This window comes from Corvus moneduloides, chromosome 3 (assembly GCF_009650955.1).
Source record: "Corvus moneduloides isolate bCorMon1 chromosome 3, bCorMon1.pri, whole genome shotgun sequence".
Classification (NCBI taxonomy): Eukaryota; Metazoa; Chordata; class Aves; order Passeriformes; family Corvidae; genus Corvus; species Corvus moneduloides.
This window is the reverse complement of record NC_045478.1, coordinates 38,305,223-38,449,401: the sequence shown is the minus strand read 5'-3', so window position 1 is coordinate 38,449,401 and position 144,179 is coordinate 38,305,223. Positions and strand designations below refer to the sequence as shown.

Below are 144,179 nucleotides of genomic sequence, written 5' to 3'. Positions count from 1 at the left end.
TCATGAGAAGTGCCCTTGCTGCCTTCTAGGGGGAGATCAGGAGGGAAGTGAATCTCTCATTTTCACTCCTGCTGGAACCTTTCAAGGCTTTTACTCACTTTTCAGAATTCTTGGCTTTTGCAAGCCTTGTGACTGTTGAAACTCCTTAAATCCCACTCTGAGGGTGGTGTAAGGACTTCCATCTGCCTTGATGTGGATTCCATAGTGTTGCAAATTGTGGGCATTCTGCACACGCGGACAAGAGGTATTGTTACAGTGGGGATACTGTAACACGCGTATCAAACAACAAGGCCCATGGAAAAGAAATATATCTATGGACTGATTCTTGCTAGATGTTTCAGAGATGTTTATTTCTCCAGCCGCATGGCCGGAGCTCTGCCGAGGAACTGTTCCAGTCACGGGACCAAGGGTCCTTCTGCCCGCGCAGGGAACACAAACCAACCAATGGGAACGAGGCTGAGCAGGGGCAGGGAAACCCCGTGCCTGTGCCCTCAGGGCCCCTCTCCCAGGGCTACACGGCAGGGGGAGGGACCCCGACATTTCACCCCTTTATTTTTAAAAAAAAGAGATTTAAAACTTAACATTGAAAACAACTGGATAAACATAACAAGGACAGTTTCAAAACAAAACAAGCCACCCTCCTGAGTCTTTAAACATCCAAACAGATTCTCTGGAACATCTTAAGGCTGACAGAAGGGAGACAGGACTCTCCGGGCATGCTTTGTGGGGAAACTGAGGCAGGAGAGGGTTTCTTCTATTTGTACCTGTTGGAACTCTAAACAACAATAGTTAATTTCTTCCCTCCCCCTTTCCATCCCCCCCTCGGCATCAGATAGGAGTTGTAGGGAAAGGGAATTGTATAGGGAAGCCATGGGGTGAAAAACGGATTAGGAATAAACTGGGAATGGGGTAAACTTAAGAAAGGGTTCATATTGGGTATAGGGTAAAAGGGGAAAGTAGGCTGTGGGTAGGGAAGTTGCTGGGATGGATATTGTTTATAATTTTGTGCATAATGGCTGCCTTTGACTGGAATACCCCTAGGCCCAGTAACATTTGCTGCTTGTAAACCCTTCTTTCCTTGCACTATATCAAATTGTACAACTTCCCCATCTCCTACACTTTGCAGGTAATTTTTAGGGTTATTCTTTTTAATAGCAGTTCTATGAACCAATATGTCTTCTTGGTTGTCACATCTTGTTATAAAACCGTAATTTTGTTTAACATTATACCATTTTATTATTCCAAAAACCTTAGCTACAGTGATTTTTTCCTTTTTCCAAGTGGCTGCTGTCTTCTGTCTCACTGTGGTTTTGCTTTCTTTTTCGCTTTCGCTCGCTTTTGTGTTGGAACTGCCAGGGTTGTCAGTGCTGCTGGGGCCGTCGGGGCTGCTCGTGCCTGCGTGCTCTTCCTGGGGTCGCATTCAGGGCTGTGCGGGCCCGGCTGGGCCACACCACTGAGCTCAGGTCCCTGCACGCCGCCTCCTCTGCTCTCAGCTGCGCTGCCGCTGCCTGGTGCTGCGCCCACGTCTCGGCCAGGCCCCCAAGCGACGACCCCCCCACACCCTGCTCCAGCGCAAGTTTCAGCTGGGCGCGGCTCCGCTCCACCACCAGCTGCTGCCCGTGCACCTCCCCTCTTGGTCGGGCGTTCCCGGGGCTCGCTCCACCACGCGCTGTGCGGGGCCGGGTGGGCACCGCCGGGTTGCGCCACTCCCGCCATGCCTCGCTCCGCCGCCGACACTGCAGCTCGCGCCGCTCCGCCCGCGCATGGGAGCTGCCTCGCTGCTGCTCGAAGAGCGCTCAGTCCACGTGGCCTGGGCCGCACGGTCCCTGAAGCAGTTTTAACTTCGCAAGGACACAGCTGACATTGTTCAATGGTCTTGGTAATTAAATAATATTCACAAAAATATTCTTCCATCGGCATATATTTTGACTCAGAAACTAACTGTGTCCAGTCTTCCAAAAGTCTTTGGTAAGAATTAAATCCCAAGAAATGTAGAAAAAGTTCTTCAACAGCCTTGCCAAGATGTGTTTCAGTTCCTTTTGAGCTTGAATTAAGCTAAAATTTACAAATCGTTGTTCAAGAATCTTTTCAAGTTTAAGATAAATGTCCATATGCGACTCTGAGAGCCAAGAGTCTTCCCACAGTTCCTCCATAATTTAGAGATGGAACAGCAAAACAAAAACAAGAAGAGAAATCCAGAGTTTCCTCACAAATCAGTCACTGTCCTTAGGGATCGGGGATTGTTCTGCTCACATTACCCACCATTTGTTACAGTGGGGATACTGCAACACACGTATCAATCAACGAAGCCCATGGAAAAGAAATATCTATGGACTGATTCTTGATAGATGTTTCAGAGATGTTTCTTTTCCCACCCGCATGGCCGGGATCTGCCGAGGAACTGAGGCAATCACAGGACCCGAGGGTCCTTGCCCGCGCAGGGGAACACAAAACAACCAATGGGGAACGAGACTGACCAGGGGCAGGGAAACCCCGTGTCTCCCTCCTAGGGCCCCTCTCCCAGGACCACATGGCAGGGGGGAAGGGACCCCGACAAGGTATTATAGATAATCTACCACAATCTGAAAATCTAGGTTTGATTTTTTATCTCTACTGTTGAATGTTTGGCTGTGCTTTAGTAGAAAATTTAATTTGTTGTCAGGTGATCTTTTAGGCTAGAACAAACATATTTAAACACAATATTTATGTACAAAAAAAGTTCCTCATAATAGTTTCAATTAAAATATGATTTTCTTTAACTGGCTGAACCCCTGTGTTGTTCCATTTGGAACTGAACAGGATTATTTTACTGAAACAAATTTTGAAACAGCTAACCATAATGCATAATGCTCTTCTTTCAACCGAGTTTCTTTCTACTATTCTTCATGGTTTGTTCTATCTTAATATATGTGCAACATCATGCTATTTCAATCTTAAGCTCTCCAATAATGGACAAAGGATATTTGTTCTCAGAAATAGCTAAGGTGGGTCATCTCGGTAATCATCTGGGTGGTTGCTTTTATAGGACAGAGAAGGACGTTCTTGTTTTACTTTTAATCTGTGACTTTAATCAGTTTTCTGTGGACTTTAGTCCACAGTTTTGTTAATCTGTTTGAATTTCATATAATTCTCTCCACCTGTGTGTCACCATATTACTGATGTTTAAGCATTAGTTACCTTGAAGTGCTACTCCTAGCTCATTTCATGTCATTGCTCTGTTCTTAGGCGAGTATAATTCCTCCCAATAGGCCTCCCAATTAACAATTTAATCTGATTGTAAAATTCTTGGTTTATAGTGTTTGAAGGACTGAATCACTTGTGTTGATAAAAGACACATCATATTAGCCATCTTTAAGCTTTCACACACCGGGCTGAGAACTTCCAACTGACAATTTCACAACCCCTTTTCAAAGTTCAGTTGGGATAGAATTAACTTTAAATGTAAGCACCCTACAGGATGAGATTTAAAAGACAACACATTAAGTATTGATCCAAGTGTCTTTCATAAACACAGAATTCAGGATCAAACTCTCTAACACTATCAAAGCAGTAACTTACATATTTAGAGAAATGGACATTTGGAGCAAAGCAAGGATTTTCATGCCAGTTCTAAGCCTGGTGGCTGCACTTGTTGCAATTCTTTATTTCAGAAGACCTTCAAACTTTTCAGTCAGCTCTGAAAATTACATTCCCTTTTACTTCATCCTGAAAAATATCCTCTTCTTCCTAGAGTTTTTGAAGGAAGCACACACTGACATTAAAGCTTATTTCTCAGCATTGTGGATGACCCTTAGTGCACAGACTGCTCTCAAAAGAACCTGTGAAATTCTGGAAGGATGTTTTGATGAAAGACCACTGGTATTTCTTTGACCTTTTGCTTACAGTGGAGATTTCACAGCATTTTAGATAATGGACATATAGATGGGCAAATAAATACAGAATATCAAAAGGAAGAATATAAGTTTACAGCTTGCTAAGAGCTGTATCCTCCCTATATAAGACTTCTTCTAGAACTGTCTGGAAAATACCCACAATGTAAAACTTCCCCCAAAAGCTTGAGTTAATGACTATACATCAGTGGGCATATCTGGCAGTAAACTTGTTTACATCCCAATCAAGTAGAATCTGGCCCAAGTCACACCTTAAAACATGAGCAGCAGATCAAACATTTACACAATACCTGACTGGAATGCTGTTGTACTTAGGGCATGCACGAAATATCCTCTTGCTTTGTTTCTGCATTGCACCCCCTACTTCTAATGAAGACAGATATTCCTAGCACACATCTGTGGGTGAGGCAGTCTACTTTGCTGGTCAAAAATTTTCTACCCGAGTGACTCAGAGCAGTCTTGTAATGAGCTACAGAAGGGACTTCTGATCAGCATGTGAAGAAAAAAACTGTTTCCATGTCCCGTGGAAGATTCAGGGCTAACTAGAGGCCTGCAGTTAAAGGGAAGATGTTTGCTTCTTACCTGTACTGACAGTAGCAGAGGCAACATTTCCACCATTTGAAGTCAAGAAGAGAAGAAAAAAATACAACAGGTAAGAAAAATGGGCTATGCATACAGTGTGAGGGGTGTGTGTGAGGGGGAAATAAAGCTGAGAGATGACTGTGTATGTGTCTATGACATGGAGCTCCTGGACCAGGTCCAGTGGAGGGCAACAAAGATGTTGAGAGGACTGGAGCATCTCTCTTACAAGGAAAGCCTGAGGGAGCTGTTCAGCCTTTAGATGACTGAGAGGGGATCTCATTAATGTCTATCACTCTCTGAAAGGAGGTTGTCAGGAGGATGGAGCCAGGCTCTTCTCAGTGGTGCCAAGCAATAGGACAAATGGCAATGGGCTGAAACTGATGCATGGGAAGTTCCACCTGAATATGAGGAAGAACTTATTTACTATGCAGGTGATTGTGCACTGGAATAGATTGCCCAGAGAGGTTGTGGAGTCTCCCTCACGGGAGATATTCAAGAACCATCTAGACACAATCCTGTGCAATGTGCTCTAAGATGACCCTGATGGAGCAGGGGAGTTGGACCAGATGGGAACTATGGTCCCTTCCAGTCTTACCTGTGGGATATGCCCAGCCACTGCCCTGGAGGGATGTCTGCTGAGGTAAAAGATTTTGCAATCGCCCAGCAGGACTCCCTGGAAAGGCAACTACTTCTTGGGTCATGGCGAGGAAAGGTAGACCCACAATCCTTTGGGAGACACTATGCAGATCGTTCTGCAACCCATTGGTCTGTCCCAGACCCTCTGTAATCCATTGGTCCCCTTGCTGATCCCCTGTATCCCTATAAAGGCAAGCTCCCTTGAACCCCTCGAGAGAGAGGTCATCCGTGGCTCTTCCCTTCGCCGGAGGGGACCCACAATAAAGCTACCTTCGTGCGGAACCAGCCACACGGGCCTTCTCGTCTCTCCCTCTGGTCTGGTTTGGCCTAGAGGCTGCCTTGCAGAGCTGAGCTGAAACCACGAGCTGATATCACTAAAGAACTGACAGCCTCTGCAAGGGCTCCTCTGCCAGCAGCTGAGAGGAAGACACCGGACCTCGGGAAAGCGATTCCTTTCGGGACCATCTCCCCGGACCGGTCATCTCTTCCTGGGTCACAGCCTCGGACCCCATCACCAGCTGTAATACTTACCCATTCTGTGATTCTGTGTATTTCCTGAAGAAGCTAGTCTGCCATTTTTCACACATTTCTGTGCTAGTTCTTGTTTCCTTGACTCTGACTCCAGTAGATTAGTCAAAATCATTTAAATACTTTGAAAAAAATGTTGTGGTTCCTCCCCTCTGTGTGCACATACAGTGACACTGTAGGATGGTCACTTTCAGGGAGAGGGAGAAAGAAACTGCTGCAAAATAGTCAAGAAATTCCTGCCTCCAGCATACATTCTAGAGGGTGGTTTTAAATGTTGTAAATCTTTGGCAGACTCACCATTTCTCTTGTCCACACACATCAGATTCATTAAGATAGCCTGCAAGGAAAGGGCAAAGGGGAAGAGTTTTGCCATCCTCAGTAAAAAGTCATACTGATATCAGCTAACAAACAGCTTTTCCAGCACATTATGGTATCAAGCCTGCATGACTTTTTACCAGAAGGACAATTCCCACTTTCAAGAGAGTTCAGTAGAAGGTGCTGTAAGAGCATTATTGCCAGGAGCTCTGGAAGAGCTGCAGCAACTCACAGTGACAAATCCGCACAGCATGTTTGAACTCAGAAACTTCTTAATGCCGTACGTTGGATTTAACAAAACACTTCGTGTACAAGAGGAAAGAGGCCTGACAGGAACCTATTCAGAACCAAGAAAAAGCCACCACCTAACACCAGCTGCCATCCTCCTGTGGGGTTATAAGGGTTCTTACTGTTCCTCTGGGCTTTAGACAGTACTGTACCGCTCAAGTTTTCCAGCCTGCTTCCTGTACCAGCATTTGGTAAATAAATTGCAGCAGAACAGAGCTTTTTGTCCTAAGTAAGGCTGCAAGGCAATTAAAATATGATGATTTTATGTTAAGGATTACAGTATCAAAAAAAGTAATTTTTTTTCACTAGAGGAACAGAAAGAGATGCAGTTTTAGTATTCTTAGAGGAAGAATAATTTTAGTAAAGGAAAAATAATTTTAGTAAACAAGAAAAAAAGATGCAAGCAGCAGAGCCTTTAGAAACTAACAGGGCTTATACACTTGAACTCTTATTATTCACTTCCAAATGAGCTCAGTTCTTTCAAGAAGTCTTTCAATACCATGTATGTCCTTTTACACTGCCAAACTTTCAAGACCCACTCCAAGTCACTCAACATATTGCTGCTTATATAGAACCAAGCACAGGAACAGATGAAACTTAGGCTTTCAGGCTTTTACAGTATTAGAAGCTTTTTGTTCAGGAGGATCTTTGAACCATGTACATTCCAACATCTTAACCTTAGATTTAAAGCTAAAAAGATTGGGGGCACATACTGAAAGAGCTCTGTTAGTGTGGTATGTGTAGAGAATCCCAGGTTATTTTCCTTCTGAATGGAATAAAAGAAAGTTTTGCTGTCTTTTTGGCAGCTTCCCAGGAATCCTCTGGCAAGATCATAGTGGTGCCATATCATACTATGAAAGGAATCCAACTCCCCGTTGTCCTCGGTGAAGGCCCTGCAAAGGATGGTCTCTACAGAGCTCAGTGCAGAACTGGCAAGCCTGCAAGAGCATGTGTCAGCTTGCACAGCAGAGACACAGATCAAGGCCTCAGTCACACGGGTGCACCTCTAATTGACCAGCAATAATGTCAGTGAATTACAGTTCGTGTCCCATATGCAGCACACTGGGTGGCTGGTGGTTTCTGTAACATTGCAAGGTTTCCAGCAAAGTCAACCAGGAACTCTCCAGTACCTGCCAATAGAGCTCCTTTTGGCAGCAGAATTTTAAAAAAAAGAACTTACCCTTGGCAGCTGAGGAGATTGACAGCTGGACTAACAGTCTCTCAGAATCAGACCTGAAACCAGTCAGAATTTACCTGTGAGAATATTACAGTGAAAATCTAAAACTTTAGTAAAACCCACAGAGAAGGCCAAGCAGATATTAATGAGAGAAGATGTTCTGGGTATGGGGGGAGGATGTTCTTGTTATGAGACACTGAGAGTGTACAAGGAAGAACTTGTGGATAATATGTAGCAACTATACTTTTGCTTGTACAGCTGATTGTTTACTGCCTGAATGGTCATTGTTTGCTAAGTAGCCAATCTTAAATCAAGCCACAGCCATTGTGAAGAGGTATAAGAATAGCAGTAGAGAAAATAAAAAATCTTTCTACCCTTCTCGACAATGGATTATGACTAGTAGTGTGGCTTTTATGTCTGCCTTGACAACAGCCACAGGCAGCAAAGTTAGTAATTCCAAGCTTTCACTTAAAAAGCTCAGCTTACTGAACTGAACCCAGTATTACAGTCTTATCCAAGTCACGCTTTGAAACCCAGTTTCTTTCACATGGTTTGTGAGATGGAATAGGAATTTTCTGCTGTTGACTACAGCAATTGGTTTCATCTAATGTGGTTTTTAACAAATGAAAGGATCGATCCAGCTTGTGATGGAGATCAGACTTCTCTCATTAACAAATACAGCATTCCCAACCATTTAGGAGTCTTTATCCAGGAGAGGTCAGCAAGCCTTCTATAGAAGAGCACCATCTGTTTAATAACTAAGAGATGGATATTATTGAATATATATATATATATATATTCTTGAATGTCACCCAGTTTCCATTCTCAACTATCCATAGACAAATTACCATTTATTTAATCATTTATTTCTAAATAGAAATAGGAAACTAACACAAGCTGGTTACAAGAATAATAATTTCACAGCTATCTTCTGATATTGATTAAACACATTAAGAAATTGGAGATTTTTCATTTCCTTGAGCTGCCTCCTCTTCCTCATCATAGTAATGGCATCTGTTGTCTTTGTTTTCTGGTTTTTCATTGGCACAAGAATGCAATGTATAAATATATTTCTAGATTAAAGTCAGAAGACAAACACATTTACAGGTTTGGAGTTTTTTTTCTGTTGTAGAATTCAAGACTTGCCCTGTAAAAACAAACATACCTCAGGCAGTTAACTTTAACCTAGGCTCGTCCAAGTTATTATTCAAAAGTGACCACTAATATGACTTTTAATTTCTAGCAGGGAAATAAGTTTAACACACACACACCCCACAAAACAGTCAATCTCAGAGATAAGAGAGTTTAGGAGAAGTTTAACACAGACATTACAGCAGCAGCCACTTCCTCCTCTGCATTCCCCACATGATTCATGATAATGCATTAAACATGTCAGCAAGCATTTACCTTGTTCTCTATTGAATCAAGAGCAAAGATCCTGTTTTGTAACAAATAGCTGTGTTGACTGGACTCACAGTTCTCCCCTCTTAAAGTGGAATCAGGTCCCTGATCCAGTTCCCAGCACCAGAGCAAATGGTTGGGCCATAATAAAAGAAGAAGGTGGGAAGGACAATACAGAACATTTCATTATGTGAAAATGTGGCCTTACTTGAAAGCAATGCTAATGTCTTTTTAGCAAGGTGAGGGTACTTTTAATACCCGATTCAGAAAGTGAAGGGTCACAATCTCTTTTCAACATGTAGCTCCAACTCCAGAATAACTTTCCAGTTTTAATTAGAAAACTCTCCTTTTGTACAAAGGGGGAGAGGCTGTACTAAGAGTTACCCCCAAAGGATCCTCTTTAGTGCTGCCTTGCAGCCCTACAGTACCTTGAGGAAAACTGACACTTGAGCTCCAGTGCTGACCCAGCTGGCATTTTGATACTAGCCTTGCCAGTGCTGGAAATATTTCAGGTCTAGTTTGTGCTTTGACAGATCTGAGGCACATGCACCCTGGTTCTTTGGGATTAACGAGTTTGCAGGCCTCACATACTTTATTACACTTTATGTAGTGTTTGACAGGAACTCTTCATAAAGGTCTTCTTCATAAGAGCCATAGGCTACACTTTTCTTTTTCCAGGACTGCCCATCTTCAGATAACTTGTATGCATGTTCAACCATAGCAGCTCCTATTATGACTTGGCAAGAGCCTCCACAAGTTTCTGCTATGGCTTTTTCGTACTTTTTCTGCTGAAGTACCAGGTAAGCTGTATAAATGTTTAATTTGTAACTCATTATCTAGGTGTGCTACTATAAAGATTGTAACACAACCTTAATTATAAAGGGCCTGAAATACTGTGAGCCAGTGCCCAAAAGAAAATGTGCTCTGCATGTAGCTAAACAAGAACTGTGACAACATTGGCTTTGAGAATGCAGTTTTCCAAAACCTTCTGTGTTGGTTCTACTTAGCAAACTAAGGAAAAGGCTCAAAGAAGCATTATGATCTCCCTTTGAAATACCTTTTCAGTGTTATACCTTCCTCTTCCTCAAATGAACAAAGGGCTCTTGTGTATTACATTTATGGGCAATTTTGATTTTAAACTAAATTTGATTCACTCACATTTTCACAGCCATGCACACATAAGCAAGAATATGCTTGTATTCAGGCAGTCTGACCAGGATTCACTGCGGTGACACAGTGGAACATACCTGTCATATTGTCACCACATCTGGGCTAGAAGTCAGGTTAAAGGGAATGGGACACAAGCACAGCAGTGATGCATTTACTCGCATAACCACTACTTACGACATCTAAGAACACTTTGTTTGAATTCATGGTTTATTGAAAAGCTTTGAATGTGGAAAATATGGTTAGGGAAACCTTCTAGCTAGCTTACTTAAAAGGTGCTGGCATCTTGAGTCCTCCAACCTGCAGCCAGTGAAAATCACAAGCCAAAAAGTGCAAGCATTTGGTGTTCAGAAGGAAGATGTTAGGCCTTAGAGGAGGAGGTTGGGAGCTCCAAGAGACACTTTCCAAGGTTATTTAAAGCTATGTCTGTAAAGAACAGCTTATGTAGGTCAGTTATCAAGTCAGACTGGAAATGTAAGAGAATGTGTATCCCCTTGAACAGTATTTTGAGAGTGAGTTCCTCAGTCATTTTCTCATGACAGTCAGCTCTGAAGGTTTAATGCATTTAAATATTCTAGTTCAGGTAACCTAAGAATTAATCTCCTTTTATTACAATGACCTTTATTTCAAAAGTCCCGAAATTTCATTCCTATATACAAAGAATGTGTTTATAATACAACAGTATGCAGAAAACCACTTTCCTCAAAATATAGGAAAGATACATTCAAGTTGAGATCATTATTGATAATAGAAATGTCCTTTGTAACTGAGAAATTAGATGCAACTCCTGAAAGGTCACTCAGTATGAATGGTGATGCTGTCCAGGTAGAAGCAGGAGAGCAGAAAACAGGATGAGAGGGAATCACCTAGTCAGTTGACCCAGAAATAAGCATATATGGCAGACAGACATACTTAGTATTCTAAAAGGAATGTGACAGAAGGACTTAAGGTACTCAGTAGAATAGCTAAGTGTCCAGCATCAAATTCCTACCAATATAATGAAATTATAAGATCGTTCAAGGTGAAGTTTAAGGCTGAAGGTCCAGGTCACTGACTTTTAAATCCACATTGAAAATCAGAACTGGGTATAAATCAGGATTATAAACCTCATACTAAAGAGGGACTATCAGAAACATCTCAAAGATGGTTAACACCTTAGGTGTAGAGTCAAAGTAGGTCAGATGCTAGCCTCAGAGTTAAACTACTCTTTTACAAAACCTAGTACTTGCAGTACTTGGCTAGACTCAAAGTTCAATTACTCTTTTTCTGAAATCCAACTCTTGCAATGTGTGGCACATGTAGCAATGTGTGGTAAAAAAATCCAAAACTCCCCAAACCCCAGGAATCATTGTGGGATACCACAGGCAACACAGGAAAGGGACTGCAGCTATTGTGACTAGCAGCAATAGCACCCAGAGCCCTGCAACTAATCTGGCATCAGCAGTTTAAGTTGCCAAGGAGCAGTGAAGGAAAACAGAATAAAGTGGAATAGCCAGCAATATTCCGTTTATACTGTGGATTAAATTTTTGAATAAACAAACTGGAAGTGCCTGTGGCTTTAAGAAAGTTGACTTGAGGAAGGAAGAATGTAATCTTATAAGAAAAATAATGGGAAAAATATGGTGCTCAGACACCTTGATGAGTAGGATTTTTTGCTAATCACTCAAGTTTTAGGAAAAGCAACAGCAGACTGCAGCTGTGCAGTGGAAAAGTCCAAATATACAAAAGAAAGGCAAGACCCAGCAATAAGAATGAGGCTTGGAGTTAGATTACTACCTATTGTTAGTCAAGCTGTTTACCTTACTCTTGGTTTGCTCACAGACCCAAAGACAGCTAGTTGACTGCTTGTCTCAGTAAACTGCAATGAAGGGAGCACAGGTTTTCTCACTCCTGAGGATATTTCCATTCTTGTTATTGGCTCAGTCTTCCTTCCAGGATTTGTCTTTCTCTCTGGTCACTGCCAACACATGCCCAGGCAGAACCCTGCCTAGATATCCCCAAAACACCCATGTACTGTACTTACTAGGCAATATTAATGCCAGTTGTTCCAGCATCTGCATCTCCCACCTGACACTTGCTGCATTCTGCTATTAGTCACTGACATTGCTTTTCTCTGTCTGTATTTTAAGTAGCAGCAAATGTAACGCTGCACTTCTGTTACTTAAGCCCAGCAAAGGAAATTACACCAGTAACCCCAGTCCCAATGGCGGGGTTTCTCTCAGTGTGGGTACCCTCCACCCACGCACAGACATGGTGCATTTGTTCTGTGCTCCGGTGCCCTTCAGGAGCTGCGGCTCCTTAATTGCCTCACACGCACACACAGTGCGCGCTCCCACTCCAAATGCTACCAGCCTCATTAGTTCCTTTCACACTTCATTTCTCCATGCGAGGCATTCAGAGGTTTCACAATCTGCATATCTTCCTTTTAAGACGTCACAGAGCTCTTCTGCAGACCTTTGAGGGACTAACGAGCAAGATGTCTCTATTTTATTAATTAGCTGCTTCTCAGCCATACTCCACAGCTCTCTACTAGTTCAGCTGCTCAGCTACAGTAATTAGACAACCCACTTTTCAGTCTTCTACTGCACTGCCTTAGAGAGAAAGTTTGACTGTTCCTGAGACTGTGGTACTTTCTGGCAATTATTAGACATCTCCTGAATGACTAATAGAGAAATCCTGCTTTCTGTATTATTCACCGCAGCATTACAGCTTCCCATTCTAGGCTTTGTCTCATGCACTCTGCTGTCAATATGTGCCATCATTGGCATTCGAGGGTCCAGATGTTATCTGAAAGATTCTTTATTTGCATCATTCAGACATAACAGTCATAAAGAATGTATTCACACTCCCTCAGAATCAGAGTTGCAAGTAAAATGGGTAGTATTACTTCTTATGCTGCAATACTTCTCAAACAGGAACAAAATCAAGCCAACAAATATGTGCTGTCTCTGCTTCATGCAGTGGAAGGCTTGCTTGTATGTCTGAACCCATGATTTTTCTTAGCTACCAGTAGCTCATGTACTCACAGTACCTGATATGCAGAAATTTACAGAATATGAAATGCCTTTTTATTTTAGCTTGCCAGTCAACCATAATTAATATTGTGCAGTGAGTACAACTACAAGGGGAAAAAAATCTCTTAAATCAGGCTTAGTTACTTTACTTGCTAAAATATTTCCTTGAAATACCAAATAGTGTCCATGGTGAACAGCTCTTCAGATCCCACAGTGATCCTACTACTTGCTATCTTGTCTATTCCTCTATATTACCAAGCTACTCACTTAGGCCAAGCTGTGGCTCCTTTCATCTCTACAAAACCAAGTACACAGACTTAGGATGACAGTCTATTTTTAAGAAGAACAAACACACCTTCAACTTAACATTTGAAAGCAGTAAAACAAAATGTTTTTCCTTTCCCAAGAGGCAATGAGAAGCAATGCCAGTGTCTGACTGTTACGAGCTGTATGTGCTGTGCATACACTGCCGAGCAATGCCATCCCAGAGCGTGATGGCAGCACTGATACGTACAGACACAGCTGGCCAGATCTGAAGCCCTTGCGGCCTCTCTCCAAACATGCCTCCAAAGGCTGTAGATCAAGAAGGGCCTGGGATGTGCACTCACCAGGGCCCTTGGTCTTGTCTGGATGAATGAGGTGCCCAGGAGTAAGGTCCAGCACAGAGAACACCTACCCCTGTAGACAGCCATGGTCTGTATCAGTCCCTACCACTGTATCCCAGACAAAAAGTGGGCTAACCTTGTAAGACAGGGTGACTTCTTCCTTCCATGTGATCAGTAAGGCATTGCAGAATGATGATTATATTATGTCCTCCCTAGTAGAGAAGAACTAACAGATCTACTTATCTATCAGTGTAAGAGAACTTGAACTGTTTGTTCAAGGAGAGTTGAAACTCTTCAACTTCATCTTGGTTTTCTAACATGCAGCTTGCAGAACTGCCCCTCGTGTTGCCTTACACACAGACACACACATGCAAACAGTGTGTTCTGTGCAGTTTATGCATTTAATTAGACAACTGTGAACATGCAGTTAGGATTTTTTCATTGTAGATGTAAGAGGAAAATGAACAGGGAATGTCAGCTATCCACAGAGCTTCCACAGTGCAGTGAGGTAAGGCTTTTCAGTCAGAAATAGTGCCAGAGTGTGCCAAATACCTGTTCAAAGTATTTTATATGAATTAAACTCTTCCACAAGAAATCAGTGACTTCACTTGTCTTCACTTTCCAGTTTGGTAGAGTGATGAACTTTGATCTATCCTACACTTAAAACCCCACTTCAATCACTCATGCAGTGATGTGTTTGCTTAGACAGATGATGAATAAATTTTCCACTACCAGCTGTCCAAGCTCACTGTTAGTTAACACTTAGCTCACTAAGAGCTAAGCTAAGAGTTCTCAAAATGAACTGCAAGAAACAAACCCCAACAAATATAAAACATCTTGCAATTACTTCAGTTATATCTATCTCTTATTTTGTCTCAGCTGTAGAATTCTGCACCTGCTCCCCAGCCCTTAGTCCCTGGAGCCAGTATTATCAGGGCAAATGGTACATGTTCAAATCCAGAGCACTCAGGTCTACGAAAATATGTAACAGTCTTATGGCAAGTAATTGAATGGTTGAACACAAGGAGGAACTAAGCTTCTGCCAGCTATTGTCAGCAGATACTATGACAGCAAGAGACACAATTCCGTTGGAAAACAGCTCCATAAAATGGAATGAACTCTGTTGAAAACTTAAGACCACTGTAAACATCCCTGCCTTTCCTCTTGAGATGCCAAGTGCGTTGCTCTGACTGCCTGCAGTATAAACAGAGAGCTATTTAGAAACTTGTATAAAATAAAATTCCAAAGCAAAACACTCCAGCAATTCTCTGTGAGCCCTTTGTCATCTGGTGGGAGGCTTCAAGACTAAGGATGACAGGTGTTAGACATGCTGAGTAATGCCTGGCTGAGGAGCGCTTGGATGCTCCGGCGGTGAAAAGCCCCGTGAAGTGGTGCAGAAAGCAGGAAGGGTCAGATCCAGAAGGATCTCTTTGTGTATTTCAGTCTTTTCTCAGATATCCAAAAAAGCCATATAAAGCATGAGCCAAGCATATAGAGGAACATAAAGCTACAGCTGGTGTGCTTCATTTAGGAAGTATGCTGGCAGTTTTCCTTCTCCTCCATCCCCCTTAGGGCCCAGGTTCAGCAAATCTGTTAAACACTTTCCTAGCTTCGATGGACATGAACCTTCAGGACAGATTTAAAGTTAACTCTGTATTTTACTGCTCTCAGGAAATGTACCTAATCAGGTTCTGTTGCTGGCTGAAACAAGGCCTAACAATGAACTTAAAATGAAGTCATAAACTTCATTCAAGAAAAGAAAAATAGTGAAATGTTCTGAAAGTGAATTAAAAATCCAGCCAGCTCAAGCTCACATCTTGTCAAGTACAAAGACAAAGCCAGTCATTTTTCTGGCCAACTAGTTCTTCTGGCACTAGAGTTCAAATCTCAGGTCCTGATTATGCCAAGCATTAAAAAAAAAAACCAGTCCAAACTTTTTTTTTTTAAAATTCAGAATTACAATCGTGGTTGTCAAACACTCAGTTCTGTCATGCTGCCTATTTGCACAGTAATGAAAGCATGTTGTGCTTTGATGGCACAGCTCTTGCCTGTCCATTTTATCAAGCAGTGAAGAGAAAATAATTGAAAAAGAGAAGGCCTCTGGCTTTCTGCATGTGTGACACACTATGTGTGTCAATGCAAAGCTGAAGCCTCATGTTCCCAGGCATGCATGGCACTCACCCTGCTGCCAGGGCTCTCAGGACACTAATAAACTCCTGATATTGTTTATAATAGAAACCAAACAATCCTCTTCACAACACACATTAAAAAACCATGCACAACGTGATTTCTACAAAACTTTACACTTTTGCTGAACAAAACTTCTATGACAATTAGGCATAGCATATACTTCAGATTCTTCCTAGATCCTCAAACATATGAATGCTACCATGTGCCCTTCATCACTGCGGTTATCATTGTGGCATGCCATGAAAGAATCAAACCTCAAGAGACTGTACAGAGCTTCAGTCTTAGGTCAGGTGCCGGAATCAGGTGTAAGATGGTGAGATTCAGGATAAAATATCCCAGCTGTGTCTTGTTGAAGGATGATGGGTTTGATCTGCACAGATGTCAAATCAAACATAGTACTTACCAAAGTACTTGAGCTTTAGAAAACACTTGCTAATGGTCCTGTAACTCCTTTGCTAAAAGCCTTTCACACTTCATTACATATGCCCAACTCCAAGTGCTTCATGCACCGCAGAACAGCTGACCCTGTTCCCTCTCAAATATACTGGAGTTACTAATGTGCAGCAGTTCGATGTGAATGCATTCACAACTGGCCAGAACACATAGAGTCAAGAGGTCTTGGGGTTTTCCTAAATCTCAGATTGCAACGAAAGGAATTTCAGAAATGAACTTTCCCATTATCTTATGAGGAGTTTAATACCGTGTTCTGGAAGGCTTATACTCCTGAATCTGATCAAAAGTAGCACTGGGAGGTGGTGGTGGTACCCTTTTTGAACACACAGCACAACAAAGGAATCCATATCAGGACTTGAATCATTGTGATGTTCCAGTATTGTTCTGTAATAGTTACTAAAGTATCAGAACTCTATTCCTGACAGATCTCACTTGCAGGCAAAACTCTTACTGTTGCTACAGCAAACAGCAAGCCAGTGAAAGGAGAAAAATCATTGGCAATTACTTTTTACCAAGTTAGCTTTTTTGCCTTCCAATTAGGATTTACACATGCTGACAATTCAGTAACACGCAGGAGTCAGATGATAAGGGAGGGTTTCATGAAGTGCCCCTTTCCAGCCCAAATGCAGCTTCCTACGTAGCAACTGTTACTGGCCAGGGCTGGTTTCGCCCACAGAGGACTAACTTTCCCAGGTAATAGCTAAGTAGCATCACAGTATGCTTTGGCCTTTTAATTGTTCAATTGTTTTTTGCTGTTGAATGCCAACAACTCCCATTCACACCACGTAGTTTAAGGAGATCTTAGGAGCAGTACAACAGCTATAGTTTTGGATATTTTAATCAGCATTTTGTTGCTGTTCTTGGAAAAAGATGTGAAAGTCAGCACAGACAGTAAGGAACTGGCAAAAATCTGAAAGTGCCTCTGCCCAGGAAATCATTTTGACTCACAGTTTTTGTCAAGCCAGTTATCATCCATTATAGATAATTATCACTATATTGAAGACTGAAACTGAGAAACACAGAACAAAAGAAACTATACTGGTGCTGTGCGCTCGTTCTCCAGATGCATAAGGGGTGCCATGCTTTCAAAGCTGAGCAAACAAATTTTGTTATCCAAGGAGTTTTGTTTGGGTGGGGTTTTTTTCCCTTTAATCTCTATACACACATTGTTCTTATGATAAAAATCAGGTACTTAAAACAGCAAATGCCTGTGTTGATACTGTAACATCCATTAACCTACCACATACCTCTCTGTATTTGCACTGCTTTCTCTCTTTTTTATATATAAATTTTGTATCATTAGTAGTTATCTGTACAGCAGCTGCCAAAAAAATAATAGGACAAATTTAAATACTCATTCTTCTTTCAACCTCAAAGTTCTAAAGTAACCTGGTTAACAGGACTTGACTCCAGCCAACATTCAAGAGGCCCCACCTCAGACAGCTTTTGCAAGAAGTGTCACTGGCCTGCACATGCCTACACCCTGTCCAGGTCAGTCTTGTATCTTTCATGCCTCCCAGCCCCACTTCCTTTTCCGCAGTAACTGCCAGATCCCTATTCACTTCACAAAATGTAACTGAAAATCTTGAGAACCCAAATCCTGCATTATTCTCAAATATGTGAAAATAAGAGAATGGGCTTTCAATTCATCTGCAGACATCTGCAGAGGAACAAAGTGTGTATTTTAAAAGCCTGCAGAAAAACAGGGAAAAATACTTACTTGTAGCACTGATTTGGGAATATTTAGTTAAATTCATGCAAACATACGAGACCTGTGCATTTCAATGAACTGAAAAGAGCTAAAATCCTGTGCGACCATTTTTAAAAGAACAGATTTATTCTAAAGATCCTTCACAAACACCAAACAAAATATATTCTGCAGGATATGCACAGCATATGAGAGTTCTGAATATTTTATAATTTCACCTGGAAATTCCTTTCACCAATCAAAAGGCAAGTAGTTTCCTCACCCGCAAACTCAGATTTGCTCGGGAACCTTGCTGTTGTAGGGCAGCAGGCTCACAGAGGGGAGTCTGCTTTTATAGGCTGCAAAAATGCCCTTTTTTAAAAAAAAGCTTTATTACAGGTAGAGCTCACTTCCCTTCTCAGGAAGGAGGTAGCTAAACCAAAGCCAGCTGAATTTAAGATACAGTTAACTATAAACAAGAATAGGAGTAAGCTCACAGATTCAAAGTGAAGGACTTAAAGGGAGATACAGAGAAATCCCATGGTGCAACTGCTGTCCCTTAAGGCAGTCAGTCACCTTTTTTATCTTCAGTACCAAAATCTTTGGATAAAACCCAAAGCAGTTCCCAGAGTGGCAAAGCAGGAGTTCCTGCATGTTCCTTCACTGGCCTGACAGAAGCCACCTTGGTCAGAAGAGAGTTAATAAAGAGGTCTCTCAGCTTCCTGGGAGCCCTTGTTGGGGCTGTAAATACAAGAAAACTGAATGGAAAACTGCAACAGAACATCAGTAAGGGTCCATGGTAGAAACAGGTCATAGCCTGGTTTGTGCCCTCCCACCACATGTTTTGGAGTTTGGTTAATGGGACACTGTCTAGGAAATGTCAGGCACTCAGAAGCAGCTGGGAGGTTCATAGGAGAAGGACTCAGTGCTGGAACAGGAAGACACCTGCCTGTACAGTTTGCTCAAAGGCTCACAAGAGACCACCAAGTGTGCTAGGGAAACACCACAATGCCCACCCACCCTCCTGCCACACTCACAGCAGTACCTGGGGATTTCAGACTTTCATTCCTTACTTTGAGTTCAGTAACCTGCAATAAATTAATGTCATATAATGTACTTTGCAATATAGAGAAATTTAATTTTTGAATGCAGCTGAAATAAAACTAGTCCTGCTGACTAGTGAAGAATATTACACAAACTCTGGCCAACCTGGAGCTAAAGCTATCAACTGGCAGGCTGATGCCAGCATGCTCACTGATCTGTTGTATGATGCCAAACAGAAAAGGTAATGGTTGAGTTCTTCCTACCTTTCTCTTAAGAGAAGCACTTGTTTCACTTTTTCTCCTCTACCTGGCTACTGATTTCCTTTTTTTTATTTGCAAGGAAGAGTATATTAAGCATCCAAGGATTATTTTGGCCACTATTTTACAGTTTCCTTGATGAAATAAAACCCTTTACCAATTGCTTTATCAGATCTTCCTTGCCTTAAAATTAGTTTACTTGGACCACTGTTATCAACAGATCAAGATATCAACTTTTCTTTTCATAGATAGTACATTATTCTTTCTGTTAAAAAAAAAAAAAAAAGATAACCCCCTGACTTCATTTAATCAAAGCAAAGAGAAAGCTGAACTCTCATGTCAGTTTCTAAGGCATTTACCAGTACTGATTGCAGGTCCGAGGCGATTTCATGTCTTCTGACAATGATCTCTGTGGAGATCGCAGAGAGCAATTCTTAAAATCACTTTTATGTATCTTTACTGCAGTTTATTTGTACAGGCACAGCATTTTATAAAGGAACTTGAATTGAATTAAACAGCAAGAGAGACATTAATACATTATTTCAAGGGAAAGAGAAAATAGCAGTAGTTGCCTTGAAAAGTTCTGTGAGTGATTTACTGATTTCCTTTCTTACATTCTCAGTCCCACTTGGAAGTTTTCCTCCTCATATACTTGGACCCCTCACTGTCGATTGCTTCGTAGAGGTCCTTTTTGTTCTCTGCTGTTGCATGCAAATAACCAAGGTAGGCCACACAGAGGCTAATTGCTATCAGTCCGAATGCCATCACAGGTTTGTTCTGACAAGAAAAAAATTTGGTACATGTTTTTAGTCAAAACACTTTTAATTAAACTCAAACATTACATTCTTCTATCTCAGCTTAGAAACGGAGCAGTAAACTACTGTGACATCTGCAAAAATCATCACTGCCTTCTTGCAGACTGAATTTTCTGACAGCAAAAAGAATGCCCTTTGGAAAAGAAGATTCTTTCTGGAGACAGAGCAGCACATTGCCCAGTACTCTGTATTTTGCTGTTTGGAAATGCTGCTTGAGCATGAATGAACAAGCCAAACCCAATTACTAAAGGTCTCTACTACAAACTTTTAACAGAGTTCATCTGGATATACTACTGGGACAATGCACTCTGCTCCTGCCAAGCAACCTTGATTACAATCCTCTAAACCAGATTTTGTATTCTTATCACAAAACCTACTTTTGTTATACTAAATCTGTATTTATTATATGCAAAAATTTCACTCATTCCTGGGTTCTGAAAATGCTAACAAAACCTGAGTATCATCAACTTAATTATAAAAGAAAAAGAAAAATCAAAAATATTGAAAAGCTACCAAAAATCGCCTCATTTCATACCAAAAAAGTTTGCATTCTATGATTTGTTCCCATTTAAATATTAAAAACAACTCCTGTTGTTTTTATTGCGTAATACTAAGTAATAATATTACTTAACCTGTCAAATTAGATGGGTAATATGCCTCTAAACAGTCTGTCTGAAAGCAACTTGGCTAGGTACAAAAGAATCAGACAATATAGCAGTGAAATAAAAACTGCAATAAACAATGTAATGTTCTGCGCTCTCAACAATCTAAATGGAAAAGAGTAAAAATATTTTTAGTTATATTTCTGAGTGGTTTGCATAACAAGAGATGGTTACATAATGCACAGAGAATTGTAATGATTACTTTAAAGCAACTGTTATCTCTTCAAGCATATTTAGTTTCGCTCAGAACGACTGTCTTACAGGTTTAATGAAAAGCTCTGGGTTCACAGCTCGGAAAAGCATAGTTGTCTGAACGCTCCTCAGTCCTGGTTTTCTCTCTTTGGGTGTTTCATTTTCATTTGGAGGTTTGGTGGAAGACATGTTACTTAACGTTGAATACTTCCTAGAAGTAGAATGAAAAGCAAGTGTAATTTCTGTAAAAAAACTGGAAGAGCTGCATTCACTGAATGCAAATTCACACTCAGTTTGTCTTCTTACAGCATGAATTTTAGCTGGTGTAAATATTACTGATCGCCTCTGGTGTTATCTAACACTCCCAGCTTAAGCACACCAATTTTCAATTCTGTTTATTTTGTACATCCTAAAATTAACTTTTGGAGAGTCACATCTTCATACAGCGTATCTAAGTCTCCTCATAATGGGCTTGGGATTTTTCACTTGCCTTTGGCTAATGCTTTATCTACCTGTGGACCAAGCACAATCAGTCTTTAGACCACTGGCTAAAAAGACAATGCTAGGAAAAATTTTATTTTTTTGAAACTCTTCTACATGACAGGACAGCCCAAGCACCACTGTAGTGCAGTCCACTTTAACCACCCACCTCAGCAGGGCCCAGCACTCAGGTCTCACTTTTGCACACACTGGGCATGTCCACAAATACCTTTGTCAAACTGAAAGAATTTAAGCTAGTTAAAAATAACGCAAAAAATTCTTTACTGTGGGGGTGGTGAGGCACTGGAGCAGGTTTTGCCCAGAGAAGCTCTGGATGCCCCATCCTTCGAAGTGTTCAATGCCAGGCGTGGATAGCACTTGTGAGCAACCTGTCTTGTGGAAGTCTTGTCCCTGCCCCTAGGCAGCGGGGCTGGAACGAGATGATTTTTCAAGGTCCCTTCCAACCACAAACCATCCTAACGAGCACCTGAGCAAAGGTGCCAAAAACACGCCCTTTGGCTGAACCCTGATTACTGAGGGGCAGAGGGAGACACGGTGCAGGGGATCCCCTGGGGAAGGGCGCAGGCCAAGGCGCAGTCGCACAACCTCACACCGGGCGGCGAGTGGCTCCTGGAGCCGCCACCGGGACGAATAGGGCAGTTTAGCCCCAGTTTGAAAAAAGCCCAGCGGGGAACTCCCGGCACACGGGACACTCGGCACCGCGGCCTCACGGACCGGGGCGGCGGGGGGCGATTAACGCCGGCTCACAGCACCCCCCGCCCCCGCTACTCACCGCGCGCAGCCTGCGGCGCCTCCCCGCGGGGCGGGGCCTAGCGCCTGCGCGCCGCGCCCCCTCCCGGGCGGGGGGCGCGGGGCGGCGCCCGGGTCTCGCCTCTCCCCTCAGCCGTTGGGCGGCGGGGGCAGTGCAGCGGGCGGAGCGCGTCCGCCTCTGGCGGGGCTGCGGAGCTGCTTCCCAGTCATAGAGAGCCGTCCCGGCTGGAAGAGGACTTTGAGATCGTCCCGTACAAACCGTCCACTGGCCCTACCACTGTAACCCATAACCATTAATCACCCAAGCTGGATCCAGACGCCTCTTGAGCCCCTGCAGGGATGGTGGCTCCACCACCTAATTCCCTGGGAAATATTTCAATGCCTGACCACCCTAAGTGAAAAATATTTTTGTAATGTCTAATCTAAACGTCCCCTCTCTCAGTTCAAGGCCATTCCCTCTAGTCCGGTCACTGCAGACACGGCAGAGGAGACCAACCCCAAAACCTCCTTTCAGGGAGTTGTAGAGAGGGATAAAGGCCCCCTCAGCCTCCTCTTCGTGAGAATAAACGACCTCAGGTCCCTCAGCTGTTCCTCATAAGACATGTTTTCTAGACCTTTCAAGAGCCTTGTAGCCCTTTGTTGGCCACACTCCAGCACATCAATGTGCTTTTTAAAGTGAAAGGCACAGAACAGAATGCAGTACTCAAAAAGTGGGAGACGGGGGAAGGAGCAGGCTCTATCAGATGGGCCCTTCACCACTGAGCCACTCCTAGCACCTGGGCATGGTCACTACAAGAAAGACACTGAGGTGCTGGTGCATGTCCAGAGAAGGACAGCAAAGCTGCTGGAGGGTCTGGAGCACAAGTCCTGTGAGGAGACACTGAGTGAGCTGGGGTTTTTCAGCCTGGAGAAGAGGTGGCTTGGGGGGACCTTATTGCTCTGTTCAACTACCCGGAAGGAGGTTGTAGTGAGGTGGGGGTTGATCTCTTCTCCTAAGTAACAATTGACAAGACAAGAAGAAATGGCCTCAAGTTGCACCAGGAAGATTTAGATTCCACATTAGGAAAAATTTCTTCACTGAAAGGGTAGTCTGTCATTGGAACAGGCTGCCCAGGAATGGCTCAAAAGCTTATGGTTTAGTGGTAAAAACAGTGACCCCAGGTGTACAGTGGGACTTGATAATCTTAGAGGTCATTTCCAGCCTTAGTGATTCTATAATTCTATGAAATGTAGAGGTATCCAGGCTCTCAGAGCTTCTTGTTCCATGTTTTTTTTTTCTGCAGTAATCAAACTGCCTTTTGTTTTTTTTAAAGATGGCAGAGTAATAATAAATTGCAGGTTGACTTTTCATGTCTAAATCCAGGAGGAATATCTAAATTTTTTTTTTCTTGTTGTGAGCAAATATAATGAGGTGAGAAAAATAGTAGGGAAATAAGTTTAGGTGTCAAGAGAGGATGGGGTGGTATATCTGGGGTTTGTGTCAACAATTAATTCACAACATACCATCTGCTAGTCTGGTAGCTATTGTTTTGGTGGCATATGTCACGCAGCTGATTTTGTTTGAAAACTATTGAGTAGAACATCTGAGTGAAGCTGCTTTCGTTTGTTTTCATGTTTGTCTAATTGAAAGAAGCCAATGTGAGGTTTTTGCATGAGCTTTGTTTTTGGGAAGGTAGCTTGGTTTTCTTGAGGGGAAGGGGGACTTTTTACCATGCTATAGGAGATGTTCTGCATACAGCTCCTAGGCAATTCCTAGGAAGGGAATATGGGAAGGCAAAACAATTACGTCACCACACAGAGAAAGTGCGCTCGCTTACTGGCACATGCACCCCCTCCCAGCAGTTATACCATCCATGCAAATAAAACTTCTGATCCAAAGTCAGCCAGGGTCATGATAGTGTTTTCCAGATTGTGGCCAGAACACATTTGCAATATATGGATGGCAAGGATTGTTAGGTTGCTGCTAGTTCTCTAGCACTTCTCATCTTTCTTGTAAAGGACAGGTAAGTCCCAGGCATCACTGACAGGGGAAGATCCCGCACTGTACAAAGAACACCACTGGCTGAAGAGGAAATATTCTCCATATGAAGAGCTGTGGAATAAGGCTTTGTGAGTAAAAAGAGAAGCAGAGGGGGGTGTAGAAATGGGCTTGGGCTTTGATGTGAGTGCTGGTACTTGGCATGTGGTAAGCATGTGCCAACTGACTGGATTAACTGTGCAGTGATGAAAAGCTTGGACTGCTTACTGTTCCTAGTTTTGCTTTATGACTGTGGGAAAGTGTTGTATTTTATCTTTAATGTGAGTATTATGTTGCTATAATCTGACCCAACAGGATGTTGAAACATTCAATCCATTAAGGCTTATGAAGTTGTTTGGCATATTTTATAGGAGAGACTCTATAAAGTGTAGAATAGTAAACATCTGTGGTATCTCTGAGTCACCCATCTCTTAATATCCGAGTATCTCTCCTGAAAAGAAATCACACAAAACCCCTTCATTTTCTAAACCTGAGGCTGTTACTGAGATTTATTTTCTTTTTAAATAAATTCCTTTGGGATTCTGCATTCAGTATTGTGCTTTGTGCCATAGCCATTCACAACCTAACAGCAATTTCTGCTTTTCTTGAGACTCACATGTCCTTATCATTTGAGCTGCAGAAGAGCCTCTGTAGAGAACAGAGCAAAGCCGGTGCTGTGCCCCGCAGACATGGTTAGCATGCGACAGCCAGCCTGGTGCAGTCCGGGGAGCAGCACTGTGCCTCCTGCCTTTGCCGATTGACCTCACAGCTCCTGCTTCTTTCAAGTACTGCACAAGAACAGAGCTTCACATTGTCTTCAGAATAAAGATAGGGTGCCTCAAGCTACTGATAAGCTTATCCTTGCTTTAGAGACACAGTAACAGAGCTGTTGTGGGCAGAAACAATTCTTTTTGCATCTACACTGGGATTCCAGCACTGGTATGACTTGTAGTGAGAGGGGCAACTACCATCACATGTTTGTTAATGTTTTGATATGTGAATGTGAAGTTCACATTTTAAAATTATTTTTAAAATGTTTTAGACACCATGAGTTTCACAATATTTTAATTAGAGTTGACAACTGGGACTTTTTTTTCTTTTGTGCTGAACAAGTCTGGGGGAGAAGAGAAAGCAAAAATTAGTAATTAGAAGTACTTTTTTCCTCCTTGCTGAAAGCTAATTATGAGCGTAACCATTGTTGCACTGAGGGATGTGAAACAGTATGGCCATATTAAGGACATAAATGCATAAGAAACAAACAGACCAGCTAGACAAGGGTGCCATTGAGGGTATTGAGGGTTTTCTGTGTGATTGTTGCTCTTCTCATGTCAGTATCAAGAGTCCTTATGGTGATTTTCAGCAGCTTTTGCTCTTTTGTGTTGTTCCCATTGAAAGAAAGCTGTTTTCAGACAGCAGCATGCACTGTTCGGGACCCTACCATTGACAATCCAAAACAGTTCTAAGGCAATATACATTTTTAAAACAAAAATCTCTTAGTGCGAATTTTCTTTGTTTCATAACATTTTGTGTATATCTTCTATAATACTTGTTAGCCAGCCATGTCTCTGTGAGACAAACAAATCACCCAGCTGTGCTTTCCAGCAAAGATTAAAGCAATTGTTATTCTTCAAACACTGATCAAGCTTATAAATCTTTTTCAACTGAATTCAATATGGAAGGAAAAAGGCACTTTTTTTGGTTCTACTTTCATTTTTGAGTGGGCAAATTGGTTCTGACTGGGAACAGAATATCAAAACTCAAAGCGTCCCCTCTGGAAAGAAAAAGGTGGTTTCTACTACAAAGGAAGAGCAGAGAAACATGTGCAGCCCTGAATTTTCTTGCTACAACAATACACAGCCAGATACCTTAAAGTGGAGTCTAGAGACAATTTGAGCTAAGACTACATCTCCAAAAAGGAAGGGCAAGGGGAGATGTCTTTTCACTTGTAATCATTCTGGACTTCCTTGCATGCAATGTCATAATTGCTCATCCTTAGAGTATGCCAGTTTTGCTCCCTGGTCCATTACCAGAAAAGAAAAAAGAATGAAGTTTATTTTTCAGTGGGATAGGCAAAACAGTCTAATGTAAGCAGGGCAATGCAGCTGGGAAGGCAGCTGGAAGTGGAGGTACAGACTGGGACTAACTCCTGCCTCTGACACCAGGACTCCCAATCAGTTTAAGCTGTGAGAATTTAAAATCCTTTCTAATGTAGGCACCCTTTCTAATCTCAGGCAGGGAACACAGCTCCTAAGGAGACTACAGAGGGTAGAAATTTCAGTTTCAACAGAACAAACTCTGTAATAAGGGACTCGGACACATAGTAATCTGGAACTCTTCAGATTTTCTGCACCTTACAGTTGCCTTTTAATATATAAATACCACCACACAGAATAATAGAATCATTAAGGTTAGAAAAGACCTCCAGATCACTGACCCTGAGATGAGCTCAGTTGGTTAGAGCATGGTGCTGATAACATTGAGGTTGCGGCTTCAATCCCTGTATGGGCCATCTGCTTAAGGGCTGGACTTGATGATCCTTGTGGGTCCCTTCTGGTTTCCGTGATCTGTGAATCCAACCTTTGGCTGAACACCACCATGCAATTAAACTATAGCACTAAGTGCCATGTCCAGTCATTTCTTGAAGACTTCCAGGGATGGAAGTGTTGATTGTTGAACCTTGTAAAATTGGCCTCAGCCTGTTGATCCAGCTTGTCCAGATCCCTCTGCAGATCCTTCCTACCCTCAAGCAGATCAACACTCCCACTCAACTTAGTGTCATCTGCAACCTTAGTGAAGGTGCATTCTATCCCCTTGTTCAAATCATTAATAAAGATATTAAACAGGGCTGGTCCCAATACTGATCCCTGGGAGACACCACTAGTGACTGGATGCCAACTGGATGCAGTACCATTCACCACCACTGTCTGGACTTGGCCACTCAGCCAGTTTTAAACCTGTAGAGGAGTGTGCCTGTCCAAGCCAGCTTTTCCTGGAGAATTCCCTCGGAAACGGTGTCAAAGGCTTTGCTGAAGGCAGGTAGACAACCTGCACAGCCTTTCCCTCATCCACTGGGTGGGTCACCTGGTCGTAAAAGGAGATCAGGTTGGTCAGGTAGGACCTGTCTTTCCTAAGCCAAGGCTGACTGGCTCTGATCCCCTGGTTGTCCTGTATGTGCTGCATGATGGCACTCAAGATGTTCTGTTCCATAACTTTCTCCAGCACCGAGATTAGGCAGACTGGCCTGTAGTTTCCTGGATCCCCCTTCCAACCCTTGTTGTAGATGAGTGTCACACTGGTGAACCTCCATCCCACTGGGACCTCCCTGGTTAGCCAGGGCTCCTGATAAATGTTGGAGAGTGGCAAGCTCTTCAGCTCCCTCACTACCCTTGGATGAATTCCATCTGGTCCCACAGACTTATGAGGGCCTAAATGGCTCAGCAGTCCACCAACTACCTCTTGGAGTGCAGGGGATCTACTCTGCTCCCTGTCCCTGTCTACCAGCTCAGCGGGCTGGTTGCCCTGAGGATCATTGGTCTTTCTGTTGAAGACTGAAGCAAAGAAGGCATCAAGTACTACAGCCTTCTCCTCATCCTTGGTTACAATATTCCCCTGCCCAACCAATAAAAGATGGATATTTTCCTTGGTCCTTTTTAAGTTAATGTATTTATAAAAACACTTTTTATTATCTTTCACAGCAGTGGCCAGATCAAGTTCTAGATGAGCTTTTGCCTTTCTTATTTTCTCTCTTCATGACCTAATGACATCCTTGTACAATTCCTGAGTTGCCTGCCCCTTTTCCTTGAGTTTCAGTAAAAGCTCCCTATTCAGTCAGGCTGATTTTCTTCCACACCATCTCATCTTCCAGCACACGGGGGTGGCCTGCTCCTGTACCTTTAAGATTTCTGTCTTAAAGTATGTCCAACATGCATGGATCCCACTGTTTTTAAGGGCTGTTTCCCAAGGGACTCTGTGAACCAGTGTCCTGAACAGATCGAAGTCCACCCTCTGGAAGTTCAGGGTAGAGGCTCTGCTGATCCCCCTTCCTTACTTTACCAAGGATCAGAAATAATCATTTTGTGGTTGCTATGCCCAGGAGGGCCACCGACCACCACACCTCCCACCAGCACTTCTCCATCTGCAAACAGCTGGTCTAGCAGGGCACCACCCCTGGCAGGCTCCCTTACCAGCTGTGTCAGGGAGTTACCTTCCACACACTCCAGAAATTTCCTAGACTGCCTGCTCTCTGCTGTGATGAGCTGCCAGCAGATATCTGGGAAGCTTTGCATTAACTGGAGTCCAGCTCCAAGCTCTGGCACCTTCGGTCACCCTCTGAAGGCATCAGCTTCTCTGGGGACTGTACCAAGGTGCAGATCCAGGCACATGTGTAAGGCTATGTGATAGCTGCCTCTCTGTAAAACTACCAAACATTCACATGTAATTCCTAGATAAAGACCACAGTAAGTTTGAGCTAATTAAATTATACTCTGAATAAATTATGGTGTGAAGAATTCATTTAAGAGTCAAGGAGTTCAGTCTTTCTGCTTATTTTGTAATGTTACTCAGCAGGACAGCCACAGGTAACAATGGCCACCAAAGCACTGATATGAGATGTATAAGGCAGGACATAAACACTTATTCCATTGCTTAGTTATTAAAAGTAAAGTTATAGGCTTCCTGGTAGGGAGTAGTTCAGCTGCCTAGGCCAATATGGGAACTGATTAGCATGTACAGTAAACAAAATACATTTCAATAACAAAAACCCAGGCTTCACTTGCTCGGGAAAACCACTGTATTTTAAAATTCTGAGAGAAAGGCTTTTCTGAGCCTTTGAGTAATGCATTGATAGGAGTCATGTATGCCTAAAAGAATATGCGTGTTTTGTGGACAGCTGACTTGCCCAGGAGAACACAAAATGCAAATCTGATGTAAAATGGCAAGGAGCAAACAGGGTGTGAGTTAAGGCTCACAGCACACGTGTCTTCAGGCTGTGGTACTGTGAAAACACAGGGTGCAGCATCTGAGCTGATGCGTGCTCAAAAGACGCAGATAAATCCTATGACTTCAAATAAATGCCAAAGTCTCCTCATATCCTTCTGATGATACAAGAGGCTTTATGGTTCTGGTTTGAACGGTGTGCTAGCAGAGAGGATCAGGTTTCACTCATTCAGTTTATATTACCTAGGAGATAAGTGGTTCCCATTTTCCAGGCTTAAAGCAGTAACTCGCTTTCTCAGAAATGAACTGTTGATTGTTAATTCCATTAGAAAGCTGGGATCCAGCTGTAATCATTCACTGAGACACAGGTAAGTTAGATTTTCTTGTTATAAAATACAGTTTCACTGAATGAGAAGTTGATTTTCTAATATTAAATAGGCTTGATAGTAGCCTCATGTAAGTGTCCCATTAGCCAACATAAGCCATGGATATAATCCTCTTTTTGTTGCACTATTGCAGCACTTAATAATATTACAGAGTTAAAAGCTGTGATGTGGCAAGTGACAATTGCTTGCCCAAATGGAAATCTTTTGACTTTGTCAATTCTTTCTTATTTTACTAGTAGACTAAAGCATTACAACAGTAACAGTAGCCTGAATGGAGCAACAATACTTATTAATGTTGAAGATCATTTGCTGCAGAGGGAGTTTTTTTGTTTACATCAGGAGAGCATGGGAGAGATGGGTTATCTCTTTGGCATGAAGGTGATGAGAAATGCAGTTGTAGTCATGTAGGTGAGATATGGATATCATGACTTTAAACAAATTAAGTAATTTTGGCTACTTCTGAGCTTATTTTTTTTAATTACACAGTTTACCAAGTAACAAAGAAAACAGTGAACTGTTTCTGCCCTCTCAAAACCCATTCATTGCTGCAGAGAAGAGACCACAGCAATTAGCAGCTGGCAAAGCATCACACTCAGCAGCTGCTGGTTTTTTAAGTGGTGTTTGTGGTTTCCCTGAATACAAAACAAGAAGGGGTTTTGCCATAGTTTAGAAGTTGTATTTTCAGGGAAGTGAATGTTTGGCAACTAAGATCCTGAAGCCCAGAGAGAAGGGAGGTTTGTCCTAAGCCCCTGCAGCAGCACATGTGAAAGTCAGATGTAAAAGCCAAATCAACCAACTCCAGTATTGTGCTAAATGACCAGCTGAGCCCTCTTCCATCTAGTGTTTTCTTTTCCTTCCTGTAGCTGGTTCACAAATAAATACCTAGGCTAATGTTTTTACACACCGCATGTATATTTTAAGCACTATTTATTTCTGCTTTTAATATCACAGTAATTAGAGGTTTGTCTATCAATAGACAAAAGGGCTTATTTCTTGCTCCAGGGAGTTAAAAGTTGATAATAGTTAATAACAGTGAGAGGTTAGAATCAGTAAGCTAAGGTGGGTGAAAGCAAGGGACTGGGCTAAGACAGACCATGGTTCTTTTCTTAGCTCTGCCTTTGATGTGCTGAGTGATGCTGGATAAACCACATCTGCCCCTTGACAGCACATGTTTGTCTAGATTGACAATGTTTGTAGGAGAGGATGCCCCTTCCCGTTACATGTTAATGAAGGGTTCATATCAATGAATTTAATTCTAGAGTGTCTACAGTGTCTACTTTTTGTCTGCCCATAAGAGAAGAACAAGATTTTGCCAGTATGTTTACCTCTGCCTTTTGGGGGCCTCCACTTCTCCTGGAAGCATCTGAAGGATGAAATAGGTGGGAAAATTTTGGCTCACATCAGCCTGAGAACCATGGACTCTGCTGTAGTACCAACAACTAGCAGTGGTCATGGCAGAAGTGAACAACTTGGCCAGGACACAGACCCAAGAGGGCTGTGTTTGCTCATGGGCTGTCAGGCTCTACCTGGCTTGTTTTTGAAGAGCCTTAAAAGACGAGTGTCAATACTATATTAATGTTATAGCTATATGTTACTTATTTTATTAAAAGAGGTCAGTTGTCTGAAGAAGGCAAAGTTAATTTTTATGTCCTCTGTTTTCTCTTGCTGACTCTCTCATAAGGACCTGGAGATCACCTTGACACTCTCACCATTGAACAAGAAGCAAGTCATTGCAAGGTTAGTGACTTGTAGCAATAGTTTTTCAGCTCCCTTTGCAGATGTGCAACAGTTTGAACAGCTGGTGCATGTGCAGCTTGGTAATGTGGCTTTGAATCAAGTGATACTGTTCCTTGGTCTTCCCAGGAGGCTTCCTTATCCCTCCTCTAGCGGAGCACTGGAATAGATGCAGCATGCTGAGGGGACTAGTGGAGCTTCCATCAACTTAAGAACAGACTGAACTGCCAGGAACAGTTTCTGCACAACTAAGCCTTTTTTAGGGCCAAAGAACAAAGCAAATCAGTGTTTCTCAGCCTGTGGACCTCACAGTTCTGGTAGTCAGTAAGGAAACAGTAGGGAGTCCATGAAACAGACTCAGCAACCATAAAGTGGATTCACACCTCCTTATATCAACAAACAGAAAAGATAAGGGGAAAAAGCACTTACTAAATGAACACCTGAAGTTAAGCTTCATTATTTGTTTGGTTGTTTGTGGAAACCATTGTACCCGTACTTGTTTTTTCTTTTCCTCATAACACTGGGAGGATCCTTGGTGTTTGGGAAAAAAAAGTGCTGAGATGATGTTTTGATTAAAGTGTAAAAAAAAAAAAAAGGAGAGAAAGGACTCTAAAGATTGTTACCAGCTCTGCTTTTTTATGATCCTGTATCCTCTGTGATTTCTACTTCTGTTCTCTTCTTTGTCATTTTTGCCACTACTTACGGTTCTCTTTCTTCCTGTCATAAAAAAAAAAAAAAAAAGAGGATAAGTTGTAGGTGCAGCAAATACTCTGCAGCAATGTTTAGATCAGAGAAAGGAGCTCTTCCATCTCTCAAACTCTGAGGATAATTTAGCTTGCTTATACAGAATTGATAGAGCCACTGTTCAGAGGCTTGTGTTCTTTCTCTTATTTCTCGCTATTCCATCTCAATTTCCCAAAATACTGTGCCTTCTTCCTGTAACTTGCCAGCTTTTTGAGCTCCAGGTTGCCTGCCCTCCTTGTGCCTCTAATACTTAGGATGCTTCTCCACTTCCTCTCCAGTTATTCCATTTGTTCTTGCATTTTCTTACTTCCCTGCCACTGCCTTTCCCCCCACCCTTTTCTTCCACACAAAAATACCTTTTCTGCTTTTAATGTAATTAAATTAGCAGAGCTGATTGAAATCTAGGTGAAGTAATTCCCTGAGCACTGTGTTTTTCAATGGATGCATTACTCAATGCACATTAGCCAGCCTCCTGTAGGCCTCAGTGAATGACAGAAATGAATATTTGATGAATGTATTCAACAACAATAGCATTATTCAAACACTTTACTCAATAAAGTACATTCAGCACACTCAGAAGCTAATGGTGCAATCAGGTTACTCTGTTTGCTCAGCAGAACATGTGCTCAACCCCAAGAGGAAAAACCAAGTCACTGATACATGTGAGGGAAACAGGGGGTGGGAAGTCTCTCCTGTCTCTCTTTGTGCCCCTCATGAGCAGGACAAAGTGTATGTGTGTGCTGGTGGGGGGTGTCTAAATCCCACTAGGGAATAAATGATGTATGTGATGAGGAAGAGAGATTACTTGCTCTACTTCCTGACTGGCAGATTTTGTTTTCATGCTTATCACTTGTACTTCAGCTAGAAATGAGAAAAACAAATCAACATATTTCTCATCTTCAGCTTTTGTTCAGACTGGGCTGTGTATGTGTGTATTGAGCAGAGGGCTGAAGTAAGTCTAACCTCAAATCCCTGCTTTTCACTTCTTGCTCGATTCAGTGTTTCCTTGAGCACTTGGTGCAAATAATCCATCTTCTACTGTTAAAGACTCAAATGCCTTCTTTGTAATTTCCAGTAGAGGCCAAGTCTCTTTTGTGGTCTTTATGTCCACAGTGCCAAAGAGATCCCCCTTTAACACTTTTGTAACTTTTTTAAAATTTTGAGTGATTTCATTTTTAGCCTCAACAGTGGACATTACCCTGATGCAAATTGATGTCATCTACATTTCCCACAATCTACTCAATTTCTTTAGCCAGCTTCCCTTCTTGACTCCCTCTGTTACTTTCTGCACAGAATGAACCTCCTCCAGATGCTAAGGCTGAAATCTCTCCTTGGCTACGGGGATTTGGATCACACTTTTCCTCTCTTGTCCTTAGATTAGCCAGAATATAATTTTGCTAAAGCATCATGCCCTGACACCACTCAGCCTCTGCTGCCATGTGTACTGCCATTTCTTGAAGTGTTACAAAACCTCATACCACTGCCATATTTTTCCTACTGCCCAGCTGTCTGCTCACTAGATGATTTCTCTTTTTTTTGTAGCCTGAATCCTCACCTTGCTCTGAATTTCATACAGCCCACTTAATATATGTCTTCTCTAGCCTCAGCTAACTTGACTCATCAGTCTGTGCCTGTGCTGTCACATGAGGTCAATTTTCTCTTGTTTACCTGTTGAGTAACTCCTCATCTTTGAAGTCCATTTTATTTTTTCCATTCCATATGTTCTTTGCAATGCTTCAGTGAATTAATTGTATATTCAAAGGATACAAAAGCATCACATCCACATCTATAGCAACAGTGGTGCATAAAGCAAACATAACCTTTCCAAAGCACATTTGCAGCTCCTTTGAGCAGGGGAGCTGTGCTGGTTACAACCCAAACAATACTACAAAACAGGCTCTGTAGCCCTTTAGGCTTGAAGGTGAAGGTTGTTCTCTACAGCCATTTCTCATTATCAAGTAAAGGCTGCAAGTATAAAAAATATAACCAAAGTTCTGCAGACCTCTGGCTGCAGAAGCACTGCTGGCTGTAAGACCTGCCCTGCAGTCCTTTGATAAATTTCAGTTTCTCTTCAACAGAGCACATAGACCAGGAACCATTTTCAGTTCTGTGGAATCCCTGATGCCTCATTACTAAACATCTAGGCAGCAGAATGTGTTGCTCTCTTTCAAATCAGCTTTGAAGGAATTTCATCCATCCAGTCTTCTGTCTGGTTAGAATTTGCCCCTTGCGCAGGATCTGTTGGAGATTTTAGTCCAATTCTTGATTCCTATTTTCTTTGGTCAGGACTTGTTTTCCTCCTTCATACTGTTCTTCTCAATGTGGGATTGGCAAAGAAAGTGTAAAGTTGTTCTTTTCTAATCCCTCTTGCTGCTCAGTTAAGGAAATAGCAGCTCAGCTTTGGGAAAAAGAGACCTTGAGGTAAATTGCTGAATCTATATTTAGGTATAACCATGGCCTGATTTCCACCAGTGTTGGTTCCCACTGATTTTTGTGCCTTGCTGGTGACCCAGCATATATTTCATTTCTGAAATTCACGTGGAGGCTCAGAACTGGTGTAACTCCAACCATTGATTGATAGGTGACATCAGGCTTTTTACATTAGAAAGGGACGGTGCAGTTATAGTGGCCATCAGCAAAAGCCCCCTTGCAGCTGTATTTGCTTTCCATGGAACGACAAAATTCAAAATTCCCTCCAATAGTCCTTGTGCACATCTTAAAGCCTTAGGAGAGGCCTCTTGAGGTTTTCCTTCAAATCTCCAGAGGACAGCTCATCCAAAAGATGCACACACTCGTGCTAACATTCACTCTTGCTCAGTGAATGCTTTCTTTTCTTGACTGTGATTTATTACATAGTGGTGTCTTCATGCTTGCTGTTCAGCTCCTTTGAGACTGTTGTGACTGTGTGTTACTTATTTAGAAAGCATTAAAGCCCTGAAGCTCATGTCTTCAAAAGTTTGATTTAAACTTCTGCTTGAACTCTGTTTGCAGACATGGAAGACAGGAATAGCTCTTTAATGAAAAAGTAACCACCCTGCCAAACATATTTAAAAGCATAGCAGCATATGTCTGAAAGGATATAAGCTGGTATTTCCCTGTTATCTTTTTTATCTGCAGCATAAAGAAGTAGCTTGGTAACCATTCTTTGCAGTATAAATCAGGAATATATTAATTTCTGCAGCTGTCCCTCAGCTCCTCAAGCTAGTGCTCAACTCTAATAGTAGCAGTGCAGGAATATCCAAATAACCTTGCTTCCCAGCAGAAGTCTGGCCATAGGCTGAGGTCATGAAGGGCTGCAGAACTGAGGGACAGCAAAAGAAGTACTGAGCTTTCCATCTGTGTTGAGCTTGACAGAATCACAGAATCATTTAGGTCGAAAAAGACCTCCAAGATTGAGTCCAGCCTTTGACCAATGTCCACCTTGTCAACTAGACCATGGCACTAAGTGCCCCATCCAGTTGTTTCTTGAACACCTTAAGGGATGGTGACTCCACCATCTCCCTGGGCAGCCTATTCCAATGCCTGAAAACATTTTCCATGAAGCTTTGTGATGCTGTGGCCTGATTACTACTCCAACTTGCCAGTAGATGAACTTGTTCATTACATTAGCAGTACTCACAGCTACAGCAGTGTCAGTGGGATTTGCATGTCCCACTGCAGCCACAGAGGGGTACATTTTCTCTCCTGCTAGGCAGAGCTTGCAGAAGCAGAATATGGGATGAGGACATTAAATGACAGACCACAAAGATCTGGAAACTTCTGATTTTCCTCCTCACCTCGTCTCCCAGCCACTCTGTGTTCTGGGAATACATCCACTTTTTGCTCTTACAGAACAAAGCAGCTTGATACCCTAAAAGACCCACTCAGACCTGGAGATGGGGCCAAGTGCAAAGGTGTACACTCTTGGTGGATACCTCAGGTCTTTTTACCTCAGGTCACTGCCAGTGGCTCCTTAGGTACCGCTTCCAAAAGAAGTGTTCCAGAGTTAGGACAGGGGAAGACTTATGCAGATAAGAAACTGTAACACACACACATACACACACACACACACACATATTTTGGAGTAATGATAAGAAATACAACAAATAAAATCCAATGAAGCAGAAAAAGATTTAAAGTACTGCACAAGTTTACCCAAAAGTTAGACCACAGACAAAAAGAAATTAATTTGCATTTTTGTAGTCAACTTATTATGGGACACTTGGCTCCTATACATAAACTTGAAAGTGAAATCTGGCTTGACTGTGTGTAGTATTTGCATAACTGACAGGGCTAAGCTGAGTGTACTTCAGTGGTAGTGTCAGCCTGAACTTGTGAGAGAAAGCTCTACCTGACAGTCAGGAGACCCTCGGGAAGAACAGGCACATTTCTCACAGAGCACAGCTCAACAGAATGATTAGACTTCAGCCTAATTGACAAAATGTATTTAAACAGCAAATAAATTTTGTTCAATAGCCTCAGAATGTATCAGAATTATTAAATTATCAGAAATAAGAACAGCTTGTTGTTCTTATTTAAATGCTTAATAATATTAAATTGCTTCTAAATGCTTAATAATTTTAAATTGTTTCAGCTACTGGTTATATTTCATGTTGAATGAATGTCTCATTTTTCTTCACCCAAGAGGAAGCATCTCTCTGATCTTGTGTTTCTTTGATACAGCATTTCCTTCTTTCCTTGAAGAGAAAAATGAGCTGGGCATTCCTACGTGATCTGCTGAGCGGAGTGAATAAATACTCAACAGGAATTGGAAGAATTTGGGTAGCTGTTGTGTTCATGTTCCGCTTACTGGTTTATGTTGCTGCCGCAGAAAACATCTGGAAACATGAACATGATGAATTTGAGTGCAATATCAAGCAGCCTGGTTGTGAAAATGTCTGCTTTGACCATTTCTTCCCTGTCTCCCAGATCAGACTTTGGGCTTTGCAATTAATCATGGTCTCCACCCCTTCACTCTTGGTTGTCTTTCATGTTGCTTACAGAGAGAACAGAGAGAAACACCACAACCAGAAACTTTACAGAAATCCAGGAAAGATAGATGGTGGATTGCTGTGCACTTACCTAATCAGCCTCATTTTAAAAACAGGACTTGAAATAGTTTTTCTTGTTCTGTTTTATAAGTTGTACAATGGATTCAAAATACCACGTCTTGTGAAATGTGACATAAAACCATGTCCCAATACTGTAGACTGTTATATTTCCAAGCCCACAGAGAAGATGATTTTCCTCTATTTTCTGGTGGCAACTTCATGCCTGTGCATAGTGTTAAATCTAAGTGAACTGAGTTATCTGATTTTCAAATACTCCATAAAATGCTACCTGAAGAGACAGATGAAGAAACAGCAAGGCTCAAAAAGCGATTGCTGCGAATCAGAACTCATCAGGTACAACAGAGCAGCAGCTGCAGGACTATGCCACAACAGCTCATCATCTTTGCCTCTGAATATGCAAGATGAACATGAAAAACATTCCCCGCTGACTTGAAAGAAGGCTGGAGACCACCCTCCCATTACACAAGCTGTTTTTGACAAATTGCTTTTCCAATCAGTGCTTTGCAGAACTGCAAGGATAGTTACATAGGAAATGCTGTTTCTCTATTAGTTCCCCATTAATTGAGCTGATACAATCGGTTACATTATGTATGTCCTATGCAGAATCATCAAGACCTTTTCATGTTGAAACAAGAGATGTAGAAGTCTTGAGAATTCCATGAAGCTTTAATATAAAGACAGATGTTTATGATAAATCATGCAGAAACAATTGCTCAAACAGTTGTGTACTGAGTATTACACAGAATTGCTTTGGTACAAGCAAAAAGAGGCTTTTTATATGCAGAGATAAGAACCTGGGATTGATTAAGGCGAACAGCAAGGGGGTGTACAGCATTTGTCAGGTGGGTGGATCAGATCTGGTAACTGCTGAAATGGTAATGGGAAAGTGCTGGCATAGAGTGCTGGTGCCTTGAAGTGAGCTGGATAGTCATGAGTCCATTCCACTGGAGTACCATAAAACATCTCATAAAAGGAAAAAAGAGGACACATCTACTTTAGCCCATGTGATAAAGACAGATTTGGTTATTTAGCTGTTTGTGGAGCACCTCCTTCTGGAATTATTTGAGCCCTTACAGTTGTTAGAGTATTAATCATCAAAACGCATCCTTTAAGAAAGGCACTTGCTCAAACTTGTGCAAGCAGCATGTACCAGGGTATAGAGTTAACTCCTTGTCACCTGCACCAAGCAGCTCCCGTGTCATTAGACTTGTCTTCTGCTCTGTGGTAGTGGCACTTAAGTGCGTTTAATTAACAGATCATTCCCACTTCCCTAGGATCTGAGTAGAGGAATGCAGACTGCATAATATGACGGAACAGTAGCCAGTAGTCCCTAGTATTAAATAGCCTAGAATCTGGTCCCTATAGTAAAGGCTGAAAATATGCTACTCCTTCAATAGATTTCTCTGCTGTAGGTGAACACAGGAAATCTAAAAATATGAGGAGCCTCCAGTAGAAACAAAGTAAAAAGGAATCATCTATTCCTTCCTCCTGAATTTCAAATTGTGTCTTAAACACAACACACCTCTGCTCTTTGTTATGTTGTCTGGGCTAACATGAAAGGGACAGAAATTAGCTAAGACATGTATTCTGTTGAACCTAGGCTTCTAAGATAATGGAAGTAGTGCGTTAAAAAACCCCTTAGGGTAGTGTTCTCCTTCTGTTGCTGGAATGAAAGACCTTTGGACATACATCTGGTACTGAGCCTTATCAAAATGCACTATTTAGAGAAATACAACTAAAGTGGAGCTGCCTGAATGCTGAACTAATTTTATTGTTCATGCCAGGATAAGGAGGAAGAAACAGTAGCAAAAGCAGGTTAACTATTTTTTTTCACTCAGGCCCCCTCCGGCCCCTCAGCTTTGATTACAAAGCATTACCTTTATGAGCAGCAGGTACAGAGCGAACTTTAGCAACTAATGAACAAGCTGTGAACTTTGATGGTGGTTTTCAAGGTGGGGTTTGTTGTTTGGGGGGTTTTTTTCCCCCTAAAATAACCCTACTTTTATAAAATATGGAAAGACATTTGCTGCTGCTGAATTTAGCAGCAACAGCAGTCCCTCAGATACCAGCTTGCGGCCAGTTAGTTTTAAATCTTGAGTGATGCCGAGTCAGTGCTTTATATATAGAGACAAGGCGCTTTATACAAGTCAGAACATTTTCTGTTAAACCTCTACATACACAGAATGTGGCTCATGACAGGAATGCAGTTTGAAAGTCTTTTGCAGCTACTGGACAAAACCCACCAAAGGGTGCATGAAGCAAAACCACTGCCCATGAACCCTGTGAAACTGCGACTGCCACAGCTTAAGTAACTGAGAACAAACCCCAAAATTATCTTGGCCCGTCTGGACCTTCATGCATCATTTTATTAAGACGAGGGCGACACAGTCAAAGAAAAAAAATGCTTCTGAAATATCTGGGGTTTAATAACTGAGGACAGATTTTTTTTAAGAGCACATAAATGAAAAAATATTTATTCATTGTTTTTAAAGTAAGGTTTATTTGAGAGAAAATGAAGAGAAGCAAACACAGTTTAGCCAACACAGGTTTCTGATAAAACTAGTGCATTAGCTGCTCTCTAATAAAAAAGTATATTAAGTCAGAGCTTGAACGGTTTTAGAGCACCCCCTAAAGCTCTGTGGCTGGTCAGAGATTACCACTTAGACCAAAAATTTTCCCATCAAACAAGAACTCTAATTCTTTGGAATGTATATTCAGAGTTTTATTTTTAATTCTATCTTCCAACAGCCAAGAAATGATAAATAAATTCCAAAATCAACATTTTGAGTCTTGGAGGATACTTCAGTTTTAACAAAGTGAGTACCTTACACGAGAAATATTCTGAAAAATTATTATGGACCAACTCCACGTAACCCAACTCACTCGCAGCAAATCACCAAGTAGCCTTCACATCATGTCCTGCAAAATTTGAGTGTTTGACAGGGCTACTATGAAAAGGAAATGAGCATCACTTAACCTGAGAGAACAGAAACAAATTCATCTGCTTTCTGATCCCTTGCTCTTGGCAACCATTTCATCTTTTACTGCCTCCTTCCCTTTCCCTGCTTTTATATGCCTTTGTTCTCCAGTTTAAGTTTCACTCATCCATGCACCCCTGATGGCATTTGCCGTTACATTTTTGGTTCAAATGAGTTTACAGGTTTGGTCCCTAAACTTCTGAGTCACTCAGACAACATTTAAAAAAATTGAACTCAAGTGCTATGTTCCACAAGGATTTAAGCAATTGATAGGAAGCTGATCTGAGCCCATACTGTAGTGGAGAAATAGCATGATCACACATGGACATTAGTACAAAAATATTTACCTCATTCCTATTCCAAAACATCCCTGCAAACATCGAAAGATCTGTGTCTTACATAGACTCTCATTTTCTTTAAAACCCAAGTAAGCTTCTTGCCTTGGGACAGAAGAGGTTTGAAAAAAAAGACACAGATAAAATATTTCCCTCTTTGCTGATAGTTTCTTCCCTATACTCCCTTCTCCAGTAGCAGTGGCCCCATTTCCCAGCCCTTTAATTGTATCATCTCCATACCAAGGCTCCAGGCAGGGCTGAGAAAGCCATGAGCAGGAGCTTCTCCAGCTCGGGAGCCTAAACCCCAGCATAGCCTGTCCCTGCCCCTGTCCCTCCCTCCTCTGCACACAGGTGGGAGCCCCAACCACCTAATTCTTTGGCACAGAAACTAATTGCAACAATTAGCCAACTACTTTCCCCTCACAACAACTGCTTCCAGTGTTATTTGTACAAGCATTGCTCACTTTCTATCCAACAGCCATAGACCAAATGTCCCAGTGTAATGCTCTAGAACCCACAGTCCCCCCATCGTGCTGAGGACCACCCTGAAACATGTGGGGACAAACCTACTACCCTTATTTACACTGAATTAGGGCTCAGAAAATAGCAGATTTCTTTATAAACATAGCTGAGCACCAGAGAGGCTGACTGTCAATTTAAAGGCGTCTTTCAATCACAAAACCGCCCATAACTCTGCACCCAGATAAACTCTTCAATTTGGTTGCTTCCCCATCAGCAAGAACTGCTGCTTTAGTCAGCACATTCCTGATGGCAACAAGGGGCTTAAAAGAAAGCGCCTTTGCTTGAAAGCTCCACAGTTAATGGGTGACAATTCTAGAAGGCAGAGACCCAGAGGAAGGAGAAAGAAAAGGCAGAAAACAGAGAAGGACTGGGCAGTGGGGCCGACAGCCCCTTGGGGCACCCCCCAGGCTCAAGTGCTGCTGGTGCAGCTGGGCCCGGCCACGTCGGAGCCCCATCCCCGCAGCCCCCAGGGCAGGGGGGTGGCTTCAGGCCCCAGAGAAGCTGCCTATCCAGGCATGCTACGCCTGCTAGGGTGGGAGGCCTTCTGTATTACCCAAGGTAAAACACCTAAATGCAAATACCAGACTCGTTTCCTCGGGAGTTTTTGTAGGTGGCTTCACAAAGCAGACTGCCCTCTGCAGTCTGTGACATTTTAAATCAGACCCTGTCTTTGGTTCCCCATTTTAAGTTCAAAATACTTTTGTTTGTTTTTAAAAAGGAAATAAACCCCATACAAGCTTACCTGTTGGACAGGCTGTCCGTAACCACCTAAAAGGAAGTGTACCGTAAAGTACTAACTATATGGGTACAGCACGTGCTTTAATTGGATTGATTGGAATGAGACAGCATTAAATATTTTATTCTCAGAAATTCAGATCCAAATCAGAAATTACTTCCTGGGTATTTAGGACATTGGATTTTTTAATCCTTTTCTCTTTTTAAAAATAGCATTCTAGTATAGCACTGCGTAGCTTAAATAGTTGTATGCTATTCTCAGTCCAAGAACTGCAAATGATACAGTATCAATCATTGGGAATGTTGAAACTATTCAACTTACACAACACAAATACTCTTCTAAAGACTAACAGTTGCGAGGTCTGTTGACAGGGTCTGCAGTGGTTAGGTACAGCTGAAAACAAGAGAATTCAGGCGAGCTCTGTGGATCCTCTCCAGAGGATCTCTGCCCTCTTCTCCCCTGCAGAAGTTCCCTCTACAAGCACCATGGCTGGTATCCAACAGCAGCTCCATCGAGGGGGACCAGCGGCCTCTGGCAGGTACAACATGGCACTGTGTACTTGTAATGATTAAAATGATCACTCCTAGAGTCAAAATGCAAGGGTTTGTTTTGGTTTTATCATTCTCAGACTGCACCTTTCATTTACTAACGTGGCATAATTATGAGTTTAGTCACTTGGGAGAGATGGAAAGCGAGAGGAGCCGACGGGCTCTGTTCAAATGGAAGCACAGGCTTTCTGCGAAGGTAAGCAATTTAGCACCATGTAGCAAACCAAGGGCTGTGCCCGAGGTGAAATGCTGTTGCCTTTCCGCTGTTTCACACATAATCCTCACTCTTGCAACAAGTCACTTCATTTGGTTGTAGGAAGGTGCCCTCTGCACTGATATTCAGGAAAACTGTCAGAGATTCCAGGTGAATAGCTTACGAGCAATCAAGTGTAGCATTTAATGCAAAGCTTTACACAGCAAGACAAGTTTATAGAAAAAAAAAAAAAATCAAGCCAATCTCACCCAAGATAAAGACTGTTTTATATTACTGAAGGTAGGTCACATCCAGTAATGAGAATAATCCAAGAAAAGTTTTTGGTACCACACAATCCAGCTGGCTGAGTCAAACATAACCACGCATGAAAACCAACACTGAAGATTCCTGGGTACTGACAGCTCCCACCAATGCATTCACACTTTTGGTTACTCAACAAACGGGATACCTGTCATTTCAGTTAGCAGCATACAGAGGAATTGCTCCGATCCCGGGCACTACAAGCAGCACCGCTTCTGAGGCTCGTTCCAGTGTGGAAAAGAGAGGTTGTGAGAGTGGTGCCACGTACAGTCAGCAAGAGGCAGAGGAGCGCAAAGGGAGCCTATGCCACCAACAGAGCACAACCACCGAGTTTAGCTGTAAGATCACAATCTCACTTCCCTTTCAGAAAGTGCCTTGTTTATTTAGTTTTTAATGGTATGGCATAAGGACTCGTGTATTTTATAGATAGATACCAAACTGGTATTATCAAAATAAACCATCTGTTTTATAAACCCACTATTTACAAAAACGGTTTCTGAAGTTTTTTTGTTTTGTTTTGTTTTTTTAACAAAAATTAAACTATACACCAATCTAAGTTACAGAAACAAAAATAACCTTTATAAGATCACATGTATAAAACAAGAAATGAAATGTGTTTTTATTTAAGGCAATACTGGGCTACTTCACAAATCACCACCTCAAATATATACACTGCTCCACACTACTAATTTTCTATCACATTCACAACGGATTCTTTAATACCAAATATTGTTTTAAATCTTCGATGTAGCAAACTATTTTTATTCACATTTCCATTTTTATTATGGAATCATAAATGCTTTGTATCCAATTAAAAGCAATGAAAAATGTAGCTATAAGAAAACTATTATATTTATGTGTTAACTACATATGAATATCATCCATAGATACTGGATGTTAAAATTTACAAAAATGAGAGTGTGTCAGTATGTTTAACCTATGAAATGTGATCTTATCCAGCTTTTCTTCTGTAAATAAATGTCTTATGCAAAATAAACTGGATATGGCAGACTTAGCTAGCTTTAGTTCAAAAGTTCTTAATTTAAAATGATTAAAGGACAGTTTTAAAAACTTGCTCACTTAGTTACAAATTAAAATTCCGAATATAAATGTGTCATTTAATAGTTTAGACTTACAGACTGCTGGTGGCAGCAAATGATTTACAATAATAAATATATACAAAAAAAATGTATCTACAAATAAAGAAAACTGTTATACATGAGAAGTAACCTGGTGAAAGATACCAATCACAGACAACTCACAAAGATTTAGTTTATGGAAAGGACAATCTGATAGAAAGTTGAGGTCTTGATCAAGTATTTACAAAACTGAAGCAATTACTCTGTTCTTCAAGTCCCATAGGGATAAAAAACAAATAAAACATTTACATGACTCATGTCATGTTTTTTGCTAGATTAAATCACTTCAAAATAAAAGAGCTCCACAGTTACTAGCATGCTTGATGGCTTCCTATTCAAAATAAATTCTATTACAGGTCACGGTTAAACACATTAGGTTTTCAGTATTTTGATTCCCCTTCCTCAGTACCCAAAACAATTACTTTTGCAGCTATAACCTCTGGATTATCCTCCCAACGTCCTTCAAGCTTTCTCAAACTGACAACAGGTTTCATTTCCTGAAGCTGCTTCAGCATACACTCAGTGCAGTCTTTAAGAGTCTTGTCTAACACGATCTTTACATTATCACCACATGGAAGCCGTGATGGGTTGGCAAACGGTACAAGGGTTTCAGTTTCAGAACATGACCAAGTGACGTTATCACTTGCTACAGGGGCCTTCTCACTGGCTTTCCGTGAGTTCGAATGGGATCCTTTTTTGGTTCCGCTGCTATGGTAGTCTCTTTCAGAGTTTTTCTTTTGCTTCACAGCAGATTCTTCAAGAAACTTGAGGAACGACACTTCAAAACCCATTGGCTTGAACGAGCTCCAGTCAAAAGTGGCAGGTTGCTCTTCGGCCGTTTGAATGGCGACAGCAGTCTCTTCCTCCTTGTGCAGGCTACTCACGTCACTGGGCAGTGCTTCCTCTGTTTTCTCGGCTCTCTTTCTCTTACTCTGAGATACATTTTTCTCTTTATTTGCTCTTTTCAGGTTGTTTGATTTTTGCTTCTCTGAGGGGCAGGAGCTAGTCTCCTGCAAATCACTATTTACACTGGAAGAGATTTTTGCTTGATTTTCAGCAGTTGAACAATCCTCATTAATTAGTTTAGTAATGAATAGTTCTGTCAGTTCATCCACTTCATCCTTCTCACCTTTTTCAGTTTCCTTTTGTGGTAAGGTAGTTGTGCTTGAATCATTATTGCTCGCTATCAAACTCGGTTCAGGCTCTTTCACATCAGTCTTTTTATCAGTTTCCTCTTGCTCAGAAGAGGCTTCCTTTACTTGGGAGACAGAGTGTTTTTTAGATACAATAAGAAGATTCCTGTGCTGGGAAGTAAATGCTTTGGACAGCTTGTGACATTTATAATGCCTTATTATGTTGCTTTCACTTGTGACTACGGAAGAACATCCCTTTATCATACATGGATACTGAGTTATGAACCTGCTCGTACATTCTGATAAGGCATCGTTTCTGGTCTTTATTAAATATACATACTTGCCGCGTTTTAGTGAATAAGCCTTATTTTCCTGAACCTGTATTCCTTTTGAGTTTTTGTTTTCCAAGTTCAAGTTTTTCTTTCGTTTTGTTTTCACTGACAGCCTGTTGCCTTCTTTTCCTGATCTGTTTTTGAGTCCTCTCTGTTTAGACTTCAATGGTTTCTCCTGATTTGCTTTGCTTGAAATGTTTTCCTGGCCTGGTGTCAGTCTCCTGGGTCTTATTAGATGATCTTTATGCCTGTCATTATGTTTGTTAAAAATATGCCTCAAGAGGTTAGACCTGGTAGCATAAATACGGTCACAGCCTTCACAATCACACTTGAACATGCCATCATCTTCTACTTTGTTTGGCTTTATCTTAACACTGTGATCTGTCTCAAGATGCACAACATAGTTTAGATATGCTGTAAACGAACACTTACACTGAGACTGGTCACAAAAAAACCTTCCCACCTCTGGGGCTGATTTCATGTTTCCAATTTGCTCTGGGGTCATGTCATGAAGCTTCATATAATGCTGTATCAAGCTGGTAACTTCCTGGAAGATACGAGAGCAGTCACTCACCTCACACCTGAACTCTCTGACAGCAGGTTTGGTTTCTACCTCCTCACGTTCCTCTTTGCCTTGCTCATTTTCCTCCTCCACTTCAGCAGAGAAGGCAGGGAGGTCTGATTTGTGCACAGCTTGGTAATGAAGAATTAGGTTTTGTTGTATTGTGAAAGCTGCAAAGCAGCCCTGATGGACACACCGGTAAGGTCTGTATGGGCTGTATCTAGTGGGAAACTCCAAAGATTTTGTTACGGGCTTCCTACCATTCCTCTCCTCTTTTTCCTTCCTGTGCTTCCTAGCCTTGCGTACTTTGGCTTGCTCCTGCATACTATCAAAAGATGCTGCATTATGCTGCTCCAGTGGAACAGAAACCACCTGGGGAGGTTTTTCCAGTATTTCAGGAATATTATTTTCTGGTAGAAGTTTTTCCAATACCTTTACAGGCTCTGCAACTTCCTTTATCTGAGTTTCTTTGACCAATGGAGCTACAGTTTTGTTTTCTATTACTAGTGTCTGCACAGTTTTTATTTCAACAGGCTGTGGGACTGTGTTTACAGTTTCATTTTGAGATCTTCTGCCATAAGGCCTCTTAATTTTTAATTTTACCATCTCCTCTGTTGTAAAATGATGTACAAGCTGACAGTGTGCTCGGAGATTAGAGTTTCTTGTGAATGTTTTTGGACAGGTAGCTACAACACATTTGAATGGGGCATACTTTAGTTGATGTTTCTTTATTTCTAGTATCATTTCTGCAGTGTACTGATGGATCTTGCCATAGTGTTTAAATAATGCATCTTTTGTCATAGCACTGTAATTGCAGCCGGGATTCTGACATACAAAAGGCTTATTAACTCTATCACTAAATTGAATGTTACTTGCCTCTGGAGATATCTGGATGAGGGGTTTGTTTTCAACTGATAAAACAGGAACAGCTGGCGCTGGCTTATCTGCTGGAGGACACTGAGAAACAGTCTCAGAGATGGGAACAAGAGAATCATCTTCTAGCTTCAGTTTTTGCAAGCCTTCCAAAATTTCTGATATTTGAGTATCATCCTTTTGAGACGTCTCAGACTGAGCAGAGCTACCCTTTGCAGCAGTAACATTCCCTGCGTGCACAGCAAACTGTGTAGTAGTGGGTAGTTTTACACTGTGTGCAGAACTTTCTGAAGAAGCCTGTGCGTTAGTTACTTGCAGGTTCAGTCCTGAAGCAGCAACAGTATCCTGAATTTCAGTTTTCACCTCAAGCATCTGTGAATTCATAGCAGTTTTAATTATTTCCAGGGTTTTTTCAAAGTTCTGCATAACACTGTCTTGTGAAATCTGTTCTTCTGAATTTGCCTGCACACAAGAATTTACAGTCATCATTTGGGAATCCCCATTTTCAGTTTTTACTGTTAAAGGGGGCAGAACTGTATGAGCCTCAAGATTTGTTTTAAAATTCTCTTTGATACTGGCCATGAATAACTGATTGTCAACATTACTGAGTTTCTGCGCAAGGTTTTCCACCACCGTTTGAGAGCCACAATTTGCCAGCAAGTTGGACTGAAAACTTTCTCCCTGTATTTGCATGTTTCCTTCAGTGCTTTTGGTTACAAGTCCCATCACTGCTGCATTATTTACTGCTACTTTCTGTGATGTATTGGGCACAACCAGGGGTGTAGGTGTTTTTCTCTTCCTCTTTGAAGAGCTGGTTCCCTTCTTATTCAAGTTGCTTGATCCCGAATTCTTGGGACTACTTATAACTGAAGCTCGTGAACTGTTCCCTGCAAAGTTTTGTGCTGCTGCAACAGTGTTAGAATATGAGCTAGGACACAAGCCATTTTCAATGGTCTTTAGCATTAAGTCCTCTGTTGCAAAAACAGGCAAACTCTTGCATTCGTTTAGTGGAGGAATTTTGGCATTGAGGGTCCTGTTTTGGTCTGTCAGCAGGGCACTGGGGTTACAGACTGTCTGCAGCAGAGGGGGCACAGCCGAGTTGGGGAGAACAGCTGTGTTTATCTGAGTTGTACCAGAGACACAACTTGTTGTAACCACACGTGGAAGTACTTCTGTGTTATCAAAGGTACTCGGGATGCCTGCAGTTTCCAAGGCTTGTTTTATAATTTGATTACCTTCCTCATTCCCACTGGTATTAAAGTTAGTCACATTTGCCCGTGGAAACATAGTCTGCAGTGTGGAACGATTTTCAGCTGCAAGTATCTGGAGGAACGATGGATCTTTAAAACACGTCTCTGGATTGAAGGCAGACTCCTGGGGTTGCTGCAAGTTCAATGAATTTGAAGAAAGAATCATACTGGCAAGCAAAGATTGTCCATTAGCCTGCAGAGCTTCTGGAGAAATTTCTGATCCTTCAAGAGGCTTACAATAAGACCTCTTTGATAAGTGACCACCAAGTGATCTAGGATTAGTAAAAACTCTGAAACACCTACTACAGATAAATTTGCCATCTCTAATTATTGCTGGCCACTTTGCCCGCTTGTTATGTTTTGGCTTCCTTTCTTTCCCATTTGAGCCCCTGCCACGATCTTTTTTCACCTTTTCTGAAGCTGGATGTTGAGAACTAGTTTCACTGAAGTTACTTTCATTACTCAATCGTGAGGGAAACATTTGATCGACACTTTCCTCTTTTGGGAAAGCAGAACTAGTGTTTCCTTCTAGTTGCAAAGAAAAGCTATTTGTGTTATTTTCCAGTTGTGAGAAGACTGAATTTGGAGGATTCTCTGCTGATGAAGGAAAGAGAGACATCGGACCATTTTCTGCAGGCAAAGGAAGAAAAGGATCTGAACCACCATCAATATTCAGAGGCATAACTGTTTTTGCCAGATCATCCAACTGGGAAGGTAAGGTTGCAGCAGACAAATTTTCCATTTGTGAACATAAAACACTCTCAGGCTCACTTTTAATACGAGTAGACAAATTTGGATTTATGACACTTTCCACTATAGGCAACATAGGATTCGCCAAATTTTCTACGTGGGTTGGGAAAAGAGTACTTGAGACATGTTGCACTTGACTGGAACAGGTGGGATTCAAATTTGATTTGTTCTGTGCAGTAAAAGCAGCACCACTGGGATTGCCCACTTGTGATGGCATAAGATATACAATCTTCCCATCATTCGGCACATTTTGCAGATTGCTGGATTTTCGTGGTTTCTTATTTTTACGCTGCATTTTAAAAGCAGCATATTCATCAGGGTGTGCTGCCTTCATGTGTTTGCCAATGCTCTGTGATGAATTGTATGTTCGAGTACACCCCTCAACCTGACAATTAAATTTCTGAATTGGGGCTGCTGGTGACACAGCTGGAACTAAAGAGCTATTTATGTTAGGCTGTGATGGAATAAACGTAATACTTTCTAAAGTTTTTAAAGGCAGGTTATATAGATTAGCTGCAGCTTTAATACTGTCTTCAATTTCAAGTTTGGAAATGGGTACACCGTTTCGATACCCTGTCTGATTCTGCATGCTGAATGGATTTACAATGCTCACTTGTCTTTCTAAGTTTTTTGATTCAAGGGCTTCTGGTTTTAATGTGTCTGAGGTCACAGAAACAGTTTGAATATTCTGAGTCTGACTGAGACAGTCTTCTTCCTTTCTCTCTTGGAAAACTGGAGGACAAGAGTCAACTGATGGGCACAACTGCTGGACCCCAGGTTTAGTAGTATCTACTTTACTGGCAGTAGCAGCCAATTTACCTCTTTTTACAAAGTTATCTCGGATCTTCTGGTTAACAACAGACAGCTTAATGCTGCCTGCTGGAACTGTCTCTTCTGTCTTCACTGAACCCATAGGAGACTGCTCTGAACCAGCATTAGACAGGGAATTGCTTTGCTGCAGTACACTCACTGATGCATTTACACTTTCATTCCCAACTGGTTCTGCTTTGATTTGGGTCCAGACATTTTCTGCTTCAATGAAACTACTTCGGTTTTCAGCTGGAGATGTCAATTCCTCTTTAACTGCAACTCCATCAGTACTTTCATTAGTTTTAGAAGGCAGACTAAGATCAGGCTGATTAGTTTGGTTTTCAGGCTGCTCGTTGTGGTCCTCAACATGCTTTTCCAGTTCATTCTGTGAGCGGTACACCTTCCCACAGCCCGTGACTCTGCAGGTATAGGTATTATAGTGTTGTGCTTCGTGATCATAGAGTAAATAGGCTTCAGAAAACACTCTGCCACATTTGGGAAACATACACTTAGCTCTGAAGACTTGATGCTCTCTCCTATGGGTCAGCAGTTCAGCATAACTGTTAAAGCCAGCCTTACATTTCATCTGTATGCAGATATAAGGCTTGCTGCCACAGTGCATTTGTAAATGATCATTCAGGTGAGTAACACTTACAAAATGTCGTCTACAGTACTGGCAAATCACTTTTTTGCTCTGCATTTCAAGAAAACGTTTAGCTTCTTCATTATCTTTATGGCCCTTTGCATGTGCTATTAGATTTTTAAAATATTTAAAGCCTTTTTGACAAAGTGTTACAGGGCAGGTGAATTCATTAACAGGGGGTGGCTTTTGAACTGGCACTATCTCAGGTATGTAAGGTTTATCTTTGTCATCGTTTTCATCATCTGAGCCATCGTTATCATTAAACACAATGAAGTCTGTTGAATAGAGACTGTTCTTCTTGATGGGTCGCTGCTCCTGTTTGGATACAGAATTAGTTTTCTGATTCTCATTGGCAGTTGCTATTTTAGGAGGTCTTCCCAGTCTCCTCAGTGGTTTCATAGCAGCCAATCTCTCTTTGCTAGATTTTTTCACATGCAAAGTTACATGGGGAACAAAGTTTTCTTTAGAATTAAAATTTTGGGCACAAATAGGGCAACTGTAAATTCCATCTTTATAATGTTTTTGTGCATGTCTAACTATTCTATGACCTAGGAATTCTTTGTCGCATAACACACAATACTGCATGTAAGCTTGCCAGTTCCTAAATCTAGCTGATATGAACCCCCTCTCTCTGAGTTTTTTGATTTCTCTCTTTTTCTGCTTTTCATCTCTGATACCCCTAAGAAGGCTCGTAGCCTCATCGATGCCAGCGAGCCCATTCAGAGAAGTGTCTTTACTATCTTCTTGGCCATCCTCAACCTTCTCATAAACTTCACTATCGTTTAGTTCATCTATGGATGACACGATGGATGCCTCCTCTCCCATAAGTGCCAGACACTGACGCTTTAGAGTTTTCCAGTCCCAGAACTCTGGATCAAAAGGCCACTGAGTTTTCAGTACAAGTAAGAGCTCACAGCGCAAAGAATTTGGTATTGGAAGATTTTCTTCATCATACTTCTGGTCAGGCTGATTATATAGCATTTCAACAGCATAATACGCATCCACAGTGGGTTCCAGAAGAAATTCGCTCAGCTGACAAGCACGTTTGACCTCCAAATCATCTGGGAGCAAGCAGGAGATAGTCTTGCAAATAGATATCTTGACATCCGCATTTTCACTGGATTCCAAGCGCAGTGCTTTCACACACAGTTCAATGCAGGTTGCAAGTCCAGCACCATCAATCTGTAAAGCAAGACTAATTTTAGTAAGTCAGCTTATCTAACTCTTTCTATACTTTTAAGTAAAATATGTCATTATTCAATCCTCACTGTCAGAAAAAATACACCTGGGGTTCACAGTAATACCTTTTACCTTAAGAAACATAATGGATTTTCTTCAGATGCTATTGCTTAAGTTGCATAATTTGTCTTCATGCTACTAAAAAAATGTGGAAGTTTACATACAACTAAAAAGACAAATTAATTGTCTGTTCTGTCTAGTTTGAGGACTGTGGGACTGTATGTTAGAGATGTTTGGTTTATATTAGAGCAATATTGAGCCTTTTCCTTGGAATAAAGCCTGTCAGTTGTGCCACAGGTATTTGAGATGAGCTCCTATGAAACATCAGCTTAACACTGGGTAGATTTCAAACAGTAAAAATTGCTGCAGTTAAAGAAAAACGTGATCTTCAGAAAGATCTGTAATTCGGAGATCAGTTAAGGTAAAAGGTTATTATTTAAAAACATGTCACCTCAAAGTCAACTGACGTCAACTGAACACACGGCTTCAGTCCAACTGAAAGCAGTAAGTATAGTTAAGTTTCGTTAAATGTTCCATCATTTGAATGTTCTAAAGGTCATGTGGTCTTTACTCATTCATACCCTAAGGCAACACCATTTACATTTACATCCACCTTACAAGCTCTTTGTGCTGCCAGGGATGCACAAGAGAGGCTGCGGCATACATGAGAATAAAGTCCAGCAAATTTATGAATGTACAAGTCTACTACCTGCATGGTCTCCAATTTCTGCCAACAATTACATAATCAAATGCTCACTGGAGAAAAATCAATATGGCATGGAGCAGGCAGAGATCTTAATGTCACAAGACTCTGTGAAAGTTATTTTCCTCCCCCTCTCTTAATTCCAATCCTATTTCAGGTCTTTCGGGGGGGATTGGAGTGGGGAAGAATCTTTAAATTTAGAAGCCCATGATGAGCCATACAAGAACATTGAAAAAGGAAAACAGGAATTTTTATGCTTAGAATGAATATCCCAACTTACAGAAATCTTCGTAAGAGCTCAATTTAGCTATCAGTATTAAATATTGCGACTACTAAAGAAACTAAGAAAACTAGATGACAAGGTTAGCTGGGAGAGATGAGCAGGGTTTTAAACAACATTGGATCTAAGCCCACAAATGACAAGTATTTCATTTATCAAAATAAACTGCATTCCTAAGTGGCAATTCAAAAGGTTTTGGGTTGTTATTTTGGGTTTTTTTTGGTATAGTTTCTTTTTTATTTTCTAAACTTCCTGTAATTTTCCTTTTCTTTTATATTAATATACACCTTTCATTTCCTTTCTTCATAAGCCTATCCTCTCAATTTTCTGTAATTTTCGAAATATGGAAAATAATGGCGAGGAATGTTAGGGCCTGCTTACAGAAAATACCACATTTAGAGGACATGGGCAAACCTAGAGGTTATAACCTCACCTTTAGTGTTTTCTTCATCTCAGTTGTGGCATCCAGCTTTTCTGTTTAACCCCACTCTTTTTTTCCAAAGGAACCAAAGTTTTAATGATTCAAAATGAATCAACTAATAATGTACCTGCAAGAAGGAAGTTGCTATCGCCTTTCCTAAAACCAGTCAGGATTGCCCCAAAACTGATGCTACACAGAAAGACAGGATGTCGAAGAAGCTTTCATAAATTTTCCTGATTACATTTCCATTAAAAGTGCCAAAAATATTCTTTCAGGAGTATCCTTACCTCTGAATTAATAACTTTAATCAAGAAGAAAATGTGATAAACAGTCTTAGTTAACACAGAAAGTTGACGACATCTCTCTAGATACACTTGAATAGAAGGCTCTACCCTTTGCTGCAGTTTACTCCAGAAAAGAGTCAGTTCCCTAGAACAAGAGAACAATATTTCAGGGCCATCAATGCAACCACTAATCTGATCATAAGAAATGCAAGGCTAAGAACAGTTTCCATTTTGTCTTTGGGAGAGGAAAAAATCTGAAATTTATTCACACCTTATCTTAGAGAGAAAAGCTTTTATTAAAATACCCACACTATTAAGTATCTAAATTTCAAAATTATGACAATGACTCAATTCCAGAAGGACAGTTCAGAATAAAACCAGTATTATCACAATTTATGCTACATATTTACTCACAATGCGGTCTTGGAAAAAAGAAAGTCTTGCACAGTAGTTTACTATTCACAGACTGGAACTGTACACTTCTGAACTCTTAGTAATTACTAACAGCTATAGAAAATTGGCTTTTCTCTGTGGTAGATACCACTTTTTCTAAAGCTGCTCTGCTTTAAGAGCTGAATATGACTGTTATTTAGTGAGAAATTAACCCCCAAAGCCAAACAGTATCACAGTATCTACATTATCTCACTTGTTCATTCGTCCTTAGGTGAGAATAACCAAGAGTACTAGTACCTTGTGGAATGCTGTAACCCCCAAAACTTTAGCAGAATCTCTTAAAGCAAAATCCTGCATTACCAGTTTTCTCCTGCTGCTGCACATAAAACAGAGATGCACAAAGCAAATTCTTCAGGAATTGTACAGGTTTGCTAGTTAGCAGAAGGAAATTCAAACCCTAACAGCTCAAATATCTGCCAACAAAGACCAGTTATTTGTTCCCACATTAATGAAAGCAAGCCCTAAACAGTATCTTCATCTACCTTATTACTGTGGTTATAGTAGTAGTAGTAAAGAGCTGCTTCCTTTATAAGTTTGTTAGAAAAAGAAACACTGTGTTATTCCAGGACAGAAGGAACAGTACTTATACATTAAATGCTGACATAATGCTGACCAGTTGCCTGCAGATATTAAATTTCTTATTTCTACAGAAAAATTATTGACCAGCTATTGGTATTTACCTCATCATACAAACAACCTTCAAATTCATGTAATGGATGCTTATCTTGCAAAATCCACTTCTTTTCATTTTTAGCTTTCCAAGAGTCTTATCTCCTTTCTGTTTAGCTCACAGATTTTATCAGCTAAAGAAAGTTAACTTACGGCTTATGTATCTTCCCCAGACTAAGTTTTTGTTCTCAGATGAGATTCAAACTCACCAGGCACAGTACATCTCCCCTTGCTGCAGCTGGCGAGACAGAAATGCTGCACACAGGATCAGAGCACTTTTTTCATCTCCATCAGATTCAAGGTTACAGATCATTTCTAGAGCATCTTTGCAATCTACTTCTGCAATCTAGAAGGGAAGAAAGAGAAGCAGAACCAGACTAAGAAAGTGGTTTCATTTTCAGACATACAGTCACATTAGCCTTTGCAAGAAGACAACAATTCAGAACTTTAATTTAACAGTTGGATAGAGATGAGCTTGAAAGCAAATCAGTACATTTCTAGGCAGCATCAAAACTCATTATGCCACCAGACTGTTTTATTAAAGTGAATATAAACTTGTTTCTTCGACATATGACTTATTTGTATCTAGTGTCCCAGTCACCTAAGAATTTTATAGTACATTAATTATTCATATATATCACATACATATGATAATAGTGATATGCAGACTTACAACTTTAAATTACAGCTTAACACAAAAAAGAAAATTACCTGGAATTTTAATTCAGTTTTCTTGTCACTGATGTTACTACTGCTTTAATACAACAAGCTGGGTGCTTAATGAATCTGAGGTTTAACATGAATGTTCTAGTACTTTTTAAAAAATGGAAGATATGAAGAAAAGGAAAGCTGTACAGTAAGAAGCAGGTCACCTGAATGCTGTTCTAGAAGAACACTACAGTCTGTACAACAGAATTTATTTGTTCAAGTACCAATGGAAGTACTTAGTTTTGTGGCAAATCAAAGGAAAAATCAGTTGCCCAGTACTCCTAGACAGCTGTACTGAATCACTGCACTTGCTGTAACTACTACTGTCTACTTTGATTCTCAGCAGACTGGTTTGATTACATCAATTAGTGCATCTGGCAGGACATGCTGGTACTTATTCTTTGACACCAGCAGTTGAAGAATAGCTTGACTATGACAACAGCACTGTTGGAAGTCTCTCTTGAAGAATCACAAGACCACCCAAAGCAAGAGACAGAAGTGCTCACCCAAACACCCAGCTGGTCTGGCACTCCGGGTGAGGCGGCAGCACAGCTGGGTTGGGCACCACGGTCTCCAGCGATCAAACTACAATTCTGAATAGCACAACTACTTATTTTTACACCTCTAAATTGACACTTTGTAAATATACCAACAGCCTTTCACTGAATGTCATTTGAGGTTTAATAGCCTCAAAGTCATCTTCTAAAGAAAACTATACTTCTCAAACGTGGAACAGTGTAACTGTAATAGCAATTTAGACTGAAGTTCTCCTTTGCTCAGTGCCCCATCTCAGACAAGGACTATCAATTAAAAGCTTAAAGGGAACTTTTTTTCCATAAAAAGCTTTTCCAGCCTCTCCCACTTCCTAATGGACCCTGTTTCCAGCAAAGGTTTGTGTAAGTCCAGCCATCAAGTTTGTCAGTCTAGCATTTCACATACTGCAGGTCTGAATTCTTCATATTATTGAAGGAAACTATTAGACTAATCCAAGCTGAAAATGAGCTCAAATGTTACTTTCCTGCCTATTCTGAATGGATATAAAAATTTCCACGCCAATAATATACTTCTTTTTTTCCTCTATTTTCTTACTGTTCTCACACTACAAAATGACTGTCCTCCTCAGTTCCTAAGTCCACCTTGACATGCTAAAACTTACCTGCCTTCTCTTGGTAACACATCATCTTTCCAAAATGGTTAGCAATACTGCAAAGAGTGCTGCAGCTGAAGCTGCAAATCTAAGCAATCTGAAGCTCAGAAATACCTGAATTAGGTTCTCTCTGATAACCCAGTCTGAACTTACCTGTACGTTATGGCATCCAAAGAAACAAGCCTAACCCATTCCTTTTGTCCAGGGGATTCACGGTTCATTCATTGAATGAGCCCATTCTGTGTGGGGGCTGAGTAATGAAGGAAGCCTATCTGCAGGGTCATAAATTCCAAGTTCCATTGTATGTCTCCAGCAAACAAAGATAAGATTGCACAGCCCTGTCAGCCCCTCCTGAGCCTGTTCTGACAGGGTCTGCGGCAGCCAGAGCTGGGAAACCAAGACTGATCCAATTCTACTGAGTATCTGAAGAACATCCTTGGTGAGAAGCTGTCATCTTAGAATTTAGTCTACACCTAGGGTAGGAAACTTTTCCAACTCTAACCAGTGCACAGCTCTTACCGTTTAGGTTCAATTGCAATAGGCTTAATATTTAACATAAAAAGATGACAGCAACAAAAAGACAGCAGAGAGACACAGGCAGACAAGAGAAGTGACATTTGCAGTTAGTTTTCCTTCAAGAAGGAAAAAAGCTCAGCTAAAACTCTGGAGTGGGATGAGAAATTAAGATGCCACCTGAAAGAATACAAAAGAGCAAAGCTGCCATCTCCTCTTTGACTTCTGTATTTAAATTAGAAGGATTTTATATTACAAACCAGATCAAATACCTGATTTCACCTTCAGTTGCACCCAGGCATTTGGGTTAAGTTACATTTATTCTTTGAACTGCAAGTGGCATCTAAAGGGCCTCGTTCTATGTACTAGGTATGCATGAAAAGCAATATAGTTAAAGTAATAAGAATGGGAAAATAATTAACTTCACTTTACTAATGAGATCTGAGGCAGAGTTTTAAAATACTTCACACAAAATCAAACACAAAGTTGTGGCACAGCCAGAAAATGCCCACTAATGACCTAGTAAGACACTTTCATCAGTGTTTTGAGTCATTACTACTCAGCTTAAAAGTAACTTGAATGAAAAGAAAAAAAAGAATACCAAAAATATTTTAGATCATATTTTAAAAGAAAAACCTCTTTTACAGAACACCAGCTTATGATTAGTGACTTTACTATCATTAAAGAAAAAAGTCTAAGAAAAAAATTCTTCATTATTTACTTACTTCTTCCATTAGCTTTTCATTTGGTGATCCTGAACAAAGACAGACCAGGTAGGTTTGTTTGAAATTGCCTTTTGCACTGATTTCTGGATGGTCAGAGCAGAGTTTTGCCAGGGCAGTAGCTTGTGTTAATTCCTTTGCTTTCATTAGGTGCTTAATACGCATATCCAGCAGGACAGGGCCTTCTGATACTAAAAATTCATTCACTTCAAAAAAAAAAAAGCCAAAACATTATATGCATGTTACAGAGCTAACAGATGGCATTTACTCAGTCATGGTTGACTCCTAAAATTTACACAAATCAAAATAGATACAAAAGATATGAAGCAAAGATGAGGAAAAGCTTCTTGGTGAACTGTACTTCTTTATCATAAAAGCTCCCTGTCACAGACCTTTTATGTACTTGCAGGTTTTAATTAATTCTAATTTCTTGGCAAAACAGCTGCACACGAAACAGACTGAGAGACCATATAAATATTAAAATATTTAGATACCATTTAATTATAGTTCTACAGAAAGACAACACAAAGCCACTGCTCTCACATCCTTTGAACACTTGCGCTATGCCTTCGCTAACAGTTGCCTTTTAAAGATCTTGCTATTAAAAGATTTATGTGACAAGAACAGAAGTTTCTGAACCTGTTTTTATTGGTGTGAAATGTTTCATATTATACACACATAGTATACAGTCAAACACTTTAAAGTTCTTCAACCAAATAAGTTTCCTTATTTGAAAAAAGAGGCTTATCTTGTATACATTTGACTGTGCATAGTCTAAAACTCAAAAGAGATGGGTATTGAACTGTATTTTTCAGATATGCTCCCACCAGAGTTAAACTGTGTAGTCTACACTAAGCACCCAACTCTAGGTGCCTCATTGGAAGGCATAAGAATCCTACAAAAAGGAGGAACATGGATTAATGTTCTGATTCTTAAATATATATCTCAGGTCTCATCCAGATCTTCAAGATCAAAATTGTTTCAGCTTTGAAGCATGAGGTTTAGTACTACCTACAGAATATTTAAAGTCAGTTATAAAAACTAGACACATAGACAATCAATTTTGTTTAATCCTTTTGACATTAACACCTCCCTGTTTCCACAAGATAGATATATACTGCATTAAAAAATAATTTGGTTTTCAATTACCCTCACTTTAATAATACATTCTCACATCTTTTAAAAACAGCAGACTTTTTCTACTGTTTTTTGTTACTTTTGTGAAAACCAGCAGATACATTATATGCTTTCAGTGTTAAGAGTAAAATCTTGATCCTTTCTAAATGTGATTTTTTCCAGTTTTGAGTATTTTCATCACCCCTTCCCAAAACCTTGTGGTCATCTGCAGTGCTCACTTTCTGACACATCCTGGTAGGAACTTTCATTATATTCCTTTCAATTTACTTGTCCTGAATTTCACCTGAATCATGCTGCCCATTCACTTAATTTATATTTTCTTGACTTTTCAAGTCCTGATTCGTCTTGATGAAGTAAGTACTTTCAACATGTAAAAAATGAATTCTCTCTCTAATATCTGAACTATTAGAATATGAAACATGAGGTTTGATGGAAGAAAAAAGCTCATCTCATTTTATTTTTTGTGTCTTCCTATCCCATTTAGTTTGATTCACTACTGTCTTTATTTCATGATTTCTCCTTCTTCTAGCTGCTTATACGGAACATTACTAAAAGTCCATCTTGAAATCAATCAGGTCAACCATTTTCTTTACCACTTGAGTGCACAAGACTTTAGGGCAAAAAATACTGCCTTTTCCAGAAACTGGGACTGTTAGACCCCATCATTATCTTTCACGCATTTTCAGATTTATGGTTGAATTATCATTTCAACCAACTTCTCAGTTGTTTATTCATACATATCCTTGTACCTTGTTACACATGATCAGCAATGGCTAACTGATGTGTAAGAATATTCAAATCAAATGAGCTCCTTCTTCCTCTCCTCATGATGATGAAGCTATGACCAGATTTGTATTTATGTAGGAACAAAGGAAAACCAGAGCACACTAACCGACAATTGGTAGACAGTAAACATTTTTTGTATTTATTAGGGGACATTCTTAGCAGCACATAAATGTTCCTTTAATGTCATTACCCATGCATTATAAAAAACGTTCCTACTCCTGCCAACCCACAAATGACCCTGTGACTAACCACATTCAATAGTCTAGCCTTGCTCTTCCTCCACCAGGTACCAATAATCCTTTGCTCACATTTAGTCCTGGATAGTCTGCGTGGAATAACATCGGAACATTTTACCTTATTTCTGTAACAAGATACAGGAAGACCTTAGACTTTAAGATATACTGGTAACCCAAGATGTTTCACTCTGATTTATTACTGTAATTGCTGCATTTAATATTGTAAACACTATGTTCTATCTGCTAGTTCTCAGTAATCCCCTTCCTTTGGTGTTTACTGCTTCAGCCAGCCTACCTTGCATAAGCATCAGCACATTTTCTGTTATCTTCTCAACAAGACACAGGAAGACCTCAGGGTTAGAGCTACAAATTAGCTCTTAAGCCTTTATTCTAATCCCAGTGACAATAACCATTACGTTTATCATCTGAAAGCTCATTCAAAACATGAATTTAAATTACATTTATTTTGTAACTGAACTATAGCTGACATTTTAAGACAAAACCCAGCACTGAAGTTACAGGACTAAGTTTATGGTGGGGAACAGTCTTAAGGATAAGATTCTGAGGTTATTGAGGGAGATTTTGTTTGTTTTTGAATATTTTATAAATATATTTTATCATGCAATACCCATTTCAAAAGTTATTGTGGACAAATTGTTAGTTTACCATAACAATTGTAATTCATAAAAATGCTTTGAGACACAAGTGCTCATCTAGAACAAGTCACTTAACCCCTATGAGCATAAAACTTGACATATTTAATGGGAATGACTCTTGGAAAAATTACTAAATGTCATTTTTGTGCAATGCTCCCTCAGCCATTAAAATTCATAAACATGTTTGTGCAAGGCATGTGCAAAATTCATATGAAATTACAGAATATGAGAGAAAATAAAGATGTGCAGATAACATCTGACAGGTGGTACTACAATCTACTAAGGCTAGCAAATTAATTTGGACAGACTGGGATCTAACCTTTTCAGACAGTTTCCCTGTTATCCCCTTGAGATCAACAGCTGGCATGTCAGGTCCTACTACCAAGTAATTCCATGCCAAGTTCACAAGAAGGACTGTGAACTTTTATTACAGGTATTGCTCATACCATACATGGATTAAACCAGAGAAAACATAATCCATAGATTAGCAGCACACAAGTGCAGGAATAAGCTCCAAGCAGTAACAGGTTCTCTGTGGAAGACAGTCCACATTAATGCCACGTTTTAGCTGACTAGAAGACTTGAAGAGCACAAAGAGTATGTGCCTTACAAAGCACTCATAATCCTACTACCAGACCCTTCATCAGATGTAGGGTAGGCACAGATTTATCTACCACAGACCTTTACATCTTATCAACCTTGCTTTGGCCAAGGAGGATGAAGCCAGGAGGTGAATATACACACGGACAAACCATCTCAAAGAACTTCAGTTGCTAGTCAGGAAACTACTGTACTGGGTCTGGCTGGGGTAGGGTTAATTCTCTTCGCAGTGGCTGGTAGGGGGCTGTGTTTTGGATTTGTGCTGAACGCAGTGATGATAATGTGGAGATGTTTTTGTTATTGCTGAGCAGGGCTTACACAGAGCCAAGGCCTGCTCTGATTTTTGTGCAGCCATGCTGGGGAGGAGCCTGGGCGTGCTTGGGAGGTTGGGAGGAGACACAGCCAGGACAGGTGACCCAGACTGACCAAAGGGACATTCCAGACCATGTGGCATCATGCTCAGTATAGAAGGCAGGGGAAGAAGGAGGAATGGGGCCAACGTTTGCAGTGATGGCGTTTGTCTTCCCAAGTCACCGTTAGGTGTGATGGGGCCCTGCTCTCCTGGAGATGGCTGAACACCCGCCTGCCCAGGGGAAGCACTGAATTCATTCCTTGCTTTGCTTGTGTGCCTGGCTTTTGCTTTCCCTATGGAACTGTCTCTATCTCAACTTTTGAGTTTTCTACCTTTACCCTTCCTATTGTCTCCTTGATGCTGCAGGTGGGGGAGTGAGTGAGTGGCTGAGTGGCGCTTGGCTGCTGGCTGGGGTTGAACCATGACATCTCTTTAGTCATCTTCAAGTGTTAGTCTACATAAGCATTCACACTATGGGTGACTCTGAACTGACTCGATGCTTTCCATATCTACCAGGAGCTGGGACTCAGAATCCTTCATGCAAACAACGTCTCAGCACAATTCTGCTGAATGCAGCATCAATCCTGGATGCTTCTGTAGTGGCATAGTGTCTGGAGAAAGGGTAAAAGAAGTTCCAGATGGCTGCTTTGAATATACCCAGGAGGAAAACACTATTTTTTTTTCTCCTCTCAAAACTGAGGCTGCTGGTATCACTCAGCTTCTGGTGACAGGTGCTCTAATTACTGAAAATAGTTCCACATTGGCTGTTAAATTCTGCCTGTTATCCACCTTGACAATCTCTGGATAATGATGGCTGTATCTGGATCCTCTTTTCAGTGACATATTCTTTAGATGCCTCCCTACTACATTTAAACTTATGAAAAATGCAAGAACCTAACTCTTAGCATCCAGGTTTAAATCTCTAAGGATAATTAGAATTAGATACCAAAAAAGCAGCAGCAGCCTGGCTTTTCGTAGGGTTATCCTTTTCCTCTAGACAGTTCCTCTACTCACCCTCAGTACCAACTGAGGAGATACCAGTGACCATTTGAAGGATTATACCATCACTACAAGAAAATAATAACCTCGAGGATGGAAAAGCAGGATCATGCTGAAGAGCACAAGCCACATTGACAGAAACTGAGGATGGAAGTGCAGTGTTTTAAGACTGTATAGGCTATTGCATAACCCCAAACACTTCAACTTTCAGGAAACTTAATTTTCAGTTGTCATTAATTCAGATCAGCTTCAATTCTAGATTAGTATCAGTCCTGATCTCACATTAAGCTATCTGGTAGTTCAGGAGGAGGCCAGTAAGACAGAAGACCCACTATGATGTGAGAAAATTAAGACAACCTTACTAAGGTTTCCTTCTGTAACCAATTAATGAAGTGGAGAAATGTGGAAAATTCCTCTCTCCAAATACAAGTGCTTCTTGTCTATCATATGCAATCTTGAGGAAAAAAAGAAGTCATGCAGGTCACCATAAAAATGAAATGCAATGCAGTGTCCAATAGCAGTATGGAAACAGCTGATGAGTGCTACAGCAGGTGAACCATTTACTTCCAGCCTAGTCAGCAATTACAGCTAATAGTGTCTTCTTGAATTTAATGGTGTGGATAGGAGACCTTATTTTCATATAATACCTTTCCAGACTTCTTTCTGCTTTAGTACTGACTAGTTGTCCCCAGTATTTGAGGTGATGGAAACTGGTAGAGCTGTGCTCCACAGCAAAGAATGACACCAGTGTATCTCTGAAATACTATTTGAGAACACTGGTACTTTGCTATCCTCACGACTCAATAAGATTACGTAATTTTGGGTGATCTTTCAAGTCTAAAATGTCCACAATGATACACAGACAAAACTCCAAATTTGATAAGACATTCTTTAAAGACACAGGAAACAGGTTTAGGTGGAAAAAGAAGAAAATTGATGTGAACAAGCAAGTAGTTTACAGCTCCTGAGCACACCTGTAAGAGGAATACTGCTGAGGAACCAGAATTAGAATCTGGAAGTTCCAGACCTAGTCACATAATTGTTGTGTGTCCTGCTGAGTAAAGACAAGGGACAGAGGCAAGAAACAACAAGACACGAGGAGCTGGGGGAATGATCTGTCCTTTCAGCACTGAACTGCTTGAGTGGAAGATTGCCTGAGTGCTCTTAAATTAACGTAGATTGATCCAGACCCAGGAAACTCAAAAGGAGTTCCTCAAGAAACCTCTCAGATGGGAGTCATATATAATGCTATCAAATTCAGATGTTCACTGAGGAGGCCCAAAAATGACAACCAAAGATGATCCAGTTGCAGCAAATAAATTATCTTTGGAGTCGCCAGTCAAGAACAAGAAAAAACCACATTCCTCAGCTAATTAGGAATCCAAATACTCATTTCCAGGCTATTCTTCCATACAGACTAGCACTGTGGGAACAAGCACAGTCACAAACGACAACGCTTATGTTTCACTAGCAGAGGAAGAGAGATACATTGTCTTCAGAAACAACTCAAGTTGTAGGTTTCAGCATTAAATAGTTCCCAAGAGAAGATTCTCTTTTATTTTCTGCACAGAATTTGGTAACTTAAGCCAGGCTTCCCAACTTTTATGATCAGATATGGCAATGCCAATGTTTGTCACCCAAGCTGGTGACAAATCAAGGGGACGGAGAATATTTCCAACATGAAAAGATCTTGTATGTGCACACCAGCTCAAATTTGTATCTACTGCATGCATGTAGTTTCTGCAGTACAGTTCAAGACAAATTTTGCTGTTTTATATCATAGTACTGTATGAACATCTTGTAGTAATGCAGCAATACTCATCAGCAAGGAAATCCATAACAGGTATGCTGTTCTTAACACTGCTTCAAAGAACTGTATATCCACCCCCTACTTTTTTTGCACTTCTTAGTGCATGAATCCTTACCGAATCCTTACATTAAATTCATCAGAAAACTGAGCTGTGTCCAAAGCAGTCAGAAGTAAGGCAATTACTTTAATGACGTGGCACTCAAGAGAATAGTCTCCCTAACATCTTACGTAGTGAGTACTTCCTGCTCATATTTAGGTGGAACCCATGCAACAGACCATTCTCAAAACTAGGAGAGCAAGAGAATAACCCAGTTCAGACAAGCCTGCATTTCCTTGTCTGTAATCAGAAGCAAACAGCTGCGCTGTGTGGTCAGAAAACACAAACTTTTCTCACACTATGTCTGAAGCTTGTACAGTTTGAAAATAAAGGAATTCAAAAGGCTATTCTTCCCCAAGTGCAGGACCCTGCATTTGCCTCTGTTGAATTTCAGAAGGTTCTTCTCTGCCCCTCTCTTCAGCCTGTCAAGGTCCTTCTGAAGGGCTGCACAGCCCTCTGGGGTACTGGCCACTCCTCCAGCTTTGTGTCACCAGCAAACTTGCTGGGGAGGCACTCTACTGGCTCTTGGATCAGAGATTCCTGAGGGCCGGTCTTTTCAGTGAAGACTGATGCAAAGAAGGCATTCAGTAATTCTGCCTTCTCTGCATCACCTGTTACCAGGGTCCTCCCTCTATTTAGGAACAGGCCCACATTACCCTTTGTTTACTTTTTGTAATTATGTATCTGAAAAACCCCTTCTTGTTGTTCTTGACATCCTTGGCCAGATTTAATTCCAGATGGGCCTTGGCCTTCCTTGTCTCCTTTCGATTTACTCTGACAACCTCCCTACATTCACTTCAAGTGGCCAAACCCTGCTTCCATCTCCTGTGTATTTCCTGCTTATGCTTGAGTAGTGACCAGAGTTCTTTATTCATCCATGCATGTTTCTTGCCCCCTCTGCCTGATTTCTTGCTCATCAGGATGTATCATTTTTGAGCCTGGAAGAAGTGATCCTTGAGTATCAACCAGTTCTACTGGACCCCTCCTCCCTGCAGGACCTGTTCCCATAGGATTCTTACAAGAAGTTCCTTAAGGATGCTAAAGTTAGCTCTCCTGAAGTCCATGGTCACAATCTTACTTATTGCCCTGTGTCCCCCCATCCAATACTGAACTCATGAGCAAGTTCTTAAAAGACTCAAATATAATGGCAATAAATATTAATTAAACCTCTCTCTTACAAGTACCTTACTGTACAATGGCTGCAGGGTAGTTGAGAGTAAACTAGTAAAGGAGTTACTCTGTGGGACTCTAAGGGACTACATACAAATCCAAAGTCTTTATTAGGTGCATAATAAGTAATTAAAAGAAGGAATGAAATGCAAATCTTGTGGAAGAGTAAGCATAACTTTTGGGGGGGGGGGGGGGGAAATCAATCATATTATACATTTAATGGACTTATCCAAGGGAGCTGTGGTAATTTGAAAAAGGAGATCCAATTTATTTTCTAAAGAAGTCCATCAATCCCTAAAGATGCCAAACTCTCTTGGCAGTAAAAGAAGATCCTTGTACAGATTAAATTATCAGTTAATAGAAAAAGAACAAAAAACCCCAAACAAACTCTCAGTGGGTTTCTTTAGGATCTGTACCAGCGACAGCCTATGTCCAGGACTTTTATAAACATTTGGAAAAGAGCAGAGAACCATGACAAAATATGCTGACAAAAGCAGGGTAGTAAAACCATGCCAACAGTCCACAACACAGCATAACAGATAAAATTAAAATGTTGATTAACCCCCCAAAATTATTTTCATGAGGGGAAAAAAATGCAAGCCTAACATGCAGGTGTGGTAGGGGGAAATCCTAACACTGAAATAGGTACTAGTCTTCAAGAAAATGTCTTGCTTAGTCCTGATTTAAGAAAACACTAGTTCAATGTGCAGTCAAGAAGCAAGGCTAATGTTAGGAAATACTGTGAAAGGAATGCAGAAAGAAGCAGAAAATCATATTGACTGCTGAATAAACCTTTGGTTCCCCATACAAAGAATGGGGTAGTAAAGCTTGAAGACATATGTAAGACACTATAGAAGAGTGAAGATGAGACATTTTCCTGGGTTGCAGTGTATTCTATTACCATCCTCATGAGCTGCTGAAACCAGGTGGGGCAGTGTTTCCTTGCCTCCTCCCTCCGGACTATCTTCTGTTAATGAGCCCATCAATGCCTGGCCTCATGCCTCATTACCCCATTGTGAGATGCTCCACCCAGAATGAGGAACCAAGCATCCCATCGTGGATATAATCTGAGATTCCGAACACCACAGACACCCCTTCCACTGGATTCCCAGAGGACAGCAGCTACATAGCCACCACTGGACCTCCAAGGAAGAGCAGACCCTTCTACAGGATCACCACTTCGACAGAACCACATCCACCACTTCAGGAGGACTGCAGCCACCATCTTATCAGACTGCTACTGACACCCTAACCAGGGTGTCAGGTTGTATCCTTGACTCTGTCAGTTAAACCAGTGTTTTCTGCCTTTATTTTTTTTAAAATTTCCTTATTAAATGTTATTCTGACTTGGTGCCTCCTGCTGGTTTGTTTTCAAACTAGTATAGACATGATAGCAGTCTATCGATCAGGTCTTGTGATGGCATTCATTAAAAGACACTTGAATAGTTAACTTGTCAATAGATAGAAAATATCATACGAAAATAAGCAGGAAAAGGAGGCAGACAGTAAGAGGAACTACTTCACTTGATGTAAGAACTGTGCAACTGCCACAGATGCTTACATGTCAATGCTTTTATACAGATTCTAAAACCATTTAGGCAAAGAATCAAAAAAACAACTAAAATTTATTCCACAAGGATACCACTTCTTTGGTGAATTGCAATCACCAAAACGAAATAACATATCAGGGCACTATCCTTGTAAGCCTCTGCTGATCATATATTCTTCCCTATGCAACTACTGTTAGCCATTCTCAGAACTCAGGTCTAAATGAAACTTCAGTAAAGGCCCTCTTACCATTTGCATTTGTAACTGAGTAAGTGATATTCTCATTTAAAAAAAATATGCAGCTTTAATTTTTTTATGTCAAATACATTTTGTATATTAGTATTGAACTTGCCCATTGTAAATTAGCCTGTATGTAAACTCCCTTCACATGGTTTATAAAGAAAATGGCAAGAGAATTCAAGGCATTATTGCAATTTATGTAAAATACCAACATTAAATTATTTGTATGTTCCCATGAACATACTGTCTTATTAATTCAGAAAATGCCACAAGCATATTTATTTATATACTTCATAAATTATCACAAACTATATTGAACAAAAAACTTCCATATATCATAACACTATTTCAGTGTATGATAAAAATGAAGTATATATTATCCCAACCATAATGTTAAATTTTACCTTTATCTGGGTCCAACTGCTCCTGGGAAAGAATAGCACACAATACTGGGTTCTTCCACACTCCCTTCTCTTGTGTAAGTGTTGTTAAAATGTGCAGTTCCTGGCTGCCATTTTCCATCAAGTTTTTATGAGCCACCTGAACAATATATTTTACAAAACAAAGTATTGTTTAAACAAGACATAAGTAATGTGTCTTTCATACTCCTTTATACCTTATGTGTCAAATAACACCTGATTAGATAGAGAGTTAAATGTATAACAAAACAATCTTAAAAATTCAGCCTATATAGGCTTTTACTTCTGCCTCTGTTGCCTAAGATTTTAAGATGAAAAACCAAAACAACTGAGTGCCTCAAACTCACCTTGAGATTTATTAACAGGCTACTTCTGAAATTTCTGAAACTAAATTTTGAAATAGGCCTCTCTTTTAAAAATGGATGAGTAATTTCTCTGGTCCACATATTGGCCTGGTATCAGGTGCCTAAACTTTATCTTCTCAAGCTCTTCAGCAGCTCAATTTCTATGTACTGGAGACACGGAAAAAAATACTTTTATAATGTCGAAAGATTTTAGCTGTTAAGACCTCACTGCACGGTTCTATGCAAATACGATGAAACAGGCTGGAGTCTTAAAATCCATTAAAGTATCTTCCACTACATTTATATGCTAGAATAAATTCTGTGAGCAGATGTACACTTGGGAGCAAACTCAATACCTACAAAAATCTCTGGATTAAGTAGCAATACACAACTTACACTGTCCTTAAAAAACAAAAAATCAAGAAATGGCTCATTTTTCTTTTACTTTTCCACCTGCTCTCAAGGCTGTGGAATCTCTCAGCATCAAACACATCTCTTCAAGAATTGATTTCTATAAGGACAATTGCTAGTCAAAAAGCCATTCTAAGATAATCAGCCTTTCATCTGCCTACATTATTTAGGCTGAGAATCTGAGGTAACTGTATCTGGTCTTTTTCATTATTATTCTTTTCTCCCTCCCCCTCCTTTTCTTTTTTTAAAACTGTAGATGGGACCTCCACCTACATATTTCTGATAAATACTGAGGAGCAGAACTTGTTCCAACACCCTCCTTTAAAGCAGAGCTCTAACCTTAACCAGCTAGTGCCCTGAGAGATCTAACAAACCTTCAGTATCAACTGGCCTTTCATTCATAACTTTCAAACATACAGCCATATATAGTAAAGAATGACTTATATGATAATATTTCATTTCTAAGAGTGTTAATAGTCAACTGTATTTTAAAACATGAATTTTCTTTCAATAATCTGTAAATTTTTTTTCTCCACAGCTGCTGCATGCAGAAAAATGATATTACCTTCAGCAATTACTGCAGAGTACATAGGATTCCCAGCTGAAGGCCTTGCTCCTTACAGACATGCTACATACTCAATATCCCTAGGTTTCCAAAACATTCTGAAAACTTATTAAGTCTTCATTTCATGAATCAAACTCACCTGTACAAAAGTCTGAAATTCTTCCCATTTATCTTCAGGTAAATCCAGAGGCAGACACAGTAGAAGTTCAATACAGCTTCTGGAAGTCAAAAAGGAGTATTATTTGAGGCAATTTTTGACTTCTAAATTATATAATCAACAATTCTTTATTCTAATATCAAAATAGTTGTTTGAAACATCAGCCATAAAACAGTTTGCTTCCTTGAACACATAAAGAAAAAGAGGTCATGAACACTCTTGGAGATACTGTAAAAGCAAATTCTCTAAAAGACACCATAAAAAAAAATTATCATTGAATCCAAACCCTGTAAAAAACCTGTGCAAATTGATGCACTTTCAGATTGCATGCAGATCAATAGTAGCAAAGTGCTTCAAGCCAGGAATGTTGGCTTGTCCTAGGTCAGGAATCCTTCTTGCCTCAATTCCAACAACCAGATATTCTCCTTACATACAACATCCACTGTGAGGAAGGTAGGTGCTGAGACCTGGACTCAGAAATCATTTAGGCAATGAAAAGTTAATAACATACAGACTGGTTTTAGTAACCAAAAAAACATACTCACAGTGCTAAACGTTCAAGCACAAAGGCTACGTTTTTCACACTCAGAGGTAAGGTAAGGTCGTGCTTAACATAACTTCGGATAGCCACCGTGTACACCTCCAACAGAGGCAGGGGATCTTCTGATGTTTTCCACTTTCTGCATATTCCAACAAAGTCTATTTAAGAAAGGAAAAAACAACCCAAAAATCAGGAACAAATGTAAGCTTAAAATTTTGTATTTCTCACTAGTAGATCTTCTTTAATATAAATTAAGTATTCTCAAAGCATGCTTTTTTCCTTAAAACTTACTGTTTCATTAACAACTGACACTTAGACTCCACACACAATCATTCCTTAATCTATAAAAATGTTATTGACTGACACTTCCTCCCTGTGGGTAACATCATTTGATTCATTTTACATTCCTATTTTCCAAATACAGAAGCCTGAAGAGCATATCATAGTTAAGGGACTGAAAACTCATTTTTAGACATTCACTTCTACAGTTCAGCTTCTAAAGCAAGTAAATTTGAAAGCATGTGTCTTTATTTTAACTTCTCTCCTTTCAGGAACAGTTTAACATTTCCCCTGCATTGCCACCTTGAAGATAAAGGTATCTTCAGGACATTGCTTTTTACATGGCTCTGAAAGGAATATATTCTCTACATTTTAAAGACACCACTGACACACCAAAAGCTCATTAGTCAAAAAATTGTTTTCCTACTTGCTGCATTAATACCTACAGCGATTTCAAAATAAAACTCATGAGAGTGACGAACACCACCAACCAAAGTACAAAAGACTTCTGTTCATTTCAGTCAAGGCCAGGGGACTCAGACACACATTTAGGCAGAGTAGATAGCAAGGTTCTCCAGTTAACATCCAAACCATATCCCCCCTTGGATCTCTCCTATCATGCTAGGGTAGGTAGCTTGATGGATTGCAAAACAATTCCTATACTATGGCAGTTGCATGGAGTCTATACATATTACAGCGATCAATTTTGCTGTTTGCCTCCTGAGGGTGCACAACACACTGAAAGCTGAGAGTAAAAAAGAGCAATTTTGGTTGCCTGACACCCTGCTAAAAGCAGGGCCATTAGAATATATTGTTTTGGATGAGTATGTTGATGGAGCTGTGAGTATCCTGAAGAACAGAGACTTTACAGCCTTTTTGGGCAACCTGTTTCTTGCCCAAAAAGAAAGTGTTCAGACTCTCATTTATTATGATTTTCCTCCACAGTACCTAGAAGCAGTCCCACAGGTTCACTTCCCCCAATAGAGGGATTAAACCCCTCTCAAACGGTGCTAGCCACAGCTGAGGGCATAGCAGATGCTCAGCCAGGGCCACTGGAGGCTGCTCAGGACAGCTGGGTTGGCCCCAAGACTCTACTGGTGCATGGGGCTACTCCCTCCCACCCCCAGCTTTGTGCTCACCTTAGCTGAACTACGTATCAGTGCATTTCCCCCTGGATGCTGAGCACCCTCCCAACAGTCTCTCTGACACTCCCTTACCTTGCTTGCTCCCATCAAATCACTATGATCACTAAAGTGCTTGAAAATGTGCTCTGTCCCTCATTCAGTTACTAATAAAGAAGTTACAGAGAATATTTGCTCCAGTATTGAGCTTTGATAGGAGGCCACAAGTAGCTGGCTGCCATCTGGACTTTGTACTACTAAGTCTTTGGACCCATACTTCAGCCAGTGGACTACTTCATAGATTTGTTTATAAGAATATGATGGGAAATGAAATACTAGGACCTGCTGATGTCTGGCAGAAAAAACATCTGCTGCTATCCCCCTTGTCTGCAGAAACCACCTACTTCATCACAGAAGAAAATCAAGTTGTCAGTGTGAAAGCATGCTACAGAGCTCATACCATCAAGGACATTATAGCAGAAGTCCACAGTTCTCCTTTTTATTAAGGTCAGCTGTAATTAAACCAATTTTTGACAACATTGGCTCAATTCTGACAAGGTTTGTTCTGGTAAGGCAAATCCAGAGCCCTCTGAGCACCAAAGCATCTTCTGCTACAGAGTCCCTCACATACCTGGAGAATAAGAAACAGAACAAAGTGTTCTCAACTAACATCAAATGTTGAAATTTTATTTTTAATATGTAAGTACAACTATCTAAAAGAACTTGCTATGTCTGGGATACAATGCAACTCAAATGATAAAATGGGACTTGGTGCAAGTTTATGTATTATAAAGTAGGAAAAACCAAATGTTAGCTGTTCTGGAAAGGCAAGTCAATCATATACAAAGCAACAAGACAAAAACAAACTAGGTTCACGCCTGCCTTCAAATCTGCTAAGCTAAGCTTAAGTTAAATTCAGCAGTCTATCTATGTTAGCTGCTGTACTGAGTTAGCCAGTGGTAGTATAAGAATATACTTAAAATTCCTATATATTGGCAATGTCCAAATAAACCCTCTCAATAAAAAATGTCAACTATACTAAACTGTAATCAGAAATCTGTTTTGTGTGGTCATTTGCAGTTACAATACCATCACCAGGCTATACATTGTTCACACAAAACACAAACCAAAAGGTATCTCATTCAAGGACACAACAGGTAAGAAACATGCAGGTTTTGTCAAACTGCTGCATTAAAGCCTGGTTTGGTTTTAAATGCACCTTAAAAGAAGTTACATACTCTATCTCTCTCCTGCAGCAGAAGATGCTTCTGAGCCATCTAGTGCTTTCCACTGGAACCTTGAGCCTGAGTGGAATATTGTCTGTTTTACTGTAACACTCAATTTGATGCCCTCCTAAGAGCAGCAAAAAAGCACCACAGATCATGGCAGAGAAATCAAGGGAAGAGTGAAACAGAGCTGAAGCATGAAAGACGCAACAGAGGAGGACTGGAAAACAAGGTAACCCATATTAGCAAACACTGTTTCAATACCACTTGGCATTTTGCTCAACGCACTAGAACAATGAGATCAGAACAAAGCACTAACCTTCAAAGAATCTTGAAAGAGAACTCCACTGAAAAGCCTCCCTTTGTCCTAATACTCTCATATACCAGAAGTACTATGATTTCCATTACTGACTTGTCACATGTGACAAGTTTAAGGATGCTAGTGGCAAAACAGTAAAATTGAACAAAAAACAGCCCAGGAAAGTATACTTTATATTCTTCACTCTTTGGGTCTTGAAGCAATGTTTTGGATGGAAAACCTAGTAACTTCTTCCCTTTGTCTAGCTATATAAGTACTCACATTAAAAGAGTGAATAGCATAAGCTTCCCTTTATGTGAATGCCACAGACTTGCAGAAGAGACGCTCTCCTCAAACTGATCTTGTTTCTTGTTAAGAATTCACTAGAGCAATCAATACTGCACCTCCACAGTATAGTACTGCAGAAACTTTAAAATAAAAAGCATGGTGATATAATCCTTTTTCCTTATGGAATAAACTTTTTCTTCTTTAAGTGCTTTGGAAATGACTTGCATTTTTGTACTGGAGAAAACACCACTCAACTGCTTTTTGTTAAAAGAGTATTACAGCTTAACCAATTTCACACTTGCTTAAAAGACAATTTCCCTGTAAAGGGAAAATGTGAAAACAAGTTGCTGGTGAGACTGAATAAAAGAGGGACAAACATGGTTAATCTGAAAATTCAGCATAGCTTACTGTTCATATTGATCATAGATATACTGGGAAAATTCTTTGCATTAGTTTGGAATGCTACCTTAGTTCACACAGTCAGCTTTGTAATTGGAGATAAATAGTTAAAACTAACACTGTCACCCAGAATTACTTTCCTTTCTGATTAATTTAAAAACCATACTTCTCTGTTTAGACTGAATATATTTAAAAAAACCCCAAACCAAACCACAACAATAACCAACCTCCCAAGTGGTAGCTAACGTATCAGACCAAGACAGTTTTTACCCAGCTTTTATCCAGATTGTCCAGACTTGCTACAACTGGCCTGGAAGCCAAACAGCTAAATCTGGCCAAGTAACTTCTGTCAGTAAGGTAAGCTGATATTTAGGAAGTTGATCTGTGAAGTCATGAATCCTGTTTAATATTTGAAACACCAGGTTACTTGACGTAAATTTCATTTTCAATACGGCCCACCTACTTTTACTCATCTCCTCTTCAAAGCACCACAGCAAACAAGATTAATGCAAGCTTTGGCAAATGAAGGACATTTCAAAACTTAGCTACAAGCCAGGACAACATATCCTGGAAGTGTCTCAAAGTGTTGAGGACAAGAAGGAAGAAGAAGGGGTAAGAAAAGAGAAGGAGGCAGGAAGATATAACTAAACAATTGGTCATCTGAGAAGCCTGACTGAAGAGTATCAAGAATATTCTCACCTGTCATTGCAAAGATGAGAAACCTAAAGAAGAAACGGACAGCCTCAAGATCTTAAGAGACACTGCTTCATAACATGACAAGTGACCACTGAGGACCTGTCACAACCAGATTAGCAGATCTCAAGTTTCATGGTAGGTGGTCAGCATGCTAAAGAACCTCCAGCTAGGCAGTACCACATCCAATCTGCACATGGGAGGATACTGAAGACTGCTGACCCCATTATGACAGAACCTAGCTGGAATTCTCCCAGATAAACAGGAACTTTGCAGAAATATACCATGTAGTCATTAGTAACAGAAATTTGATGAGAGAATTATAAAAGCTCTGGCAGAAAACTATGACAGTCATATGAAGACCACTATGATCCCACATTCAGATTATTAAGAATAAACTGAATCAAATAAATCTCATTTTTAAGATATGAAGTTTAGTAGCAGTTAGTCAAAATAATCAGCAGATTGGCAAATTCTAGAATACACCATCTAACAAAAAGTATTTGGTGTGTTGGTGACCTGTTACTACGATCTTTTAAAAGCAGCAAACACACTGTATAAAGCAAGAAGAGAAGTTTGCACTATAACATACCGGCACTAATTTCAGCATTAAATAGTACTATTTTTATCTCATATATATAGATCAGCCACTTCCAAGCCATTACATGAACTATATTAAGCATTTACACCCACCAAACCCTACAAAAATATTTGTTAGAATGACACATTCTCCTTGTCTGGATGTCTCTAGACTATACGGCACTGCCATTATACAAAGAAAATTAAATTCATTCTGCTTTGCTTAATGAAACAGTGTTGTGCTCTGCTTACAACCATAAAAAGAAAGAATTTTACCCCCAGCCCTGGGGCCTCATTAAGTTATTTATCTCCCTAGTTGGGACATGCTTGTTAATCAAGCCAAGTACTGTATTCAGAGCACAGCCGCGAGTTTTGTTCCTCTGTGAGACTGAAATGGGCATTTTATTTAGCAGCAGCTTACACAATCAAGAATCCTCCAAAAGTGGAATAATCTTGATCTGTACAATAAAAATAAATATTATATCTGTGATTTAAACTCTGGAAATGTATAGCCACAAGTAACATTCAGATAATTTTCAATCTTTATCAGAACCCTTACAAGAATGTTGCTGTAGCAACCCACCCACCAGAGGATGCTTTACTGAACAATTTCCTTTGCTACAAACTAGCCCTACAACAACAAAGCAATGCTAAAATATGTTTTATATTAAAGGCACCATTATTTACTGTTAATAGGAATTACACATGTATGGTCCACACCTACATGTTTCTTCAGCTCTGGAAGAACAGATTCCTACCCTGAACACACCTGAATAAGGGTAAGCTTACTTAAATTTATGTAAGGACATGCCTGGACTGTCATTTTCATTCCCTGCCACACCCAAGGGACTAAGAGGCTGGAAAAGTGACAGACAGTGGTCACATAGGTAAGCTGCACCTCTCAAACTACTCCAGTAAGTAGCAAAACCTTTATTTCAGTGACTTTCTTTGGAGCACATCCACACAGGAGAAAAGTCCAAACAACAAGCTTGATACAATCATATTATCTGGAGATGAGCCTTAGGGAGCTGCACACAAAGAGTGGTGGAAGGAGCTCCCTCCATGAAATAAACTCCACAGTGCAGAGGTAGCAAAGCAATGACCGAGCTCCACACATCCAGGCAGGTAGCACTTCTCAGTGAGATCCCTCTGCCACTTGCTGTTCACATGGAGCATTCCCACAGAGGCAGGGCTTCCCTTGACACAACAACGCCCCTCATTCCTCCAGTACCTGTCAACAACTGATACAAAAGAGCAACTGCTTTCAGAGGAACCATCAATGGTCTGATTCAAGCAAACAGGTCAAGCTTTTTTCAAAGCTGGTAAAGAATGGCTACAGCTCTGCTATCACCAACAGAAGTTTCAAAGGAAAGTGAGGGTTCCAGTCAAGAAAGAGGGTAACTGAAGAAAATCAGTGAAGCAAGTCTCCCATATGAACCACACACATGATTTAAAAACATTTTTCTTGGCTTAAGATTCTCTCCTGTAAAGGCAACAGGCATGTTCTAATAACCAGAGCCACTCAACAAATCATATCATTAGATGGATCATAAAGAAATTAAAATGAATTGGAGATCACTGAGTTTGGTACCATCATACAGAGGAAGATGCAGAGAGATGCCATACACCCTAATGAACCCGGCAACATAACCACTTGATTCAGATCAAGTTCCACTGACTACTCTGGACTGGTTTAGAATTGGATGCTTAGATTAACGGGACTGAAAAGGATGAAGACATATACCATAATTTGATCCAGAATAAGCGTCCCTCAGGATTTTATCTTGGGACAGTGCTTTCCAGTATCTTCATCAGTGACCAGACACTGAGATCAAGTGCACCCTCCGTAAGTTCGCAGACGATACAAAGCTGAACGGTGTAGTTAACACAACAGAAGGAAAGGATACTATCCAGAGGGACTTGGACAAGCTGAGAAACTTGTCTACAAGAACATCATGAAGTTCAACAAGTCCCAAGTGCAAGGTGCTGCACCTGGATCAGGGTACCCAGATGTGAGAACAAACTGGGAGAACTCACTGAGAGCAGCACTGAGGAAAAGGACTGGTTGTTCTCATGGATAAAAAGCCAAACATAAGACAGTAAGGTGTGCTCACAGCCCAGAGAGCTGCCCTGCATCATGGGCTGCCATCAAAAGATGGGTGGCCAGGCCGGTCAAGGGAAGGGATTCTCCCCCTCTACTCTGTCTTCATGAGACCCAAGCTGGAGTTCTGCATCCAGCTCTGGAGTCCTCAGCACAAGAGAGACATGGACCTGTTTGAGCAGGTCCAGAGGAGGCCACATAGATGATCAGAGGAATGGAGCACCACTGCTACGAATAAAGGCTGAGAGAGCTCAGGTTGATCAGCATAGAGAAAAAAAGACTTTGGAGAGACCTCACAGTGGCCCCCTTCCCAGTATCTTTAGGGGCCTCATTAAAAGGAGGGGGTGGGAAATTTCATATGGGCAGATAGTGACAGGACAAGGGGCAATGGTTTTAACTGAAAGTAGGCAAGTTTAGATTAGATGTTAGAAAGAAATTCTTTACTCAGAAGGTGGTGAAGAGAGATGTCTCATCCCAAGTACTGCTCAAGGGTGGGCTGGATGGATCGTGGGCAGCCTGATCTAGTGAATGGCATTCCTGTCCATAGCCTGAAACTAGAAGATCTTTAAGGTCCCTTCCAAACCAAACCATTCTATGACTTATTCAATGACTTATGTACAATCAGGTTCCTCAGGTGTCATGAACCTGATTTTCACTTAAGAATGATTTTGATCTCCCCATACCTGTCTTATGGTGAGACAATACATGAAAATGATCTGTGGTATCTTCTTCCTCCCTACAAGATTATAACCTAGAAAAATTAAAAAGCAGGGGAAGAGACATAACCATGACTTCTTTCAGTATTTGAATATCTGAAGTTTGTCTATTTAAGCCTGCAAGTTTACTAGACTATTAAGGAAAAATCTCAAACAATTATTCTTGCCAAAGTTAGTTCAAAAACATTTAACTGCCAAAACCTTTTGTTTCCCTTTTCCAAAAAGTACACGAAAAAGTGTTTCTTGTCAAAATCATACATCATTTTTCAGACACTTTGAAAAGCAGACAATTCTCTTAATTTAGCTTGTAACAACAGAGATCCACACATCACAATGAATTAAGTCAATGGTCAGTCCACAACCTGAAAGACAGGGACCTACACTTTTTGAAGGAATAAATCACTTTGCCATGGCAATACTATTATCTGACAATAAGACATGGGGACTGAGATATGATTTAAACAGATGTTTTTTGTGAACAGTTGTCTTCTACATTAGATCATGTTAGAAACTCAGATCTAGTGCCAGACATTGCCTTTTAAAAACATACAACAAAAGTGAAAGGAAGCATTTTGTACTACCACCTACTGTTTCTCCCACATATGTACTGCTCAAGTACTACTCATCATCTATAAGACGTTTTATTTTTCCAGGCAAACTGAGGAAAAACAAGGCAGTATGTATTTCCCTCAGGTTATGAAATATATTGTCTGTGGTCAGCTAAAGAACAGCACAAAAAAAGAATGGTAATTCTAATATTGACCTTTAAAAGCTCCACGTTACTATCTGCTTGCAATTATTTCAACTCTTGCTTCCTCAAATTTCTTGTGTAATACTTCAGATGAGCAAGAACTACCTTTCAAATACACACAGTTGTATTTTAAGCAGTGTAATGCCACAATAATAGTCTCACTCCTGCTTGTCAATGCCCAAGTTACTAACACATGCAATGATGAGCCACGAGAAGTAGGCAAAGCCAGACACTGCAAGCAGTAAGGGTATGAAATACTGATCATGTCTATTGAAAGTCTTCCTGGGCTATCTGACTGCTGCTGAATGTGAAGCACACTGACAATGCAGTCAGGCTGACCCGTGAAGAAAACAGAACAGATACCTCCTGGTTTTGTATTACCAGCACAATCCTCTCTTTGTATTACAAAACTGAAGTGTAGCCCTGAAGGTAAGCTATAAGACTCTAACCATTTAAACTTAAACTGAAATTAAAATGGAAATGTATCCCAATATCCTGTACCCTACACAATTACTCGTTTCTGAACTGCCATCTTTCTGCTTTTGACACTTTAAAAGTAATTTTACTGAAGCTTAGACAAGTGAGATTTACTATATCTCTCGTAAAAAATGTTTTCCCTGTCACGATTCTGGACTCTGTTTTTGTCGCCTTTTGCACTGATCTCCACACCTTGCAGATAATCACTGAATGAAGACATGGACTTAGAAGTCTGACTAGTAGGCCCAGATAATTTCTCTCTGCTGTATTCCTTCTCCAACAAAGGAGCTGTCTACTATTCAATTACCAAAATAACCATATTCGTAAGATTAAAGACGCCCCACCCCCATACTAATTCCAAGGGTCTATAATCCTAAATCAGTTTTCACTTCCAAAACTGGAACTGCTTCTCCCTGAAATAGTATTTCCCATGCATACACTTCACACTGTTGACCTTTTAGGTATGGTAGTCACGAGCTACAACTAACTGCTTACATTTAAGTTATTACTCAAAAGAAAAACAGAACAAGATTTGAAACTGCTGGTTAAGCTTTCCTTTACCAGGGAGTTAAGAGCACCATGAAATATTCAGCAAGTTCTTGCAGTATTCATGGTTCCACAAGGACTGCTGTTCAGTACTGGAACATGCACACAGACACCACTCTCTGCTTGAACTTGAGAAATCTCCACCAGTTACATCTTGCCAGTAGTAAGCTCGCTGACAACTCCTGCATCTGGGCCAGTATCTTAGGGAAAATATTGAGGAATCGCGTATGTGCAGCACTCCATCGCAGAAGCACGCACAGCAACTGTGCACAAGCACAGCTCCCAGATGGTATCACACTAAGGGTGTGCACACATCCTGATCCTTAGGGAAACCAAGTATTTTGAGATCTCTCTAAAATTTTGGCAGCTATGGCCATCAGATACAGAAACTTCTAAACATTTTCATATATAGGTTTATGCAGTTGCTTTGAGATACCTGAGATGAACACGTTTCTTTAAAAAATGATACACTGGTGCCTTTTTAATATCAATTAATTCACTGCTGAAATACTTACATGAGATACATATGAACAAAAGGTTTTTTTAAAAAGTCTGTGAATTATATTCTAACTGCAATGTAAAAATAAAGCTGTTATAAATAAATTTATTGTACATGCATAAATTCCTCAGATCAAGAACAGAACAATAGAGTGAGAAATAAAACACCTTTATAAAAAGGAGTCAAAAAGTGCTGAATGGCCACTCAGACACTGCTTTCCAGGAATAAAGACAACAGAATGAAATGCCCTCTAGTATTTTTAGGATAGCCAGGAAGAAATCTCTCCAATTGCATGCAGAGGTGACAAGCCCTTGAATGGCAACAGAGCATGGGTACTGGAGAGAGAGCAAGTGCTAGAAATTGCAGGTCAGCTTAGTTCCTGCAAAGAGCCGGAATCGTAAGAGATGAAACACAAGGAATATGATGACTTGATGCGGATTCTCAATCAAGTAGCTGGGTATAGTCACGATGTTGATGCTATCTTCTGATTCAACAATAGCAGAATAAAAAGTGTTGGTTTGTTTGGTGTTTTTTTTTCTGGGAAACACACCTATTATGCTGTTTCTGGCTGGGGCTAAAAATCCATCTCATTCAAGACAAGTTCATTTTTGAAAGCTGTATTTTTCAGAGTAAAACTGTGCGCCTGAAGCATAATCTCACTAACTACTACAGCCATTAGAGAACTGAGTATGTGATAAAGGTAGCATTGTTCAAATTCCTGGAAAAGACTGATAATAGTCTACTTTCAAGGTCAATTTATGTTAGTTTAGAAACTAAGTTGGGCCTCTGGCCTTGAGCGTTTTTGTGCAATCCAGCCCTGTGCCAATATCATTACCGAATCAAACGAAGTGTCACTAACTGAACTGGTAAAATAGAAATAAACCTGCAAGTAAGTGAACAGATCACTCCCACATAGAACAGTAGTCCTGGTTTGCAATTGTAAAATCATCCCTGCCCCAACAACTCGATGCAAAAGAACTCAATTAGAATATGACTAGGAGGATAGCACACATGACCAATGCACTGGGCAGTCATGTCCTCACAGCATCTAAAAAGGAGTTGGTTCAGGAAGCATTTCCAGACCACCAGAACTTAAGTAAACACAGCAACATTGCCTGTGATGCCTCTATCCTGTAAGGAAAATGAAGAGAGTGGTTCAGAATACCATAATAGCAAGTGTTCTTTTTACCTAAGTATTTGAAATACTAAAAATATATTAGAAATCCAAATTTAGACATATCTGCAGTCAAAAGCTTTCATACCAATGCATTAGTACCACATGATATCTTTGTGAAGTCCCTCAGCAAAGTTACATCCTAAAGGGACACAAAAAAAAAAATCTTTACCAGTGTCTAAAATCTACAATTATTCTCAGCCTTGATGATCTACAGCTTCTAGAGACGAAAACTATCTTTTACTTTTGTGATTTCTCTCCTTGCTTTCTCTCCTCCTTGTTGTTCAGTGTTTTACCAGAAGATGGAGAACAAGCCTTTCATCACATAAAAAGCCAACTGCAGCAACTTTTTTTTTTAAAAACTCTGAGGTTAAGGTTCCCATGAAAGGTTCCCACCTTAATTTGAGGAAACTAGAGGCAGCTAAGGAATTGCTCGGACGCAACCAGCATTTATGTTCACTTTGTACAAGGACAAACTACCCAACTAAGATGTCAAACGAACAGAATATTCAAGTAAAAACTTGAACAGTTCTTGAATTAGTTCTGCATGTCAAAAACTCCTTACTTCTACTATGTCTAATTTAAACCAAATCTACCTCAGATTGCCCATGAGACTTTACCACTTAAGGCATTAGAAACAAATACTGTAACAGAGGATTTTTAAAGCATTTAAGAGTAAACAGAACCTTTTTCAATAGAAACCTCATCTCTTGCCCATTTAAAAAAGTACAGGGGAAAAGGAGGGAAGGAAAAAATATGAGTATCTACTGCTTTCACTGAGGTAAGACAACCTTCTGATCAAGACATTCTCCCACATCACCATGATCATAATTCATCTTTATTTTCCTTTCACCTTTGTCCCCAACAGAAAAACTCAAACACAAATGATCTGTTTCCATTTTGTTTTTCAACTGGGATACCCTACAGGCAATTTTACAGATTTTTAGGTTAGGACAAAACTTACACAGAAAAACACAGATATTTCGAACTTGTCCACAAGGATCAGACAGAACAGCACCCATCTGAAATACTGCTGTTATCACAGATTTGCCATAATAAAATCAACAAAATCAGTTTTTATTTATTAGAACTGTACACCAGAGAGGTAATTTTACATCAAAACAACACAGCACTGTACTTCTAAATAATTTCCAAAGCAGTTTAATGATGCAAATTAAAACTGGCACTACTTAGCTGATTCAGTATTTGTTCACCAAGGCTTAGCACTGTTACCTTGATTTTGTAGCTACACAAGCGCTGCAAGAATATTAGCTCTTACATGTTTGTAATTACAATACAAAACAATCCAAACAGCAAAACTCCAGCAGGTACATAGTATCAGACTGCATATACAAAAACTTGTGGATGATAATCTAATGCCAATTGTATTTTCTACATGGACAAGTACTATTTTAAATTATGGTTATGATCAAAGAACATCAATCTCAATTTTCACTTTTAAAACCCTATCAAGATTTTAAGTTGCTTGATATCCTATTTTACTTGAATGTGTCTTCCTGAATTTGTTTTCACAATAAAGTTTGTTAAGCAAAGTATAGCTCTAGAAAGCCAAGACGCCCTGGCTGAAGAATCAGATGATGATGCTGGAATTCTAATGGAAGATATTGACTTGTGCCCAGAAGAGAGGACTCAAGCCAGACTCTTAATTCCATCACTTAGTACAAGATATGTATTTAAGCAATTGTTTTCATTCTCAATTTCTGCAGGCATGGTGCAGAGCTATCCAATTTTTTTCCCCATTACTACTCCTCCACTGACAGGCTGCAGTTTCAGTCTTTGCTGTTTTTTTCCTCTCCCTTCAATACAGAAACACTCCAGTTGCTTTCACACCTTTGCAAAGCCATCCTAACATCACTGGCCTTCTCTACCCCTGCAGCTGAAAGTAAGGGAAATCATGTCAAGATCAGCGAGCACTGAATCAGTGAGTCAAGAGACTCATTCAGAGATGAAGTTCAAAACCAGAATTCGAATTTGCCAGTTAGGTTCTGGTCTACAAAAAGCTCACGATGGACTATACCACGCCAGTGCAACAGGGAGTGGGTAACACAGCAAAAAAGGAGGTTCTGAGAACCCAAGTCTCTAGAGAACCCATCACAGGTGGTCAATATTTCAGGACTGGCATTTAGCTGGTTCCATTAACTGGATACCCATTAGCAGCTGAAATAGACTGTCTGCATAAGCTTCTAGCTTCTGGAGCACAGCTTCTGGTTTACAATCCAAAAGACATTAATTTCTACAATGTAAAAAGAAGTGTGGTAACAGGGATGATCAGATCACTTTCAAAGCAAACCCGTGTCTGACCCAGAGTATTAACATATAGGAACTCACTCTTTTAGCTCACATGTATCTTCAAAAACTCTTCTTTTTCAAACACTGTCTCATTCATCTACTGAAAGAAAATTCCAGAACACTAAAGCAAGTTTGGTAGACTGTATGAGCAGGTATGTTTCATACTCCTGTCTGTATTACAGTGTTTCTCCTTCCACGGGCAAAAAAAGCCCACCCATGTTCTGCTCACCCATGTATTTGAAGTACCACCTACAAGGTAGCACTGATTTTTATTACTGGTACCTTCAGTACCCAGATACACAGGTATGCCCTCCATGATATACACAACCATCACTTAATCAAGAACTGATGTTTTTTTGGTGTCTATCTAAACCCAAAAAACCCATGAGCTCAAATACCTTCAAGTACTAGTTTACCTGAACAGTTTTAAAGGAAATCCCATAAAAATGCTGCAAAAGTCTCTCCACCTACAAGCCTTTTTTTAATAAACATTCTCCCCTCACCATCCTCTTAATATTTTTTATTCTCAGAACAACACATAAATCTAAAATATTGCCTTATCAAACCAGAATACAAGGAAATAACTGATCTATAACTGCACTTTTTTTTTTTTTTTTTGTGGCAAAACTGGAAAAATCTAACCATACACATCTAGGTGTTTATGCTCAAGCCTCACCAGAAAAGGAAAAGGAGCTGCATAGAAACAGCCAAAAATCAAGATATGCAGTAAGTCATGCCCTCCCTGTCATATTTAAGGAAAGCTATCCTCCCTGGAGACTTTTGTAGAGACAACAGTTAAGTTCAGAACACACAGAGAGAAAAGGTAATTGTTAAAGAACTGATACTACTTGCTGACTAATTTTGATTTGTTAGAAAGAATGAGAATACTTTTGCAATCCAGTAAACATAACCAACTACCCTGCAATGAATGATTCACCTTCTCAGTCTGTTCAACCACTACACATTCATACATATATTCAGTAGCTTATATCCTAACTACATATTATGTAGTTTATTATGCAAAATAAGTTGAGTATCATTCCACAAAAATTAGAAAGTATTATAACTTGAACAAGATAGAAAGTTAGTAAGAATTACCATTACTTTTTAACTCTTGCCTAAAAAGATTCTCCTCAAATAACCACATCTATTCAGATCTCTGTTTGTGGATTTTTTTTTTTTAATAAAACTCATTGCAGCTCTAGTTATCATTAATATGCAATTACTAAACAGATTTCAATGATTCTGAAAATTCAAGAGGGCACTGAGTATTTGAACTCCCCCCTCCTCTCCCTACATATATTTACACCACCTAAGGCGTTAATGACCTTGATGACTTCTTACAACTACTTGCTGTGACTCTCATGGTTGTACATCTCTAGCAGAATTAAGACTAATTGTGGGAAGAATCCATGTGATAATCTTAAGGGTGAGTTTCTTTATCAACTTTTTGAGGATTTTTTAAACTACTGTTACAATTCAATTTTTAAGAAAATTAGCACCCTGACTCTTTGGCACACAAACATAAAAAGTTAACCATGCCTCTAATCTAACTATTTCTACTTCACCAGGCAGATAAAGTAACAACAACTACATCTCAAGTTTGTTCTCTAATGCATATAACTGAGTAGCAGGGAAGTACAACTGCCCACAATTTACAGATACGAAACCAAGAGACATAACTATGCTGTTGGAAAATGTATTTCTATTTTTAAGGCAAAGTCTATGTTGGAGGAAGGTTTGAAAAAAAGCACCTCAGCAGATACAGAAGCAGAAATAGAAGAATAGCTTGTGAGGCTCCACTACAACTCTCATAGTAATTATGTCATCTACCATCACCAGAAAGTTTTTTAAAAAAACCCACAGGAAGAGGAGACTACTGAAAGTTATTTACCAAACACAGAATCTTCTCTTAATTGATAGAGAGATGTTTCTCTCCCCAAATGTAAGTTAAAAGGCACAAGCAATTTGCACGTTTTTCATCTGGGCATGCTGAACGTACTGAAGAGCTCAGTTTGCTAATTATTAAACTGAAAGAGGCAAAACAAAAGAGAAATTACCTTGGCGCTATTCGTCCCATTATTTTTTAGGCACTATTTTGCTTAGAATTCAAAACCCAGCTAGTTTTAGAAAAAGACCTAGAAAAACCTAGAAAATTAATGGAGAGCCTCTGGTTACATCCATGAACTATTTCAGAACAAATAAGTTACTTAAAACACCAGTAAATAACTTCATTAAGTCTCATGCTTTGTCACATACAGTAATAGAAATTACCTTTCTTTAGGATTGCCTTTAATCTTTCAACATTTTGCATTTAACAGGCTCTTTCTGATCAGGTCATTAGTATCTAATTTCTCTCTTGCATCCTAATATAAGAAGTGAACTTGCTATAGTTCTAGGCTACATTTCTCTCTATTCAGATTTTCAATAATGTCTCAATTCAATGTTGTCATCCCAACATTCATATTTTCATCTGTTTAGTTAAAAACAGCATTCAGCAGTTGGCTATTAAACAACCATTTCATGAATGTGGCGGGATGTTCATTACAGTAAACTTTCATCCACTGCCAGGAAATCTAATTTACCTATTCTTTTAATTATCAGACTGGCACATGGGCAGATTAAAAATAGGAAGACAGCCAGAAATAACTATGTCTAATCTGGAAATGTGTACATTTCCTGCAGCATTGGTGACTTGAACCTGCTCTCTCATCAAGTGAAATGAGACATTACAGTATTTCTATAGTTCAACTGCATTACATTTTTGTATTAGCTATCTTTATCAGGTGAATGTAACTTCTCCCACTGTAAGTTCAAAGCTTTTTAATTCTGATGATAACTTAATTGATAATCTTCATCCTCAGTAGAAAGGTTACTCAATTGTCATTTTAAACTTGTCTACTCAGTGCAGTCAAATTGGCATCCCAAAGGATGCCTTCCCTCTGATCGGTATTTCCGGTGAAAACAAGGCAACATCTACCACACTGTGTCTAATAACCACTGGTGTCCTTTTACCACTGTCAAAGTAATGCCACTGCGTCCACATGTGGGAAAGGAGAGGAGCCGAGGCCATACCTTCTCCTGAATATGTTGGCAAACCTGAGCAGAACTCTTGAGTTCCTACAATCACACTGACATGGTGACCAAGTCTGGCTGGGTACCCAAAAGCAGGTTCAGTTGCTACACAAGTTTCAATGAAAACATATGCAATGTTCCCAGTCTGTAGAATGGGAATAATTGAAGTTTTACCATCTTCACTATACAGATTCCTAAACAGAAGTTACCTTTTATCCCTGCAAGTCTCTTCATAAGAGCAACCCCTCCAATAATTAAAGAAAAAATGAAGTTCAGATTGTGTCTTTTGTGATCTGAACAATTAATCTCTTCTTGTACCACATCTTGCTTGCGTTCATTGTGTTATAAAAACAGTGTATTATCACAGGCTTCTGAAACAAGCACTCTAAGACAGGACTACAGCATTGGTGGATGGGGGCAGAGCACCTGGACTTACGTAGCGTTTGACAAGATCCTGCTACTGACATGCTTGTCTCCAAATTGGAGAGGCATGGATTTGAAGGACGGACCACGCTGTGGATAAAGAACGGGCTGGATGGCTGCATGCAAAGAGTTGTGGTCGACAGCTCATTGTCCACAATGACCAGTGGTGCCCCTCAGCGGTCAGTACGGGGGCTGCTTCAACATCTCTGCTGGTGACATGGAGAGTGGGACCAAGCGCACCCTCAGCAAATTTGCTGACCACACCAAGCTGTGTGGTGCAGCCAACATGCTGGAGGGAAGGGACACCACCCAAATGGACCCTGACAGGCTGGAGATGTGGACTGTGCAAACCTCATGGAGTTCAACAGAGGTGCAAGGTTCCACGCCTGGGTCGGGGCAATCCCACACACACCTACAGGCTGGGCAGAGAAGTGACTGCGAGCAGCCCTGCAGAGAAAGACTTGGGAGTGAGGGTTGAAATAAAACTCAACATGAGCCGGCAGTGTGTGCTCGCAGCCCAGAAAGCCAGATGGAATCCTGGGCTGCATCAAAAGAAGCATGGCCAGCAGGTCGACGGAGGTGATTCTTCCCCTTTACTCTGTTCTTGTGGGACCCCATCTACAGTGCTTCATCCAGTTCTGGGTTCTCTGCAAGTTCAGAGCACGGCCATGAAGACAAGAGGACTGGAGCACGTTCTCTATGATGACAGGCTGAGAAAGTTGGGGCTGTTCAGCCTGGAGAAGACAAGGTTGTGTGGAAACCTCACAGCAAACTCCCAGTATCTGAAGGGGGCCTACAGGGAAGCCAGAGAGACTCATCATCAGGAACAGTTGTGATAGCACAAGGAGTAATGGGTACAAGTTGAAAGAGGGGAAGTTTAGGTTAAATATTAGGAAGAAATTCTTTACTGTGAGGGTGATGAGACACTGGAACAGGTTGCCCAGGCAGGACACCCCAAACCTGGCAGTGTTCAAAGCCAAGTTGAATAAGGCCGTGAGCAACCTGGTATAGTAGGAGGTGTCCCTGTCCACAGCAAGGAGGCTTAGGACTAGATAAACTTTAAGTTTCATTCTAACCCCTTAACATTCTATGATTCTATGAATCACAGTACTGAGGAACTCCTTATTCATTATTTGATTTAATGCCTGATCACTGAAAATACTTTACCAATACACCAAAACAATATTTGGTCTGTTAGATACACGAATACCAAACAGGATTTGTCTATGCAACAGAACCCATTCTCTCAATCATTCTGAAAAACAGAAGAGAAATCCTTCTAAATTCTGTGTTTTTTGATATACAGGACACTGAAAATGCTACACCATACTCACTACCAGGTCAAACGAAATCTGTTCTATTCACCCCAAAAGACAGCAGAGAGTTACAAAATAAAGACTGGTCTTTATCCTAAAGAATTTTACTTCATGGAGTTAAGGTTCTCAAAGCAACAAATGCACGCATACAGCAGTTAGGAGAGAATGAACACTAGGAGTCAGTGTTTGAAGATGGATGGAGCTTTGGTAGTTGTCCACGGTACATGAGTTCCTATAAGGACAAAGAACTGTATGACTAGGTCAGAATGAGTAGCAATCAAGTGAGAGCTACATTAGTTAGCACAGGATTTTCCTGTTTCTCTGATGAAACATCAATTTACTTTACCTTCATACAGGAAATCATAAAGCTAGAAATACTGTATGCCAGAAGACTGTATAACAGTTACAGGGAGAAGACATTTGATCAAACTATTTTTACCAAAAAAAGGCACATGTTTTTGCAAGTTTAGTCCAACTTCCTACTGGATCAGGTCTATTTTCAGAGAACAATTTTATAAAGCTCCACTGTCTTTTTGATGTTACATATACCTTCTTTCTGAAAGTCTTTGTTCTGTCAAGTACTAGGTGTTATTAGATTAACTCTTCACAAATGAAAGCAGTGCAGTTCATCCTTAGAAATGAAAGATCTGAGAAATAATACCATGGAGTTGTCTTTAACACATATTTGAAAAGATAAACAGAAAAAAATATTTCATACCTCAAAAAAAAAGACTTGCATACTCCCTAAAACACGAGACATTCAGTTCTTAACCTATGCAAAAGCACAGGCCTAATAAAATGGGAAATGCTATCTCAAAAGATAGTTTCAAGCCATACTGTTTACCTGTTAAATTTGCAAACTGTTGTACACCATCATTGTAAAGAATCTGGTGGCCTAAGAACGTCATGCTAGTTTCCTTCATGAAAACTATGTAACTATACACACTATATTACAACTGCTCATGGAGGCCTTTAAAAAACACTAATGAAAAATTTTTGATAGGTATAAATCAATGCCTGGAGCACTATTTCTTGAAGATATGCTCCCAACATACGTGAATTTTAAATAGCTTCTTTGCCTTGTATGTCAGTTTAGGTAATGTACCACACAGAAGAAACAACAGGCTGATGTCTCGTAACTGTTCTAGTTTGATCCATAACTTAAAGAAGTCTTATGTGGAAACAACGTACAACAAAGTATGTCTGCAATAAGCCTAGAGTACAAGAAAATGATGATATTTAAATGGCAGAGTAAATGGAAAAGGCTCAATGAAACTCCCTACTTCTTAAGTCATGATGGAAGCAAAGATACCCCAGAAGAGCACTTTTTCTTTTTTTTGCTTCCTTCCCTCAAGACCTGCGGTTTATGAAGCATTCCTTCTCTATCAAAATAATAATTTTAAAAAATTTAAAATATATAGAAAATGGACTGAACATTTAGATAGATATCTAAGGTCATTATTATGAAAGTGAGACATACAATGTAGATATTTTGATAGAATGAGATGCCTTACTGGACGTTAATGTTAACATACATACACTCCTTGTACAGCCCTGCACAATGCTTTCTATAGTCAATATGCCATGTTTTTTAAACAGTGACTCTTCAATAATTGCAGTTTTAGAAAGCAACCTGAACTTTATTTATATACAGTGTTCAAAAGTGGGGAATAAAGTTTGGATTTGTGGGAAAAGGTAAAGGCAGGAACGTATGTGTCAGTACAGAAAGTACCCAATACATTTAGTTATGCCAGCATAGATGTGCAGCTACTGCTTACAGCCAACTACTGCAAGTAAACAGGAATCTACAGGGAGGTCTTTAGAGGGTTTTTTAAAGGGATGAAGGACTATGTAAAGCAGAATGCCTCTTAAACTTTGAATGGGCAACAAGACTCAAGGATATTATGCAGAACTGTATCCACATGTCATAACCTGTAAGTATTAACTTTTCACTAGAAGTGCTTCTTAGAGAAATGGTGGTTTGCTGGTAGAAGGGCTTTTCTCCCTAAGTTCGGTAAAAGCGTCAAGTAACTTTAACTCAGCAAAACGTGCATCAGGGTAACTATGAAACTAAGTATCTATTTGCTGAACTCACATGGAAAGATGAGGTTTGTCACATGCTGAAGTTTTGTTAATTTTTATCCCTCCATCTACATTTTTATCTTCTTAACTACCTTAATTTCTTATGCTTCAGAAAACTATCACTCTTCTCTTGAATATTTGTACTTGAAAGAGAAATGTTTTAACTTAATACTTAGATAGACTGTCACCTCCTTACCAAATTCTTAGTAGATTGCTACCTGCCCAGCAGGTAAGGACTTCAAAAATCATACATTCCAAGGATATAGCAACAAAGCAAAAGGAAAGGGCAAAATAAGAAAAATTTAACATCAAGAAGTGCAAAAACTGTTCTCAAAAGGAAAAAGCAGAAAAGAACTGAAAATAGCACTGAAAATATAAGAGGTGCTTCCAACAGAAAGGGAATATGCTACTTTTCATATCTACATGGGATATAATAAATCACAGTAGTCTTAAGCTCCAACAAGATATTAAGTTATACTGCAAGGGTGGGGGGAAGAAGTTATTGAAGGCAAAGAACATGGAACTGAAATGTATTATGCAGGGACTTCTTTTGCATCTTTTTTAATGGGTATTTTTAAGGACAGATTAAACAAACATTCGTAGCTATGGCTTACCAATCAGTGTTGGTCTGGAACCCTGGTCTACCTGGCTTATTTCAATACAGGAAATTTATTAATAAAACCCTATAGTACAGATCTCAGAAGTTCTAACAAAGACCAGCTCCAATCTAGCATAATGCTGGGCTTGATGCTATTATTGAGGACAAGGATTAGAACATTTATGCTCATTGATTAGATTTACCCAAAACAGGGATGGTGTTTTCTTTGAAATGTTTTTCATACACATTTTATCCGGATATGTACACATCCACTGTTTCATTTGAAAGCAAGACAATTTCCCTAACTCCATATAGTTTAGCTTAAAAAAAACCCAAAACGAAACAGGGGGTTTCGCTTCTATCCCCCTCCCCAGTCAAAGGGATAACGTTTGACATGGCAGGTCTTACAGTGATGAAGTAGCACAAAAATGCCTGAGGCAGCTGAAAGTCTGCATGACTTGACACAGTGGTGACAGGTGTTTCTCTTCATGCCATGCACTTGGGAATCTGTGAGGTGTACTCTATTTTAGCAGATTCCTTGCGATTTCTGGCAGCTGTACATCTCCCTGAACAGCAGAACATCTGGAGGTCACCGATATGAAAGCAAAATTAGAAGTATTAGAAGTTATGATGGGAATCTTGCACTCATGGTAATGTATTTCGAAAGAAGTAGGAACTGTGAGACCAGAAGCAACACAGAATGGTAGAGGCAAATGTGTAAGACAGAAACAGCTAACAGAAACTTTAAGTGTTACCTCAGTGTAAAAATCACTCACTGGACTCAAGAGAAAACACCTTTTACTTAAAGAAGTAGAAGCCATGGAATTCACGCATACTCAAAAGAAGAGACAAAGTCTTTGTTAGACAGGGAATAATTGAACTGAAAGCTCAAAAAAGTATCCACCTTACCAACAGTTACATTCCACCAGTTTGTGCCTATATTATGTAACATCGCTGTTGAGCCAAACAAAATCTAAAGGTGGACATCTACCTGTACACTCAGCAAGGAGTTGATGAAAGTTGTCTGGAGTAAGAAATCAGATGTGATATTAAGAAAAGAGGAAACATCTTCTACTTGTATTAGAAGGACACCTGATGTTTCCCTGGTGGTGTTTCTCATCATCAGTGAACGCTAATCTTATGGTCACATCAACAACTGCAGGTGTTCACAAAATAGCAAAAAAACATCCTTCAAAGGTTATTGAGGTCTTTATAAACAGAATTACTCCTGGCAGAGGGATCATACTCTAACTCCTGCAGGAAAAAAATAAAGCAGCCTACTGAAACACTTCCTTGTCATTAGATTAAGACAGACTCTGTGTTTGGATAAATCCAGAAAATATAAGTAAAAGGTTTAAGAAAGGCTTTATTTCAATTTTATGGATTGAACTGAAGATCATTTCTGTAATCTTGGGTCTGAAGAGGAAGTTGAGACTAAAAGTGAAGAAGGCAATGACAGCTGAAGAGGAATGACAGCACCAGAAAGTTGTCAAGTCTGTAAGATACAAAAACTGAATGACCAATTATAGTAAGATTAATAGGGGAATTTATAAGAGAAAACATAAGACTAAACCCTCCAATAGAAACAAGTAACTAGCGAAAACTTGTACTATACAGTGCTTACAAATATATAATAATAATAATAGGTTTTTATGTAGAGATATGCAGGCCTGCTTTTACGAGGGACCTCTTGAGTTATGTATCCCCCAATATATCAAGATCTACTCTAGCATGACAGCACACCGCAAAAAATAGGGTAGGACCTCAAAGTCCTAATACTTCACTAGAACCTCAACACACAGCAAAAACCAGCTTAAAACAGTAGGAACAAACTATGCAACCAGAGCAGTTAAAAACAAGGTTTCTTTGAAAGAAATTTTGGAGTTTCTTTTGAAATGCCCAAAAATTTTCATTACCCACCCCCCCCACCAAATTTTTCTATCATTGTTATACCTTTTCTGCTAGTATTAAGAAGATTCTAGGTTACTGCTGGGTAAACTGCCTACATTAGAAGGATATTAATGTGTCTACTAACAGCCAAGCGCACTTTTAACACATTTTAACACAATCTTTCTCCTAACAGGCAGGCATGACAAGACAACCAAGAAATGAACAAAAAGCGCAGGCAAAGTTATTGAGGAAAGGCTACACAACAATCCACATAGTATCTTATGCTTATAATATAGGCCACTTTATGTTGACAACTTGTACATTAGTAGAACAAACCTAACCACCTCACAGTTTTGGAGAATTTGTACCACAAACTACAGCAGGAGAGAAAAAAAACCCAACCCTTAGAAGCAGATTCAGGAAAGAGATGAAGTGTCAAAATAACAAAGGAGGGAAGACTAAAAGATAAAACACGTCAACTACAGAAAAACAGTCAGAAGAGGTAGAAGCACCACAAAGATTTCACAACTAGCAAGTGACAAAAGAAAATTTGTTACAAGCCTGCAATCTGGTGTAGGAAAAAAAAAAAGGGGTATACTGGGTAATGACAACTGGAAGGGTACACAGCCCATAGTGAGGAGCTCTGATATAACCACCAGCAGCACATTCACCTAGCCTTCAAGCAAAAAAAACCAAACATACATTTTGGTCTTCTACAAATGAATATAAACAACTCGTCACCTTTAAGAGCCAAGTTGGAAAGTAGTCTAATCAGCCACCACATGGTGACAACAACAGCAATCTTCTTTGGACCATTCTGAATTCTTGCAATATTTACACTGGCAATTTTTAGTCACTACAAGCTGAAGATAACTTGCTTTGTCTGCCACAGCCTGTACACATATAGTTTGTGAAAACACAACCATTTGTCAAGGATTTGCTCATTATCAAATTGCAACGGAAGAGCACAAATCACAATTAAAATATCATTTTACATATATCCATTTGGATGGGAATTCCACTTGTTAACAATAAAAATAATGCTCTCTATTGCATGCTGACAATGGAGAACTGAACTACAATCACACAGATCTGGTACAGGATTAAGGTCCAGTCTATAATCCCCTTAAAATTTAAGAATAATTGCACCATTTCACAGAGCGATCAGCAGCAACACACAAACGTATTTATAGCTAATGAAATGCCACATATAAAATAGATCAAAGTAAGCTTTATTCTTACAAGAGAAGAAAACAGTTCTATAACATTCTCTGTCAATCTTGTTTTTCTGTGTTTTTAATAGTTGTTCTACACTGTTGGATTATAAACAATAACATATTTCAAACTGAGGTATTTCCAAACCAGATAAAGGACTTGGCTGTACAGCTCCCACTTCATTTAATAAGCACAGAATACTTAAATCCTTTATTTGCCTTTGAACCTAAGGATCTTTCCATGGTTTACTGCACATTCTTTAGCTTATTTCTTGAACACTGTTACCCACTTCATTAAAAAAGATAAAAGTTTACTTATGGCCACAACCTAGGTGGTTGCTGGGCTTCAGAGTGACTACTTGGCAAAACAAAACAAGGACACCAGACCTTCCAAGATCTGTGCAGTTATTACATGCCTAGAAACTAAGCATGAAGAAAAAAAAAAAAGCAGGCAAAATCATACTGAGAGAAATACTAAAATATTTCTTCATAACTGAGCTTCTAGACCCAAGATATAAATAAGTGACATATATTCAATTTGTATATATAATATAATAATAATAACAACTCTGAGTTTTGTGTATTTGACCAATCATTTTTTCATGCATATATTTTCAAGGACTTTATTCTAGAAATCATGGCCAATACCTTTAAACTGTTATTTAAAAGAGATTTACTGTTATTTAAAAGAGATTTCCGAGATGGCTTTTATATTACATGGTTTTTCTACAACCTGTGTCATGCAGTCTAAACTAACTACCTCAGTCTGCTCTCTGAATCATTAATACTGTTTCGTGTTAGCCCAAATGAAGGATTAAAACTGTAGAAGAGGCTGGATAAGTATTCTGGAAGCACAGGTGAACAGATTTTAAAGAATACCTGCTGAACCAGTACAAAAATACTTGCCTAACAACACTTTTTAATACATTAAGCATCTGCTTAGACCCCTGTCCAAAATTTGAAAAGCAGGATCTTTCAACATTGAATGGCATGTCTCAACTCTCAGTTTTACACATCAGTCTTCAGCCTGCAAAAACAGATACGGCTGTACTATAAATCTTGGTATGAAAGGAACAGTAACTCATTTCAAACCAGCACGGTTTCTAAGTCAGTTTCTACACAACTGATTTGTTCAGTGAGGCTTGTTTTTAAAAGGTGCATGGTTAAGAAAACTAGTACACTTGGGCCTTACAACAGACTTTTGTAACAGTCATTAAAGTAATAAGAAGAATATTCATACTTGTTAAACTTTAAATCAATCAATCTACTCTTGAAGCCACTCACTAAGAACACGCAACCATAATTTCAGTGATAAATCTGCTTTAGACATCAGTAATCTACTCTGTACATGTCAAGGATGGTGCCTTCATTCCCACCTACCCAACACTACTTCAGTTCAATGAACAGCTCATTCACAAGTCGAGCCGGAGCCAGGAAAGGCAGATTTACACCTCTCAGAGTATGAAGTTAGGAAAGCAGGCACAAAGGCAAAATAGACCGAGAACACACTGATCTGAACCAACATAAACCAATCTTTCTGTACATCTACATGGACATTCTAACCAGGAACATTATGATCAATTTGGACCAGAGAAAAAAGAACTTGACATATGAATCCTGTATATACAAAATAAAATAAAAATACACTTAAAATACTTAGTAGCAAATCTTCCTGGTTAGTAGAAAGTAGAGCCCAGTTTCATCCAGAAGGGACAGATGTGAAATTAGCATGCTACAGTGGCTACCAAGAATCAACTCTTTAAGAAACCAGATACAAAATCATAAATAAAACACATTTCAAACCAACCATGTGAATTCACTCTTATCCAATGCACCTTTTAACAATTTGCCTGATGGTCCATGAATGGGTGACAGTAATGTGTAAACAAACACTATCACTTTTATCAGACAGACTATTAAACACAATAAAGCTACAGAAGTAGTGGTTTCTGTGGCCTAGAATATTTGAGAATTTGTTTTATACATTGGGACACAACTAATGCCATCCAAGAAAGGATACCCAAGAGAAATCAGGGCCATGTATAGACACGGACATGACTAAAATGGAGCAATCTGCTTTTTTAGCAGTCTGTGGAGCTAACACCATAAAGTTTGTTTAGGAAGGGATACTCAGCAGGGTCACCAGCTCAGAAGAAACACCTGCAAACAAACCCCGCGTTAGGGCCAGCCCAAGCTCCGGGAAGCAGGCCTTTTCCCGACGGCACAGTAATTACACACAATGGTGCTTCAAACAGTGCCGGCTCGGGAGCCCACTCCCGAGGTGGGATTGCACTCCCTTGACAGGGCGAGAAAACGGGGAGCAGCACCACTGACCTACAGACCTGCCACCACCAGCGGCGACTTTGTATAGTCCACCACCACCTTCTCCTTCCCAGGATGGCAGAAACTCCGCTATCCCTCCAGGGTACGAGATAGGGAAGGGAGCGGGGGGAGGAAGGGGGCATAGAGCAGGAGCCCCGCGTCGAGGGAGCAGAGACGGACTTCCAGCTCCTGCCCGGCCCCTCGGCGGAGCAGCGGAGCCCCCACCTCCCGGACCACCGCCTCCCTCCCTTCGCCCCCAGGGGAGGAGGGGTGTCACAGGGATGGGGACGGGGGGGCCCCCGGTCCGCCACCGCCAGGAACAAAGGGCCCTTCGATAAGCCGAGCCGCAGAGCACAACAAAGGGGCCTGGAGACCGCGAGAACCGAGGCGGGGGGAGGCGAAGCGGGGGATGGGGATTACGGGCCGGGCCGGAGCGGCAGCGGGCGCGGGGGCCGCTCCACCTCAGCCCACAGCGAGCGGCGGCGGCGTCGATTGCCCAGCCCGGTCCCGAGCACCGAGTCCCCGCTCCCCCCCTCCCGGGCCAGCCGCCGCATCGGGCCGCCGGCTGCGGGTTCCCCGCGGCGGGGGCGGCGCTGGTCCCGCCCGGCCCCCGCGCTCCGGCCCGGCCGAGCTCTCTCACACACACACACACACACACCCCGCGGGGGAGGGGAGGGAGCGGGCGGGGGCAGGGCACGGGAGGAAGGGAAGGGAAAAGGGAAGAGGCGGCCTGACCTGGCAGAGCTGCTTGCAGTACTCGGTGGCCGCCTGCACGGCCGGCTCGCGGCTCTCCCGCAGCCCCGTCTCCAGCTCCAGCAGCCGCTCCCGTAGGCGCCGCAGCTCCAGGAGGTCGCCGCCCGGGCCGCCGCTCTCCCGCTCGGCCTCCTCGTCCGCCATCTTCGCACCCCGCTCCGTCGCGTACGCAGCCCCCCCGCCCCCCTTTCCTCCCTCCCTGCCTCCCTCGGCTCCCCCCGCTCCGCTCCCGGGTCACGTGATTACACAATGCCACGTTCCAGGGACGGGGGGTCACGTGCGGAGGAGATGGAGACGCGCGGGAGCGCGCGGCGCGCGCGCGCGCGCACCGCCCGCCGTCCCCCCGCGGCGCAAAGGACTGGGGCCGGGGAGGGGGCGGGGCCTCCACGCCTCACGTGACGCGACGCCACGCGCGCCGGGGCGCGCCCCCGCGCGGCCACGTGACGGGGCCCTCCCCCGCCCGCGCGGCGACGCGTTTTGGCGGCAAAACGGCCGCAAATGGCGGCGGCCTCGGGGGCAGTGAGGACGGGCTGGGCTGGTCAGTTTTTGCCGCTGTCCCTCGAGTTCAGAATCACGGAGTCAATTGGGTTGGAAAAGACCTTTCAGATCATCGAGTCCAACCTATGACCGAACACCACCACATCAACTAGACCATGGCACTAAGGGCCTCATCCAGTCTCACCTCCCACCTGAGAGCACCATGTGGCACGAACCACTGCTGGGCCAGCCAGGGCTGACACCACTGGAGTTTTGTGAAGTGTTGATTACCTCACCTTTCTTCCTCTGCAGAAAGTGTGTTAGCCTCAAGGATGCCACTGAGTTGTCTTCTTCATACCTAGATGGTCCTGCTTTTATTATAATTGGAGATGGAAAGTGCAGCTTGGCTCTTCAAACGAAGCAGTTGAGATCTGGAGGTTCTGGAGGGCTTTGTTGCCCTTGCAGTCCTGTTGCTGGGCCAAGCACCCTCTCACACAATGGTGATGTTCTCACAACAGTGCAAAGCTCCAGTGATGGATGCCGTCCTTCCCTGCATCTACTAAAAAAGCCGAGGAGTCTCTTTCATCTGTCACCGGTGTTGGAAATAGTGGAGATGGGCTTGAGGCATTGATTCTGATGAGAAGAAAAATATGGATCTGATGGACACTGAACTGGCATGGATACATGTTTTGCAGTCTTCTAGGCTGCATGGGTTGATGTGGGTTGATGGCTTCACACTCTGCGCATTACCAGTGCTCATTGAGGAAGTGAGGAGGAAATGTGTTACAGCAGCGAGAGCCCTGCCTGAACTGAACTGAATCATTTCTCGTAGACAGCCAGCACTGTCTTAAACTGGGCATTTCACATAATCTGAAAAACGAGGAACACTGGTACTTTGCATGAACTTAAAATGAGTGTAACAGTCTTTTGGATGGAAAAGACTACCATCAGGCCCCTAAATATGCCTTTCAGTGTTGCTCTGACCCAGGTTTAACTCAATATCCTATACCCTTGACCTTATCTTGTTTGACCATTGGATTGATTTGATGTTCATGTTCTCTTTTTTTTTTTTGGTCACAAAGGGCAAATGATGCTACCTACTTCTTGCATACAGCTGAAAACTGAGGCATATGGTGAAATGAACGCTAAATCAGAGCTGGGAAGAAAAGAGGTTCCTTCAAGACTGCAGAAATGTTAGTCTGCAAGTGTAGACGTTCACAGTGATAGCACCGAATATGCAACATTTTGGAGGCAGGCCTGGGAATCTGGTCCAAAAATGACCACATTTGGGTCATAGCAGTGAACCCAAAGTGGTGTGTTTCTAGTTTTCCATACAAGCATCCAAGTAGATATCTTATTTGCGACTTGTAAGCCAGAAACCTTTTCAGTTTCTTGACTCTTACTGCACGGGAAATCCATTCTGTTGCAAGCAGAAAAAGAGAAAACTTTCAGCTTTCCCATTTAAGGCTTAATGTAGTACCAGGAAAATCTATTTTGTTTGCGTGTATCCGTCGCTACCAAACTGCCTATAACACCAGTACCAATCAGTCTTGCAAATGCTAAAAACAATGGCATGAAGACCTATTTATTCTTTCTCAATCACTTAATATATCTGCAGGAACTAAAATACCTTCTCCTCTGGTTATCTCTGGTTAACTCTGTCCTGTACTGTGCTGTTTCCAATTATTTTCACTTAAGGGTAAACCACAATAGCCCAACTGATGGTCCATCCTTGTTTTAGCTTGCTGTATTGTTTCTGCCTTGACCAGAGAGTGTTCTGAATTGAGCCCAGGCCAGGAAGGAAGGAGAAAGGGAATATGGGTTTCTTGCTCATGCCAAAGGTTAGCACTTGGAGAGGGTAGAGTAAGTGTTGTTTGTTTTGTTCTCCTCAGGGTCAAGCAGAAAGCAGCCCATCCTTCAGTTGTGCTACCCTGAAGAGGACTTGGACTTAAGCCTCCAGGGGCCTTGTGCAGGGGAGGAATCCTGTCTTTAATCATGACTCACAGGCAGTTAATTGCTAAGCTTATATCTAAGAGACCAAGGAAGGAATTATTACATAGAAGGAATGACCACAAACAGTGGTGAATAACTAAGGAGTTATATTTTTCTTATTTGACAACAGTGAGAATATGATGACAGCAACTGAGTCAAGCATGGCAATGGCCTGAGAGAGAGGAAAAGAATAAAGAGTAACTACAAGGCTGTATTATTCATCCTGTATTTGACTCCTGACAGAAGATACACTGTGGTAGATAGAGCTCATGGAAGAGAAGAGGTGGTGCTTGATGGTGACAGGAGAAAGAGATTGTGCACAGAAGAGGTTCAGATACCTGATTTCTTCATGGACATGAAGTGGGGCAGACTAAGTGGCAGTGGAAGTATGTGAATATAAGAGAGAGGAGGCTTACATTGCAGTGTAAATATAGTCAAGTAACCCACTTGCTGTTAAAATGGAAAATACAGAGAAGAAAGAAGCAGATGAGGAAGATGTGTGTATGGGGAAGGACAATAAATCCCATGAAGGGTGAAAAGAATTAACCCAATCAAAACAGTCCAAGGAACAAAGATGGAAGACTGGAAGGGAAAGGACCTGACTTTTACACCAGTTCAAGGACAGAATTTTTTGTTAAGAGAAGCTGAAAGACTTATTACTTGGGTGTGCTCAAAATAAAGATTTAAGATAAGGGCTTGTGGCAGTAAGGTTTCATCACCATCAGGAATTTCTTTGGGGTTCAATTACCCTCTTCCCTGTTCTCTTATTCTTGCTGCTTCCTTTCATTATTTCCACAGTGTGGTGTTTTCCTAGCTCCATGCTGCAATTCTCATGTCTCAAATAAAGCTGTCATTTAGAGGAGGCACATCAGATACTCTGTATGTTTTGGGATGAAGGACCTGGTTAGAAATGCGTAAGAGAGAAAGGAGTCTTTGTGACCTAAACTCCCCTGTATGTGGGTTATTTACCTATCAGTTGTTTGAAATAGCTTTGAAAATAGAAAAAATTTAATTTAGTCACCCACTATTTGGTTTTAGGTACTGGAAGAGGGAAGTTGAGCAAATAGCAAGAAAAGTATCAGAGGTTAGGATGATGACAGCAAAGAGAGAGAGTTGGAATAGTGATGACAGTGTAGCTTAGACTGTATGTAGCTGATAATTGGGAGGAGGACTAACTCTTCCTGGGAGAATGTCATGTTAGCAAGAAACAGCTGTGATATTTGTATATCATTGGAGTCCTGGCAAGAAAACTAGATCTCTTAGGGATAACAGAAGATATGACAGAATAAAAATTAGGATGGGATCACACAAATACTAGAACACTCATGGTGTTTGGGAAGCAAAGGGGATTAATGGAGGATTAGAATTTGCAGTGTGATAGATATTAAAGTAACAAACAGCGACGGGACAGATAAAGCAGAACTGGTTTGAGTCCATGTTGGGAAAATGTGTCAAAGAGCTTCTGTTAGAGAGAATGAAGATGTGATGGAGATGTTTGGCTTCAAGTCTGGGGAGAAATAGTTTTTGGAAGATTAAGTAGGAAGAATACTACTTGGAACAAAAGTAGGTTGATAACTAAGGTTCTTAATTTCAAAGGTCAAACTTCAAAAAATTAAGGGAATGAGCTGGTGATGACAAATGCATCTAGGTGGTTGAGGACTTGCATGTAGAAAAAGTTTGGCAGCTGCCAAATCTCTCTGAAAAAACATATCTGTAATTCAAATATCAAACAAGAGCGACAGTCAGTCCCAGCTTGATAAATAGCCACTTCAAAAGGGTTATTGGGAGCAATCAAAAGCTTGAAAGGAATGGAACTAAATGATTACTTGAAAAATATTAAGAAGGGTAAGAATAAAGTGAGAATTTTGAGAAGCTCAGCTTCCTTTACAAAGGAAGTTAAAGCAGGGGCTAATGAGAAAGAAGATATGAAAACGAATGTTTCCACATTTGAGATGAAAGCAAAAAACCTATCACATACCCATCTGAAACGTCAGAAGATCTTTATTCATCCAGAAATTTCCATTAATGATGTAGGGGAAAAAAATGAGCTATAATAATGGAATGTGCTGATGATACAAATAGTGAGACAATTTCCATATAAGAAGGATCAAGACTAGATGACCTTCAGAACCTTAATAACAGATTGGATTGATTTTAATAATACAACATGCAAGAAGACTAACAGCAGTACTTTCTGCTGGGGGAGAACCTCATTAGTTGGAAGTAACAGTGGGTAGGAAGTGCTCATTGTGTTAGTTGAGGATGGCCAACTCATAAATATATTCCAGCTGCAAAAAAAGTTACTAAAATCACGTGTCATGCCAGGTCAGCTATTTCCATTAGATATTGCAGATAAAAACACTGGTCTCATCTCATCTGAAACAATTTATGCGATTCTGGTCACTATTATTCAGGAAAGATGAAATCGCACTGCAGGAGGTACAGAGAAGGACTCAAAGAAGGATCAGTAATATGGAGAATCTATTTTGTGAGAGGAGAATAAAAATGGTTCATTTAGCTTAGTGAAACAAAAGGTGAAAAGAAGTATCATTTCAGTCTGGAAGCAGTAAAAGTGAGCATTAGTTAGGACAAAAGCTTTTCAAGCTGAAGGATGGTAGTGTGAGAAGAAAAACGGGTTAACTGATTATTGGGTATGTTGAAACAGATATAGCTACCATGTTAGAAAATAAATAGTGCTGTTTCTGAGGCACGTAAGTGTTCCTTCACAAGGTTACAAAAGAAACTTCATAAAAATAGTAAAATACTAGATTTGCACAAAGGGATCTGATAATGAAAATTAATTGCAAATAAAACATAAACTCCAAAAGAGGCAAGAAGATGAATCTTGTGTGGTCACATCTTCCTTAATTATACTGATGGCTTCTGTCAAGGTTGGGGCCACATTCACCTATATTCAAAATCATTGATGTAGGTCTATATATTGCTCAGTAATCAACATGACCTATATGTCTGACAGCAAGAAAAGAAACAACTGAGCAGAGCCTGGTCTGTAGGTTGTCTTTGCGTAGACTGGGGGGAGAAATGGAGAAAGTTTTCACAATATCTATTTTCAGGTTGCAGAAAGGAGCAAATTAACGATGAGGGAGGACAGCACATTTGAAAATACAGCCTGGGTTATGGCTTGAGCTGTTTTTTCAGAAGGAAATCTTACAAAATATTTTTGGAGCTACCTTAAAAGCAAGGGAGTGGATATGTTCTCATTTTACATAATTTAATACAAACCACAGTGCTAATACCTGTAATTAATGGTGCCTTTCTACCTTTCCAATTGTGTTTCCTGTTTATCATTTTCCTTTGTTCGCTTCCCAGTGCGCACTGCCTGAATCCTCAATGGTTTTATTCTCATTGAGAGAATCTAGCAGAGTTCTAGCTATACTTTAAAAAATTATTAAGAGAAAGAAAGGGTGTTCTGGAGATGGGTGTATTTTCCTGTCATTGAACTCTTCTTCATTCCCTTCCCCATTGGGCAAGATTTGGCTTTTCAATTAGGAGGATTCCACTGAAACGTTTTTGGTTTGGTTTTGGGGGTTGTTTTTTTTTTTTTGGTGGTTACTTTAATTTTGTGTCTAAGAACTGAATCTTTTTGATGAGTGTGGAAGAAAGGGATTGGGCATCAGGATAGGGCAGTTCTTGTGAACAAGTTGGGGAAGGAGAAGAGAGAGTATATTTAAAATAAAACTGAATATCCTGCTATTAGGTAAAGGAAGAACTTATGTAGGTGTAAGGTCAGTTAAAAGAAGGTTTTGTTTTTCATGTTGATCTGCATTCTGCATTCCTGACTCTTCATGATTTAGCTGTTTTAGAACCAGTTTATTACCTAGTAGTGACACCCAGCTCTTTGCAGTGATAAAGTGTAAAACTGCTTCTCAAGAACATGTTTTGCAGCAACACATTTACTTAAAAAAAAAAGTTTTGTTGAATTTTTCAGCAAATTAATATTGAAAACCTTTGGTAAAATATAGATCCCTGTGTCAATAGATGGAAAAAATGGTTCAACCTGCAAAAGGCAGGAGGGGGAGTTAGAGGAGTGGACTTTAAGAATGGGTAGTGTAAATGTTCTGTAATCCCTTACCATTCTCTGACTGATGAAGAACTACATATACTGCCTGCTACAGTAATATTGATTGCAATCAGATGATAAAATCATTGCACAAAAGAAGAAACCACTGCAGTGAAAATGAAAAGATGGAAATTTAATGAATTCTTGATTTAAAAATGATTTTTTGGAATTAAATCAAAACCTCATTCTTATAGCTGAGAGTTAGTCATGGGAATAACAAAATGCTGAAAAAATATAACCAGTTTAAAATTTGTTTCAAACTATGTATTTATCTTCAACAGCCATCCCACACTTTTCATCTACATTCCTTATGCTACAAATTTTCCTCACTCAGAGCCTAAGATTTACTTACAATTAATCCACTGGTATAGTGATGGAGATTCTTGCTGGAATGCATTAACTTCCTCTGTTAAATCCCCCCTCAGGCAAACCTCTTGAAAAATATTTCCTTTGTCTAGGATACACAGTTTAGTAGCTCCTTTCTTATAGTGAGATAATTCTTTTGCAGTGATTTATGCATACTATTCAAATACAAAACCTGCATTAAATTATGTTACATTAAAAGATCTGAGACGTTCATGCCATTCCTTAGGCACCATTGTGCAAGGAGAAATGTAGGTCTGATCGCGTTGCAGTTCAAGCCCATCCTTATAGACACAGCGAATCATTGTGATGTGGACTTGCAATGATGTAGCAACGCTGACTTACTAACTTCTGGCTTACAGAGACCAAATAGACTTTCAGACTCTCTGATGACCATGTACAGCTTTAGTATTCTTATTAATCTTACAAACAAATTTGTCGTGCGGCATTTCAAAAGAAGCAGGCTCAGGACTTCTGGAAGGAAGATTTCACAGCCTCTAAAATAGCCTATTTAAATGCTTCACAATCTGAACTGTTTGATTGGATTCATAATACTCGACTTAAATCCCTGCTGGAAATTCATCTGATCTTTGTTCTTCCTCTAGTTGTCACGGTGGAACAATAGCCACCAAATCTTTTATGGCAGCTTACTACATTTTTGAGTGCTACTATAATATCTCTCCTTGAGCTCTTTATTTCTCAATTTACTGCCCTATTTCTAAGCCACATAAACCTCATTCCTTCAGCTTCCCTCACAGCTGGTATTTCCTACTTTCCTTGCTGTCATATGTGTCCCTCACCCTCAGCGATGGACTGCAATTTTTATTTCTTGGAGCACAGTGTCCGGTGCCCAACCCAGTTCTACACTTGCTGGGACTTTGCCAGAGCTGACTTAAGTGGAATGATTTTCTTTGTGTCATCTGCTACATTGTTGGCTCTAGTTTGTGATCTCCCCCATTGTTTCCTGCCTACACAGTCGTTTCCTATTCTATATTTAACTTTCTGCCCTCATTATATTTCTCTTCCCAAAGTGTTGTCTGGTTTGTATTTTGTCTGATTGATTTAGGCTGATTCTTCAACGCCCATTTTTAGTGCTGTTTCCATCCTTCAAAGCACTTTGCCACTTTACCCAAGCTGATGTCACTGCCAAACCGTGTCAGTGCACTCACATGCCATCGCCCAGGCTGTTAATGGATGTGGGGTATAAAACTGTTCCCAGGATGATGTAGTGTGGCACTCCTCTTGAGAAAGCTTCCCAGAATGACAACAAACCATCAATTACTGCACTTTGAGAAAAATTTTACAAATGTTGTGCACCTACAGGATTGCTACTTACCTCTGGAATGCACTGACGTGGCTTACTTAGTAAAATGCTGTGTGGAACAATGTCAGAAGCTTGTCATTGTCATGATGCATCATATCTGCTATTTGCACTTATTTGTTAAAGCAATTATCCTGTCCGAGAATGATATTAGCATTAATTGATACAATTCTTCTCATGACTAACCCATTTCAACTGTTTTTTGATAATTATCATAATCTTCCAGGTATTTACAAATTTTATATTTAATAATTTGTTCCATTTCAGGGGATAAAAGGTTGTCAATATAAAATGCTCTAAATGTTCTGTTCTCTCTTTTAAAAATAAGTATTGCATTTATACTTTTCTAGGGTTTGAACCTTCCTTGCTTGCTGTTAACTTCTTGAAAATCATCATTAATGATTCAAACATTACTTCAGTTAGTTCTCTGAACATTCATGGTTAATTTTGTCACAGCCCACTAATTTAACCACCTCTAACTTTTTTCCCCCCTAAGTATCGTGGGATCAAGGTTTGGACTCGTTAAGCTTGTACTTGACAATAGCAATACCATTCTGCAACATGTGTGCTTAGTGTCAAAAAAATTGTTGTAATCAGCAAAGCGTGTGTGCTTACGTACACTCCGCTCAGCCAACGTGTAAGTACATGATTAAATGCCTCTGAAATCGCTGGGACTTGCGACATTACCCAAGTTAATGAGACTTCACACCGCGGCTGCTCTGCAAACAACTGCAGACTGCTCGCTTGGGGATCTAGTGCGATCCCCTGCCCTGAAATGTGTTTGAATATCTACTGGCTGTTGGATATTATCTCTCTCTCTGCACGCCGGGATGGTTGGGAAGGGCGTGTTGGTAGGGCGGGAGCGCAGAGGTGAACGGAGTCACGGCTGGGTGTGGCGAGGTGTTGAACCCAGGGCGTGTGCCAGCCTTGCCTCAAGCCCCGAGTCCTGTCCTTGGCCGCCGGCGGATCGGTCGTGTGAGCTCCACCCCGAGCAGGGAAGCATGTGCAGAGGCGCCTAAAATGTGCTGATCCTGAGTACAGCAGCAATCCAGTGGCACCGGGATGTTGCTGTGACTCTGATGACAAGCCTTGCTTATCAGCTGAACACAGTAATTCAGATGTGGCAGCACGCTGCCGGGTCTCTACTTCTTTTGTGACTGAACTGGTGTGTTGATATGGGGCCGTATCACTGCGGTGGGTATCCCGGTGCCGTTTGGTGCCTGCAGAATGCCTCTAGATCCTCTGTTGATACCTGCCTTGGCCTTTTTAAACCTGCTTTCAGAACCTTGGTGTCTGTACTGATGCTCTGACAAAACTAGTGGTTGAAATAGGAGATAGAGTAAATTTAGGTGAGCTGCTAAAAGGTGAGGTTTTGGTAATTTAGGGCTTGTTTTGAGCCTTATTTGGCCAAATGTAAGAATCTGAAATGCTGATGTACATGTTTACATCTGAGATAACATCTAGGTTCCCCTTATAACCAAGGAGAGTGGCCAATTTATCTTGGCCTGAGACAGTTGTCAAAAATAGGTCTAAGTGTGCCTTTTTTCCCCTCTTTTGATTCTGAGGGAATCTAGAAAGACATTTCAGCTGTCTGTCTGACATTGCAGTTGCTTGTGTCTGATGAGACAAATCTCAGGCTCATTCAGGTAAACTTTGAAGATTATATGTAGCCATACCTTCAAAGATACATTCCAAATATGGTAAATAATGAAAGTATCAGTTCATATCCATGCACGCTTTTTTCCCCCCCTCATTTCCTTCCCCACTCTTTCCTCTGCATTCAATTTTATTTTGTTAGACTTTAATTTGCTAGACTGATGAATCACTTTCTCCATGGTTAGCGCTTGCTCATTCCTCGTATGTAGCTGGCACTGATCACAACTTTGTATGTAGGATTTGGTTGAGTGGGAGGGAAAGCATGTGCATGGGATTCATATTTCTTCTTGGAAACACGTGCTAGACCACCACCCAGATGCTTGTGACCCCACTACTGGTTCACAGACAGCAGGATGAGTAACTCCAGCATAAACTGATGGTAATCACAGAGGACCCTTTTGTACACCCCAGGAAACTGAACCCACCACTCACTACATTCCCTGTCCTGCCTGTTTGCACCGAGCAATTCTGCAAGTTGTGCTCTGAGGAATACTAATCGTATGTTTGTGAGTACTAATTCATGATTTGCTTAATATAGCTTTTTAAAGCGTACTGCTAAGAATGTCAGTCTGAAAAAGTTCCCAAGAATGTTTCTTCCTCTGTTTTCACTGCACATTAAAGCAGCACTGGTGGAAGACCTAAAGCAAACGCCAGGAAGCTGTCAAAACGCAAAGGTATTGGCACTGAGCTTTACTGTTCCCTGTCAGAATGAGCTGATTTCACACACACGACCCTTTAAACCAATAAATCAATGGTAAACTTGTGACCTTATCTGCTGTAATGAATCACTTGTATTGCCATGTTCTGCAGCATATCAAACAGCAGCAAATCTGGTTTCACTGGCCAGTGCACTCTGCCTGGTTCAGTGCTGCAGTGAAGCTCTGTTTAAATTAAAATTGTATGTTTCAGCTTGACAAGGCATATCAAATGTTAACATTTGTTCCTTAGTCATACTTTGCTTGGTAGTATTTTGTCCTAGCCAGTAGAAGTAGCAAAGCTCTACTATCTCTGAATTTCCCCCCTAATATTTAGATACGCGTTTTTAAATGTTTTTAAAAAAACTACCAAAACAACTGTAAAGGATATTAGCAGGAAAAAAAATTACAGTCAATTAACAAGTGGTGACATTCAAATGTTTTTATTATCTTGATAGCCAGAAGGTCTGACTGCCTTCTTAGAGTAGCATGTAGTGCACTCTCAGATATAAACATCGTGAAGCTGGAGCTGAAGGTTTGCTTTAAAGATTGTGTGTGGCACTTGCCAGCATGATTTTTTGCCAGTCTGTATCTGCCTCTACCAAAGACTCTACAAGCTGAAGGACCTCAATACATATTTCTGCGAATTCAAACCCAATATTGTTTAAATGCATTTTGTGTTAGTCTGTGGACTTCTCTACGCCTATCAGACTCTAAGTCCCGGTGAAGTTACTTCTACCTGTGAATAACCCTGGGAAGGTGATTATGTTCCTGAAAGTCTGCTGCACTTGCAGCACCATCCTTTCAAATGATGCAGAGCATTCCCTTCTCAGTATCAAGCAAGCAGAGTGTTTGTCTGTAGTTGTTATACTATGTCTAGGAGCCCACATCATGGATAAAAATAATTTGCATAGAAGGATAGCCTTTGCTTCAGAGAATTTTAAGCTAGATACCACAAAACCAGGAGATTACAAAGAGACAGACAAAGAGAAAGAATCTAGGAGGCAATTAGCAGATAAAATCAATCCTCACTTTCCTCCCCTTTCTAACCTCCTGGATATGCTGTGGGAAGTTACAGAGAACTTCTACTTACAGCATGTCTCTCAGATTGTGTAACTGCAAAAGAAAAAGCGTGATTATATCCATTCCAGCATATTAGACAAAACATTACAGATGCTTTGGACTGGATTCATCTAGTCCATTGTGAATATCTTAAAAAACAGATATGACTATCTAAGCCAGCTTTCTTGACCTGTGTATAACCAGTGGAGAGAAAGAAGCAATTGTAGGGCATTTTATTCTAAGGTGAGAGCTAGGACAGAGTAGTTGAATGGCACCCTGAAAATGCCTGTGTCCTTCAACTGACTGCCAGAGCAACCAGCATGGACATTGGCCATATGTACTGCAGATGTCTAAAGTTGAGGGGATTTGAATCCCACTGTGGTAGCTTTCTCCTTCTGTGCACTCATGCAAGGGTAAAATATCAATAATCTATGCTTCTTGACAGCTTACTACTGAAGAGCACACAGAATGTTGCATGAACAAAGTAACTCCTGAACGCTGAAGCAGGGAGTGATCCCCTGAAGCATTTCCTACTGTATTTCTCATGTCTGAAAAGAGGACACATACACCATCTACACCATCTGAACAGGAGACTTTGTTCAGTCATTTCTCAGCTCTTTTATTTTGTGTTCTAAACTTACCTTAAGAAATAGTGTGGATCACAAAATAATATAAAATAGCAGCTTTTAAATTTTTACTCGCTTTCAGACTGCCTTCCCTGCCTTTTCCCTCCTCCCAAATTTACAGCTTAGACCTTTATAGATAGATATAGATATAGATGTAGATGTAGATATAGATATAGATACAGATAGACTTAGATAGACATTTAGCCTAAATTTGAGATGTAAATTTAATGGATTGCTGGTCCCTGAGGACAGCCATGTAATATTGCTGGCAGCAAATGGCTACTGTTCTGCCTTGTGAGAATGGCTAAATTTCAACAATGTGGGAAAGCAACGCCAAATATCCAGCCTTCAAAGCACTGTAAGTTCTATTTTGAAGTGTTATTATGTAAATGTAAGCCCTTTTTATTTCTGATAGGCAACTGTACGGAGGTGGGCAACACTGGCCTGCTTTCCAATGTGGCATTAATTATAACGCTCTAGCCCATTTTCCATGTGCTGAGTCACACCAATAGCCAAATACTATGTATAATTTCCTTTATTAGTTGCTCTGATAATCTCTGGCAAATATGAAACAAATGCTGTGCACAGTTCCTTCAAAGGGCAGGTGGCTGTATGAAGGGATTGCTTAGACATAATCAGAAGAGACCACTGCGAGTGTGGGAAATGACCTGCTGCACTATGTAGACCTAAGGCCTCATCTGAAAATTTTGGTGAAGCCCAGAACATCAGTTTGACATCTGATGTCTTAAGCAAAATGCCCAAGTGGGCTGAACAGAAAGAGTTTAGGGGAATGTCTTTACTCCCTCAAAGCCACTATGCGATGGTGAGCTCTCCAGGGCAGGGGACCATTACCTGCTTGTTCTCTGTGTGGGTTTCTTAGGTGCTGCTGCAATATCAAACCTAAGTATGGTGAATTTTTTATTCAGCCAGATTACCTGGCAGCCAGTTTTCTCTGTGCAGGGACAGCAGAGAGGGTAACAGCAACCTGGTAACAATCCTCTTGGTAATGTGATAGAAATAATCTGTTTTCTTTAGAAACCTTTTTCCAGCTAAGTTTCTATGTCAATGCTTTTGTTTTTTTCTTATCAGCACTATAGGCTACATCTTGCTTGCTGCAGTTTGATTGGAATTTGAGGAATTTGGGCATTTTTTCTGCTTTCATTTGTAAAAGGCAAGAAATACAGTTCTGCGAAATGTGAAAGTAATTAATAATATAAACCTCTACTAATAGAAGAGGTGATACAGTGAGCATATGAAAGCATTCCAATTTGCAGCTAGAAAAGGATAATAGCTAATTGTCTGAACAATTATTACTGTATAAGATAATGAGAGTTGCTGAAATAGCTAGTTGTATAAATGAGACATCCTGCATTATTGATCAGGCATCTTTGTTTTAGATGCACTGGAGGTATACATTTCACTTTTAGATGGCTATTTATCAAGTCTAAACCTCACATGCAATGATCCACTCATATGGTTTGGGGTGTGCGGGGGTGTGTTTTGTGTGGGTTTTTTTCAAGAAAAAGACATAAATGTTGAAATATGTTTAAAGTAAGGCAGCATTACCCATCTCTCATGGGCTACCCTTATGGGGCTACCCTTGTGGTGCAGGAACATATTCATTGACATAATCAGTTTGATCAGCAGTCTATGTAGTCCAGTGGTTTACCTCTGATAATAAATAAATTATTAGTAATTACTGTTTCAGGAGTCTAACAAACCTGGTTACTTCAACTCAGCAGTGTTATACATCACTGGAGCGGACCTTCCTGACCTTGTGATCTCGTTAGTCATCATATGAGGTGGACTTACTTTTATTTAGTAAAAGTAGAGAAAAAGAATATTGAAATGCAATCTCTAAAGCCCTTGAAGTTAACCTACATGTTAATGACATTTTGTTTGCTGTCCCACAATGCTGTGAGAATTGTAATATTATCTATTCTAAATTTGCTCAAAGGAATTGGATTTCAAATAAGCCTATTCATAAAAGAAGCATGAAAACAGAGTGAAACAGGAGTCATCATCCTATTAGTACTGTAAGTTGCCTAATAACAAGCAATGATTAAACATTTTGACCTTGAAAATTGCAGTAAGAAAGGGGAAAAAAATATATCTATTCCTTATAATCTTTCTGATTTTCTTCAGTGGCACAGTTTTTACTTAGCTTGCATGAAGTAATGTTTATTGCACATATTTCTGAAGTGCCATAGTCTGTAATATTAATTCCATTAAAAACCAGAAAAAAATATGTATTAGTGGACCTGCTTTACACTACGGTTTTAGAACAGGAGAGGCTTTTCAGTCAATTATTTATGTGCAATAAGTACTGAAAGACTTATTATCTCAGAATAATCAATGTTTGGCTGAAACTTGAGAACACTAATAGCTAATCTTAAAAGTCTCGATCCAGTGTAATTTGAAATAATGGCAGAACTCCCATCAATTTTAAACAAAGGAGGCTGAGGCCAAGAAGTATTGCTTTGAGAGATAATTTTAGATAATCAGTTGAAAGCATCTGTAAAAGAGCAGAAAATTTGACTTTCACTCCTGCATAATACAGTATGAAGTATTTTAGCAGAGAGGAGCTCCTAATGGTATGTATCTGTATTTTCTGTTGCCTTGGGGGGCCTTTTTTACATATATATGTGTATGTGTGTGTGTGTGTATTTACACACACATATATATGCACTGAGCTGTTGTTACTGTCTCTAGGAATAAACAGATGGCAGCTGAAAAAATTAGGATCAAACTGAGGAGTAGGGAGACTCAGTGAAATACTGAAATAACTGCCCATCTTTTTAAATAACACTCAAGTTACTTCTTTTTGTTCCTTGAATCCCCAGCAAATTTTTTCTCTCCAGGAAATGCTTTCACTCCTTCTGGTTGTTCTCTCTCTTCAACAACCCTGATAATTTGCTTAGGTCAGTGCAGAGCGACTTGTGGTATGTGGGATCCTCTCTCCCAACATCTGGAAGATAGCATAAGAAATGAAGGAAGTGACACCCAAAATGCATAAGATAGTGCCAGTGCTTCAGGATGCCTTCTGGTGCAAGGTCTGGTGCAGGCTTGCACTTGTGGGTGCTGTATCAGCCTGTAGGGCAGGGCTGGACAAAGATGTCAAGGAGGTATTTAAAGATTGCAAGGGAGAAGGAAAGAGGAGTTTCTGGCATTTGGTGAGCATTCCATTCTCTCAGATGAAGGACTGCTCTTTTCTAATTTTGCACAAATGATGAAGGGTGGATTTTGGCTGCATTTGGAGGAAGTTCTGAAATGTAATTTTATTACTGAAAAAAAATCCTCCAAAACACAACCTGCTTGTCCATCCAAGCTAAAAATGTTATCAAAACTTCATTTTAAAGGTTTTTTCTTCTCGTTTGCTTGTCTGCAGGGATTAGGAAGACCAATAAAGAAGGCAGGGATGAACACAGCAGTAATTAAAAAACAAAAGTTAGGTGTGCTCTCTACAGTCTTTTCTGCTGGGGTATGGTATAGTAAACCTTGTATTAACCTTATTAAAATTAGGCAGATTCTGTTTAATAGTGCTAATATGTAACCACACTGGGAGGGTGTGTTTCTGTTTATTGATAGAGTGGACTTATTTTTGAATAGAAGCATTTGTTTTCTGAAGCAAAGGAGCCCTTCCCCAGTCTTTTACAGACAGTACTGGGTGTCAGTGCTGAGTGGCAAAGTAGAAAAGCTTTCCTCTAGCAAGGAAGAGGCAGCATCAGGAAGCAGCCGGCAGATAAGCAGATATCGCTAAGTAGGGAAGTAGGACAGATACCCTGAGACAGCATCTGGCAGAGCAAGGGAAGAGACATAAACTCTCCTTTCCAGAGAAAGCCAGAGGAGGAGCTGTAGGGACCCAGCTCCTAGAAAGGAGCCAGAAGTTCTGAAACTCCATAGGATTTAAGTTCTGAGCTCACACTGATTTCAGCCTTAACAAGCACTATATTTAGTGTCACATATGTTCCTTAATAGAGTCTCAGTTCAATTTAGGAACATACTGGCCTCGAAGAAACTTGAAAATTTTAGCAATTTGTTGCATTTTTCCAACACAGAATGGCAAAATACTGGTCTTGGCAAAGCATATTCGATGGTCCAGTCTGGGGTACATATTTACCCCTATTTTTATCCATATGCTTGTGTAGACCATGAAGTCATTATATCAGTGTGGCAAAAATACTTCAGAGTATCGCCAAGTGATTTAATGAACTAGAGGGTGCCCTATCCCCCTCCAAAACAGTGAGCCACATTCCCTCATTTCTCATTCACTCACACATTAAGACAGATTTGACCAAGTATTTTTAGTTGGAGATTTGGAGCGGCTAAAGTAAGAAATCCTCTTAATAAATATAGGAGCTTTTTTTAAACTATCTTTTATACCAGTGTAATTCCATCGATTTCACAAGATTTATTCCTAATACATTCTGATAGGGAAAGAGTACCAGGTTGCAGGCACTTTTATTTTTCTTTTTCACTGTGGGGATAATGTTGTCACTGTGCTTGAATCCTTCTAATGAAATAAACATTTTGCGTAGCTTTTGCTTTTTACTAGTAGATGATTTGCTACAATACATAGGTGAGTATTAAATATACAATATGAGGTTTACTTATTTTCCTGATTATGAAGACAGTTTTCTAGCTTTTGTGAAGCATTACAAGTCATCCTGGATTTCCCATAGGACTGAGGTGAGTATGAAATGGGCAGGACAGAGACATTCTATAAACTTCAGGAATTTTCATCAATTTGCTTTGAATGACAAGAAATATTAAGCTTCTGTCTTCCAGGGAAGCACTTCTCAATAAACTGTGTTTACCAATAGCTCTCAAATTTCAGCTGTATGCTTTTGTTATTAAATGAAGCAAAAATTGTAGGGAGAGAGACCTTTTTTTTTTTTTTATTTATCTTTTATTAGGCCAGCGCACATTGTTGAAAAAAGCCAGACAAGCTTACAGGTGCAGAAATCTGTCTTCAATTGCAAAACAAAAGCCAATTTCAAGCCAAGTGTAGGCTGGGGACAATTGTCTTGAGTTTAACTTTGTTACAGTGATGAGTTGAACAAATGGAAGAGAAAAAGGTGTCTGACACCTTGAAGCAGATGAGGTTGTTAGTGAAGGCAGAGGTGATAAAGGTTTGCGATAAATGTGTCTGAAATAGCAAATGGAGTCTGGGGGTGTTGCTGTTATTAAAAAGAGAGTCAGGGCAAAGGAGAAGAAAACAGCAGAAATCTACAGAGGTGCAATTCACCAAATCCAACTATACAATAAACATTTTGTAGAGAGACCGATTGTTTTGCAAATAAAAGCCTCATTTTCATAGGAACATGAGAAGCCTGCAGGGGGTCTCTTTCAGTATCCCATCTTCAATGTGTGACACAAAGGAGGTGCTTAAAAGGTAATTTTAAGCCTTTGGATGTTTTGGAATCTTTTGAAGCTATAAAACATTTGTAAATCTCCCTGGATAGGACAGTGAACAGTCTAAGGTAGCTACCCCGGGCTCTCAATGATGAAAAATAGGCACACGGTAAAAGTGGCATAATCTTGTACTGAAATAGATGTTTAGGGCTATTTCTCTCCACTGTTGGTAAGGGCAATCCAGAGTGAGTGACTAGGGTTTAGGCAGTTAACTTCTGACATCTGAAGTGAACCTCTCTCAAGTCTCCCAGACTTGGAAACAGAGCAGGGTCTTGAGCACCAACCCAAGGCTGTCTGCATTTCCAGGGGCTGTTCCCAAGAGGGTGGGAATGAATGTTGTCCTCCCCTTTGAGAAGAGGAAGGGAAGCCCTGCTGGACTGCTTGGCCTCAATGCCAGAAGGCAGAGTAAGACCCGTCTTATTTAGCCAGCATCAACAGAGACTCTGTCACTTGAACCTGAGGACTTAGAAGTCTCTATGCCTTGAAAGCTGCGCTCTGATGCAGTTTTCAGAAGCACCTCCATTGCATTAGCTTTATTCTAAAAACAAGATAAGATCCTCCCAGAAATCTTAACTTTATAAAGATGATTCTTCTATATTTCTATGCTTATCCATGCATTCATTTTCTGGGCATTAAATTCAAGTTGAGGATTCACGAACTAACATTTCTTCTAAATGTTTGCATGTGTCACTGTTGCTCTTTACTTTGTATTCTCTGCTAAAACAACGCCGTTTCTATAGTAGTGTTTTATGACGGTTTTTAAAATAATTGTCGGGGTTTGACGCTGTGTTTTTGTCGCTGGCCACGTGGTCCCCGCCAGCGGCGCACGGGCGGCCCCGGCCCCGGGAGGGCTCCGGCTGCGCGGCCCCCCGGCAGCCCCTGCCAGGATGGGCCCCGGCAGCCGCCTCACCACCCCTCGGGAGAAAAAAAAGGAAACTTCCCGCGGTTTTTCCTTTCTCTGCTATGTCATCACAGAGGGGTTACCCACTTGTCTAATTGGGCAGACAGTATGTCCATCGCCAGAGGTTTCAGGGAGTGCCTCTGCTGGACACAGTAGAAGTTTTGGGGAGCTTTTCTGTCAGAAGCAGCCTCCGTGTCTTCCTCCGTCCACACTAGAAGTCCAGGTTGTGTTAAACTTACACAATAATATTCCCCAGTTTGAAAAGAAGTGTTAGAAAACATTAGTATTTTGTTCTTTTTTGAAAATGAGCTTCTGTTCACTGAAAACTGCAGCAAAAAAATGGATGTTCAGTGTTTGAGTTCCCCAGGAAACTCATACATCACTGACTTTGTGCTCTCAATCTGACCTTTCTTTCATTATATAAGACAAAAAAATAATCCTTATGAAAGTCAGGTTGAAGATAAGATCAGCATGGTGGGCTGGTAATTACATAAAGTGATGTTCAGTCATTAGAGGAAATGTACAGTTGATCCAACGGCTTAGATGTGGGTGAGGAATATGATCTAGCTTTTACTGGTATAAAAGAAAGATGCAACTTTTTCATACATCAGTTTTGGGAACTTACATCCAAGCATCAAGGACAGCTCATCTTCAAACATCGTCCTGCAGTTTCTCTGATTTGTTCTTGTCGAACAAGGAAGGTAATATATTTTTATTTTTTCATTACTGTTACAGACGGACAATTGCATATGTTCTCTTTTCCTTCTTTCAAAAAGTTTTCTTCTCCTTCCATTCTGTCGAAGTTTTTGCTTTGAACATTAATTTAAAAGTTGCTTTGGAACTAAAACATCAGTGCTTAGGGTTAAGCTAACTTTGTAAGTAAGAGAAAATGAGGGTCTAGAAATAGATTGCAGCTAAACGTTGATAATTTTTGATTTCTGATTGGGTCCCAAACTTCTTAATTAGTAACTTTGTGTTTTTCTCCTGCTCAATGGTGGCAATTGCTGTCAAATATCAAACATTACACAACCTGTGGTATTAGCACATCTCTTGGAGTCCTTAACACAAAAAGACAAGATATTGTAAATAATGAGGTGAGATTTTACTTCACGGGAAAGATTTAAAATTACTATCTTTCCAAAGAACTCCTGAAATTCAGGCATTACATATTGTTCCAGTAGCTTAAGAAAGATAATATTTAATAGAACAAAGTAGAAGCTTCCTTGGAGTTGATGGTGAGATGAGTGGTGAGAACATTAACTGGATTAACGGCATGGCCACAGTCTGAAAATTTAAGTAAGACCATCAGACAAAACAGCTGTTGCCTTGGAAAAGAAAAGAAGATCACATCTGCGGTTTGTTGGCAGGCCTCTTTGGTGGTTTTGGTATGAGCCTGACAATCTGACTCAATAGAGGAAGTGCAAAACTGCAATTTCAATTTGCCTTTTGGTTAATGTAATGTAAAAAACTTCCCTCTGGGATTCCCTTGAGACCTTGCAGTGTACCAAATTATAGCATTATGTCTTCTTGGAAGAATTAGGATGAAGGATGCCACAGTGCCTTCAGCAAAAAACATGAAACAATCTGTCTAGGGTTGGGTGTTATTCCTGTGGCTGGCTTCTTTTATTGCAGCCACTGGAGCATTTAGGCTACCAAAAGGCTTGGGATGATGTAGAAACAGATCATTTGGAAAAGTCTGTTTCAGTGCAGGAAAGTCTGCCAGCAGTCACACCCCCTCTAAGGGATTGCAAAGAGGATATACAGAAGACAATCTTTTAAAGAGCGCTTTATTTTCTGGAGGGAGGGATCCAGCCAATCCACTCAGTGTGGCTCCATAGATGCTGTGAGCTCAGTTCAGTTCCCAAAATGTTTGGCAGGACCACAAGAGGTTGTGGATCTAAATAGTGTGAAGGACTACCTTTCTCCTGCAGACACAGCTTACTCTTGTTGAAGGAACAGGTCACAGAAGGCTGGCACCTGCTTCTCAGGAACCTGACAGCCATGTTCAATGCTTCCGAAGCTTTCAGTAAAAGTCCAAGAAGAGACGGATAACCACAGGCTGCATAGAGCCTGTATGCATACCTGCATACATACATTGAACTGGCTTTTGGATACCTCTTCTGAGTGCTTATTTCCAGTGCTTCCAAAATTGTTGCCATTGTTTTTTCTTCCTGATCATTATTGGCCACTTTTAATTCCTTTATCCTCTGTTTTCTGCCCGGGTGAACTGACTCACTGGACAGGTGGGAGGGAGGAGGTAAAGTTACTTGTACCCAGCACCCAGCCTTACCACCTGGTAACTGCCACCATATCAACCTCTTAGCCATTCTGCTTAGCTGGCTTTCAGATCATTCTCTTTCCTCTGTTTCTTTTTCTCTCATAATTAGGAAGATGCTTGTTTTTCCATTGCCTTCGTTCATTGCACTGGAAAGCATTGCATATGAGTCTTGCTCATAAACTTTGTTTCTTTCCACTTTAGTAACTGCTGTGAGGCAGGGGCCATGTTCTTTTCATCCTGGCTTTGGCCTCAGCCTTCAAAAATATGTGTATTTGTGTTTCCAGACAGATCATGGATTGCTATGGGAAGTATGCAGCTGTCACATTGACCATTTTTTCTGTATTTCTACATCTTCTTCATACTTTCCCAGATGAAGAGTTTCTCATGCAGGGTAAGCTGCTTTCAGCATTCAGAAATAGAACTATTATAAAGACTATTAATTAAATTTCCATGTTTTATAAATGTGGTCATAAATTTTATCATTCAGTTGCATTTATTGACAAGGAGGGTGTAATAAATCAAGATAATTTCACTATGAGCATGCTTCCTATTTCTTCCCTAAACGTAATTTCTCCAAGCCAAGGATGTCCCAGATGACCATGCCCTCAAGTTGTTGTGGGTAACCTTAATCCTTGAAACACTATCGAATAGAAACATTTGGTTTCTTCTACTACTGCAATATCTATGACAATGTAACATTAGGAACAGCAGAACCACACCTTCTCTTCGTAACATGCGGAAGGTTTTTCCTCTGTAGGGCCCCGAATATGGGATGCTGGTGGTGTAGCATTCTATAAAAGAAGCATGTTAGATTTTAAGGGTATTTTGGAGGTTGCAGGGGTTTTTGTTTAGCCTCAAATAAAACATAGAAAAATGTGATCTAGAAAAATCTTGGTATCATCAAACATTTAAAAAACTCTCAATAACATCTTACCTGAAAATAGGCAATGTTTAAGAATCACTACAAATCCTGTTGGTGCTTTTAACTATGTACAGCTAGTAGGAAGTTTTCTAGGGATAGCTAATGCTGTAGACATAGAAACAAACCTTCAGAATTAACAACAAAACTGAAAAGAAAACCAGAAGAGATACAGTAGTGCTTGTGGTTTATATGGAAAGCCACAGCCTAGTTTTACAGCTGGTGCGTGTTGCAGTTGAAAAAACCTAAAGAGGAGAGCTTTGGTGGCTGTGCTTTTCTGTTCTGCAGACATCAAGCAGCAGAGTGTGACTTTTGCTTCCTCTTATGGCCTGTACTTTCCCTTTCTTTTTGAAAATGAAAATACAGCTGGAAACCAAGTAAAATTCTCTTCCTTATATTTTTATGGCAGGTTGTCCGGAGTGCAAACTAGGGGAGAACAGATTCTTTTCCAAGCCAGGAGCACCCATTTACCAGTGCACTGGGTGCTGTTTCTCCCGTGCCTATCCCACTCCAGTGAGGTCTAAGAAGACCATGCTTGTTCCAAAAGACATTACATCAGAAGCAACATGCTGTGTAGCGAAGGCTTTTACCAAGGTGAGGGTGAGAATGAGATCTGCTTAAGCTTCATTTAGGATGCAATATTAAGCTGAAGCAGTGAATAATAAAGAATACGGTTTTGCTGGAGAACACTGGAGAACAATTTGAGGGAAGTATCCTTGGCATTTATTTCCTTTGTGCTTTGGTTCTTTCTTTTTTCTAAAGAGGAAATTAAAGCATCAATGAGTAGCAAGTCTGATATTCAGCTGGGATGAGGAAATTGGTGCAGTGCCACTGAATTCTATGATACTACTTTGTCTCATGATACTTGCAGCTCTGGTGGTTGACTTGGCCCAGTATTTTCAGTCTCCTGGATGTGCACCCTCCCCTTAAGTGCTGTGCAGTGTGTATTTGATTTTAATAAGTAAATTGCCTTGTTTCTTTCCTGCACAGACAGGAGTTCTCTGGGAAGGTGTCTGGTCAATACTATCAATTACATATATGGGAATGAGGGACCAAAACCATCTGTGCTTGTTAGATTAATTGGGATTGTGTTTTACTTTTAATAGTATAACCAAGAGGGAACTATAAAAGTGTGCAAGTACTGTGAGAACTTAACATTCATCTGGAAGTTTCTTTTAAAGAGAGATTCTTCTAAATCTGGTTGTTTTGGGAATGATTCTGCTCCAAGTAAAGAAACCTCAGGTGTTACATTATAAATGTTGAACTAGTTGAAACAAGCTAAGGTGTCTATCCTAAGGTGACCTGAATCAGGCTTATTAAATGTGTCAACTAGAGGTTCAGCTGAGTTACCCACTCACAGATTTGGTGCATTTGAAATACCTCAGGGTACTGAAGTCATATGCCTGTGGCTGGCAGACACAGAACCCATGAAAGAGCTTCTAGAGTGACAGCTGGAGGCTTGGTGAGATCCCCAATGACCCCTCGAATGGCAATTGACAGCTCAGTGGGTGCAGCTGAAGAGAGCACTGGGGCTCCATTGGCTGTGATGAAAGCCAGATACCTGCCTTTAAACTATGCTGAACCCATCCTGACTCTTCACCTGAGGAGAACATAGATCTTATTCTACATTGACAGTGCTATACTTGCCCATAGGCAGCAGCTAGAATTTGGTTGAGGTTAAGTATAAAGATGACTCATTGTGTTTGTGGCCTTTGTTTTTGTAATTCCCGTGTGATGTATTTTAAGGACACTTTCTGATTTTCCATAGATTGGTTGCTTGACACTTTTAGAAAATTAGACACTTTAAGAAGTGTCCAAATTAAAGAACAGCAAATTATGTCACTATGCATGTCACTACTGAAAACCTTCACTTTACAGCTCCAAAAAGAGCGATGATGCAGCTTCATAGGTTGGTGTTGAGGTCATTCTAGTACATGTACCCCAAAGGGCCTGTGTACTTTGTGGTTAAGAAAAAGTTTTCAGACATATTTTACTTGACAATGCTGTTTTTACTGTGCAGCTAATCCTAATTATTTGTTATATGTGTGTGCTTTCTTTTTTTAAGATTACCCTTAAGGACAATGTGAAGATAGAGAACCATACAGATTGTCACTGCAGTACCTGCTACTATCATAAATCCTAAAGCCTGTCCCTTTGTTAATGATCAAGGACAACGGTGAATGGAACATTTGTTTTTCTGCTTTTATAGCGCCACAGTGTAAAACCTTATGTTTTCTGGTAAAGACACTGGGTAGACCTTTGGATAAGATAGATGGCTATTTTATTTCCTCTTTGCTTCTTCATGCATTTAAGTAAGTTTAATTATTTCCATTACGGATAAAATACAGCACTTGCATGACCAAACACTCGATCTATTTTTAAAATAAACTGTCAGTTAAATCATCAGTGTTTATTGAGGAAAAATGGTGATTTATTAGCTTAACAGACAAATAAAGATTCTGATGCAATTAAAATTTCTAGGTTTTTTTTATGGGAGAGAGAGGGAAGAAGGAAGGGAGGGATGGGAAGCTGAACAGAACAAGAATCATTTTCCCCTTATTCTCTTAGTGATTAGATTTTTTAAGATGCAACATATTGTTTCTCCTGCTTCTCTTCCATTTTTATTTTACCTTATGGGCAGAAAGTATAGCAGTGTATCATCTATGCACAGTACTCTTTCTGTGCCATCTTTTATTTTTCTCTGAATTTAATCTCTTCCCATATAGATAGGCAAATGATGCAAAATCAAACATTATAAAGAATTTTTGTACATTTTCATGTAGCAATGGTGGAATAGAGAAGTCATACAACAGTATTAGCTGTTTAAGCTGCTTACTTTTTGTTTGTCTTCAGGAAGGCATAGGGCTTTAGTAATTCCCAAATGCCTTGTGCTAGACCAATGTATACAAATGGAAAGTCGGGAATGTGTTAGGTGAGAAGAGGACCACAGAACATGTACTTATAACACCTGACATTAGTTTCAAAAACTTGTTCAGTTGTAGTGGGTTGCATTGGGGTCTCTGGGGGAAGTGCTTGCAGGTCTGAAGCCTGCCCATGGGAACTAAAGTGAATGCATTCTCTTGCTCTTCATCCTAATTTTTGGGGTGATAACTTCATCCTTGCTACGGTCACTGGCTACAAGGGTTTAAATGTGCTGACTCAAAAAGCCTCAGATGTATTTGTGGGGGATTTTCCTGCAGTAGAAGCTGTGAGGATAGCAGCAAGGGATTCCAATGGGGATAGGGAAGACTTACAGGAGTGAAGCTGTGAACGTGGCTGGTCTGTCCCGGGACATGGCCATGGCTGATACCTGTGCCGATGCCAAATGACTGAAGTAGTTGAGTCGGGTCCCCAGAGCTAAGTTGTGATGGGGCACTTGAGGAACTGAAGATCGGCTTCTAATGGTCGTTTAACTCTTCTTCGGCTTCTAATTATCACCCACCCTTCTGTCTCTTGGAGTGCAAATTCAGTGTTGTTTTCTAAGAATACAATCATGGGGCTTTGTGGAGAAGAAAAGACTTTTCATATGTGGAGGAGATGAGGTTCTTAGAGAAGCCAGTATTCAGTGTATGTTCAGTAAACCTTACTAGCCTGATCTCCATGCCTTAACTCCCTCCTATGTCCTAACTTCTCCGTGCGGTTCCTGGGAGATGTTTTGACTGACTTGGTCTTGAAAAAAAACCGAATCTGCCAAGGAGACTGATTTCGTTGCTTCACTGTTCTTACTACGCTGGAAAATTTCAATTTTCTGGAAAGCTTTTCCCTTAGTGTTTTATCTAAGTCTCATTTGTTTCCACGTTACTTTTGGTCAGAGGAGAGAAAGTTCACTAGGGTGGTCTTTTAGGATTAGTTTAGTAACACCAGCAGCACAGGTTTTCAGGATGAGAAGTCTAATTTCTCATTCTGGATCATCACTCAAAACATTATGGGAATACATGTCAAGCAGCTGCTGTAGCTGACTCACAATTCCAAGCTGCTGTACAGTTTTATTAAACGTGATTGATGTGGCTACTTTTGCAGGAAAGACAGGTCCTACCTGGGATTCCTGGGCAATGAGAGAGGAGTGATTTGAAGCTGCAGCATGATTACCTTCGAGAATGGGAATGGTACTGAATTTTTTCTTAACTTTGACAGGACTGAAAGGGAGAGCAGGGAAACACATTTCCTGAAGTTTGCTTGCAGGAGTGAGGTGCCTTTTTGTGTTGCCAACCTTCTTGAATGACATCTTACTCAAGTGATCTCCTCCAGCAGTATGGAGTACTATGCTTGTGCTGCCCACAATAGCAGCAAAATAAACTTTTGTTTGTAACTTCTGAATCAACTTCCATATTTCGCGTTGTAAAACCATAGAAGTACCAATTAGAGTGAAATCCATGCTTTAAAAAAAAAAACAAAACCAAACATGCTCTAGCCCTGTGTCCTGCTAGGATGCCTGGCGTTTTTTCAGCAGCATTTCCCCTCTTGCTTGTACCAAGCCTTTTAGTTGTGAGCTCCTCAACTCATGGATCCCCCTTCCCCCTCAGGCGACCTCAGGCACCAAGAGCTTGCAAAGTGTGTATTGTGAGGCTGTGTGGAATGGGGCAGCATCTGCCTCTTTAAGTTACCTGGCTCTAACTTTTCAGTTTAGAAATAGCAACACATAACAAGGGATAGGGTAAGCACGCAGATAAACAAACTTATCAGCAGGTGGTAAAGGAAACAAGAAGACAGAGACCAGACTTCTTCAGCCACTGGTTGATGGGCCATTAGGGCTGGCCCTCGGGCACCGCGGCGGGGGGGCATCCTGGGCTTCCTAAGCGATGGGAAGGGGGAATGAGGCTGCTCTCGGTGCCATGGGTGTTTGGGGAGTGGGCAAAACTTTGTATCCCATGTGTGAGTGCTGCAAGGCCTGAGTGCTAGCAACTGCAGATGGGACCCATAGATCTTGGTGACAGCAAGTAGAGAGATTAATATGCCAGAGACCAGCATGATAAGGTCAGGGCAGACCTTATCAGTCTCTACAACTACCTAAATGGAGGTTGTAGCCAGGTGGGGGTCTGTCTCTTCTCCCAAGAAACAGGTGATAGGACATGAGGTAGTGGCCTTAAGTTGCAGCAGGGGAGGTTTAGATTGAATACTAGGAAACATTTCTTCACAGAAAGGGTTGTTAAGTGGTTAAAGGGTTGGAACAGGCTGCCCAGAGAGTGGTGGAGTCACCAGCCCTGAAGGTATTTAAAAGATGCCTAAATGTGACACTTAGGGACGTGATTAAGTAGTGGACTTGGCAGGGCTGGGTTAATGGTTAGATTAGATGATCTTAAAGATCTTTTCTATCTGAAATGATTCTATCATTCTAAAAGGGAACAGTCATAATCTGGGATGAAATTATTTTCTGCTAGACACAAGGGTTGTCCCAGTTGGAGAGACAGTGGATAGGTCAAGTTGTCAGCAACTGGAGGGACCAGGATATATATTTATGTGGGAGAGCTCTAAATATTAGCACCTGTAAATACCAAAATGTGCTTATTTTTCCCACAGTTAATTTAATCCTGTATGCACAGGTATGTGTAATTGTATGACAAATTTTAAGCTGGACTAATTTATGAGCAGGAAGAAGTCTGAATCTGGAAGAACTCAAGGTCTGAGGTCATGCTGGATAAGGGGGCACAGGGTCTGGGCATGGGTGGACAGAGAAGCTGTGCTAATATTCAAGGAATCCTTGAATGTGGAGAGGTTTGTGACACAAATGTGTGGTCCACACATTTTCTTGCTAGAAAACTTCAAGCTGGACTGTCTGGAGAGTAGGAGGAGACCCACTTACTGGGTAAGGGAGCCTAGGCATGGGTGTTAGAGGGCTTTACAAGCTGGGCTGATATTCAAGGATCTGTGAATGTAGCTGCACTTGTGAATCTAGAAAGCGAGGACATGTTCTCATAGAGGATTTAAATCCCTGTCATGTGGAGAGGAAGAGGGTGAGGGTTGTTGGTGTTTATGTGAGTGTGGCTGAAGGCAGTGGTCTGTTGGGTAATCTCCGTGTGCACAGTTGTTCCCTGTGCACTTCTCTCGGACAGATGCTTAGCTTTGCTGCTGGACAAACCTGCACACAAGGACAGGAGCTGTGTCCAACAGACTGGGGTGGAGAGTCCTTCTGTGCCCACAGCTGGGCTGCACCAGTCAGCCTGGAGAGATCCCTGGGTCCTGGAATCCACCAGATTCAGCAGCCAACCTTTACATCTTTAACATGTATTATCCAAATACATTTTTTTTTTGGTCATTGTAGCTGTCACAATGAGGTCAGAATGTGTTTGTTTATATTTGAAAGTAAGTGCAAAAACCCAGGCCATAGTTGGAAGAATGGTAATGGTAGGTCAGTGGGCCCACTTACAGTCAGGACTAGGAAAAACAATGCTACATGTTTTTAGGAAGCTAATACAATTGACCATAATAGAGAATAAATGGGATATGAATAGGAATATATACTGGAAGTCTATCTAGATTTGTATTTGTAGGGATTAAATACCATATTTACAGTAAAAAACAGGAAAAACGACGATACAGTTTCCTTGTATTATAAAATGGCTGAAGTAGAGGCTTGATTGGTCATATATATTCAAGAGGGCATGGACAGACAATGTCATAAAATCAGAAGAAAAACTAATCCCTTGTTTACACAGATAGCCAATGTATATGTTCTATATTTTAGGAACAGTGTATTTATGCATGGAGATAAAATGAAGCCTTTGTCAGTGTGGTTTAAAAGTAACAATGAATCAGTCAGACTGATACTGTGGATTAAAGATGCTGAAGACCAAGCAGGCTGAAGATAAAAATGATGTGTTTTTGCTGTCACAGTGACCTATATTGTATTGGTTTAACACAGACTGGTTTTTGGTGGGGGCAGGAGAAAAGCTGCTCAAAACGTCTCTGTCTGGCACAGAGCCAATCGCTGAGGCTCTGACGCTGGGCAGGTTACCAGCCCAATTAGAGGAGCTGGTAATGCCCCTGTGACGACATATTTAAGGAAGGAAAAACTGCGGAAAGCTCTCCTTCTTCTCCTGAAGGGTGATGAGGTGGCTGTCAGGACCCATCCTGGTGGGGGCTGCCGGGGCCTGTGCAGCCAGAGCCCTGCTGAGGCCGGGACTGTGCGGCTGGGGCCTTTCTGAGGCCGGGGCTGGCCATGCGGTGCTGGCAAGGACCATGTGGCCAGCAGAGAGAGATATGGTGAGCAATTCCCAGATGTGGAGCCCAGATGAGATCAACCTCTCAACTGCAACTTACAGACACCAACTTTCTTCCAAGTCAGAGAAAAGGAAAAGTGAGGACACGTGAGGAGAACCAACATGGTGGCACCGAGGTCAGTGAAAGAAAAGGAGAGGGAAGAACTGCTCCAAGCGCCGGAGCTGAGATTCTCCTGCAAGCCGTGGTGAGGACTATAATACAACAAACTGTTTCCCTGTAATTCATGAGGAGCACAGGGGGGTGCAGAGATCCATGTGCAGCCCGTGAGGAAGAGTACTCACGCTGGAGCGCATGGATACTGAAAAGCTGTAATCTAGTGAGGAACTCAAACAGAGAGAGATGACCCTTGCTTTTAGAGCTAGAGGAAGAGAGCCTTTGCTTCCAAACTAGAGCAGCTCATCCTTAAAAGACTAAACCCCATGAACTAAAGTGAGCCCTGCTAGGGAGTTCTGGGAAGACTGCTTGGCCTGTGGGAGGGACTCACGCTGCAGCAGGTTGGGGCAGGACTGCTGCTTGTGGAAGTTAAAACCACACTAGGAAGGTTCGCAGAGAACTATCTCCCGTGGGAAGGATCCCACGGCACAGCAGAAGAAACTCTTTTCCTTAAACAAACTGAAGAAAGACTTTTAAGAAGTGAAATACTGACCAAAACCCCATGTTTTGTTTCCTTGTGTGGTTGGTGGAAAGAGGGAGGGACTGGGAAAGAAAGGTGTTCTGAAGGTTTGCTTTGGTTCTCATTAGCCTTTTTACTTTTAATTCTGCTAATAATAAATCTTTATACTGTTTAAGTCTTGAACCTGTTTTGCCTTAAAGTGTTTTTTTTTTTTCAATAACCCTTATCTCAATTCATGAAAATGAAGTTTTCAATTCCCCCTCCTCTGCTCAGGTATAGCAGAGGAAAATAAGTAGATGATTTTCTCATGGGTGCCTGGGGCTTCGCCAGTGTCAAACCACGACATATATAAACTTATATCACCATAGTCCTAATAACAACTTCATTTTGTGAAGTGAGGCTTGATTTCCTGACTATCTGTGCCACGTCTCATTGAAGATCCATTTTGCTCAGCAAACCCCTCTCTCTCCTGCCTGGTGGTCCTGTCAGGTGCCCTCCCGAGCTGCTGCAGAGCCATTATCCAGAGCCAGGGCTTCTGTTTGTCCATCCAGCATGTTTTCTTAGGGGTGCTACCAACTTCTTTTTAGTCAGATCCCAATTTTTGTATTCTGCCATTAGTAAGTGTTCATTTTCACAGATCTGCTAAGACCTTCCAAGGGCTGAGGTCATTACCCATCATCCAAAAATGCTCAAAACTGACCAGAGGGTTAAACAGCTGCTGAGGAGCAGCTATCAGACACCTGTGTGGACAGACAGACAGTGTGAGGGCCTCCCTAATTCCAGGTGCCAGGCTGAAAAACCTTCCAATGATTCAAGGTACTGTGATTACCAGTCCACAGCTGGTGAGAGCAGAAGGGTGTCTTCTTGGCAGAAAGATAAAGCTTTCAAGCTGTGAGGATTTTAATGAATTGACATTTCAGTCCAGATCTCTTACTCGAGCAAGCCTGAGAAGCTCCAAGTGAGCAGTCCTTTTCTCTCCCTGTCACCCTACCTAAAAGCTGTATTTTAATAATGGTGAGGGGGAAAGACATTATCCCAGGGCTTGTTTTGGAAAAGCAAGGCCTGTGTGTCTCCCTTTTACAGCTGGGCAAAAGCTCCTTACTAACTTGAAATTCACTTAGATATATTCATATATAGCAGGAGTCTCTTGCAGTGGAGGGAAGGGCATCAATGAAGATTGCCATGAAAAAAGATTGATTTGAAGATGATGCCAGGAAACTTGTAAACTCACTTGGTGATGAAATAAAACTGACAGTTAATCAGGTGTCTGTTAGAGCAGGTGTCTGGAGGATTTTGCCATTCAAGGGGTTTCCCTGTTGCTCTGCAGTTTCCCATGTCTCTGACATATGTTAACCCAGCACTTGGCCTGCTGTCAGGTTGGAGTAAGATGCCATCTCATTATCTGCACACTTGTAAGCAGCAAATCTAGCAGTTACTGCTCTGCCAAACCATTCTGGATGTGGAGGTATGAGAGAAACCACTATTCTTTTGGTTGAAGCAAACAAAAAGCCAGGAAACTTGCTCTGGGAGAAGACTTCAGCTCAGTGTAATGTCTTGAGAACTTGGGGTTTATTGATTTGATAATTTGCTTTTAAAACAATCTTTCTCCATAATTTTGATGGTCTAAAAGCATAAGAAACATCTTTCAGGTCAAGTCAATCATCCTTCTAGCCCAAGCACTCAGTTTCTGACTCTGACAGTATGAGATGCTGTTTATGGGAGCGAAAGAGTCTGGCCATTTCTTGCAGTTGGTTTCCCTTGTGCCACTCTCACAGTAACACAGAATCACTCCCTCGTGTGCCAGTATCCACACTGGTTTACTGGGGGTGCTAGGGGTTACACCTCTGCTTTGTTCTTTTTGTATCTATCCATGCACTTACTTTGTATTAATACGTCTACTCTGGTTTGAACCTGCTGATATTATGTGCCTTCATAACTTCCTGTCACAATAAGTTGAAGAAGTATGAAAAGTACTTACTCTATTTTAAGCTGATTTCCTAGATACTGCCTTAATTATTTTGTAATACTCAACTGTTCCTGTTCTCAGCATTGTCCTCTCTGTTACAAAGACCCCAGCATTTTTAGGGTTTTCCTTGGAGGCAGCCACTTGATCATTTTGGTTGTTTTTTTCCATACCTGCTTTAACTCTACTTTACCCTTCCTGAGATGCAGAGAGCAGACCCCGACCTGTGCTCCAGTGTGGTTATACTGAAGTTAAGTGTAGCAGCAGAATGATGCCCTCTGTCTTGTTCTGGTACCCTTTTTCAGGATACTGGTTTAGCTCTTATTGATGCAAATGTTACTAATGGTCATGCAATTACCCATCTCTTTTAAACATTAACTTAGAGACTTGTAAGACCCGGGATTTGTAAATAATGACTCTTAAGATCTTTTTTCTTACATGCTGCTTCCAGTTCTGCATTCAGCATCATCTGTGGTTTGGCTTATTTTTCCCTAAAAGCATTAATTTATATTTATATACTCTGAAGTTTATCTGACACCTGTTAGACCATTTTGGTTTGTTTGGTCTTTCAGGGGTTCTTTACATCAGCATAAACGTTAGCTGCCTGAAAGAGTTTCGTACAATCTATGAATTTGGAAATGTCACAGAGGATTTCCTGCTCTAGTTTTCTGATTAATATGTTGAGTAAAACTGATTCTTGAAAATAAAAGGTCCAAGTTAGCCTTACCCTTTGTTTCCTATCCTTTAGCTAGCTTTTACTTTGTAAAAGAAACCTTTTTTCCAACCTTGTGGCAACTTAAGCATCTTTAAAAAATCTCTTTAAGCATTATTTTGGCATGTCTCTGTTTTTTGCAGTATTATAATAGTAAAACACCCCAACTCTTAGTATCCAGTTCAAGCTGTCTCAAGCTGCTGCTTGACAGAGATTGCTCAATCTCCTGGTGGTTGCTAGGACTGCCTTTACCCAGCTGCTGGGTTTGGAGTCAGGCCTCCTTACAGCAGTCAGTTTCCATTTCTTGAAAACTTTGTTAGGGTGTTTTCTTTTGGATCAAGCCTAGCTATAGTTTGGCTCAGAGACAGCAAGGTTTGGACTTCCTACACCTCTGCATGGAGACAGCCTGGAAAAGAGTCAGTCCAGAAATAAAACCACCACTCCAGTCACAGCTTCTATCCTTGTTTCTCCTACTTTCAGAAATGACGATAGTAAGTCACTGCTAGCCTGTATGAACATGGTAACTTCTACCATGTGGTCACAGCTACAGGAATCAGTGTTCAAAGAGGAAAAGCCAACACACTCTATTTCCCTGTGTGGGTTTTTTTCTTTCCACTTTATTCCCCTTCATCATTGTCTGCCCATCTTCTTCATAGTGATACTCTAGTGAGTGCAAAGGCCCATCAGGTGTTATCCTCAGCAGACAGGGATGGAGAATGTTATTCCTTGTTCTCACTCCTTAACACAAGTGTATGCTTCTTAATTTAAGTAAGGTAAGGCCACATGAAGGCATGAGGGGAGAATGATTTTTCTTTCCCCTGCAGGTTTTTGAGTTAGCTTGATTTGGAATAACTATGTTTTTACACGTGTTTGTCATTTTACTTCTTTTATGTCTTTGTACTAAGCAGTTCGTAATGTTCCTTTCATGCAAATATACTCCCAGAGGAGGATACAACAGCAAAGCAATTCTGAAAAGTCACCAAATAAATAAAAAGGCAAAATACTGAGCTGTGTGTTATTGGAAGACATAAGGGTGCACGGTTGCCTGAGAGCCCAGGGGAAACAGCTCCAGTTGATGGGGCCTACAAGCACAAGAGCTGGAGGTAGAAGTCTGAAAGAGCTCTAAGCTAATGTTTAAAAGAGATGGGTAATTGCATGGCCATTAGTAACATTTGCAGCCATAAATGCAAAGATAATGGGAAGCATAAACAAATCCATTGCTCAAGAAGTAAGTTGGCCCTGTAGGCATTAGAAGGAATGGTTTTTTTATTGCTTTTTGGTCAGATCAAATACTTGTTTGTGATAGGTTTTATTATTTTTTTTTCATTTCCTTGGGCATGAGGCATTAACCATTGCTGGGGCAATGATACTGGGTTTCATAGTGAAACAATATTCCTAATAAGGATCTCTTCTAGTTTCTTAACATTACTGAATATTTTCTGTCCCAAGCAGAAGAGAAAACATAATTTTGCTCTAGATGTGTTATCTAGCAGTGGGGAGACTGAAAACCAGCAGAGTTTTCAGAATAATAAACATGGAGACAGCATGACGCTATTTACTATAACAACTTGCCTTTCTGTGTTCTCAAGTTTCCCCATCTTTGGGCAGCATCAGCCCAGTGGCTCTTTGCTGGTACCATGGATGCAATAGATTTCTCTGAAGTGCCTGGGAAGAGAAAGCTGGTGACAATATTAATGAGTCTCGTGATTATGCTCTGGATCCATCCAGCAGTTTTGTTGCGGATCATCTCAAGGAGGAATTGAGTTCCTGGCTGTTGATCTGGGTGTAAGGGCTCTACAGGCATAAGGTGATGACCACAGAACAACATATCTCAGCATCCGATGTGATTCTGGGTGTCCATGTGGCTGTGAGCCATAGTGTGGGTGATTAGGAAGTTTTTTCCTTTTTAGCTGCTTGATTAGAGAATGGCTATGGGGCAAAGATAATGCTGGGATTCTTACATGAGGAATGTGTTGGATAGAACACAATGCCTTTGTTGTATACATAATCTCTGTTGAGAAATGATTATGTATTTGAACTGTGCTTTGTAGTTTCTAAAACCCAATTCACAATCAGTGTTTTGATACTTAGAGTTAGAACTCTGCCCTTGATGTTTCCTATTTCTTCTGTTTTCTATTACACTGTACTACTAAGCATCAAAAACATTGTTTCTGTTTTCTTCCACAGGAAGAAAAAAAGTTGTTCTGCTTTTCTTATTTTAAAACCTTGTTTCAATGGGCTGGGCAGAAAATCTTGTGCATGGTACATAGCAGTTTTAAGACTGATAACCACTCCACCCACTTGGACCTCTTCAGGTAACATAAAATAGACCTTACAGGAAGAGGGACAAGGTCTGTATCTGATAAGAGTCCTCTGAGCAGACTGCTATGAAAAAAGACCAGAAGATTGCTCCTTGAGAGCCTCTCCCTGCCCTCAAGCCTTGGTTTGAACAACAGTGCCCAGGCTGGGAGAACAAGGCTGTACAGGCAGCGCTGTTGTAACTCCACTATTTTCTTTTTAGGCCTCATAAGCTACATGTTATCATATGTCATAGATCCAGAGAGCAACATGAGCCTCTCCAGAAAACCAGCAACCAAGCACCCCTAAAAGCTGTCTGTAGCTGGGTGCTAAGAGTCCACCAGGCTGTTCTGAGGAGTGTACCCCACATGCAGCTGGGGATCTTCTCTAAACAAAGGACACATCTCTAGGGACATGAATATATGTATATAAACCATATAATATACAAATATATAACATGTAATATATGTTTATGTTAGATATTTATTAAATACTCTATTTTTTTTTTATGTGATACTTGAATACTACAGACATTCACTACAATAGGAAGATTAAACCCCATCAATTTCTCTTTGCTGTGAAGTTGCCCTGTATAATAGCTGGAGAAGATCACATTTTAACTTGGGTATTCTCAGACCTCCCCCCTTTTTACCTGCAGGCACCTGTCCCCTGACCTAAATCCTCACCAGAAGGAAACGTATCCTGTTGCCATCATACTCCATAAACTGCAGCAGAGCAAAGAGTCCTGAGCACATCACCACGAACACCGTGACCAGCAGTCCAGGCAGCACAGCCTGAGAAACGCAAGCACCTTTGGGTGAGTGAGGCCAGAACACCACCACCACCAGCCACATTCTCAGCAAGAGGCAGCAACACTGGTTTCCCAAGGCAGATTTAAAAAATTGAAGAGGAAACTAAAATTCATAGCTAGACTTCACAGCAAAAACTACAGACTTGGCAGCGACACTGGTTGCCCAGAATATCACAGCTTTTCCCGATGAGCTTTTTTGTTGCTTGTACTCTGTCTTTACACAGCAGAGGCCATGGCTCTGCCATCTCTCCTCTTCCAATTTTTTCTTTGTACCACAGAGGTGCAAACTGTGTTTTCCTTTGAAGGTGTTAACTGGTGAAACGCAGCAAATACTGCCTGCCTGAAGCGTGCTGTGTTCTTTCAGACCTGCAGAGATACTCGTCTGCTCTAGAGCTCACCTCTCATTCCCGGGCATGCCAGCTGGTGTGTAAAAGCAGCTGTCTCTCTGCAAACCCGACCCTACTCGCACTCCCAGACCCTTACGGCTACACCCCCACAAATACTGCTACCGCTGTGCCGGGCTCTTCTTATCTGTAAGAGATGTCAATCTGTCTTTATTCTTAATGAGGCGGTGGAAGTGCAGGGCGGCTCAGGTGGGAAGGGGCCCCAGGGGGTCTCCAGCCCAGCCTCCTCTCAGCCGCTCAGCTCTGAGACGCGGTGGATTTAATGATGCTGCCTGGCGGTAGGACGGGGCTGAGCTTTAAGGAAGGAATACAAAAGCAGAAATGCTTTAAAGAGCTTTTTGTGTGTGCGGGTGTTGCACAACCAGGGCGTTGTGTCTGTGTAGACCCAAGGTCAAATTAATACATCTCACTTTTTCTCTCCCTGTTGGGTCCATATTGGGTAGGAAAAACACAAGACGCATCAAATTGTTTCCTGCCAACCTGTATTAATGTCGATGTAGACTGAGATGCCGACATATGACTTGGATTCTCCTAATTGGAATGCTGCTTTCAGATCTCCTGTTCCACATCCTACATGCATATTCAGTTTCGTCTCAGAGGAAAGCTCCTTTCTCCTCAGAAACTGTTTTTTTATCTTTCCAGATTTGTTTCCTTGGAACTTTGAAAGCATGAATATATTACAGAAGCATTACCAACAATCCAAAGGCTTTGGACGCTTTGTGTTTTAATTTTCCTTTGCTGCAGTTCCCGGTGTGAGTATTTATGGCCCTTGAATGCCATCCAGTGGTGGAAAAGCAGGGCATCTCCGAGCCTGCTGAGAAACTGCCTCCAGACACGGCAAGTTCACACGGAAAATTATTTTTACATTAAGAGCTTATCATTCTCATGCCCTATTTGTAGTGAAATCAGAAACCATAAAAATATATTTTATATGGCAGGGCACAGCGACAGAAAAGCCATCTGGCGTTTCACAGTTCTTTAAAATGTGAGACAGAAATAGACTGCATTTATAATTTGAATTATAATTGGCTTTAAAGCTCAAGCTTCAAACAACTGCAAGGGCTGACTTTTTCATCTTCATCATGATTTTTTAAGGCAGAATTTTCTCTTGGGGTTTGCTTGCTCAGGAGAACTAAAATGTGAGCTGCCATGGAGGGAGACAGCTTTGTTAACTATTTCCATGCAGGGCTTTGGAACAGCTGGGTGTTTTGGAAATTTGACATGCAGAGATTGCAAAATATGCCTTGTTGAGAGTACATTGTTACTTAAGTAACAGCACTTTCTGCCTTTCCTATGGTGTGGATTCAGTAAGTATTTGATTCTACGCAATTACAAAAACACAGACTGACGATAACAATGAAGACAGTTCAGCCTGTCAAATAAACAGCAGGTTTGTTTGGAAGTCAGAAATATATTTTGAAAGTTTTTTTAATTAAAAAATCCAAAACAACAAACATATAGAATAAGAGCAGCTCTTCAAATAGTTATCATGGCTCAGTTCTGAAATCACAATTTAAAAAGTCACATTTTCACTGTTTTCTCTTCTCACACAGTTTCTGCTTTGTCCCACCACTGCCATTTAATGAGGGCAATATAGAATGAACAAAGAGGAAATGGCTGGAAAAACAGAAGAAAAAAATTTCAAAAAGCCACTCTAAAACAATAACAAAACCCCAACAATTCCTCATTTTCTTATTTATTCTAACATGTAAGAGCCTCTTCTTTTTTCCTATCTCCACAAAACTGAATTTTTGTTCCTTTAAAATTCATTACATTTGGGGAAGTTTTTTTTATTTAAAATGGTTTCTGCCCAGTCACTTCTGATTTTCAGTGAGATTATTGCCAAGCCATGACTTCTTGCCCTCCAGTGGGATTCCCCACTTGCACCCTGAGGTGTGACTGGTTATGGTGCCTGGTGCTAAACAACCACAATAAAGGTCAGCCTTTGTCCCGAAGCCTCAGGCTTCCACGTGTACCATCCTCAGCAATTGCCCTGCAAGGATTTGGGATGCAGAGATGAATGGATATTCATGATTTTCCACCTAACAATTCCCTTCTCCCTGGCTACTATCAGACAGTACCAGAGGACATTCCAGCTACTTGGACATTCATACTGGTGACCTGTTGGCACACACAGGACACTGTGTCAGTTTATGCCACATAGCACAAATCCCAGATCTGGTTCAACAGAGAACACTTGGGACTTTTCCAGTGTGGTTCCTGTCTTGGAAGAAAAGTTTAGAGAGGGATCAGAGAACTCCTGAGCTCACCTTAGGAGCTGGAAGCAAGGACTTGTGGTGTTAGTTGGCTGAGTGTCTGTACTTTTTGTGTACAGGTCCTGAGCTTCTAAAATATAGTACTCAAATATCTCCTGAATCCCAAACACTGTTTATAATTATGTTTGGCATTGGCCTTTATGGCTGCTCAGTCCTTAGCTGTTAGCACAAAATGAATTTTCATTTAATCCTGACTGTTTAAACAATTTGCATGTTTGCGAGGGCTGCTACGGGTTGGGGACTATGGGATCAGAAATGCCGCTGAATTCCCTAGGTGAAATTTTCAGGGAAACTATTGCAACAAGAGTGGCATACCTTTCGGGATTCAAATTTCAAGTGTGCCTGTCACTGAACACTAATCCCAGGAAAGAGGTATCACTCAGCTCTGTTGGTGTTACTTTTCTTTACTCTTTGCTCTGGCAGACATATTCCTAATACCTTTTCCATAAGGATCTCGCATACACTTCTCCTGATGAGGCAAGTTGCATCCCTCTTTTATCTGCCACATCTCTCAAGAACAAAGTTCTCTTAGAAACCAGGATTCATAGCAGTTCTCCAAGTGCTGAAAAATAAGCACAGATCAAGCCTCAAAAATTAAGAACTTAGTGTAAAAGTAATTAAATTATTAACAGTGATAATTAACAATAGATTGTAAGTTTATTTGCTTGCTAGTTTACAGCCCTTAGCGATACCACAGTTTTAAGCTTCCCTGCCTTCCTTGTACCCTTGCACCCAAGTGGAGAGAGACAAGCAGTGACTGGCAGGGCTGCCTGTGGTCCTTCCACCATCTCCCTCAGCTCCTCACTTCAGGCTGTCCAGGGGGTTCAGTATCTCACTCCAGTTTTGGGCTTAGCCACTAATTCCAAGTAGAAGGGTAAAGGGAGGTGATTCAAGAAGCAGAGAGGGAATGCGAGTGCTACACTGAGTTAATCCTGACACAGGTACCACGTGTGTGGATGTTTATGCCTGCCTGGACAATGCCCTGCAGCCACACGTCCTGCTGGTGCTCAGGATGGTGGCAACACCAGCAGGAAGCACAGGTCTCCGATCCCAGCAGAGTCGACCACTGCTGGTGCCAAACAAAGGGTTTTCTGCCAGTCCTGCACAACTAGAGCCCATGGTTCTCATGTCTGAAGAAGCTGATGGATACATTGTGCAGCCATATCGAGACCCAGGCTATTCTAGCACCACACAGGTGTGTTTTCTGTCTTTCAACTGGGCTTCCGCCTGGAGCCTCTCCTCAGATTTCTGAGTCTGGGTAGTGTTCTGCTGTTTGAAGTGTTCCTCTCTATTTGCATGTAGAGCAGTTAAAATCTTGTTGTCAGCAGCACAGAAATGAGTTTGGGTGCTGGGTGGAGATAATTTCCTCACAAGACATCACAATTTTCACCAGGACCTATCCTTTCAGTTCTGTCTTACTTTGGTTTCTGTCATGGGGGTGCAAATATTCCTGTTGACAGTCTGTGTCTGTCTGCTGGCTCCTCTCTACTTTGCGGTGGCATATCCTGTGTCTGCCAGCAGATGCCATCAAAGCTAGCCAAACATCAGAAGCTACACAGAATCATAGACTCATAGAATATCCTGATTTGGAAGGGACCCACAAGAATCATCAAAGGTCAGCTCCTGGCCTGGCACAGGACCACCCCCAAGAGTCACACCATGTGCTTGAAAACATTCTCCAAATGTTTCTAGAACTCTGTCAGGCTTGGTGCTGTGACCACTTCCCTGAGGGTCTTGTTTCAATGCCAAACCACCCTCTGAGAGAATAATCTTTCCCTAATATCCAGCCTAAACCTCCCCTGACACAACTTCAGGCCACTCCCTCAGGTCCTTGTTACTGGTCACCAGAGAGAGGAGATCAGTGCCTGCCCCTCCACTTCACCTCATGAGGAAGTACATACTTGTGGGGGAGGACAGTTCTGATTCTTTTGCACTTTCTCTGCTTTTCTCCACATCAAGGTCAGAAAGGGGAAGAAGTGATCAAGGATAGACTAAAAATAATTGAAAGAATGGGTTAAAGAACATATAAGTTTGTTGTCAGACTGAACACGTCTGATTGAACAAGTATGGAAAGAACTAGTCAAAGCCACCTCTGTGTAATTAACAACTATCACAGAAAATTAGTGTGGGGAGACTTAATGTGCCTGCATTTAGAAAAGTGAAATATGGCTTGAATCATGTCATTCCTAAGAAAGAAAAACCTTCTACAGGCCTAGCCAAACTAACTCTTATACCTGACAAGATGTAGGACACACTTTTAAGCAATCGATCTGTATACACCTCCTCAAGTAAAAGGAAACAGCATAGATTTGTTGAAAATGAATTGTGACAAAAACCCCCTAGTTTCATTCTTTGACAAAGTAACGGCCTATGAAGGGAAGCGAGAAGTGTAATTTACCTTGCATTGAAATCAGATTTCTGATACAGCTATTGGATACATTATTTTAACATTATGTCTGGGTTTGGAAAAAAAATTTAATCCCTAGTGCACAACTAGCTGAAAAACTGTTCATAAACACTTTTCAAGGATTCACTATCGAAGACACATAAAGATGGCCCTATGAGACAAGACCTAAGGGCAGCTCTAATCCTTATTTTTATCGATGACTTGGATGATAAACTAGTTGGGATATTTGCAAATTTTGTGGATGGCATTAAGTGGTTGGTGGGTTTATGTACCTTGGAAGAGAAGAATTCACATGGATTTGATAAATTGGGAAAATGTCCCAAAATCAAGGACATTAAATAAAAACAAAGGCAAGTGAAAGCTCAACACTTAGGAAGTGTAATGCAAAGCAGATATTACAAAGTATATTATCTATATAACAGCATTGTGGCAGCCAAATAGAAGTCTCTTGTCACAAGCTTCATGGAGTAAAACTGGAATTGCTAACCTAAAAACCCCCAAAAACCAGAAGGCCAAATGGCACCTTGTAGTGAATTGGCTGGAAAATAGTCTGTAAGAGAAAAAGGTATTTACCTGGCTCTGTTCAGCTCTGGGGGGAGAAGGTGTTTGTGGGCAGACTGTGTCTCATCAGGGGTGCAGGACACATGAGCTGTGAAGGAAAGCTGAGGATGTGGACTTGTTTAGCCCAGGAAAGAGATGACTGGAGGGAATGTAATTGTCTCCTAGAAGCCAGAAAATTCTTATATATACATCTGTAGATAGGGTGGTGGGATAGGACAAGAAAAAAATTCAATGATGTACAACCTGGAAGATTTAGGTAAAAAATGAGGGAGAAGACTTTTTGGGTACAAAGGCAGCCAGAGCAGGCTGCTTCAGTCATTACTGAGGGGGACTGAGCATACCCCTGACAGTGGCCAAGGTGCTTGGGGCAGCAGCTCTGTGGGCTAGAGGAGATCCTCTCTTACCTGGGAGCTGTACAGCCCTATCCCACCTGTGCTCCTAGAAGCAATTACTGAACTCACCGAATTTCCTTCAGTTGCACTTCAGTTTTTTTAATGTCCCATTCACATGAACCCAACCTAAGCAAACCAAAGAGGTTTTGTTGCTCTTCTGTAGACTGACCTTTTCCATCCTTATGGCAATGCAACTCAGCTGTTCTCATGAAGACTACCTGCGGTATATTAGCTGAGTACATGGCTGGGGTGGATGGAGAGCAGATAAAAAATGGGGATTGCAAAGTAAATCCAACCCAGAAGGAGAGAGAAGACTGACTCCAGTTGGTGCCGAGTGGAAGTTTGGCCCTGGTGCTTTGGGAATGCTTTTGGGAAACAGGAGCTTTATATGTCAGTAGGTTAAAGAGGGTTGTCATCAAAGATCCCAAGGAGCAGGAGGATCTGAACTTAAACAGTTCCATAGGACAATAAGCCAAATCAAATTGCATTCTGGAAGGGTATTTCCTGCTGTAGAAGATGACCACACCATTTTTCACTTAATGTCTTTGCCAAAAGGAATTCAGGGCTGAAATAGCTTCAGAGTTCATTCTATCAAGGATGGATGGGAACACTTGCATGAGAAGTTACTGTTTTCTGGCTGCCTGTTAAATTTTTAACTAGGAAACTTTTCCTGGAAAGTGCATCAATACTTTTGTCTAGAAATCTCCTTCACAGTCTCTCCAACAAATGCTGCCTGTCAATGTTCTACTGCAGTGCAAATCAAGGGAAATTTAGGCGACACTTCATGAAGACATTTACTTTCCTTTTCCTTCTACAGCCACAAAGGAAGCCTAGACTTCAATTTTCTGGGGACTCTGCCAGTTTTGTAAACACATTTTCACAGTGTTTCTACCACTTGTTAATGGAAACTCTTTTCAAGGAATTGTTAAGATCTGACAAATAAACATTAGCAATTTAACACTGAGGTTGATTGGGAGGACTGCTGTTTCCAGATGCCCAGAGCATGAGTGGCTGATGGCCATACTGCTGGTTTGTGTTGAAAATCTGCTGAAATAGATTAATTTGTCTAATTTTCCTCCAAGGGAGGGATTAAATATTTGGGCTTCAGGAAACATGTTCAAGTCTGTCATTGGTGTCCTTTTAAATTTTGACTGGTTGCAGCTGCCACTGCCCTGGGCAGCCATGTAGGAGGAAGAGGAGAATGCACATAGTTGCATGGGTAAGCCTCAGAATATTTTGAAGCCTGTGCTAAATGTGTTGATCACTGCAAGACAAAGTTTATGTCAGGCATGTGGAGGGATAAATTCTTGCTCCTTGCAAAGAGAGGGAACCTGAAGGTTGTAACTCTTTGCTGCCTTGTGTGCTGTGATTTCATTTAAACCTTTGCAGAAAAGCTCAGAAAAGTGACACATCTGGAACGTTCCTCTGGGTTGCTAGTAAATGGATCTGAATTTTTTCCTATGATGTCAGTTCTGTGACTCAGGGATGCAGAGAGACAAACCTAGATCTTTTCCACTGTCATGTATATACATGACAGCACTTACCTTCCCGTACCAGTACATGGGTTGAGAAGCACTGGGCTTCAAGCTGGCACCAGTGCACACCGTCAAATCATTTGGATTTTGGAAGAAACGCCTTTTCTGAGGTGGGCAAAGAAACAGGCAAACTAGACTAAGGTGGCATGTGGTGTTAGTAAAAGAGATGGTATGACATGGTGCTTGGTGGACAATACCAAGGCAGAGACACTGATATCCCATCTTTTGCTATGTGTGTGGGTACACTCCCTCTTACCTCAGACTGGCTCTGCTACACAGTATATGTGGAGTGAGGAGGGAGACAGACTCAAATGAGAAGGGCTGTCACTATTGTCCAAGTTAGTCCTCGACCTGCTGGATGCCTGGATTGCCACCACTGCTAGCTGAGCAGGGAGTCACTTGTGTTCTCCTTTCCTGGTCAGTGCCTGATAGGGATATTTGAGAATACCACCTGACGATAAGCGGTTATTTTATGTACAGGCCTTATGTACTTAACTGAAAAACAACTTTTCCATGCATGTATATGGGGCATATGGAAAACAACTGGCTGTAAAGCCTGGAGCTCAGATGTATGCATAAGAGACTTCTCTTGCAGCTAAAGGTCTTTTTTTTTTTTTTTTTTCCTGGTAAACACATCCTTTCTTAAGTTGTATGATTCCTGTAATACTTACCTCCTAGAATAAGAGTTGCTGAAGAGTGCTCTGATAGTTACATGTGCGCTGTGTGGGGCATTTCAAACTTGTAAGTACTTCTTGTAATAGGCACCCAGCTGAAGAGAAATAATAAGAAAGCCTGTCATTCTGAACTGTTTATTGAATATAAGCTGGTTTCTTGTCTTCTATTCCTGTTGACCTGAGGTGAAGTTGATGATCTTTTTCACTTGCAATTCATGGGCCTCAGGCTCCCTGTGCACTGAGATCTGCAGAAAAACAGGCATCTGGAGAAAAAGTAATTGTCTGTGCAGTGAGCCTTTGATGCTGACCTTGACCTTTCCATTGTTAGGTGTGAGATAGTAGTATTTTCTTCAAACACTGCTTCTTGTTTGAATTTTGCTGGAAACTGTGTGAAGTCCAATGACTTTGGCACTGATGAATGAAAATATTTCTCTTCACCAGGAGTGGAATTTTGAAAATCACCTCTATAACCAGTACAGAGAGACAAGTCCCTGTACAGGGGGTCATTTGTGCCCTTGTGTTGTGAACAAGATTACATGAGTCACTCAGGTGCCTCACTTCTGGGTGGCCAAAACTAGGTGAAACAAATCCCACCTGAGTGTTTCCTACAGCAGGAATTGCTAACTGGTCAGATGAACCTGAAAGTGCTGCCACCATCACATATCATGATGGTAGAGCAGCATCTGCCCTGCTGAGCAGTGCTGAACTTGCTAGTTTGGCCTCTGCAGTGGCACTGCCTGGGGCCTGAGGCAGAGAGAAGGACATTGAAGAAGAGGAGGTTGTTGATGGTGCCTCAAGGAGAAGGCTGATGGGTTAGGAGATGGAGATCACTGAGAATCTTGGGAGGCAAACCCTGGATGAGGGTTCAGGTAGGAAGTGACAGTGAAGCCTGCTGTTAAATACCTTCTTTTGCAGTGCATGGTTTCCTCCAGTGAACAGCAAATACCTATCTACAGCCAACCTTTCTGGCTCGCTTTCCATATATTTTTGAGCAGCCAAAGTTTACTCAGCAATTATTCACATTAAGCAGATTGGAAGTTTGCTGTCAGCAAATGCTCTCAGCAGAAGCTGGAGTATAAGTGCCTCCTTCCAGGGCTGAGCTGAGAAGAAGGGGTCTCAGGAGGTCTGTGAAGCAAATGCAGCATAGCAGCAATCTGCACAATGGAAGCCTTTGAAACACATGACATTTGGAGGGAAACTTTTCATACTGTAATGTCCAAATAGCTGCAATGTGCTTATGGGCAAGAAAAAACCAGAATATGAAGGAAGGTTTGTCAGGTGGTAAGGGTTCAGAGGCTGTTGCAAAGAATAGGGCATTTTTTTTTCTCTTTGTTGGTGGTAGATGGGATGAAAAGCAACATGAGTCAATTGCAGCAAATGAGGAGATTCAGGTTAGATAGTGAATAAAGCTTTCTGTTGCTGAAGGAAATGAAGCAGGGAAATTGGCTGTCTGAGGAAGATGAGGTATCTCCATCACTGGAGAACTCTGAGAACAGATTGAACAAATATTTGTCAGAAGTGACATAGCTGTAGGTGACCCTGCCTTGAGGGTAGGGAACGGATGAGGCCCTTCCAGCCTTATGATCTGCTGCTTTCTGAGGTGGATTATCTACTTCAGACAAGTCTGTTGGAATAAACACCACAATAATGTGTTTGTCAGACTGTTAGACCACTGGGAGTATAAACAGTCAGCCTAACAGACATGAGTTTAATGCCTCACAATTAATTGAAGTTAATTTCCTAAAATGAAGCAAGGGATTTTGGAATCTATTTAGGAAGCCTATTCTAAAAAGTCTGAGTGTAACACTTGCTGCTTCTGATGTTGCAGACTGGCTCATATGGCACTCCGTGTGAATTGCAGCATCTTCCTGGTACTACCTGGTGCACGATGCCTCTTCCTTGCGTGCTCTCTGTGCTTCCCTTGCTGTCTCTCCCTCTCTCACTATGAGCCTAAGGTGACATGATGTATGTCTTTTACAGAAGCCAACTGGACCAAAGCTGTGTCCAGGGTGGTCAGCTGGCTGGGCAAGTACCATTCCCAGTATCCAATCAGCTTCCGCCCACTCAGCATCTGCTCCCCACAGTTTCCCATGGTGTGTGAAATGCAGTTTGGTCACAGATGGCCAAGATGCCAGATGGCCTTTGGCCACCAAAATCTGTGCTTGACAGCATCTGCTGGGAAATGACAACAAGGCTGCTCTCCAGTGAACACGGTGATTACTGGGATGACAGAAGTGGTGGTAAAATCGGCAAGTGTCACCATCACTACACCCTAGGTGTCAGTATAGGTACACGTGTTGGAGGAAGAACGGGGTTCCAGGGTACGCCAGCACCGTATCTGCAAATGATTTTGTGTGTGAATTTGTCAGTGACTGGTGGGGTCTCAGTCTAAGAAGAAATTGTGATTGCCATAACCACGGCTTTGCTTGGAGGGACGTCCAGTCCCAACAGCTCCAAAACAGTCAGACGTACTGCTTACATGGGAGGGGGTGGTGGGGCCTGGGCTGGGACAGGGGGAGCAAGCTGGAGAGGCAGCAGATGACAGCATGACTTGTGGCCTCCGCGGTAAGGATGAACTTGCTGATGGTTAGCACCTACTGTGGAGCAGGGGGGATAGGTTACTGATGTGAGCCTTCAGAAGAGAGCAGTTACCTGTATCTGCATGGGGATTGGGGCTGGGCATTGGTGAACTGCCACTACAAAGCTGCTGGCTACTCTGCTCTGAGCCCAGGACCACGAAGATCCACATCCCCAGGTGAGCAGCCTGGCATTCTCCTAAATCAGAAGTACAGGGTAGTCCCAACAGGGTACTTGTGTTGTCCTTAATGATCAAGACATAGTAGATTTACAACTGACGGCAACAGCTCTCATCAATGGGCTGTATTTCTGGTGTGTGAAAGACAGGCTGGTGCTGGTGCTGGGACTCCAGCTCCTAAAATAGCCCTGGGACATCTGCAGTACAGATGACCGAGAGAATTGTGGCATGACCCCTCTGTCTGGGGTAAGCAAGGATCTCCTGCTGCTTTTCTCTCCCATTTTGAGCAGGTGGGGAGGCTGACACAGTAAGATCAGAAGTCTGTGGGTAGGCACGAGCCTCTGACTGGAGATGAGACAAGGATTGGAACTAGCTGGAACGTTAAAACCATCTGTGGGGTAGCTTCTGTGACTGACATTACCCTGTCTGTGATAGTGCATGATCATACCCTGCATTCATGACCACATCAAGTGTCGATGTGGTCCTGAAGACCTGGCAGAGCCAGGTGAAGTCATGGACCTGGAGACAAATCCCCAATCCATGCTGCTCCCCAAAGCACTGGTGCATCTCTCTTGTGCAGCTGAGAAAACTGGGCTGCCCTTGGAGAGCAGCAGGCTGTATCTCACCCATGGATTCATGGCTGTTGTCAAGACAAGGAGCTTCGCCCATGTTTGCATTTCCTGCATTACCTACAGACCAAAAGATATTTTTATACAGTTCATTAACAAATATTTCAAGAACACAGATACACTATCAGATTAAAAAATACCCTCAATAAAAATGGCGTTAACACAGCCCCACATGTATCACATGAGCTTGTGAGCAGAGAAGCTGTACTGTCTTACCTTTCAACAATTATTTTTAAGCCTCTCTTTTTTTGTGTGTGCATGTGCAGAAACTTAATCTTATCTCCAGGTTTTGGAATTAGGTGACCTGCAAGACTGGCTTTGTTTGCATTCCTTTTCTCCAGCATGCTCATGTATTAACTACAAAAAGGTGTCTATTTCTTTCATCTGAACAAATTTTTTCACCTTTATTTCCTTGGATAGCCTTGCTGTTTCTAGCACCCTGTTGTTCTACACATGACAAACTTGAAAATGTGCAGTAGAATATAGTTTTATGTGTTTCAAAGACAGACCACTAAGCAAGTGCTTAGTGGGAAAAAGAAGAGAACCATCTCTCCCTAAGAAATGGGCTTTTCACAGAGAGTGTGGGGTACTTTTAAAAGACTTTATTTTTAAAAGGTCAAAGTAGAAAATTTATTCTTGCATGACCGTGTTTCAGTGTTCAA

General features: G+C 40.9%; 4 protein-coding genes and 1 long non-coding RNA gene across 6 annotated transcripts; 3 read left to right on the top strand and 2 right to left on the bottom strand.

Moving 5' to 3' along the window:
- Nucleotides 1–18,060: 18,060 nt before the first annotated feature.
- SMIM8 (small integral membrane protein 8) lies at nucleotides 18,061–22,213 on the bottom strand. The gene is made up of 3 exons (XM_032105006.1): nucleotides 22,177–22,213; nucleotides 20,973–21,114; nucleotides 18,061–20,011 (listed from the first exon to the last, which is right to left on the bottom strand). Exons 2-3 carry the CDS (start codon nucleotides 21,090–21,092, stop codon nucleotides 19,853–19,855), a joined length of 279 nt encoding a protein of 92 aa, XP_031960897.1. The 5' UTR covers nucleotides 21,093–21,114; nucleotides 22,177–22,213; the 3' UTR covers nucleotides 18,061–19,852.
- An 8,880-nt stretch (nucleotides 22,214–31,093) lies between these two features.
- On the top strand, nucleotides 31,094–43,376 carry GJB7 (gap junction protein beta 7). 2 transcript variants are annotated; one of them, XM_032105004.1, is made up of 2 exons: nucleotides 31,094–31,229; nucleotides 36,633–41,213. In XM_032105004.1, the coding sequence occupies exon 2, from the start codon at nucleotides 36,660–36,662 to the stop codon at nucleotides 37,452–37,454; it is 795 nt and encodes a 264-aa protein (XP_031960895.1). In that variant the 5' UTR covers nucleotides 31,094–31,229; nucleotides 36,633–36,659; the 3' UTR covers nucleotides 37,455–41,213. The 2 variants fall into 2 exon arrangements, with proteins under 2 accessions (XP_031960895.1, XP_031960896.1); XM_032105005.1 differs by lacking the exon at nucleotides 31,094–31,229 and adding an exon at nucleotides 42,929–43,376 and having other exon boundaries at nucleotides 36,235–37,354.
- Nucleotides 43,341–96,663, bottom strand: ZNF292 (zinc finger protein 292). The gene is given in 9 exon segments (XM_032105003.1): nucleotides 43,341–51,328; nucleotides 53,077–53,218; nucleotides 54,405–54,541; nucleotides 57,289–57,491; nucleotides 67,321–67,456; nucleotides 68,795–68,873; nucleotides 69,358–69,493; nucleotides 69,496–69,511; nucleotides 96,466–96,663. Coding segments are annotated over 9 exon segments (8,166 nt in total). The 5' UTR covers nucleotides 96,628–96,663; the 3' UTR covers nucleotides 43,341–44,173.
- A 19,005-nt stretch (nucleotides 96,664–115,668) lies between these two features.
- Nucleotides 115,669–120,743, top strand: CGA (glycoprotein hormones, alpha polypeptide). Its single transcript, XM_032105002.1, has 4 exons — nucleotides 115,669–115,773; nucleotides 117,635–117,741; nucleotides 118,679–118,863; nucleotides 120,335–120,743. Exons 2-4 carry the CDS (start codon nucleotides 117,642–117,644, stop codon nucleotides 120,410–120,412), a joined length of 363 nt encoding a protein of 120 aa, XP_031960893.1. The 5' UTR covers nucleotides 115,669–115,773; nucleotides 117,635–117,641; the 3' UTR covers nucleotides 120,413–120,743.
- A 5,655-nt stretch (nucleotides 120,744–126,398) lies between these two features.
- LOC116442226 lies at nucleotides 126,399–142,589 on the top strand. The gene is made up of 3 exons (XR_004239448.1): nucleotides 126,399–131,090; nucleotides 131,732–131,890; nucleotides 132,931–142,589. It is a non-coding gene; the product is annotated as an uncharacterized LOC116442226 (long non-coding RNA).
- The last annotated feature ends 1,590 nt before the right edge of the window (nucleotides 142,590–144,179 follow it).

Excerpts from the sequence above, each read along its gene's own strand:
- SMIM8 (XM_032105006.1), bottom strand. The coding sequence starts at position 21,092 with ATGTCTTCCACCAAACCTCCAAATGAAAATGAAACACCCAAAGAGAGA. Across the intron at positions 20,012-20,972 it reads CAGAGCTTTTCATTAAACCT|AACAAACCTGTGATGGCATT; the intron begins GTAAGACAGTCG and ends TTTTCTTGTCAG.
- GJB7 (XM_032105005.1), top strand. The coding sequence starts at position 36,660 with ATGAGCTGGGCATTCCTACGTGATCTGCTGAGCGGAGTGAATAAATAC. Across the intron at positions 37,355-42,928 it reads TGCGAATCAGAACTCATCAG|CAAGAGGCAGAGGAGCGCAA; the intron begins GTACAACAGAGC and ends ACGTACAGTCAG.
- CGA (XM_032105002.1), top strand. The coding sequence starts at position 117,642 with ATGGATTGCTATGGGAAGTATGCAGCTGTCACATTGACCATTTTTTCT. Across the intron at positions 117,742-118,678 it reads TGAAGAGTTTCTCATGCAGG|GTTGTCCGGAGTGCAAACTA; the intron begins GTAAGCTGCTTT and ends TTTTTATGGCAG. Across the intron at positions 118,864-120,334 it reads TAGCGAAGGCTTTTACCAAG|ATTACCCTTAAGGACAATGT; the intron begins GTGAGGGTGAGA and ends TCTTTTTTTAAG.